Consider the following 144179-nt stretch of genomic DNA (forward strand, 5'->3'; position numbering starts at 1 on the left):
GGTAAGAACACAGCAGGAACAGTCTGGCCCATTCTGTTACTTAATGGGCAGGAATGCAGGGAGTCAAAACCTCACCTATTTGATCTACAACCCCTGGCAAAAATTATGGAATCACCGGCCTTGGAGGATGTTCATTCAGTTGTTTAATTTTGTAGAAAGAAAGCAGATCACAGACATGGCACAAAACTAAAGTCAATTCAAATGGCAACACTTCTGGCTTTAACCCCTTTCTGACATCAGACGTACTATCCCGTCCATGGTACCCGGGCCCCTATGCCCATGGACGGGATAGTACGTCACAGCAATCAGCGGCGCCCACGTGGTGAGCGCCGCTGATCGTGGCCGGGCGTCAGCTGATTATCACAGCTAACACCCAGCACAATGTGTCAGGGGCGGTCAAGGACCGCCCCCAACACGTTAACCCCTTGCACACTGCGATCAAACACGATTGCGGTGTACCGGGGGTTAAAGGGAAGCATCTGCAGGGAGGGGGCTCCCTCCGTGCTTCCCTGAGCCCCCCACAGCAGCGCAATGTGCAGCGCTGCTGCGGGGGTCTCCATCCCTGCAGGTCCCCGAATCCAAGATGGTGACGGGGACCTTCGGGGGCCTGCAGGGAGCTGGCTTCCTCAGTGCCTGCAAAGCGCAGGCATGAGGAAGTCTGCAGCAGTGCCTGTGACAGATCGCTGATCTGTCACAGGACAGTGATGTCCCACCTGGGATAATGTAATAAGGTTAAAAAAAAAAAAAGTGTAAAAATAATTTAAAAAAAAAAATATAAAAATCGCTAAATAAATTAATTAAAAAAAAAAAATATTCCCTAATAAATTCATTTTTTGAAAATAAAAAAAAAAACTAAAAAGTACACATATTTGGTATCGCCGCGTCCGTAACGACCCGCCCTATAAAACTGTCCCATTAGTTAACCCCTTTAGCAAACCCCTTAAAAAATAAAAAACGAAGCAAAAAATAATGATTTATTATCATACCACTGAACAAAAAGTGCAATAACGCACGATCAAAAAGACGTATATAAATAACCATGGTACCGCTGAAAACGTCATCTTGTGGCACACAAAAAACGAGCCACCATACAGCGTCATCAGCGAAAAACTAAAAAAGTTATAGCTCGCAGAATAAAGCGATGCAAAAATTATTTTTTATATAAAATTGTTTTCATTGCATAAAAGCTCCAAAACATAAAAAAATGACATAAATGAGATATCGCTGTAACCGTACTGACCCGAAGAATAGAACTGCTTTATCAATTTTAACGCAGACGGAACGGTGTAAACGCACCCCCCAAAAGAAATTCATGAAACGCTGGTTTTTGTTCATTCTGCGTCCCAAAAATTGGAATAAAAAGCGATCAAAAAATGTCACGTGCCCAAAAATGGTACCAATAAAAACGTCAACTCGCCCCGCAAAAAATAAGACCTCACATGACTCAGTGGGTCAAAATATGGAAAAATTATAGCTCTCAATATGTGGTGATGCAAAAACTATTTTTACAATAAAAAGCGTCTTTTAGCGTGTGACAGCTGCCAAATATAAAAACCGCCATAAATAGTAAATCAAACCCCCCGTTATCACCCCCTTAGTTAGGGAAAAATAATAAAATTAAAAGAAAATGTATTTATTTCCATTTTCCCATTAGGGTTAGAGTTAGGGCTGAGATTAGGGTTAGGGGTGTGTTGGGGTTAGGGTTGGAGTTAGAATTGGGAGGTTTCCACTGTTTGGGCACATCAGGTGCTCTCCAAATGCAACATGGCATCTGATCTCAATTCCAGCCAATTCTGCTTTGAAAAAGTCAAATGGTGCTCCTTTCCTTCCAAGCTCTGTCATGCGCCCAAACAGTGTTTTACCCCCACATATGAGGTATCAGCGTACTCAGGACAAATTACAAAACAACTTTTGGGGTCCAATTTCTCCTGTTACCCTTAGGAAAATAAAAAATTGGGGGCAAAAATATCATTTTTGTGGAAAAAAATGATTTTTTTTTATTTTCAAGCCCGGGCGTTATAAACTTCTGTGAAGCACTTGGGGGTTCAAAGTGCTCACCACACATCTAGATAAGTTCCGTGGGGGGTCTAGTTTCCAAAATGGGGTCACTTGTGGGGAGTTTCAATAGTTTAGGTACACCAGGGGCTCTCCAAAAGCAACATGACACCCGCAGAGCATTCCATCAAAGTCTGCATTCCAAAACGTCACTACTTCCCTTCCGAGCCCCGACGTGTGCCCATACAGTAGTTTTCTCCCACATATGGGGTATCAGCGTACTCAGGACAAATTGGACAACAACTTTTGGGGTCCAATTTCTCCTGTTATCCTTGGGAAAATAAAAAAAAAAAAATTGGTGACTAATTGATCATGTTTGTGGAAAAAATACGATGTTTTTATTTTCACGCCCGGACGTTATAAACTTCTGTGAAGCACTTGGGGGTTCAAAGTGCTCACCACACATCTAGATAAGTTCCTTGGGGGGGTCTAGTTTCCAAAATGGTGTCATTTGTGGGGGGTTTCCATTGTTTTGGTACATCAGGGGCTTTCCAAACGCAACATGGTGTCCGATCTCAATTCCAGCCAAAAAGTCAAATGGCGCTGCTTCCCTTCCGAGCTCTGCCATGCGCCCAAATAGTGGTTTACCCCACATGTGGGGTATCAGCGTACTCAGGACAAATTGCACAATAACTTTTAGGGTCCTGTTACCCTTGGAAAAATAAGAATTGAGGGTGAAAAGATTATTTTTGTGGAAAAACAGAGATTAGACCTACCGGTAATGTTATTTCCAGGAGTCCACCCTGACAGCACCATGGAGTTGTCCTTCCTTCATCACAGGGACAGGAAATGCACGAGAGGTTAAAAGGTCCCCTCCCACTCTCAGACTCCAGTGATTTTCCAAGTACCACACCAGTATGGATGCAATTATTATTTATTTAGAACAAGCATATTATTACCAATACAAATCATCGGGAGGGAACTACCAGCGCTGTCAGGATGGACTCCTGGAAATAACAATACCGGTAGGTCTAATCTCTGTTTTCCTGGACGTCCTATCCTGACAGCATCATGGGGAATACCAAAGTAGGAATTCGCTTAGGGTGGGACTACTGCTTTTAGCATCTTACGACCGACCGAAGGTCGTCTGGCTAGCTGCTAGCGTGTCCAATTTGTAGTGTCTACAGAAAGTGTCTAGTGTAGACTAAGTGGTGGCCCAGTATATTTGCTCTACTGAGGCTCCCGCCTTTTCTGCCCATGACGTTGCTACCGCCCTAGTGGAATGAGCTCTAAGCTCCCTGGTAGGTAATCCCTCAGTGTCATATGTTGAGGAGATAATTGACTTATCCACCCTGCCAGGGTGTGCATAGATGCGCCTTTATCTTATTCTACCATTGTATTGGATAAACAATTCTGCGTCCTGTTGCCACTCCTGAGTGGCCTCCAAGTAGCATGTGACCGCTCGTCTGACGACAAATGAGTGAAAGAATCTTACTCCGTTTTCCGTGGATGGCAGAATGAGGGTAGGACTATCTCCTGGTTTAAATTCTGGGGAGATACTACCTTAGGGGGAATCCTGGGTTCCGTTTTAGTATTATGCAATCGTTGAATAGTTGAATGTAGGAGTTCTGGACTGACAGGGCCTGGCTTTTACCCAGCCGCTTGGCTGAGGAGATCTCTACCAAAAGGACGTTTTTTTTTTTGTGTAAGTCTTGTGACATTTATCTCTGATATTGGCTCGTATGGGGGTCTGCGTAGAGCGGTAAGTACCAGATTTAGGTCCCCCAGAGCACTGTGGGTCTTAATCTCTGTATGGCCTTTGTAAAACGAGCCATCCCTGGATGAGAGGCCAAGGTGAATTAAAGTATTCCAAGCTGCTCTCTGAACTTCCAATGTGCTTTGGACTCAGACCTTTATTAAATCCTGCCTGGGGATAGTCAAGGATTTGAGAGATATCTGGGCGAGATGGATCTATGGGATACTACCACCTTCTGAGCAGAACTTCTCCCAGATTTATGATAGATTGCCCTCGTAACGGGCTTACAGGTGGTCTGCACCATTGAGATCACTTTGTCGGAGAGACCTCTGGATCTTAAGATCCCTCTCTCAGGATCCATGCTGCCGACTGTAGGTTCCCCAGATTTGGGTGCCGAACTGGGCCTTGGGAAAGTAGATCTTCTGGCGTTGGTTGATGGAGCGGTCCTTCCTGAACCGTCTTCTTCCGGAGGTGGAACCAACTTCGCCTGGGCCCAAAGAGTATTACTAGTGTCACTCGCCTTTCCCTGGATCTTTCTGAGGCCTCTCAGTATTATAGGAATAGGGGGAAATCATATAGCAGTCCCCCACTCCATCTCCGATTCAAGGAGTCGACCCCTTTTTTGGATGGTCTGCTGGACCGAGGGAGAAGAATCTCTGTAGCTTGGTGTTCTTACTTGTCGCAAAGAGGTTTAGCTGAGGGCTTCCCCACCGATGGCGTAAGCCTATGAATGTCTCCTCATTCACTTCCCACTCGGTGGCTCAGACTTCTTGTCTGCTCAAATAGTCGGCTATGTTGTTCCTGGGCCCTGCAGGTGTATCACTGATATGGAGCGAACCCTGTTCTCTGCCCAGGTTAAGATGCGGGCTGCCAGGTCCTGAAGCTTTCCCCCTGGTGGCGTAGGAAAGATACTGTGGTTACAATGTTTGACCTGGCTTTCCTAAGTTGGCCCTGTGGACTCGACCGGCTTCGTTTTAGTGTCTCCAACTGCTCGTAGCTCTCTGTAGTTTGAGGACTGTGAAGGTACCTTCCAGATGGGCCCCCCTTTTCTGCTGGCGTCCTCCGTGATGATAGTCTTGTATGGTGATAGGATCCGAGGTCCCCCTGGGCTGATGGATCTTGTGACCGGTTCCCTGTCTCGGAGATGATTTTAGGGCTGGGGACGGTCTAGTCTCTTTGTCCAGAGCCATCTGCTGTCTGTCCTATTTGACTGAATTTCCTTGTAGACTCCTGTGTGAGCCTGGTTCCACTTTACGCAGGGTATGCCTGCTGTCAGGGTCTCTAGGACCTTTAGTGTAGTCTTTTGGACATTTGATCTCGCCATAGCTGACGAACCCTGTTCCTGATGGCCTCCTTTCCTTCTTCCGATAAACAAGATTCTTGTTTTGGGATCTAACGAGACTCTCAGGAATTTTTCCTGGGTACTGGGCTGCATTGTTCAGGATCCAATCCTAGGTTTCTGGGTGTGGCGATTACCCCGATTTGTTTTCTTAGCTCTGATGCTGAGAAAGTCCTACAGGTGTGGCACGATGGTTATGCTGCCTCTTAAGTGTGCCCTGAGCTTGGAGATCGGCTTCGTAAACCCCGGGTGCTGAAGCTAGGTCGAAAAGCAGAGCCTGAAACTAAAATGGTAGTATCCACTTCCCATTTTCAGTGCGAACCGCAGGAACCTCTGAGGGTGAGGGTAGATGGGAACGTGATAGTATGCGCTTCTGGATCTATGGTGCCTGTTGTGGTGATCTGATCTATTCGGGAAATGGTGGTTTCCGGGACTCCATTCGAAATTTTGTATCGGATCCCTTGGTTTAGTGGTTCTAAATTTATAATGGTCCAACTCTCCACCGGAGGTGTTCCTAGAAGCGGGACCATTACTTCTGATCTTAGTAGATCTATTACGTCTGATTATATAGGGTCTATAAGGGTTCTGGGCCGGGATTCGTAACTACAAACCGTGCTGGGGGGGGTTATAAATTCGCGGGTATAGCACTGGGAACCTGTATTCAGGATCCACTGGTTCTGGGGGATGAGCCCTTGGTTCCGGGATGTGTTTTGAGGCACCCCCCAACCAGTATGGTGTCACTGCCTGTTGAGGAACTTTGTCCTAAGCGAGAAGGGGGATCCTACTCTTCCCCCCTTCAAGTGATACCAGCGAGTCGATTTACCCTCTTTCTATATTCCTGCCTTTGGAAAGGACGGGACCTCTGAAGGGAAAACCTTTGCTTTCCCACGGGACCGTTTTTTAATGTCAGTGGCATTCTTCCGTGTTGTATCTAAGACCGGTCCAACTACCTTCCTGTCTGAAAAGGTATGTCACCTAACTTATTTTTCAACTGGTAAACCCCTGACCATCCATAAGGCCTGGCGAGCCGTTTTGGGTAAAGAATCATTCCTAGCCGCAAAACACACCGGTACGGCCAAAGCGTTTCAGCTGGTCTCCCATTCGGGTCCCGGCCCAGGCTGCTTAGCGGCCGCCACCTGACAAATGCAATTACGCTCGGCCTAGAATGGCCGGCCAACAGGAATCTAGCTGCAACTCTCCCAGGGAAAGGTCCTCTAAGAAATCACTTCTAGGGGTTTCCCCTGTAACTTGGTGCTCCAACTGGTTGATCCTAGATACGTGGTTCTGGCGACCGATTTGCCCTATCTGCTAATGCAGACCCAAGCCTTCTTTAGAAGCCTATCGGCCTCTTGTCCCTGGGTCTTTTGGGGCTAGAGGAATCTTCAAAGGGAATTGAAGTGTTCCTTGACACCCCCCTGGGTTGTTGATCCTAGGAACTCCATCCCAAGTGTTAACCTGGTTGACGGTAGGAGAGCCTGAAGTCTCAGGAGACAACGAGCCGCTTCTCAGCGTCCTCCCATTCCTCTAGAATGATTTATACTCGTCCAATGATCGACCGGACTCTCATCCTGGCTGCCTAGCGGCTGACACCTGACTAGTGCCGGCTGCTCAGCCTAACACCTCTTAGTGTGAGGTGGAAGACTGAGAAGGTAGCCGTCCTGGGACGGAAGTGTGGACCTCCTATCTGACCCCTATGCGCATCTCAGCCCCGTGCGACCTGCGATTGCGGACTTGTCTGCACGTGGGATGGATGTATTAGGAGTCAAGTTTCCCCCACTGCACAGGGGGAATCTCAAGCCCTGTCCTCTGCGGTCTCCCATCCTTTGCAGCCGCAGAGGTTCCTGCCCAGCAGAGACGTCAGTACAGGTGATTTGCCCGGCTAACGCTAAGTGTCATGAAAAATGCAGTCATGCTGGCACGGACGGGTATTAGATCTGCCTTTTTTCCTGGAGGTTGAAGCTGCAGGAGTCGGTGCTGTCTTTTGCCATCATAAAGTACAGGAGCTTTTTGGTTAAAGCTCCTGTCTTAAGTATGTCCATCCTGTCCACTACTTACAGACATTGGTGCTTCAGGGTGACCGCTGGGTTTCCACAGCGCCTTCCATGGCGGTGTCCCGTGCAGCTGACCCACCCCATCGTCCTACCTTGTCTTGAGTGGGTTGATTGATCCTCACGCCGTCTGCCGCTTCAGCCGTCGCTGCCCCAGCCGCGTCGCTGTTCCGTTCCCACGCTGGGATGCCACCGGAAGCCGTCATCTGGCGCCCTGAAGTGATGCGGCCCTAGGGATGATGCGGCATGTGATGGCGGGAGCCGAGAGCCCCGCTGAGGGGGAAGCGGCTCCGAGTCCCGGAGCAGCGCTCCACAGGATGCCTGGCGGAGAACCCCCCATAGGGGGGTGCCGCCTCAGACCATTTGACGGCGAGAGCTGGTGTCTGGACCCCGATCCCCCTGGCCTGTCTTTAAGCTTCTCTTGGATGCCGCGGCTATCTTCCTCTGCGGCGCTCTCATGTCTGTCCTTACAGGGACAGGAAAAACACTGGAGTCTGAGACTGGGAGGGGACCTTTTAACCTCTCATGCATTTCCTGTCCCTGTGATGAAGGAAGGACAACCCCATGGTGCTGTCAGGATAGGACGTCCTGGAAAAATGATTTTTTAAATTGTACGGCTGTACGTTATAAACTTCTGTGAAGCCCTTGGGGGTTCAAAGTTCTCACCACACTTCTAGATAGGTTCCTTGGGGGGTCGTTTCCAAAATGGTGTCATTTGTGGGGGGTTTCCACTGTTTTGGAACATCAGGGGTTTTCCAATCGCGACATGGTGTCCGATCTGAATTCCAGCCAATTTTGCATTGAAAAAGTCAAACGGCGCTCCTTCCCTTCTGAGCTCTGCCATGCGCCCAACATATGGGGTATCAGCGTACTCAGGACAAATTGCACAATAACTTTTAGGGTCCTGTTACCCTTGGAAAAATAAAAATTGAGGGTGAAAAAACCTGTTTTTGGAAAAAATGATTTTTTAATTGTACTGCTGTACGTTATAAACTTCTGTGAAGCCCTTGTGGGTTCAAAGTTCTCACCACATAACTAGATAAGTTCCTTGGGGGGTCTAGTTTCCAAAATGGAGTCATTTGTGGGGGGTTTTCATTGTTTAGGTACATCAGGGGCTCTCCAAACGTGACATGGCGTCCGATCTGAATTCCAGCCAATTTTGCATTGAAAAAGTCAAACGGCGCTCCTTCCCTTCTGAGCTCTGCCATGCTCCGAAACAGTGGTTCCCCCCCACATATCAGGTATCAGCGTACTCAGGACAAATTTCACAAAAACTTTTGCAGTCCAATTTCTCCTGTTACCCTTGGTAAAATAAAAAAAATTGAACCTGAAGTATTTTTTTTGTGAAAAAAAGTTAAATGTTCATTTTTTTTTTTTAAATATTCAAAAAATTCCTGTGTTGCACCTGAAGAGTTAATAAACTTTTCACAAATAAACGCAAGTTATTTGAATGAAATTTTACCACTAACATGAAGTACAATATGTCACTAGAAAACAATGTCAGAATCACCAGGATCCATGGAAGCGTTTAATTACCTCATAAAGGGACAGTGGTCAGAATTGTAAAAATTGGCCCAGTCATGAACGTGCAAACCACCCATGGGGGTGAAGGGGTTAAGAAACACTAAATGAAATCAAAAGCAAAAATGTGGTAGTCAGTAATGGTTACTTTTTTAGACCAAGCATAGGGAAAAATTATGGAATCACTCAATTCTGAGGGAAAAAATTACGGAATCATGAAAAATAAACAAAAAACACACCAACACATCACTAGTATTTTGTTGCACCACCTCTGGCTTTTCTAACAGCTTGCAGTCTCTGAGGCCTGGACTTAATGAGTGTCACACAGCACTCTTCATCAATCTGGCTCCAACTTTCTCTGATTGCTGTTGCCAGATCAGCTTTGCAGGTTGGAGCCTTGTCATGGACCATTTTCTTCAACTTCCACCAAAGATTTTCAATTGGATTGAGATCCGGACTATTTGCAGGCCATGACATTGACCTTATGTGTCTTTTTTCATGGGATTTTTGCACAGTTTTTGCTCAATGGCATGATGCATTATCATCTTGAAAAATGATTGCATCATCCCCAAACATCCTTTCAAATGATGGGATAAGAAAAGTGTCCAAAATATCAACATAAACTTGTGCATTTATTGAAGATGTAATCGACAGCCATCTCCCCAGTGCCTTTACCTGACATGCAGACCCATATCATCAATGACCGTGGAAATTTGCATGTTCTCTTCAGGCAGTCATCTTTATAACTCTCATTGGAACGGCACCAAACAAAATTCCAGCATCATCACTTTGCCCAAAGCAGATTCGCGATTCATCACTGAATATGACTTTCATCTAGTCATCCACAGTCCACGATTGCTTTTCCTTAGCCCATTGTAACCTTGTTTTTTTCTGTTTAGGTGTTAATGATGGCTTTCATTTAGCTTTTCTGTATGTAAATCCCATTTCCTTTAGGCGGTTTCTTACAGTTCAGTCACAGACATTGGCTCCAGTTTGACTCCTTCGTTCATTTGTTTTGTTGTGCATTTCCTGTTTTGTAGACATATTGCTTTAAGTTTCTGGTCTTGACGCTTTGATATCTTCCTTGGTCTACCAGTATGTTTGCCTTTAACAACCTTCCCATGTTGTTTGTACTTGGTCCAGATTTTAGACACAGCTGTCTGTGAACAATCAACATCTTTTGAAACATGGCGTGATGATTTACCCTCTTTTAAGAGTATGATAATCCTCTCCTTTGTTTCAGTTGACATCTCTTGTGTTGGAGCCGTGATTCATGTCAGTCCACTTGGTGCAACAGCTCTCCAAGGTGTGATCACTCCTTTATAGATGCAGATCTAATTTGATGCAGGTGTTAGTTTTGGGAATGAAAATTTACAGGGTGATTCCATAATTTTTTCCTCAGAATTGAATGATTCCATAATTTTTTCCCTATGCTTGGTTTATAACCATTACTGACTACCACATTTTTTGTTCTTGGTTTCTTTTAGTGTTTCTTAAAGCCAGAAAATTGCCATTTGAATTGACTTTAGTTTTGTGCCATGTCTGTGATCTGCTTTTTTTCCTACAAAATTAAACAACTGAATGAACGTTCTCCAAGGCCGGTGATTCCTTAATTTTTGCCAGGGGTAGTAAACCATGAATTTTATAGTCTCAGTTTCTTTTGATTTTCCTGCATTCAGCCATCACTTTGTTTTCATAGCTGTTTGACGATCTGACCTATCGCTACGCTGCAAAGTTAAAACAGGGGAGTTTGGTATTGCCGTAATTGTACTGAACTGGGGTATAAAAATGTCAGATCAATTTTATCATATAATGAATGTCTTAAAAACAAAATCCCCAAAAAATAATTGCAGAGTTGTTTTTTTATCTTTGTAATTTTGCCGAACTTGAGATTTGTTTTCTGGTTTTCCAGTACACTGCATGGTATAATGAATGGCGTCAGTCAAAAGTATAACTTGTTCCACAGAAAAAAAAAATAAGCCCTCATACGGCTGTATTCATGGAAAAATAGAAAAAGTTAATGGCTCTTAGAACATGGGGAGGAAATAAACGACGGAAAATCGCCACGTGCACCGCACTCTCAAAAGGCCCCTGCAACCTATTCCAGTGAGCTGACCGTCAGTCTTGACACCGATTTAGCGTTTTTTTTTTTTTCCCCCCAGAGTGAATGGTTCAGGAGGCAATGGAAGGAGAAGCGACTCATAAGTGGAGAAAGAGGCTTATTTCCCTTATAATACAGATTACAAAGTTTCTTATTAGTCTCTTGTTTCAGCAGACTTCTCCTAGATCAGCAGTACAACAGGGACCTTTTAAAGTGACATTTGTTTTTTACTAAGATTAGATGAAGTTCTGATGCTGGAATCAGTAAAATGTGTTCCTTTTCCTTGCAGCGCCCCTACAGGGGAAATAAAGCACTGCTGGGTACACAATGAAAATCAATCGTGTGTACGTGACTTGTCAAGCCAATGTCCTGCAGTGCAATACATACACTCGTAGGCAATAGTGATGAGTGAGCAAGCTCGGGTGCTAACAGAGTGTCCCCGCGGCTGCATGTCTCGCGGCTGTTCGACAGACGCAACACAGGCAGGGATTGCCTAACAGCCGCGAGACGTGCAGCCGTGGGGACGCAAACAGATTTTTCGAGCACGCCGAAGACACTCATTTAGCACCGAGCATGCTCAGATAACACCTCATCCCAGCACGTTCACTCATCACTAGTAATGGTCGGTGCCAGCCTCTTGCCCTTTTCATATACAATAAAGTGCGCACACAAACTGGCACAAAAACTAAAAACATCCTGCTGTCAAACTCCCATTGTTTTTGTCAATGATGAATGGCAAAATGGGGCACAAAAACCGACTGAACAGTGCAGACAAGAATCAATGGAGCCATTGTTGTTCCTGTGAATAGTACAGAGAGGAGATGCGACCACAGAGAAAGTACGATCTACTATGGATCCACTAAACCAGCCGCATATTATCACACAAGCTGCACCGCTGTACAAATGTTTTACCTTATTTTTCAGCTGCACTCTCCACATTTCCAAAAAGTAGATGGCGCTTAGTGGGAGGAGGTGAGGGGAGGCTCCTGCAGCACCATAAATCTGATTAACAGCTGCTGTAGATTTTGATTTGGGGCGCACGGGCTGGCCAAGAGGAGACAAGTTTATCAAGAGGCAATCGTCAATTTGTTGCCATTTTATTTCACTGGGTTTTCAAGAACATCGTATCAACGCCGGCCGTAAGGGTAAACCTTTTGTTTCTATGAAATACAAGGCAATGATTAAGTCTGAACCATGGAAAAGCTTGGAGCGCCATGCAAAATACCAAAACCTTAACAGCCCCTTGCCCACCTGTGTAAAACATCCGTCTCCTCGCCCCCCGGTGTATAGTCTCCAGCCCTCGGCCATCCCGTCTGCCTTTACTAACCTGTGACAGAGCAGCCGGTGGTGCAGAGCTCACAGATTCCAGCGCGGTCCTGTAATAGGAGCCACCGGGGTAACAGGTCCGTTCATGACAGGTCTACCTCCTAAATCTTCCGCCATCACCAGTGATATTATTCAGAAGTGGAAGAAACCGTAACAACTCAGCCACGAAGTGGAGACCCCGTAATGTTACAGGGTGGGGTGCAGAATACAGAGGGCAGAAAAGTCACCAATGCTCTGCTGACCCCATAACTGCAACATCCAGACCTCTTCTGGCATATCAGCACAAACACTGCCCCCCCCCCCCGATAGCTTCATGTCTGAGCATCATCAAGCACAATGCGGAGTGTTGGATGGCGTGGTGTAAAGCCACGACCACTGGACTCTGGAGGAGACGTGTTCTGTGCAGTGATGGATCCCGCTCTGGCAACTAAAGACACAGTCTGGGTTTGGCAAATGTCACGTAAGCATTGTTTCTCATATCTCCTGGATACGGGGTCGGGCAATCGGTACAACTACTTCTCTCAGGGGTATAAGTTCCTCAGTGCACCATTTTGCCACGCCAACTGAACATACTCCTTTGGTATCACACTTCCAGGTCTTCTAAACCAGATCAGGTGGTAAGAGAGCACCCGAGTATTCAGGTAGTTGAGGTCCATGCTGCTACCATGTGCTACTTTTTGTTTCTACTATGTATGTACCGCATGATAAACTCAGCTCTGCTACATCACTAGGAACTAGATCGCTAGATTGCCCGGTAACTCTACTGTACTGCTGGACAGATCTGCCTTAAACAACGACAAGATTTGTTCTGTAGATCAACACAGACAACTCAGGCTTAGGGGCTTGATTTCCAGTGAAATCTTAGTGCTTCAGTACAAGACATTGTGGACAATTGTAGCTTCCAGCTTTGTGGGAACAGTTTGGGGAAGACCCTTTCAGCACCACATGACTGTGCCCAGTGCAGAAGGTCCATACAAACAAGGAGGGGGACGAAGAGTGGACCCTCAACCCCTTTGGGAAGACCTACATCAGAAATTGCGAGTTCAGCCTCTCCTCCAACATGGGCCTGACCTCACACATGGTCTTGTGGATGAAGGAGCAAAAATCCCACAGACCACTCCAAAATCTTCACTTGTGTTACTGCAAACCATAGGAACAATAGCCACGGTAACCTGTTGGCCTCAGGTGGTTACTGGTATCATCCAGGCCCTGCCCGATGCTTCTCAAAGTTTATTTTCTTCCAATAATTTGCTTTATTTTCACCCATTTGCAAGATTTAAGGTAAACATATCATTTGAAAATGTTCCACAGTCAAACGCTTTCAAAACAAAAACTAAACTTTCATCTGGCTCCTTGTATAAAGAAATAACGATGGGGATCGGCGTGCACTCACCGCTATGAGCATTGTGTCTCTGGCGAGTGATCCAACCTTAATAAAAGCTGCTAAAAATCCATTGAGTCCCAGATGGAGGAATTACAGCCAGAACCTGGAGCGCTCCTCCAGCCTTGGATCCATTACATCTCGAGAGCTCTTGTGAGTCCTGGCAGCGACACAACACCTGGGAAAGCTCAGAACCGGTGAACAGCGTGTTACCAACGGAAAGACAACATGACCCCTCACATACTACCCCAATAATGGTCCATTTATTGAGCAATTTCAGACAGAACGGAGACTTAACTCAAGGTAAAGTTGTATGAGTGTGAATTTTTTGTTTTTAAGACATAACTTTTCATTATTATTTTTTTTATTCATAATGCTCCTTCCATCAGCCATTTGGACTTAGTAAAGATTTCAGAAGGTTACTGGAATAAATCCCCATACTATAATACTGCTCCTATGTACAAGAATATAACTACTATAATACTGCCCCTGTATACAAGAGTATAACTACTATAATACTGACCCTTATGTACAAGAATATAACTACTATAATACTGCTCCTATGTACAAGAATATAACTACTATAATACTGCTCCTATGTACAAGAATATAACTACTATAATACTGCTCCTATGTACAAGAATATAACTACTATAATACTGCTCCTATGTACAAGAATATAACTACTATAATACTGCCCCTATGTACAAGAATATACCTACTATAATACTGTTCCTACGTACAAGAATATAACTACTATAATACTGCCCCTATGTACAAGAATATACCTACTATAATACTGTTCCTACGTACAAGAATATAACTACTATAATACTGCCCCTATATAAAAGAATATAACTACTATAATACTGCCCCTATGTACAAGAATATAACTACTATAATACTGCCCATGTACAAGAATATAACTACTATAATACTGCCCCCATGTACAAGAATATAACTACTATAATACTGCCCCTATGTACAAGAATATAACTACTATAATACTGCTCCTATGTACAAGAATATAACTACTATAATACTGCCCCTATGTACAAGAATATAACTGCTATAATACTGCTCCTATGTACAAGAATATAACTACTATAATACTGCTATGTACAAGAATATAACTACTATAACACTGCCTCCTATGTACAAGAATATAACTACTGTAATACTGCCCCTATGTACAAGAATATACCTACTATAATACTGTTCCTACGTACAAGAATATAACTACTATAATACTGCCCCTATATAAAAGAATATAACCACTATAATACTGCCCCTATATACAAGACTATAACTACTATAATACTGCCCCTATGTACAAGAATATAACTACTATAATACTGCTCCTATGTACAAGAATATAACTACTATAATACTGCCCCTATGTACAAGAATATAACTACTATAATACTGCCCCTATGTACAAGAATATAACTACTATAATGCTGCTCCTATATACAAGAATATAACTACTATAATGCTGCCCCTATGTACAAGAATATAACTACTATAATTCTGCTCCTATGTACAAGAATATAACTACTATAATATTGCCCCTATGTACAAGAATATAACTACTATAATATTGCCCCTATGTACAAGAATATAACTACTATAATACTGCACCTATGTACAAGAATGTAACTACTATAATACTGCCCCTATGTACAAGAATATAACTACTAACACTGCCTCCTATGTACAAGAATATAACTACTATAATACTGCCCCTATATACAAGAATATAACTACTATAATACTGCCCCTATGTACAAGAATATAACTGCTATAATACTGCTCCTATGTACAAGAATATAACTACTATAATACTGCTCCTATGTACAAGAATATAACTACTATAATACTGCCTCCTATGTACAAGAATATAACTACTATAATACTGTTCCTACGTACAAGAATATAACTACTATAATACTGCTCCTATGTACAAGAATATAGCTACTATAATACTGCCCCTATGTACAAGAATATAACTACTATAATACTGTCCCTATATACAAGAATATAACTACTATAATACTGCCCCTATGTACAAGAATATAACTACTATAATACTGCCCCTATGTACAAGAATATAACTACTATAATACTGCCCCCTATGTACAAGAATATAACTACTATAATGCTGCTCCTATATACAAGAATATAACTACTATAATACTGCCCCTATGTACAAGAATATAACTACTATAATACTGCCCCTATGTACAAGAATATAACTACTATAATACTGCCCCTATGTACAAGAATATAACTACTATAATACTGTCCCTATATACAAGAATATAACTACTATAATACTGCCCCTATGTACAAGAATATAACTACTATAATTCTGCTCCTATGTACAAGAATATAACTACTATAATATTGCCCCTATGTACAAGAATATAACTACTATAATACTGCACCTATGCACAAGAATGTAACTACTATAATACTGCCCCTATGTACAAGAATATAACTACTATAACAATGCCTCCTATGTACAAGAATATAACTACTATAATACTGCCCCTACGTACAAGAATATACCTACTATAATACTGTTCCTACGTACAAGAATATAACTACTATAATACTGCCCCTATGTACAAGAATATTACTATAACACTGCCTCCTATGTACAAGAATATAACTACTATAATACTGCCCCTATATACAAGAATGTAACTACTATAATACTGCCCCTATGTACAAGAATATAACTGCTATAATACTGCTCCTATGTACAAGAATATAACTACTATAATACTGCTCCTATGTACAAGAATATAACTACTATAATACTGTTCCTACGTACAAGAATATAACTACTATAATACTGCCTCCTATGTACAAGAATATAACTACTATAATACTGTTCCTACGTACAAGAATATAACTACTATAATACTGCTCCTATGTACAAGAATATAGCTACTATAATACTGCCCCTATGTACAAGAATATAACTACTATAATACTGCCCCCTATGTACAAGAATATAACTACTATAATACTGTCCCCTATGTACAAGAATATAACTACTATAATACTGCTCTCTATGTACAAGAATATAAATACTATAATAATGCTCCTATGTACAAGAATATAACTACTATAATAATTTATCCTAAAATTAAAATAATAAATAAGTACTGGTAACCATTTGCTGTCCGAGTATTTCTAGGCCTTAATAAGCAGACACCATTTACTAACCTCTAATTTGTCCATTGTCTTTCTGCCATAGTCATTGATGTTCAGTGTTCCGGTACTCCAGCACGGCTGCCCTCCTGTGCCTGCAAGAGGCGCCAACTGCTTAAAGCAGATCTGTCACCAAATTTTACAATAAAACCTGCATACCTAAGAAAATCTATCTTAGACCGGATGAGCCTGGAATACTTACTTTCTTACTTGTGAACCCCCGTTACAACGATCCTGACATGGGTTTTCAGTGTAAGCACACTAGCCTTGTCAAGTCTAAGACATATTTAATAATACATGCAATTTGTATTATGAAATCTCATGATAGATTTACTTTAAAAGGATTGTCCAGGACTAGAAAAACATGTCTGCTTCCTTCATATCGCCAGCCTTGACCCTGTCCTGTATCTGGTATGGCGTCTCAGTTCCATTCTCCTCAATGAGGCTGAATTGCAATACCAAAACCAACCTGTGGTCAGGGGTGGCGCAGTTTCTGCACGGTCAGACACGTTTTTCTAATCGTGGACATCGCAATTAATGCTGCCTATTTGTGACCATTACTGATTAGCTCTATAGTTATACAATTGCACAAAGGGCAGATTTTTCCACGGCGGCAAAAACCACACCGATTTTTAAAAGCATTCTTTCTTTGCAGAAATGCCGCGGAATTAAATTACAAAGAAACCAAAGAAAACGAAGCATTTAATGAACGACTGGAATCGAAATTTCCCAAATGCGTGCTCCATCACCTAGAATAAACACCGCCTGATGACCGCTTGTGTGATGTAGTTTCCTCCTGTAAATAATACCGCCGTGCGCTGGGCTGTAGGAGTCGGCCGAGCGGCGCTACGTCTACAATGTCTCCGATGAATTATGCATGGTGGAAACTTGGTCTTCACAAAGGCTTGTGACAATGGATTGTTCCCCGTGAACCCGAACGCATGACGGGTGTACTGAAACGTTGTGTGAAAGCGTCCAGAGTGTACACCGTGCCGTAACCTACCCGGGGGTCCATGCTGATGAAGTCGTCCAGGTTCATAGAAGATTCTGCAGAAAAGGATTGAAGGTTTAGTCATTGCTACTCGTGTAATGGACAGATGCCTGCGTGCACGGCGGTAACATAACCTGAAATCCATTAGCAGTCCGCAGTTACATGTTCAATCGCGTTGTCACATGTGACCCGGTCATCAAAGACAGTCACACTAGAAAACAGGTCACTGTCTCCCACGGAATCAGCACACTCATCTTCTGCTGCTAATTCTTGTGATTTCATCAGACACAAGGATTTTTCATCTCCACCTACTCCATGATACCTGGGGGCATAGTCCGCTCCTCGAATAGTTAGTACTTTTGTGGCAAGTCACTGCTGGCTCACATAATCAGTACACCCCTCACCTGCTGCACTCAGTCTCATGAATAATATAAGAATAAGTTTTATTGTCCCTGCTGGTAGTCACCATGCTGTCAATACTGACAACCTGCCATGTGCTCTACCTGCACACGCCGGGATGTCACTTACACCACTGTGGGCATGCTCCTGTCACCCAGAGGCATTTATTGATGGCAGTCCCGGATTAGTCCAATGACTGCAGGCAGGAAGAGCAGGGACAATTAATCTTATATTTTACTTACATTTAGCATATAAGGCTAATACAGGCTTCATTATAGATGGCACCAGGAGGCTGATAAAATTCCCCCAATACCTTTGAGGGGTAAATCCTGATGACAGGTTTCCATAAAAGAAAATGAAATTTTGTTTAAAAGTTTTTTTTTATTTTACATATCACAAGCTATGAAAAACAATACGAATAACCGTTTTTTTTTGCAAATTTTTTGTTCTATATAGAAGAGTTTATCATTCTCATCATCACATACCGAATTAAAAGATTAGGTAACACTTTAATATACAGTAGATAACAGGATCCTCCATTCACAATAGGTGATATCACAGCTCACCTTCTCCTCCTGTACAATGACTGATAACACCGCTATACACAGTAGATAACACAGGAGCCTCCATTCAAAATAGGTGAGGTCACAGCTCTCCTCCTCCTGTACAACGACTGATAACTCTATATCCAGTAGATAACATAAGATACACCATTCACACTAGCTGAGGTCAAAGCTCCCCTCCTCCTCCTCCTGTACAATGACTGATAACACCTCTATATATGGTAGATAACACAGGATCCATCATTCACAATAAGTGATGTCACAGCTCACCTCCTCCTCCTGTACAATGACTGATAACATTATGCCCAAATAATACTTCTAAACAAATAAAGACCTGTGCCCCTCTATTGCTGCCAATGTCAATTTGAAGAAAGGGAAGTAAAAGTCTTAAATTGGACTTTGTTTTAACCCTTTAGAGGATTATTCCCACAAAGTGTTTACTGCATAGGTTTGTTATCTAGATCAGTCTTTTATGGAAGCAGTAATAAATATCAAATGCTTAAAAAAAAAGGAAAAAAAGAAATTAAGTCATAGGTGGTTAAACAACAACAACAATCAACAATAACAATCAGAGCTTTGGCCTCTTCTGTGTTACACAGCTGGCATCTACCACGTGAGGATCAACTTTTGAGCCCCCTTCATACATGTATACCTCAGCGCGGAGGTATGACGTACATTTACCTCCTTTTGCAGCAAAAGGGTTAACATACAATCATGTCCAGACGTTTTGATGCTCAAACTAATTTTTTATTTTTACAAAGTTTACGGTTTCGTTTCTTGTAGAAGAAATTTGCATCAGATCTAGATTACGAAGCATCATCAGATGAATAATAAAAAATTGGAAAATAATTCCTTGCCATGAAAATTAACTTAAAAAACAAAAACATTTCTATTGAATTTAAGCCCTGCCACAAAACGGACCTGCGTACATCATTTCAGTGATCTTGTTCGCTCAGGCAAAAGTGTTAACGAGGACAAGGCAGCTGATATCACTCTGTCATGCTGATCGAGCTATAAAAGCAGACTGGTTGCTTTAAAAGCAAGCTGGTGAATGTAATCACTGTCTACTTCCATGGTTACATCCAAGGAAAAACCATGTAGTCATCACGGCTTTGAATCAAAAGAGCTTTACAGGCAAGGACATAGCTGCTTGTAAGATTGCCCCAAAGTCAACCATTTATCAGATCATCAGAACTCCAAAGAGAGGTTCTAATGCTGTGAATAGAGTTTCAGCGCACCCAAGAAAGTCAAGCAAGTACCTAGATCATCTCATAAAGAGGAGTCAGCTGTGGGGTCAGTTCAACACCAGTGCAGAGCTTGCTCCGAGTGTCAGGGCATCTGCACATATAATGAGGCAAAGGCTTTTAGAAGCTGGCATGGTTTAAAGAAGGGTAGCAAAGCTGACATTTCTCTTGAAAGAAAACAAAGGACAGACTGACTGCAGGAAATGGGACTGCTGAGTACTGGCGTAATGTTATTTTCCCTGATTAAGCACCTTCTGACTGGGCCATCTAGAAGAATGAATGTCCAGAGAAGAAACGGTGAACGCTACCATGAGTGCTACCTTGAGTCCTGTGTCTGCCAACAGTAAAGCATCGAAAAACCACTCGTGTGTTGGGGCTTCTCATCCTTGGAAGGGCTCACTCACAATTTTGCCAAAGAACACGGCCATGAATAATGAATGGGATCTTAACCTCCTCGAAAACAACTTCTCCCATCATCCAGGAGCAATGAGGTGATGATGATGCCTTCTCCAGCATGATGTAGACAATGTCACAATGCAAAAGTGATAACTGAGTGGCCCAGTAAACTAAAGATTGATGGTGGCTCTTTGTCTCGCTCACGTTTCTCTACTGTTTGTCAAATGGCATACAGCCATAAACTAAAATGCCTGTGTCAGTGTTAACACAAGTGAAGGAAATGAAGTTCCAGCACCCATAATGCTGGCAGGAAGCTAAGAAAATTGAACTGGCATCTAAAAAGAGTAGATAGAACGTTAAATCGCATGAGACTTAAAACATCTCCTGGTTAGACTTGTAGTGGTGGATGGGATCTGCAAGCCTTGCTTTTCTATAGGTTGTGTGTGTGAGTGGATGAGCAACACTTTACTCGCTTTCTCGGGCAGGATCATGAACGCCCAGCAATGTCCACCAGAGTAACATCTGCAGCAGACGTACTGATCGCAGACTATTGTTTGTGTGACGACCGCTAAACATTTCACAGCAGATTTACAGAACTCGAGCACATCTGTCACATCCCGATCCAGAGCGGATCATGATGAGCCAGAGAGATTTTGGAACCGCATCTTAGAAACCAAAACAAAGCTGCACTGCTGCAGTCAGGACTGGGCTTATTCCAGAGGTAAAAGAAATAGAGCGAGCAGCGCAATACTCCAGGAGTAAGAAAGTGGTGGGTAAGACGATGTAAAGCTTGTAGGGCGCCATGATATTGTCTGTTCAAGAAACTCAACTGTCAAGAAGATCCCGTCCACATGTACTAACGAGAGTGGAAATGTCCACAGAGATCTATCACAGAATTCACAACACAAAATCCAGCAGAGTTATGAGTGCAGCTCTGGAGTATAATACAGGATGTAACTCAGGATCAGTAATGTACTGTATGTACACAGTGACTACACCAGCAGAATAGTGAGTGCAGCTCTGGGGTATAATACAGGATGTAACTCAGGATCAGTAATGTACTGTATGTACACAGTGACTGCACCAGCAGAATAGTGAGTGCAGCTCTGGGGTATAATACAGGATGTAACTCAGGATCAGTAATGTAATGTATGTACACAGTGACTGCACCAGCAGAATAGTGAGTGCAGCTCTGGAGGATAATACAGGAAGTAACTCAGGATCAGTAATGTAATGTAATGTATGTACATAGTGACTGCACCAGCAGAATAGTGAGTGCAGCTATGGGGTATAATACAGGATGTAACTCAGGATCAGTAATGTAATGTATGTACATAGTGACTATACCAGCAGAATAGTGAGTGCAGCTCTGGAGTATAATGCAGGATGTAACTCAGGATCAGTACAGGATCAGTAATGTAATGTATGTACACAGTGACTGCACCAGCAGAATAGTGAGTGCAGCTCAGGAGTATAGTACAGGATGTAACTCAGGATCAGTAATGTAATGTATGTACACAGTGACTGCACCAGCAGAATAGCGAGTGCAGCTCTGGAGTATAATACAGGATGCAACTCAGGATCAGCAATGTAATGTATATATACAATGACTGCACCAGCAGAATAGTGAGTGCAGCTCTGGGGTATAATACAGGATGTAACTCGGGATCAGTAATGTATGTACACAATGACTGCACCAGCAGAATAGTGAGTACAGCTCTGGAGTATAATACAGGATGTAACTCAGGATCAGAACAGGATCAGTAATGTAATGTATGTACACAGTGACTGCACCAGCAGAATAGTGAGTGCAGCTCTGGAGTATAATACAGGATGTAACTCAGGATCAGTAATGTAATGTGTGTACACAGTGACTGCACCAGCAGAATAGTGAGTGCAGCTCTGGAGTATAATACAGGAGGTAACTCAGGATCAGTAATGTAATGTATGTACCCAGTGACTGCACCAACAGAATAGTGAGTGCACCTCTGGAGTATAATAGAGGATGTAACTCAGGATCAGTAATGTAATGTATGTACACAATGACTCCACCAGCAGAATAGTGAGTGCAGCTCTGGAGTATAATAGAGGATGTAACTCAGGATCAGTAATGTAATGTATGTACACAATGACTGCACCAGCAGAATAGTGAGTGCAGCTCTGGAGTATAATACAGGATGTAACTCAGGATCAGTAATGTAATGTATGTACACAATGACTGCACCAGCAGAATAGTGAGTGCAGCTCTGGAGTATAATACAGGATGTAACTCAGGATCAGTAATGTAATGTATCTACACAGTGACTGCACCAGCAGAATAGTGAGTGCAGCTCTGGAGTATAATACAGGATATAACTCAGGATCAGGACAGGATCAGTAATGCAATGTATGTACACAGTGACTGCACCAGCAGAATAGTGAGTGCAGCTCTGGAGTATAATACAGGATGTAACTCAGGATCAGTAATGTAATGTGTGTACACAGTGACTGCACCAGCAGAATAGTGAGTGCAGCTCTGGAGTATAATACAGGAGGTAACTCAGGATCAGTAATGTAATGTATGTACCCAGTGACTGCACCAACAGAATAGTGAGTGCACCTCTGGAGTATAATAGAGGATGTAACTCAGGATCAGTAATGTAATGTATGTACACAATGACTCCACCAGCAGAATAGTGAGTGCAGCTCTGGAGTATAATAGAGGATGTAACTCAGGATCAGTAATGTAATGTATGTACACAATGACTGCACCAGCAGAATAGTGAGTGCAGCTCTGGAGTATAATACAGGATGTAACTCAGGATCAGTAATGTAATGTATGTACACAATGACTGCACCAGCAGAATAGTGAGTGCAGCTCTGGAGTATAATACAGGATGTAACTCAGGATCAGTAATGTAATGTATCTACACAGTGACTGCACCAGCAGAATAGTGAGTGCAGCTCTGGAGTATAATACAGGATATAACTCAGGATCAGGACAGGATCAGTAATGCAATGTATGTACACAGTGACTGCACCAGCAGAATAGTGAGTGCAGCTCTGGAGTATAATACAGGATGTAACTCAGGATCAGTAATGTAATGTATGTACACAGTGACTGCACCAGCAGAATAGTGAGTGCAGCTCTGGAGTATAATACAGGATGTAACTCAGGATCAGGACAGGATCAGTAATGTAATGTATGTACACAGTGATTGCACCAGCAGAATAGTGAGTGCAGCTCTGGAGTATAATACAGGAGGTAACTCAGGATCAGTAATGTAATGTATGTACCCAGTGACTGCACCAACAGAATAGTGAGTGCACCTCTGGAGTATAATAGAGGATGTAACTCAGGATCAGTAATGTAATGTATGTACACAATGACTCCACCAGCAGAATAGTGAGTGCAGCTCTGGAGTATAATAGAGGATGTAACTCAGGATCAGTAATGTAATGTATGTACACAATGACTGCACCAGCAGAATAGTGAGTGCAGCTCTGGAGTATAATACAGGATGTAACTCAGGATCAGTAATGTAATGTATGTACACAATGACTGCACCAGCAGAATAGTGAGTGCAGCTCTGGAGTATAATACAGGATGTAACTCAGGATCAGTAATGTAATGTATCTACACAGTGACTGCACCAGCAGAATAGTGAGTGCAGCTCTGGAGTATAATACAGGATATAACTCAGGATCAGGACAGGATCAGTAATGCAATGTATGTACACAGTGACTGCACCAGCAGAATAGTGAGTGCAGCTCTGGAGTATAATACAGGATGTAACTCAGGATCAGTAATGTAATGTATGTACACAGTGACTGCACCAGCAGAATAGTGAGTGCAGCTCTGGGGTATAATACAGGATGTAACTCAGGATCAGGACAGGATCAGTAATGTAATGTATTTACACAGTGATTGCACCAGCAGAATAGTGAGTGCAGCTCTGGAGCATAATACAGGATGTAACTCAGGATCAGTAATGTATGTACACAGGAATGTGTCCATAGAGGCAGTAGACTCCCTGCACTGAGCTACTGATAGATGGAAGATAATTATTGGCAGATCTCATGGATTTTGATGAACGTTGAGCCAGTTGGACGTGTAGCAGAGCGGCGCACGCAGTACCAACCTGAACAGAAACCGATCACTCACCTGATGTCTTTATACAAGGATATGGCGGAGGTGGTTTCCTCCATTCATTGTTGGCATCTTTCATATGAGATCGATCAGAAGCGAATGTCTTGAGATACTCGTCTGCCGGAATTACCCTCAGTTTCCTAGAAGAGAACGTGCACGCTCTGTTATTCCATAGGAGCAGGGAGATATCACATAGGAGGTCTCCACCGGCTGAGTACAGAGACCCCATGTTAGACTGCAGCAGCTCAGCCTCAGTGAGAGGAGCCCCCATTATACCCATCTCTGGGGGTCGCACCAATCTAACATTCACCATCTAATCTGTGGATAGGTGAAAACATGGAACTGATGGAATCAAACACTTTAAATGGTAGATTTGGTGCCGCCATAAGGATATGTTCGGGGCTGGTATATTTCAAAATGTGTGTATTCTTGAAATATATATCCTATTGTGTTTTTCTTAATAAAAATCTAATTGAGTAAAAAAAAAAAAAAAATCTGTGTGTAAGAATATACTATATATTCTCTCTTGTAAATAGGAATAAAGAACAAAATAATAAAATGGGAAGAAAAGTCCTATTAAAGGGAACCGGTCGTGTGACAAAAAATACTATTAATTTGCAGATATGGGGTTAATAGCGTTCTGAAGGCTGCTGGGGTGAATTAGTGCTGACACCGGGTAGTTTCACAACTATTATCCTGTAGATTAACCCCTTATCTGCAGGTTAATAGTGATTTTTTTTTTTCACATGACAGATTCCTTTTAAATAATCTAATTAAATGCTGACCTCGTGTGGCCAGAATGGGAACTGCAACAATAAATTACAAGCCATTTTTTGGTCCTATAGTAGATTGACTTGAACAGATGATCACCGACCACCTTCACACGTTACAGAATTATAAAAACATGTTTTCTGAAGTAGACATCCTCTTTGGAGCTCATTTGCAAAATCCTCAACGTCATGCAGTATATAAGTGAGGCCGTTGTCTACAGCGCGGACCACGAACGTGCCAGGCCAGTAACACACCGTGGACGTGCACAATTTCTGTCAGTTAGGGTTAACAGAGCAGAGATACAGGTAAAATCTGAATTCAGTAGAGATAGATTCTGTAATTATGGAGATACGAGATGACAGTTGGTGCTTGTGAAATTCTATGGAGGGAGAATGTAGAAATTCTACAGCAAGTTCACATGAAACAAAACAGTTCTCCATAGGAATTTATGAGCACCAACTGTCATCTATCTCAGTAATGGGAAAATCTGTGTTCACCTTTTTAATTCACAGCATCCATAAATCACAAATAATTGTACGATTGTTTTTTTTCAGTGCGCAGTATTTAAAAATGGTAAAAAAAAAAAAAAAAATACACATATTACACATATTATTCACTCCTGTGTTGGAGCTTTTATTGGAGATCTGCCTATAATTACTGAAGTAACTCAGCATTCTGCAACACCATGAAGAAGCGCAGACAGACCCTATAACACAGACCTAGGCAAAGCGCAGCACACCGGCCACATCCCTCCCTCCTGCTGTTCCAGTCCGGCCCGAGACAGGCAAATGGCTGAATGCACCGGTCCACACCAGACTGCCGACCACCTCCGCCCGACGTCCCAATTTCACCAGTGTCTGAATCCTCGGGATGCAAAGAGCAGTGGATATACGGTGGAGGGGCCGCAGGCTGCAATGTCCACCTCTCACTACACTGCGGAGAGTCAGTGCACACAGCAAAGACTCAGCAGAGCGACGGGAGAACAAACATTTTTTTGGCTTTTTTTTGTAAATATGTTTGGGGGCTCACTCTGTATATAGGGGGGCCGCGAGGGGGGCTCACACTGCATATAGGGGGGCCGCGAGCGGGCTCACACTGTATATAGGGGGGGCCGCATGGGGGCTCACACTGTATATAGGGGGGGCCGCGTGGGGGCTCACACTGTATATAGGGGGTCGCGTGGGGGCTCACACTGTATATAGGGGGGCCGCGTGGGGGCTCACACTGTATATAGGGGGGCCGCGTGGGGGCTCATACTATATGGGGGGGCTGTATGGGGGCTCACACTGTATATACGGGGCTCACACTGTATATAGGGGGGCCGCGTGGGGGCTGACGCTGTATATAGGGGGGCCGCGTGGGGGCTCATACTATATGGGGGGGCTGTATGGGGGCTCACACTGTATATACGGGGCTCACACTGTATATAAGGGGCCGCGTGGGGGCTCACACTATATGGGGGGGCTTTATGGGGGCTCACACTGTATATAGGGGGCTCAAACTGTATATAAGGGGCTGTGTGGGGGGGGGGTCACACTGTATATAGGAGGCCGTGTGGGAGTCCACTGTATATAGGGGGCCGTGTCTGGGCTCACACTGTATATAGGGGGGCCATGTGGGGCCTCACACTGTATATAGGGGGGGCCGTGTGGGGGCTCACACTGTATATAGGGGGGCTGTGTAGGGGCTCACACTGTATATAGGGGGCTGTGTAGGGGATCACACTGTATATAGGGGGCTCAAACTGTATATAGGGGGCCATGTGGGGGCTCACACCGTATATAGGGGGCCGTGTGGGAGTCACATTGTATATAGGGGGCCGTGTGGGAGTCACACTGTATATAGGGGGTCGTGTTGGGGCTCACACTGTATATAGGGGCTCATGTAGGGGGGGCTCACACTGTATATAGGGGCTCATGTAGGGGGTTCACACTGTATATAGCTGTTGTGGATGTCACGCTGTATATAGGGGGGCTGTGTGGGGGCTCAAGCTGTATATAGGAGGTGTAGTCATGCTTGATTCTGCTCAATATTAAGTAATTAAATTATAAATATGTTAATATTAATATTGAGCAGAACTAATTTCAGTCTATTGGTTCAGCCTCCACAACAGTCACAGCCTCTCATGTTGTCCCACGGGAAAATCAACCCCTTTAAGACCTACGGTGTATATACACACTTCACCTCTCCCTCTTTGGTGCGGGCTCCGGCGATGAGCCCGCACCTTTTCCAGTACATGACAACTGATCTGATCAGCTGCCATGTGCCTCTAACAGCAGCGGGTGGAATTACGATCCAGCTTGGAGAGTCCCAGCCATTACAATGGTTTGCTCAGGACGGCGCATGTCTACATACATGATCGGCACGTACCGTGCACCTGTATTATTATATGTGCAGATATGACGTCATCAGACCCCGAGTGTCAGCGGACCATCTCATGTGCTGAAACCCAGCGGTTTACCTTCTGAAGTCTTTATGGATAATGTCATCTGAGTGGAGCGCTTCCTTAATGTAAGTATCACAAGGACAGGGAAATGGCAGCACTGTGTCCAGATCATAGATGACCCTCCGCCCATCGCTGCCGTCATAAAGCAGAATGACATGATAATCCTGCAGGGGCAAAGCGAGAAGCACGGCGTTATTCCCCATACTATAGTGCCGTCAAACGTGAAAGCCCCATACAGGGAATTTGTGACCACGCTCCACAGAGAGGAAAAGCGTTTCCCCCACTTCATCTGACGGCTGTCAGAATCACATCATTGTAAAACCAACGTTCATATACCCCATCAGAAATCACACGGGGGTCCGAATATCATATATAGTGGAGAGGGGCCACATAGAGCGTAGCGGTATCATCAACAGAGAGACAGAATAAATAGTAAGGCCCAAAAGGTAAGAAGGTACTTCACATTACAGGTGTGGGAGGAGGGGCACACTCACCCAGATCACCGGATCCTCGCCTCTTCCACACTTCTGTTTCCATATCGGAATCTGCAAGCAACAAAAAATATGATGGAGGGATCAGAGCGAAAGACGGGAACCGGAGCAACAGGAAGAGGAAAGAGGAAAGAAATCCTAAGATAAGCGTCTATAGGAAACTGTTACAACTCTTAGCAATATTATAGTAGTTATATTCTTGTACATAGGAGCAGTATTATAGTAGTTATATTCTTATACATAGGGGCAGTATTATAGTAGTTATATTCTTGTACATAGGAGCAGTATTATAGTAGTTATATTCTTGTACATAGGGGCAGTATTATAGTAGTTATATTCTTGTACATAGAGGCAGTATTATAGTAGTTATATTCTTGTACATAGAGGCAGTATTATAGTAGTTATATTCTTGTACATAGGGGCAGTATTATAGTAGTTATATTCTTATACATAGGGGCAGTATTATAGTAGTTATATTCTTGTACATAGAGGCAGTATTATAGTAGTTATATTCTTGTACATAGGAGCAGTATTATAGTAGTTATATTCTTGTATATAGGAGCAGTATTATAGTAGCTATATTCTTGTATATAGGAGAAGTATTATAGTAGTTACAATCTTGTACATAGGGGCAGTATTATAGTAGTTATATTCTTGTACATAGGAGCAGTATTATAGTAGTTATATTCTTGTACATAGGGGCAGTATTATAGTAGTTATATTCTTGTACATAGGAGCAGTATTATAGTATACAGTTGAGGCCAAAATTGTTGACACCCCTGCAATTCTGTCAGATAATACTCAGTTTCTTCCTGAAAATGATTGCAAACACAAATTCTTTGGTATTATTATCTTCATTTAATTTGTCTTAAATGAAAAAACACAAAAGAGAATGAAGCAAAAAGCAAAACATTGATCATTTCACACAAAACTCCAAAAATGGGCCAGACAAAAGTATTGGCACCCTCAGCCTAATACTTGGTTGCACAACCTTTAGCCAAAATAACTGCGACAAACCGCTTCCGGTAACCATCAATGAGTTTCTTACAATGCTCTGCTGGAATTTTAGACCATTCTTCTTTGGCAAACTGCTCCAGGTCCCTGATATTAGAAGGGTGTCTTCTCCAAACTGCCATTTTTAGATCTCTCCACAGGTGTTCTATGGGATTCAGGTCTGGACTCATTGCTGGCCACCTTAGAAGTCTCCAGTGCTTTCTCTCAAACCATTTTCTAATGCTTTTTGAAGTGTGTTTTGGGTCATTGTCCTGCTGCAAGACCCATGACCTCTGAGGGAGACCCAGCTTTCTCACACTGGGCCCTACATTATGCTGCAAAATTTGTTGGTAGTCTTCAGACTTCATAATGCCATGCACACGGTCAAGCAGTCCAGTGCCAGAGGCAGCAAAGCAACCCCAAACATCAGGGAACCTCCGCCATGTTTGACTGTAGGGACCGTGTACTTTTCTTTGAATGCCTCTTTTTTCTCCTGTAAACTCTATGTTGATGCCTTTGCCCAAAAAGCTCTACTTTTGTCTCATCTGACCAGAGAACATTCTTCCAAAATGTTTTAGGCTTTTTCAGGTAAGTTTTGGCAAACTCCAGCCTGGCTTTTTTATGTCTCGGGGTAAGAAGTGGGGTCTTCCTGGGTCTCCTACCATACAGTCCCTTTTCATTCTGACGCCGACGGATAGTACGGGTTGACACTGTTGTACCCTCGGACTGCAGGGCAGCTTGAACTTGTTTGGATGTTAGTCGAGGTTCTTTATCCAACATCCGCACAATCTTGCGTTGAAATCTCTTGTCAATTTTTCTTTTCCGTCCACATCTAGGGAGGTTAGCCACAGGGCCATGGGCTTTAAACTTCTTGATGACACTGCGCACGGTAGACACAGGAACATTCAGGTCTTTGGAGATGGACTTGTAGCCTTGAGATTGCTCATGCTTCCTCACAATTTGGTTTCTCAAGTCCTCAGACAGTTCTTTGGTCTTCTTTCTTTTCTCCATGCTCAATGTGGTACACACAAGGACACAGGACAGAGGTTGAGTCAACTTTAATCCATGTCAACTGGCTGCAAGTGTGATTTAGTTATTGCCAACACCTGTTAGGTGCCACAGGTAAGTTACAGGTGCTGTTACACAAATTAGAGAAGCATCACATCATTTTTCGAACAGTTCCAATACTTTTGTCCACCCTATTTTTTATGTTTGGTGTGGAATTATATCCAATTTGGCTTTAGAACAATTCTTTTTGTGTTTTTTCATTTAAGACAAATTAAATGAAGATAATAATACCAAAGAATTTGTGTTTGCAATCATTTTCAGGAAGAAACTGAGTATTATCTGACAGAATTGCAGGGGTGTCAATACTTTTGGTCTGGAGAATGGGCTGCCCATGACAGGGTTTTGATATGGTGGTCTCTTAATTTTTGCCAGAGCTGTATTCTTGTACATAGAGGCAGTATTAGGCTGCAGTCACACACAACATATAAAAATACGGTCCGCTGTTTATGGACGAAAAACGCAGAAATGTTCCCTGAACAGTGATCCGTATGTCATCCATTGGAAATGCGAGGATGCGATTTTTTCGCATTTAGACATCCGTAAGGCAAGATTTTCTCACCGTCTTGCAAAATGGACATATAATGGGTCCATACCCTCAAATATTCATGAAAACATGTATACAAATATTATATATATATCAGTGAGACACAATATATATTTCATAGGTGATCTAGATAGCAGAATAGGTGAAAATTCAATTGTCGGCATCTGTACAATCATGAAACCACGGAGGAATGACAGAGAAGCTGCCTGCGCAGCCTCCCCGCCTGACCGGAGATCAACTAATTAGCGTGGGAAAGTTGTAAAATACTTTCCCACGCTGTCAGTTCACCGCGGGTCAGGCGGGGGAGGCTGCGCAGGCAGCTTCTCTGTCATTCCTCCATGGTTTACCGTGTGCTCACAGCCCAACACTATGCGGCACTCCAAAGAAATGCCACCCCACACCATTACTGACCAGGGCTGTGGAGTCGGAGTCGTGGAGTCGGAGTCGGTGCTCATTTTGGTGGAGTCGGAGTCGGTATAAAATGGACCGACTCCGACTCCTAAAATATATAATAAATTGGGTACAGTAATTCAATGCAGGATGTGCTGAATATTTTTTCATAGGAGTTTGGGAAAGTTATGAAATGTCCTATAAATGGCTGTTCTATTCCTGATCTAAGGCTACATTCACACACAGCATTTTTCCTGTGTTTTTTGAGGATACGTTTTTCAGCTGCAAAAGCAGATCAGCTTTTTAAAAAACCGCATCACCTGAAAGGTTTTTGAGCTCATAGATAATGTTTTCAATAGCAAAAGCAGATTAGAAATCTGCTCTATCCATTTATCCTTATCTGTCTATCCATATCGTATCTGTACCAAAAAGAATGAAAACCGGGTAGTACACCATTATATATTCTGTTCTATCTAAATATCTTGATTATTGGATCATAAAAATGATTAAATGTCTGAGGTTCACATTGTACTACAATAAATTTTTCACTTAAATATAAGCAATATGTGTGGGAGTCGGAGTCGTGGAGTCGGAGTTGGAGTCGGTGTAAGGGAAATTGAGGAGTCGGAGTCGCAGGTTTGGCTTACCGACTCCACAGCCCTGTTACTGACCCACTGCCAAACCGGTGATGCTGAAGGATGTTGCAGGCAGATCGCTCTCCAAACTCTGTCACATGTGCTCAGTGTGAACCTGCTTTCATCTGTGAAGAGCACAGGGCGCCAGTGGCGAATTTGCCAATCCTGGTGCTCTGTGGCAAATGCCAAGCGTCCTGCACGGTGTTGGGCTGTGAGCACAACCCCCATCTGTGGACGCCGGGCCCGCAGACCATTCTCATGGACAGGGGCGTAACTACCACGGTCGCCACTGCGATCGGGCCCGGGGGGAGTCAGGGGCCTGCAGGTCAGACCATGATATCTCCCAACCGTGCCAATTCTCGCGGGACAGTCCCGTTTTTGACCTCCCTGCGTCCCACACTGAGCCACCACGTCCCCCCATGCACCCCATTATCGCCCTCCCAGATAGACCGACCCCGCTGCCTGCAATGAAGTCCTTTTCTGTGTGCACAGAACCTGTGATGAGGTCACAGGAGGGGAGGAGTCAGGGGTCACATGATCAGGAGCCTCGGTGTCTGCAGGACTCTGCTGTGCTGGTTGTCATGACGCTGAATGAGGTAAAGTTTCTGTGTGGGGTCAGGAGGTGTTTACAGTGTGGATGTAGCAGAGCCGCGTGTGTACGAGGTGTACGGAGCCGAGCCGCGTGTGTACGAGGTGTACGGAGCCGAGCCGCGTGTGTACGAGGTGTACGGAGCCGAGCCGCGTGTGTACGAGGTGTACGGAGCCGAGCCGCGTGTGTACGAGGTGTACGGAGCCGAGCCGCGTGTGTACGAGGTGCACGGAGCCGAGCCGCGTGTGTACGAGGTGTACGGAGCCGAGCCGCGTGTGTACGAGGTGCACGGAGCCGAGCCGCGTGTGTACGAGGTGCACGGAGCCGAGCCGCGTGTGTACGAGGTGCACGGAGCCGAGCCGCGTGTGTACGAGGTGCACGGAGCCGAGCCGCGTGTGTACGAGGTGCACGGAGCCGAGCCGCGTGTGTACGAGGTGCACGGAGCCGAGCCGCGTGTGTACGAGGTGTACGGAGCCGAGCCGCGTGTGTACGAGGTGCACGGAGCCGAGCCGCGTGTGTACGAGGTGCACGGAGCCGAGCCGCGTGTGTACGAGGTGCACGGAGCCGAGCCGCGTGTGTACGAGGTGCACGGAGCCGAGCCGCGTGTGTACGAGGTGCACGGAGCCGAGCCGCGTGTGTACGAGGTGTACGGAGCCGAGCCGCGTGTGTACGAGGTGCACGGAGCGGAGCCGCGTGTGTACGAGGTGCACGGAGCGGAGCCGCGTGTGTACGAGGTGCACGGAGCGGAGCTGCGTGTGTACGAGGTGCACGGAGCGGAGCCGCGTGTGTACAAGGTGCATGGAGCGGAGCCGCGTGTGTAAGGGGTGTACGGAGCAGAGCCGCCTGTGTACGAGGTGTGTGGAGCCGCGTGTAAGAGGGGTACGGAGTGGAGCCGTGTATTTTGTCATGGGGGGGGTCCCATTTGAAAGTTCGCACAGAGTCCCACAACTTTGTAGTTACGCCACTGCTCATGGAGTCGGTTTCTAACCGTTTGTGCAGACACATGCACATTTGTGGCCTGCTGGAGGTTATTTAGCAGGGCTCTGGCAGTGCTCCTCCTGTTCTTCCGTGCACAAAGGCAGAGGTAGCGGTCCTGCTGTTGGATTGTTGCCCTCCTATGGCCCCCTCCACGTCTCCTGGTGTACTGGCCTGTCTCCTGGTAGCGCCTCTAGCCTCTGGACACTACGCTAGCAGACACAGCAAACCTTCTTGCCACACCTCGCATTGATGTGCCATCCTGGATGAGCTGCACTACCTGAGCCACTTGTGTGGGTTGTAGAGTCCGTCTCATGCTACTACGAGTGTGAAAGCACAACCAACATTCACAAGTGACCAAAACATGAGCCAGAAAGCATTGGTACTGAGATGTGGTCTGTGGTCCCCACCTGTACAACCACTCCTTTATTCAGGGTGTCTTGATAATTGCCAATAATTTCCATCTGCTGTCTATTCCATTTGCACAAGAGCATGTGATATTGATTGTCAATCAGTGTTGCTTCCTAAGTGGACAGTTTGATTTCACAAAAGTTTGATTTACTTGGAGTTATATTCTGTTGTTTAAGTGTTCCCTTTATTTTTTTGAGAAGTGTATATTCCGGTACACACAGGCAGTATTATTGTGGTATATTCCGGCACATATAGACGGTATTATTGTAGTATATTCCGGTACATACGGGCGGTATTATTGTAGTATATTCTGATACATACAGGCGGTATTATTGTAGTATATTCCGGTATATACAGGTGGTATTATTGTGGTAAATTCCGGTACATATAGGTGGTGTTATTGTAGCATATTCCGGTATATACAGGCGGTATTATTGTGGTATATTCCAGTACATATAGACGGCATTATTGTAGTATACTCCGGTATATACAGGCGGTATTATTGTGGTATATTCCGGTATATACAGGCGGTATTATTGCAGTATTTTGGTACATATAGGCAGTATTATTGCAGTATACTCCGGTACATACAGGCGGTATTAATGTGGTATATTGGTATATATAGGCGGTATTATTACAGCACATATTATTATTTGTCGGTTCTCACCATCTTATGGTCGTTGGACAGGAATACGGTATAGAACTCCGGTAGGGCCCGCGGTGTCCGCTCACGGATGCTCTCGCACAGTTTCCACACGTTTTCCTCGCTGTGAGTATAAGCAGAAGTCAGGGCCGGTTTTAGATAAAGTGGGGCCTAGGCAAAAGTTTAAAGTGGGGCCGCAAATGCTAACATTGTAAAATCACACAAATATTTAGGTTACATTACATGAGCAGGATGCGGATACAGTTGGCTTAGGGGCCTGGAGCCAGTGCTGGCAATGTGGCCCCCATATTCAGGGGCCTTATATCGGCCAACGGGTCTGCCACTATTAGCAGTACACAGGAGCATTGCTAGGGTCAGAAAAGATTGGGGGCCCAAGACCAGGGCTGTGGAGTCGGAGTCGGAGTCGTGGAGTCGGAGTCGGTGCTCATTTTGGTGGAATCAAGAGAAATAGCGTGCACTCAAGTCTTATTATTGAGGTGCAGGTGTAACGGACCTGTAGGTCCTATTACCAATAATAATATAGAATCACCGCACACTCAGAGAAATATAATGCCAACAAGTGTTCATTTTATTATGTACAAAACATGTGGGAGCCAAAAAAGAATATAAAGCACTAGATAGAAGCGATATATATAACGACGTTTCGGCTCAGCCCGAGCCTTTATCAGTTTATGACGCCATTGCAGCCAGGCGCGGGAGCGCCGCTTTACAGCACTATAATCACAGCCGTTTTACTTGGGCTATTCTCTTGGGAGTTCTCTTACAATCTATTCAAAAGATTTGAAAACGGATTCAGCGATAAACTGATAAAGGCTCGGGCTGAGCCGAAACGTCGTTATATATATCGCTTCTATCTAGTGCTTTATATTCTTTTTTGGCTCCCACATGTTTTGTACATAATAAAATGAACACTTGTTGGCATTATATTTCTCTGAGTGTGCGGTGATTCTATATTATTACTCATTTTGGTGGAGTCGGAATAAAATGGACCGACTCCGACAATATATAATAAATTGGGTACAGTAATTCAATGCAGGATGTGCTGAATATTTTTTCATAGGAGTTTGGGAAAGTTATGAAATGTCCTATAAATGGCTGTTATATTCCTGATCTAAGGCTACATTCACACACAGCATTTTTCCTGTGTTTTTTGAGGATACGTTTTTCAGCTGCAAAAGCTGATCAGCTTTTTAAAAAACTGCATCACCTGAAAGGTTTTTGAGCTCATAGATAATGTTTTCAATAGCAAAAGCAGATTAGAAATCTGCTCTATCTATCCATTTATCCATATCTGTCTATCCATATCGTATCTGTACCAAAAAGAATGAAAACCGGGTAGTACACCAATATATATTCTGTTCTATATAAATATCTTGATTATTGGATCATAAAAATGATTAAATGTCTGAGGTTCACATTGTACTACAATAAATTTTTCACTTAAATATAAGCAATATGTGTGGGAGTCGGAGTCGTGGAGTCGGTGTAAGGGAAATTGAGGAGTCGGAGTCGCAGGTTTGGCTTACCGACTCCACAGCCCTGCCCAAGACAAAGAGTTGCCCCCGAACCCCCTCTTAATTTTTATTAACACTGCAGATAACACAGTGATAACTCTCTGGATACAGATAATGTAGTAGATTTCACCTGCAGTCCTATGTAACAACACAGATAAGGCTAGTTTGACACTAGCGTTTTTTTGCGCTGTTTTTGCGCAGTGCAAACGCATACAAAAAATGCATCATGCGTTTTGTATGCGTTTGCTGCTTTTTGCGCATGTGTTTTAACCATTTTTTAGCCATTTTTACTCTTAAAACGCATGCGTTTTTAAACGCAGACGTGCGCATATCCATGTGCACATCTGCGTTCCCATAGACTGTAATGGTTTTTTTGCGCATTTGAGACAGGTCGGACGGACCAAAAATGCAACAGGTAGCGTCCGGCACGCTTGGGCGCACACTACAAAAACGCATGCGCAGGTAAAACGCATACGAATGCGTGCAAACGCTAGACCATGCGCACCCATGTTAAAGATAGGGGAAAAGGACGCATGCGCATGTATGCGCAAAACCGCAGCGCAAAAAAACGCCAGTGTGAAACCAGCCTAACACAGTGATAACTCTGAGTACAGATAATGTAGTAGATGTTACCTGCAGTCCTATGTAACACCACAGATAGCCATAGCGTTTCAGAGTAAGACTATGTTCACATGCAGCATTTTTTTCAGTAGCCAAAACCTGTTGGCATTAAAAATGTTGCATTCAAAACACCTGTTTTTCAGCTTGTTTCTGGTGTTCTTTACACTTTTTTCAGCTTTTTTTTAAAGTGAGGATGTTTGCTTTGTCTACAGTCTATTTAAGGCCACGTTCACACGTTGAGTATTCGGTCAGTATTTCATATCATATCTGTAAGTCAAAACCAGGAGGGTGAGAAATCCAGAAGTGGTGACGTGTTTCTACTACACTTTTCCTCTGATTGTTCCACTGCTGTTTCTGCATTACAAATCCTGATGTGAAATCCTGACCAAATACTGAACGTGTGAACGAGACCTAATAGTTTAATTCACCAAAACCACTTCAAAAATTGCAGTGAAAAGTGCCGTTGCAATATCTGCAGCTTCTTTTTTTTATTCTTTCATTGCTTACACTGTAAGAAGTGACACGCTGCAGAATTAAAAGGCGCTACAGTTCTGAGATTCAGTCAGAAAAACAAGCGCATGCAGGAGATTTCGGAAATCTCATGTTTTGCTGGCACTTTAAAAAGCAGCTTTTGGTCGTGTTAATGTGCAGAATTTCTGCAGCTTTCTCTTCTGCAAATAAGAAGTTTACAGCACAAGCAAAGACTGAGATTTTCAGCCATCTCCTGCGCACTCTTATTTTCTCCTGAGTTTCACACCAGCAGCGTTTTTGAAATCCGCAGCGTCACTTCTTTCAGCAATTCCCCCCCCCCCCCGAGAAAGCGATGAAAAAGTTTTTAAAAAGCTGCAAATGTTGCAACGTTGTTTTTCGCTGTGTTTTTGGTGAATAAAGCTAACTTTATTAGACATGTACTGTAGACAAAATGCATAAAGTAAAAAAAAAACAAAAAAAAACAAACAGCAAAAGCTCTAAGGCTGTGTGCCCACGTGGCGGGTTCTACCGCGGATCCGCAGCGGATTTTGGCCCTTCGGATCCGCAGCAGAATCTCCTGCTTTGTACCGTACCATGTTATCCTATGTAATTTGAAAAATGTGCACATGCTGCGCAAAAATTCGCGTGGAAACGCTGGGGGTTAATTTCCGCAGCATGTCAATTCTTTGTGCGGATCTGCAGCGTTTCTGCACCCATTGACTTGCATTCCGCCGCCATAGGATTGCATTGAAATGCTCACTTTACGCATGCGGCTATGCCCACCATGTGTAAAGAGAGCGTCTCATGTGCGGATGGTACCCAGGGTCTGGAGGAGAGGAGATTCTCCTCCAGGCCCTGAGTACCACATTCCTGTAAAAAATAGAATAAAAATAAAAAATAGGGATATACTTACCCTCCGTCGGCCGCCGGAGTTCTCCCGCCTATCGGCCATGCTGCCGGCATCTTCCGGTCCCAGGGATGCATTGCGCGAATCACCTGAGATGACGTCATCAGAGGTCACTGTCACAAGGCATCCCTGGGAACGGAGCTTGCTGGCAGCGTGGCCGATAGGCGGGAGAACTCCGGCGGCCGACGGAGGGTAAGTATATCCCTATTTTTTTATTGTTTTTAACATTCTTTTACTACTGATGCCGCATAGGCAGCCTCAATAGTAAAAAGTTGGTCACACACTTGTCAAACACTATGCTTGTGTGTGACCAACATGTCAATCACTTTTCCAAGGGACGATTCAACTCGCTTGGAAAAGCGCAAGCATTCTGCAAGCTAAAAACGCTTGTGTTTTGGGGGAAATGCATGCAAATTCCACATGCGTTTTACCCGCGGAGAGGAGTTGAGGAAAGGCTGAAGACAATTCCGCAGCATTTCTGCAAGGTGGGAACATAGCCTTAACCTGACTGCAGGGAGAAAGGGAGAGACAGGGGGGCTCAAGGGGGTTTGGGAGAGGCACTCCGGGATTACAGAGCCATGCACAGCATTATTCCCTAAAGGGGCTGCAGGGGGAGGCGGGCCTCCTTTGTAGGTGGGGCCCCGGCATCTGCCTGGTCTACCTGCCCCAAACGCCGGCCCTGGAGCAGTGATGACACGTTATTGTAGCCCCGGTGCCGGGATCCTGCCGGTACTCTGGTCTTACCAGTAGCAGCCGGTGTAGCAGCAGTCCCCGCGGGCCGGCAGCACAGGGGGAGCGGAGGCCGCCGCCTGCATCGTGTGCGGCGCTCACACCGGAGGGCGGGAGAGGCCCCGGGAGGGCACACGGCTCCTGTCCCTCATTGTCCCCAGTAACATTTTTGCAGGAAGTCGTTTCCTTGGTAACCAGGAAGCGACGGTAGATAAGCGCAGTCACGTGTCTCATTCCCCGCCAGACCGTTGCTCAGCCTGCCTAACTCGCTCCCTTCCATAAAACTACAAATCACATGATTCCTTCTCTTCGTTGCTTTTCATTTGACTCATGGGAGTTGTAGTTCCGCCTTCACACTCCACAGTGAACCTATCCTGGTAGCGGCGCTTGTTTTCGCAAAGAGGGGCGTGGCGTCAGGAAACTTAACCAATCATATCCTTTTGTGACTTCCCGCGCTCAAACTGAACAGTAGTGATGAGGTGCACATCCGCCGAGGATGTGGCGTAGCTGAAGGCGTTAAGTCCATCCAGACGGACTGGACGTTGGACAAAGCGTTGTTTATCGAGGGGGAACCTTATAGAAAACTGTGACTCGTCTTGGTAGGACGAGGTTTGGTGTCCTTGGGCCAGGCGAAGGGGGAAAGAGGCCCAGCGGCGGAGGGATCTAGGTTCAGTACCGCGGTTCTTGTGAGGAAAGTTTGTGGCGCCAGAATTTAGAACTTGGAAGTGTTCGCGGTGAGAAGATGGTGCAGCTCCGGAGCTCGTCAGCCGCCAAGGCCGCTCCCGCACCGGTGTGTGTGGAGGATTCCCTGCTGGACTCCAGCACCGAGTTCTTCAGCCTGGAGTCTGCGCGGGCGAAATACACCAGAGGCTCCCAGAGCGCCCGCAGCGACCCCGGCCGGGGCAAGACGGAGCGCCGCCCGGTGAGTGAGGTAGGCAGGGACGAGCTGTGTGCGCAGAGTGCTGCCCGATAATCCGGCCCTGTGTGTGTATATAGAGGGACTGGCGGTGCCCGATAATCCGGCCCTGTGTGTGTATATAGAGGGACTGGCGGTGCCCGATGATCCGGCCCCGTGTGTGTGTGTATATAGAGTGACTGGCGGTGCCCGATGATCCGGCCCCGTGTGTGTGTATATAGAGGGACTGGCGGTGCCCGATGATCCGGCCCCGTGTGTGTGTGTATATAGAGGGACTGGCGGTGCCCGATGATCCGGCCCCGTGTGTGTGTATAGAGGGACTGGCGGTGCCCGATGATCCGGCCCCGTGTGTGTGTGTATATAGAGGGACTGGCGGTGCCCGATGATCCGGCCCCGTGTGTGTGTGTATAGAGGGACTGGCGGTGCCCGATGATCCGGCCCCGTGTGTGTGTGTGTATAGAGGGACTGGCGGTGCCCGATGATCCGGCCCCGTGTGTGTGTGTATATAGAGGGACTGGCGGTGCCCGATGATCCGGCCCCGTGTGTGTGTGTGTATAGAGGGACTGGCGGTGCCCGATGATCCAGCCCCGTGTGTGTGTGTATATAGAGGGACTGGCGGTGCCCGATGATCCAGCCCCGTGTGTGTATATAGAGGGACTGGCGGTGCCCGATGATCCGGCCCCGTGTGTGTGTGTATATAGAGGGACTGGCGGTGCCCGATGATCCGGCCCCGTGTGTGTGTGTATATAGAGGGACTGGCGGTGCCCGATGATCCGGCCCCGTGTGTGTGTGTATATAGAGGGACTGGCGGTGCCCGATGATTCGGCCCCGTGTGTGTGTGTGTGTGTGTATATAGAGGGACTGGCGGTGCCCGATGATCCGGCCCCGTGTGTGTGTGTATATAGAGGGACTGGCGGTGCCCGATGATCCGGCCCCGTGTGTGTGTGTGTGTGTATATAGAGGGACTGGCGGTGCCCGATGATCCGGCCCCGTGTGTGTGTGTATATAGAGGGACTGGCGGTGCCCGATGATCCGGCCCCGTGTGTGTGTGTATATAGAGGGACTGGCGGTGCCCGATGATCCGGCCCCGTGTGTGTGTGTATATAGAGGGACTGGCGGTGCCCGATGATCCGGCCCCGTGTGTGTGTGTATATAGAGGGACTGGCGGTGCCCGATGATCCGGCCCCGTGTGTGTGTGTATATAGAGGGACTGGCGGTGCCCGATGATCCGGCCCCGTGTGTGTGTGTATATAGAGGGACTGGCGGTGCCCGATGATCCGGCCCCGTGTGTGTGTGTATATAGAGGGACTGGCGGTGCCCGATGATCCGGCCCCGTGTGTGTGTGTATATAGAGGGACTGGCGGTGCCCGATGATCCGGCCCCGTGTGTGTATATAGAGGGACTGGCGGTGCCCGATGATCCGGCCCCGTGTGTGTGTATATAGAGGGACTGGCGGTGCCCGATGATCCGGCCCCGTGTGTGTGTATATAGAGGGACTGGCGGTGCCCGATGATCCGGCCCCGTGTGTGTGTGTATATAGAGGGACTGGCGGTGCCCGATGATCCGGCCCCGTGTGTGTGTGTATATAGAGGGACTGGCGGTGCCCGATGATCCGGCCCCGTGTGTGTGTGTGTATATAGAGGGACTGGCGGTGCCCGATGATCCGGCCCCGTGTGTGTGTGTATATAGAGGGACTGGCGGTGCCCGATGATCCGGCCCCGTGTGTGTGTGTATATAGAGGGACTGGCGGTGCCCGATGATCCGGCCCCGTGTGTGTGTGTATATAGAGGGACTGGCGGTGCCCGATGATCCGGCCCCGTGTGTGTGTGTATATAGAGGGACTGGCGGTGCCCGATGATCCGGCCCCGTGTGTGTGTGTATATAGAGGGACTGGCGGTGCCCGATGATCCGGCCCCGTGTGTGTGTGTATATAGAGGGACTGGCGGTGCCCGATGATCTGGCCCCGTGTGTGTGTATATAGAGGGACTGGCGGTGCCCGATGATCCGGCCCCGTGTGTGTGTGTGTATAGAGGGACTGGCGGTGCCCGATGATCCGGCCCCGTGTGTGTATATAGAGGGACTGGCGGTTCCCGATGATCCGGCCCCGTGTGTGTGTGTGTATATATATAGAGGGACTGGCGGTGCCCGATGATCCGGCCCCGTGTGTGTGTGTATATAGAGGGACTGGCGGTGCCCGTTGATCCGGCCCCGTGTGTGTGTATATATAGAGGGACTGGCGGTGCCCGATGATCCGGCCCCGTGTGTGTGTGTATATAGAGGGACTGGCGGTGCCCGATGATCCGGCCCCGTGTGTGTGTGTATATAGAGGGACTGGCGGTGCCCGATGATCCGGCCCCGTGTGTGTGTGTGTGTGTGTGTGTGTATATAGAGGGACTGGCGGTGCCCGATGATCCGGCCCCGTGTGTGTGTGTGTATATAGAGGGACTGGCGGTGCCCGATGATCCGGCCCCGTGTGTGTGTGTGTATAGAGGGACTGGCGGTGCCCGATGATCCGGCCCCGTGTGTGTATATAGAGGGACTGGCGGTTCCCGATGATCCGGCCCCGTGTGTGTATATAGAGGGACTGGCGGTTCCCGATGATCCGGCCCCGTGTGTGTGTGTGTATATATATAGAGGGACTGGCGGTGCCCGATGATCCGGCCCCGTGTGTGTGTGTATATAGAGGGACTGGCGGTGCCCGTTGATCCGGCCCCGTGTGTGTGTGTGTGTGTGTATATATAGAGGGACTGGCGGTGCCCGATGATCCGGCCCCGTGTGTGTGTGTGTGTATATAGAGGGACTGGCGGTGCCCGATGATCCGGCCCCGTGTGTGTGTGTATATAGAGGGACTGGCGGTGCCCGATGATCCGGCCCCGTGTGTGTGTGTGTGTGTGTGTGTGTGTGTGTGTGTGTGTATATAGAGGGACTGGCGGTGCCCGATGATCCGGCCCCGTGTGTGTGTGTGTGTGTATATAGAGGGACTGGCGGTGCCAGATGATCCGGCCCCGTGTGTGTGTATATAGAGGGACTGGCGGTGCCCGATGATCCGGCCCCGTGTGTGTGTATATAGAGGGACTGGCGGTGCCCGATGATCCGGCCCCGTGTGTGTGTGTATATAGAGGGACTGGCGGTGCCCGATGATCCGGCCCCGTGTGTGTGTGTGTGTGTATATAGAGGGACTGGCGGTGCCCGATGATCCGGCCCCGTGTGTGTGTGTGTGTGTGTGTGTATAGAGGGACTGGCGGTGCCCGATGATCCGGCCCCGTGTGTGTATATAGAGGGACTGGCGCTGCCCGATGATCCGACCCCGTGTGTGTATATAGAGGGACTGGCGCTGCCCGATGATCCGGCCCCGTGTGTGTATATAGGGGACTGGCGGTGCCACCCGATGATCCGGCCCCGTGTGTGTGTGTATACGGGGGACTGGTTCTCAAGTCCTCAGACAGTTTTTTTTTTTTTTTTTTTTCTTCTGTTCTCCATGCTTGGTGTGGCACACAGACACAAAATGTAAAGATTGTGTCTTCCCTTTTATTTGGTTTCAGGTGTGATTTTCATATTTCCTACACGTTACTTGCCACAGATGAGTTTGACCGAGCATCACATGCTTGAAACAAAGTTGTTTACCCAAATTTAGAAAGTGCCAGCAATGTTGTTAAGCCCATTTTTGAGTTTGTGTGAAATTGTGTCCAGTTTGCCATTTTTTTGTGTTCTAATATACACACAGGCAAAAAGTGTAATTACAATAATATTCTGGAAACATTTCAAGGGTGCCAACACATGTGACTGGCTATGCCTCTTGACCCGACCCCTTTAGTGTAAATATGTGACTGACGGTGCCCCCTGACCCACAGCAGCCCCCTTGTATACAAGGGAGGAGGACCGTATGTTAGCTGATCGCTGGCCACGTTGACAATAGAGGGAAGATTAATGGTCGCTGCAAATATTTCTGTTGATCATTTGCCAATGGTTTAGCTGAGTTCACACGTGGCGTTTTTTTCGCGTTTCCAACCGCGCGATTTTGCCGTGAAAACGCGAAAAATAAGCATCCCATGCATTCCTATGGGATTCCGGAATTCTGTGCTAATGCTGTGGTTTTTACCGCGGCATGCTCATTAATTTTGCGGAATCGCGGCGATCCCGCACTCAGGAATGCATTGTTCCGCTTACTTCCCGCATGTGGCAGTGCAGACCATGCGAAAATTAAGCAGAACATTTGCGGATGGTACCCACGGTCCGGAGGAGAGGAGACTGTCCTCCGGGCTGTGGGTACCATATCCCTGTAAAAAATAGAATTTAAAATAAAAAATATTGTTCTCACTTTCAGACGTCCCGCGCAGCCTTCCCGCCTCTCTCCACGCTCCCGGTCCCAGTAAGCCTTTGCGAGCGATGACATCCGTTCTCGCGGGATCGCGAAGTCTCGTGGTCATTCGCGCGACGTCATCGCAGTAATTATCGCAAAGGATTACCGGGAGCGTGGAGAGAGGCGGGAAGGCAGCGCGGGACGTCGGAAGGTGAAAATAACAATATATTTTTTTTTATTATTTGCATTCTATCTTTTACTATTGATGTCGCATAGGTCACTATGTTTGACGAGTGTGACCAACCTGTCAATCAGTTCTCCAAGCGATGCCCCGGATCGCTTGGATAACGCTAGCAATTCTGCAAGCTAATTACGCTTGCAAAATACAAGTTTTCCGCGGGAATTTAAATTGCGATTTTTCCCGCGGAATGGAATTCTGGAATTCTCGCGTGAATTTCCACGAGACTTCTGCTACGTGTGAACCCAGCCTTAATGTATATTCTGTGTGCATAGATTTGTCATGGAAGCAGAGCTCTTGTCTGGTGTCATCAATGAATCACTCCATAGCAGCACATTCGTAGCAGCCTCAGCTGTTTGGGTAGTTGTTTTTTTATGCTGCTGTTCCCTTTATGAAACGTCTTTGCAGATTTCTGGGGTTATTTGTAGCTACATTTGCAATCAAAATTATTTACCTCCATTGCATGTTCAGTATATTAACAATATTTACAAACTTTCTGCCTTTTTTCCAATAAACCAATTGAGGCTATGTGCACACACTGCGGAATCACCTGCGGGTTTTTCCCCGCGGAACCGCAGGTAAAGTGACCTGCGGTTTGGTCTGCAGTTTTGCCATGCGGTTTCACACCTCTACTATGTTAAAGGTGTGAAACCGCAGCGGAATCCGCAGAAACAGTTGACATGCTGCGGTTGATAAACAGCAGCAAAACCACACGGAAAAAAACGCAGCGTGAGCATTGCGGTTTTGAAAACCCATAGGGTTACATGGTACTGTACCATGTCTGCGGAACTGCTGCGGTTCCGCAGGGCCAAAACCGCAGCGTGTGCACATAGCCTAAAGGTACTGTCACACTTAGCCATGTACCAGCGATCGCGACCAGCGATATGACGCAGTCAGGATCGCTGGTACATCGCTAAGTGGTCGCTAGTGAGCTGCCACACAGGCAGATCTCACCAGGGACATCGCTGGGGACGGAGGTCGCTACTTACCTGTCACACTAGGCGATCCTGACATCCGCCCGCCTGGCTCCACGCTCGTCTCTCCACAGGAAGCTGACGACGAGAAACAGTCCAGGACGTTCTCGCGCGATCAGCGATAACCAGTGGGGGAGCGGGTCGTTGGTAAGTATCAGACATAGCGATATCGCTATAACGTCACAAGTTATAGCGATATTGCTTGCGATATCGCTTAGTGTGACAGGCCCTTAATGGTAACAATGTTAATGGGTCAACACAAAACAAATTTATTATTTACAGCGCTGACCCTTATTTTTCCAAGCTTCTGCCCTGGCAGCTGGGTATCAGCTGGGCTTAATACTAACTGATAACTGTCCATTCTTTTCTAATCAGTGCTTGAAGTTGACCACAATTTCTGTGTATTTGTTTGTCCTCTGCTTTATCATGATTGATCACGTGTTTACAATGGACGGCTTGAGTTAAGATGAGATGATAGGGGAAGTTTTCTTTCTCCATGGACCCAAAATTTCCATATATTATTCACTGAGCCACTAAAGCTGGAGTCACACATAACAACTTACTAGCGATCCCGACAACGATATCAACGTGTCAGGATTGCTGGTGAGCTGTCACACAGACAGCTTCACCAGCGATCAGCACAGCGACGCCGAGCGCGCGGCGTCGCTGTGTTCATTAGTTACCAGCGCGCTGATGCAGGGAGCTGGTATCTATCGTACACATCGGGTATCCAAGGGACGTGCGTCCCTTGGATACCCGATGTGTACGTTAGTTACCAGCTGATCGCTGGTCTCTTGCCTGTCACACGTAGCGATGCGTGCTGGCCAGTGGGAGATCAGCGACAAAAGAAATGTCCAGAGGTTTATTGCAGCGATACCGGCAGGTGGGCTGATCGCTGTCACACGCAGCGATCTCGCTAGCGAGATTGCTATGTGTCACGGGGCCCTTAGTTATCACTTTTGTTTTGTGACCTGGTCTCCATCACGCTAGAAAAATCTTTTTGGACAGAGATGAGTAGATGTAAAGTGGTGCAGAACCGTGGAGCACTTTATGGGTGAAAGTGATATTGTTTTGTACTCTGTAGCAGATAAGTAACCAGTGCAATGACTGGCACAGGGTGGAGGCATCAGTGTAGTGTCTGGACAGCAATAATTCAGGTTTCTGTGTTCTGAGAGATTGAAAATGTGATCGTTTAGTAAGTGGCAGACTGATATAGAACTGTAGTTTTCCAGACGAGTACACATCAGAGCAACAGTAAGGCCCCCCGCACGTGTATGCAGTGCAAGAAACTCGCGCATCAATACCCGTAACTGCCGCCGCCACTCGGGACCGTAATGTGTGGCTGCATAGAAATACATGCAGCCGCACACTCCGGTCCCGAGTGGCGGCGGCAGTGCCGGGTATTGATTTGAGGGACTCGCGTGAGTTTCTCGCATTACGCACACACAAGTGTTATCCCGGCCTAAGTGCTTTTATAGACTGAAACGTAAGAAAAAGTTGGTTTCTTGCAATGTTTTTGAGGTGCAGGCAACATGAGTGATTGGATATAGGGAGTAAAAGAAAGATCTAAATCCAATAACTCCAGGACAGCGAGCTATTGGGAATTATGGATGAACCATCCATAGAAATGGCAGTGTCTGATTTAGGCAGGTTAGTCTAGGGAGGAAACACAAGAGCCATAATTTTTTTTTTTTTTTTTTTTGGCATATTGCTTTCCTTTTTCTCTTCTAGTATCAGTTGCTGTTTGTGGCCTCACATTCCTGGTAATAGCAGAGACGATTCATCAATTGGGCACAAAGTCAAACGTCTTATTTTTCTGTCTTGAACTGGTTTTTGCAACTTTTTGAAGCCAAAAGTTGTACATTTTGTAAAATGGCACAAATTGTGAAGATATACAGTGCCTTGTGAAAGTACTCGGCCCCCTGGAACTTTTCAACCTTTTCCCACATATCATGCTTCAAACATAAAGATAGCAAATGTATATTTTTGCTGAAGAATCAACAAGTGGGACACAATTGTGAAATTGAACAAATTTTATTGTTCATTTTAAATTTTTTGTTAAATTCAAAAACTGAAAAGTGGGGCGTGCAATATTATTCGGCCCCTTTAACTTAATACTTTGTTGCGCCACCATCATTTTGTACATTGAGAGACTGAAATTCTTGCCCATTCTTCCTTGGCAAACAGCCCGAGCTCAGTGAGGTTGGATGGAGATCGTTTGTGAACAGCAGTTTTCAGCTTTTTCCACAGATTCTCGATTGGATTCAGGTCTGGACTTTGAGTTGGCCATTCTAACACCTGGATACATTTATTTGTGAACCATTCCATTGTAGATTTTGCTTTGTTTGGGATCATTGTCTTGTTGGAAGACAAATCTCCGTCCCAGTCTCAGGTCTTTTGCAGACTCCAACAGGTTTTTTTCAAGAATGGTCCTGTATTTGGCTCCATCCATCTTCCCATCAATTTTATCCATCTTCCCTGTCCCTGCTGAAGAAAAGCAGGCCTAAACCATGATACTGCCACCACCATGTTTGACACTGGGGATGGTGTGTTTAGGGTGAATGAGCAGTGTTGCCTTTATGCCAAACACATCGTTTGGCATTGCTGGCAAAAAGTTCAATTTTGATTTCATCTGACCAGAGCACCTTCTTCCATATGTTTGGTGTGTCTCCCAGGTGGCTTGTTGAAAACTTTAAATTACACTTTTTCTGGATATCTTTGAGAAATGGCTTTCTTCTTGCCACTCTTCCATAAAGGCCAGATTTGTGCAGTGTACGACTGATTGTTGTCCTATGGACAGACTGTCCCACCTCAGCTGTAGATCTCTGCAGTTCATCCAGAGTGATCATGGGCCTCTTGGCTGCATCTCTGATCAGTCTTCTCCTTGTTTGTGATGAAAGTTTAGAGGGACGGCCGGGTCTTGGTAGATTTGCAGTGGTTTGATACTCCTTCCATTTCAATATGATCGCTTGCACGGTGCTCCTTGGGATGTTTAAAGTTTTGGAAATCATTTTGTATCCAAATCTGGCTTTAAACTTCTCCACAACAGTATCACGGACCTGCCTGTTGTGTTCCTTGGTCTTCATGATGCTCTCTGTGCACCAAACAGAACCCTGAGACTATCACAGAGCAGGTGCATTTATACAGAGACTTGATTACACACAGGTGGATTATATTTATCATCATAAGTCATTTAGGATAACATTGGATCATTCAGAGATCCACAATTAACTTCTGGAGTGAGTTTGCTGCATTGAAAGTAAAGGTGCTGAATAATATTGCACGCCCCACTTTTCAGTTTTTGAATTTACCCAAAGATTTAAAATAAGTTATAAATTTCGTTCAACTTCACAATTGTGTCCCACTTGTTGTTGATTCTTCACCAAAAAATTTACATTTAGTGTCTTTATGTTTGAAGCATGATATGTGGGAAAAGGTTGAAAAGTTCCAGGGGGCCAAATACTTTTGCAATGCACTGTACTGGTAAATTTAAAAACTCCCAAGTGGTAGGAGGTGAGTGGAGTTGTGCTAAAGTTTGTGACTTTTCTAAAAGTCTCAATTGTTGAATCAAGCAAAAATATATGGAATTGGTAAACTCTGCTCTGGTAAACTCTGCTCACACAGCAGAAAACAAACAAAAAGCAGTGAGCAAATACAGAATACTAAAGACTTCATGTAGAACGAATTGGATGCAAACAAACGGAAAAAAGCACGTAAGCAGAATTTTCCTGCGCAAAACTGGACTCCTTCGCAGGAAATCCACATTTCTCTATTGCTTCATTGGGGTCACAGAGACCATGGGTGTATGCTGCTGCCACTAGGAGGTTGACACTATGTACAGAAAAAGGTTAGCTCCTCCTCCACAGTATACACCCCACCAACCGGCACTATTTTCCTCAGTTTACCTTAGTGTCAGTAGGAGGTGGACACGGGTCTTTCATTAGACCCATTTCTACCTCAATGTGCGTCGTTCCTTTTCACGTTTCCGGAGGGATTCAGAGTGAATGGTCATGTCTGCAGAGACTTTGAAGACTTAGGTAAGAAAGTGAAAGAACTGGGAGCGCAGGTGGTCTTCTCTTCCATCCTCCCAGTGGATGGCCATGGAACAAGGAGGTGGAATAAGATTCTGCAGGTGAACAACTGGCTACGTCGATGGTGCCGTCAGCAACGATTTGGATTTCTGGATCACGGAGTGAACTACTTATACGATGGACTACTTGCTAGAGATGGGGTGCACCTTACGAAGACTGGTAAGCATGTATTTGGAAGTCGCCTTGCTACACTTGTAAGGAGAGCTTTAAACTAGAACAACATGGGAAGGGAAGCAAAAGACCAGAAAAAGCCATACACCTGACAAATGCTATTGAGAACTCTGCTATTAGAAGTGGAAAGGAAGAACAAAGACGAAAGAATCTAATTAATAAAAATATTGGAGAAAGAGAAAGCAATCACAAACTAAAATGTTTCTATACTAATGCACAAAGCATGGGCAACAAACAAGGAGAATTGGAACTACTAACACAGGAAAAGAAATGATGTCATTGGAATAACTGAAACTTGGTGGGACAATACACATGATTGGAATACAAGACTAGAAGGATACAACTTATTTGCAAGAAACAGACTTGATAAACGAGGAGGGGGTGTCGCATTGTATGTTAGAAACGTGTATATCTGCACAGAGATTGAAGCTTCAGAGACTGGGAGTTCTGTGGAAACTGTTTGGGTAAGAATACAAGGACAGAACAATGGAAAGGACACCATTGTAGGCATTTACTACAGGCCGCCTGTGCAAGCTGGAGCTTTGGATGAACTCTTTATGCATCAAATGGCCAAGTTCTCCAAAAAATATGACATAGTTGTCATGGGAGATTTCAACTATCCAGACATTTGTTGGGAATCTCTCTCAGGCAAAACTAACAGGTCAAGGAAATTCTTATCCTCTCTTGCTGACAACTTTATCTTCCAAAAGGTAAGGGAGAAAACAAGGGGAACTGCTACCTTGGATCTAATCCTTATAAACAGGGAGGAAATGGTTGAGGAGGTAAAAGTGGCTGGGACCCTAGGAGGTAGCGACCATGCTATTTTAGAATTTTGGATAACTAGAGGCGGAAGACCTGTGAAGACTCAGACGTCAAGGTTAGATTTCAGAAAGGCAGATTTTAAGGGATTCAGAAAGAGAATTGGAGGGATCCAATGGCTGGATATCCTTAAAGACAAAAATGTCCAGGAAGGATGGGAAATCTTGAAAAATGAAATTCTCAAAGCACAGTTGTTAACAATTCCGAAAAGAGGGAATAATAGGAAGCAGTTAAGGAAACCAGGATGGATGAACACAGAACTTAAGCACATGCTAAAAAGGAAGAAAAAAATGTTTATAAAATGGAAAGAGGGAGGCATATCTAAAGAAGAATATAATGCTGTCTGCAGTACCTGCAGGGCACAAATCAGATTATCTAAAGCTGAAAATGAATTGAGGCTTGCAAGAGATGTCAAAAGCAATAATAAAGGATTTTGGGGATATGTCAAAAGTAAAAGAAAAGTCAAAGATGCTATAGGATTTTTACAGGATGAAAATGATGAAATGGTAAGACAGGATGTTGAGAAGGCTGAACTTTTAAATTCCTATTTTGCATCTGTTTTCTCTCAGAAAGGAAATGTAACATCAACTGTTATTCACTGTCCTATTAAGGGAATAGAAGAATCCAGGATATCTATAAACAGAAAGATAGTGAGGAAACACTTAGCTAGCCTAAATGAATTCAAGTCTCCAGGTCCAGATGAATTACACCCCAGAGTACTGAAGGAGATAGCAGAAGAAATTTTTGAACCCCTCTCTATAATCTTTGAAAATTCTTGGAGAACAGGAGAAGTGCCAGAAGACTGGAGAAGAGCAAATGTTGTTCCTATCTTCAAAAAGGGGAAGAAGGTGGACCCAGGTAACTATAGGCCGGTGAGTCTGACTTCTATACCAGGAAAGATCTTTGAACAAATTATTAAACAACATGTATGTCAATACCTGGATAAGAATGAAGTGATTAAACAGTCAGCATGGGTTTGTAACTAATAAGTCATGTCAGACTAACTTAATTTCCTTCTATGACGGTATCACTGATTGGGTGGATCAAGGAAATGCTGTAGATATAGTATATCTTGACTTCAGCAAAGCATTTGACAAAGTCTCTCATACAATCCTTATTGAAAAAATGACTAAGTATGGAATGGACAAGGCAACTGTTAGGTGGATTCATAACTGGCTTAGTGATCGGACCCAAAGAGTGGTCGTAAATGGCTGCACATCCAGTTGGAAGAATGTCTCAAGTGGGGTACCACAGGGCTCTGTCCTGGGCCCTGTATTGTTCAACATCTTTATCAACGATTTAGATGAAGGCATTGAGGGTAAACTGATTAAATTTGCTGATGACACAAAGCTAGGAGGGATAGCTAATACTAGAGAAGAGAGAGAGAGGATTCAAAAAGATTTAAATAAACTGGAGAAGTGGGCAGCAACAAACAGAATGGTTTTTAACAGGGAGAAATGCAAAGTACTACATCTGGGCAATAAAAATGGAAAAAGCATATATAGAATGGGAGGAATAGGGCTAAGTGACAGCACATGTGAAAAAGACTTGGGTATACTAATAGATCACAGACTGAATATGAGTCAACAGTGTGATGCAGCAGCAAAAAAGGCAAATGCAATTCTAGGATGTATTAACAGAAGCATACAGTCTAGATCACGTGAAGTCATTATTTCCCTCTACTCCTCTTTGGTCAGACCTCATCTGGAATATTGTGTCCAGTTTTGGGCAGCACATTTTAAAAAAGACATCAACAAACTGGAGCAAGTTCAGAAAAGAGCGACCAGAATGGTGACCGGTCTGCAAACCCTGTCTTATGAGGAAAGGTTGCAGGATTTGGGAATGTTTAGTTTGCAAAAGAGAAGACTGAGAGGAGACTTAATAGCTGTCTACAAATATCTAAAGGGCTGTCACATTGTAGAAGGATCAACTTTATTCTCATTTGCACAAGGAAAGACTAGAAGCAATGGGATGAAACTGAATGGGAGGAGACACAGATTAGATATTAGAAAAAACTTTTTGACAGTTAGAGTGATCAATGAGTGGAACAGGCTGCCACGAGAAGTGGTGAGTTCTCCTTCAATGGAAGTCTTCAAACAGAGGCTGGACAGACATCTGACTGGGATGATTTAGCGAATCCTGCTTTGAGCAGGGGGTTGGACCAGATGGCCGAGGAGGTCCCTTCCAACTCTACGATTCTATGATTCTATGATGTCTGTAGTCCCACACAGAGACTGTGAGTACGGCGTGTACTGCCACCCCGTATCCTCACAGCTCTCTACAGCAGGACCAACGAGCCTAACACAGGTGTGTGCCAGCCATTTGGTCCTCGTCCCCTGTCTCCCACCCACTCGCCTACCTTGTCGGTTAGGATGAGACGCGGACATCCTACTACAGGAAGCACATACGCTGGATAATCAAGGTACTTTCCTTTCCATCAGAAGAACGGATCAAGATGGTGGGTAAGTATAGGGCCCCTAAATCGCTATATAGGATCACGGCACCCTTCTCTAGCACCAGGGGGTCTCCCTTTGTCAGAGACTCCCATGCGCAGCTTCTTTTCACCCTGCACCTGTTTTTCCCCAGGCTGCTCTTACTTATTTATCCTGCAGCCAGGCTCCAGACAGGGTTTCTTTGGGAGCGGGTGCCGCGGCTGTTCTGCGGGCCTCCGCGGCCGCCACATCTAATCTAGGCCCCGGCTTCATTTGGGGCCTTGTCCTGCGTCGTGGCCACGCCCACCGCCTTCTCCCCTCATGTTAGGCGTCCCTGAGGCGGCGCTCTCTCCACCCACCCCCAGCCTGGCTATTTTCAGCGGGCGGCGCCATCTTTAGCATCGGCGTTTAGCCCCGCCCATCTTCTTCCTCGGTCTCTGCAGGAAAGCGCGCGCTTCCTGCTCTGTCCCTCTCAGGCTGCCGCCATTTTCACAGCCTGTCATCCGGACGCTGTTCCCACTGCCGTGCCCCTGCAAGCCCAGACGAGCCGTGCATCTTCAATTGCTGGAAGCAGCTACAGGACATCGGACCGTGAGTAGCTCTGCAACTGCAGACTGACACCCTCCTCTGTCTCCTGTCCCCCAACCTTCCGGCACTGCTTCAGTGGCTTTCCGTCATTATGTCTAACTCTAAGTCTGACCGTGCGCGTCCTCTTGCACCTTAATCAAGTACTTTGCGTGTTCATCTTGCAATCGCGAACTTCCCTCAGGTCAGTCCACTCCCCTCTGCCTAGACTGCAGCAATCCCATTGAGCCCGCCGCTCAGGAGCCCCCTAATGTTTCATGTGAGAGTGGAACCCCCCCCCCCCCCATTCCCGAATGGGCCTCTTCTCTATCTCAATCAGTGGCAGATCTCACCAGGGTCTCTCAGTTCCTCGTGGCTGTGCTTGATAGGTTGCCCCTGGACACTTCTGCAGGGTCCAGCAGGGCTCAAGAGCCTCTCTGAACCAGCCAGCATGAGCCGCAAAAGGCCCAGGCAGGATCTCCGGCCGGATTCCTCCTCTCGCCCCATCTCTCCGCATAGTCCACCCCAGCAGTCTCCTTCCCATCCTTCCTCACCCGAGTCAGGCGAAGCGTTCTTGGATGCGCCATCCGAAGAGGTCTTAGAGCTGGATTCGTACCATGCCGTGGACATGAAGGTTACGGTACAGAACCTCATTGCAGCGATTAACCACGCTTTCAAGATCACAGACTCCCCTGCAAAACCCTCGGATCAGGAGGTTTTGTTCAGACAGGCCGAAGCACCTTCCAGAGTCTTCGCTCCTCACTGAGTTTGGCAAGCTCCTTACCAGGGAAAGAGAAAATCCGACCAGACGCTTTCAAAGAGGGAAACGTCTCGGCGTGCTGTATCCATTTTCTCAAGAGCTCACCGACAACTGGTCGGCTTCTCCCTCTGTAGACGCTCCTGTGTCCAGACTATCTAACAACACAGTCCTTCCGATTTCAGGTGTGGCGTCTCTAAAAGATTCTAACGACAGGATCATAGAATCCTTAGCAAAGTCAGCATTCGAAGCGATGGTGCTAATCCCTACCTTTGCTTCCATTTGGGTAGCCAAGGCCATTGCTACTTGGGCAGAGGATCTACGCCAGGGCATTCTTGATGGAGCCCAGCCAGAGCGACTGGCCGAGCTGGCCAACCAGATTTCCCACGCAGGGGAATATTTGGTCTCTGCCTCCTTAGATGCCGCGTCTTGCGCAGCTCAAGCGTCCAGCAACGTAGTTGCAATCCGGCGTACAATTTGGCTCAAGGCTTGGCAGGCGGATTTGTCATCAAAAAAGTCCCTTACCAATCTGCCTTTTCAGGGAGCGCGTCTTTTCGGATCCCAGCTGGACCAGATTATTAAAGATGCCACTGGGGGCACAAGCTCTCTTCCTCAGTCCAAGCCACGTAGACCCCCTTCAAGGCGTCAGTTTCGGCCCTTCAGCCGCGTTGCGAAGGCAGAAACCTTTTTCAACCAACAAAGGCCGCAGGCACGCCAGGATAGGAAGAAGGTCTCCTTTAGGCCTACTCCCTCCTGGCAATCTTACTCCTCCCAGGGCAGATCCTCCAGGTCCAGAACCGGACGGTCCACATCGGCATGACTATCAACAAGGCTCCGAGGCGCAGCCTCAACTGGGCGGGCGACTTCTTTTTTTTGAGACGTCTGGCTTGCCTCGGTGGAAGACACTTGGGTCAGGGAAGTTGTATCCTCAGGATACAAGATAGAGTTCGTCTCTCGGCCCCGAGATCGCTTCTTCGAGTCTCGACCTCCAAAAGGGGTATCAGCGTACTCAGGACAAATTGCACAATAACTTTTAGGGTCCTGGTACCCTTGGGAAAATAAAAATTGGGGATGAAAAGATCATTTTTGTGGAAAAAATGATTTTTTTTAATTGTACCGCTTTACGTTATAAACTTCTGTAAAGCCCTTGTGGGTTCAAAGTTCTCACCACATATCTAGATAAGTTCCTTGGGGGGGTCTAGTTTCCAAGATGGGGTCACTTGTGGGAGGTTTCCACTGTTTAGGTACATCAGGGGCTCTCCAAACGTGACATGGCGTCCGATCTGAATTCCAGCCAATTTTGCATTGAAAAAGTCAAACGGCGCTCCTTCCCTTCTGAGCTCTGCAATGCGCCGAAACAGTGGTCCCCCCCCCCCCCCCCCCCCACATATCAGGTATCAGCGTACTCAGGACAAATTGCACAATAACTTTTACAGTCCAATTTCTCCTGTTACCCTTGGTAAAATATAAAAAATTTGAACCTGAAGTGTTTTTTTTTTTTTGTGAAAAAAGTTAATGTCCATTTTTTTTTTTTTTTTTTTATTTTATTTTAATATTCAAAAAATTCCTGTGAAGCACCTGAAGGGTTAATAAACTTCTTGAATGTGGTTTTGAGCACCTTGAGGGGTGCAGTTTTTGGAATGGTGTCACTTTTGGGTATTTTCTATCATATAGACCCCTCAAAGTGGCTTCAAATGTGATGTGGTCCGTAAAAATAAAATGGTGTTGCAAAAATGAGAAATCGCTGGTCAACTTTTAACCCTTATAACTTCCTAACAAAAAAAAAATTTGGTTCCAAAATTGTGCCTGATGTAAAGTAAACATGTGGGAAATGTTACTTATTAAGTTTTTTGTGTGCCATATCTCTGTGATTTAAGGACATAAAAATTCAAAGTTGGAAAATTGCGAAATTTTTGCCAAATTTCTGTTTTTTTTCACAAATAACCGCAAGTTATTTGAATGAAATTTTACCACTAACATGAAGTACAATATGTCACGAGAAAAAAATGTCAGAATCACCGGGATCCATGGAAGCGTTTCAGAGTTATTACCTCATAAAGGGACAGTGGTCAGAATTGTAAAAATTGGCCCGGTCATGAACGTGCAAACCACCCTTGGGGGTTAAGGGGTTAAGTGTTTTTGCAGGGGAAAAAACGCGAAAAATCCTGAATGTGGGCACACAGGCTTAATCTGTGAGTCCTCTTCAATAAAGGAGAGTGAGCTCTATAAAGTGAGGGAGGGAAGGGGATCCATGTTATTAGGTGTTTGTAAGATAACTTCCTGTTCGTTGCGCTCTACGTTTTTTCTTTTAAATAAGTGACCAAATTGTCAGTTTTGAGATTTAGCGATTTATGCTGTGTTCACACTTTGAGTTTTTACTACATTTTTTTATGCAAGTTTTAACTGCGTTTTACAGTACCAGCAAAGGCTGAGATTTCAGAAATCTAAGGCTATGTGCACACGCTGCAGATTTACACAGATTTGTATCTGCGGATCCGCAGGTAAATTGACCTGCGGTTTGACACCTGGACAATGGAATAGGTGGCAAACTGCAGCGGAATCCGCAGAAAGAATTGACATGTCAATTCTTTCTATGGATTCAAAACCGCAGCTTTTCCGCAGTTAAAAATCTGCAGCATGTGCAGAGCAGAATGTAAATCACATAGACTTACATGCTGCTGTACACTGTCTGCAGAACTGCTGCAGATTCGCAGCGGATCCGTAGCAAAAACCGCAGCGTGTGCACATAGCCTAATGGTTTTTTTTTCCTGACTGATTTCGTGAACTGCTGCATTTTTTTTTGTTGTTGTTTTTAAGCCTCAGCATGTCAATTTTTTTGTTTTTTGCAGTGTGTTTTTTTTTCACCCAGGGAAGGCAATAAGTAAATGCAAAAAAAACACAGGTATGGGGTTTTGTTTTTTTTTTTTTTTTTTGCATTTTGGTGCGCTCGGCGCACCGTCAAATGGGCGCAGCGCAAGCAAAATCCTACTAGCGCACGGGCTGCGCACCCTATGCTAAAGATAGGGTGTGCAGATCACATGCAGCAATGTGCGATAGTAGGAGGAGATGACCGCAGGGGGCGGGGCTTAGCGGCGCCGTGCACTGCGAGCAAATACACCATACTGGCGTGTGAAACTAGCCTAATCTGTATCTTCTCCCTTTTAGTTTCATTCCATTGCGTCTCGTGTTTGCATGTGCAAATGAGGGTGCTTTTACACTTACCGTGTTTTTGTGGGCTGATTTGGCGGCCCCAATAGATTTCTATGGGGCCGCAATATCAGCCTACAAAAAATCCACGGTATGCCGTGAGGGCCGTTTTTGCGGCCTTGATAAGATAGAGCGTGCTCGATCTTTTATAGGGCGTATGGACACGGCCCCCATTGTTAATCAATGGGGCCGCAAAAACAAACGGAAGTTTGTTTTTCGATCCACAAACTTTTTGGCGATCCATTATTGGGGGAGACCACAAAAAATGCGGCGATATGGACTGCAAAAAAATGTGGTAAGTGTAAAAGTAGCTTGAGAATAAGGATGATACCTCTACACTGTGACAGCCCTTGAGATATTTGTAAACCGCTATTAAGTCTCCTCTTGGCCTTCTTTTTTGCAAACTAAACATTCCCAGATCCTTTAAGGCTAAGTTCACACGTAGCGGAACTCTCACGAAAATTACCGCGAGAGTTCCGGAATTACATTCCGCGGGAAAATCGCATTTTAAATTCCCGCGATTTTCCCGCAGAAAAACTAGCATTTTGCAAGCGTAATTAGCTTGCAAAATGCTAGCGTTTTCCAAGCGATCTGTAGCATCGCTTGGAGAACTGATTGACAGGTTGGTCACACTTGTCAAACATAGTGTTTGACAAGTGTGACCAACTTTTTACTACTGAGGCTGCCTATGCAGCCTCAGTAGTAAAAGATAAAATGTAAAAAATAAAAAATGGTGTTATTCTTACCTTCCGGCGTCCCGCGCAGCCTTCCCGCCTCTCTCCACGCTCCCGTTCCGCAAGATAAATGGAAATGCTGCTGTCTGGAAAGATGCGCTGCAGGTGATCCGAAGGCGTCGGTGCACACATGGTGGACATGGGATTTCTTGAAATACCATTCACTATGCTGTAACACTTGGATGTTGTGGAACTAAGCAGCGTTTACTGACCGTGTGCACCTACCCTTACATATGTTACTTGCCTGCATCTTTAGTAATGCAGCCCAACTACAGAAAGATGCTGCTGCCGGACACCAACATGGGAGATCTTGTTCCTAAGACCAAAGTATCAGGGTTGTTGACACATTGCTGGAGTCAGGGTATCTGCACCTACAATCGCGCTGCTCTCATATGGCAAAAACCTGCAGACCTGTTGCCCTTTAATGCAGCGTGAGTACGGTACGCTCATAGGGTTCATGTTTCGATAAAGTTTTAAGTATTACAATTAGGTGGAGGATCAACAAATGATAGATCTCCAGAGATGAAAAATTGAATTCCACCGGAGCAAAGACTGATTTATAACAGTAACTATAGCTGGTTTGTAAGTATAACAAATGTCCATAATGCAGGTGTATGGCAATGAAAAGTGGCCTGATGCTAGATGGCTCAATGTGTTAAAAAGAATGACCATTCGAAACCAAATAAATAAAAAATATATATAAATATGCATCTATTTTTTTTTTTTTTCTCCTATGCTTCACTTTTTGTAAGGTGATATTAATCCTACAATGAAAATCCCCAGTGTGTGAATTCAACTTTAAAGCAGGAGAATAATGTTTGTGTATTTGTCCCCTTTTAGAATTCTTTCTCTAACAAAAAAAATGATGGAGGCGGCCATGCACTGCGCTCACTGAGCAAGAAAAAGCCTGAAAATGGACATAACCTTTCAGATTCGAGCTTTGACAAAACTAATGAATCACCAATCATGGGTAACACAGAAGAGAAAAGGTTTTCTAGGTACGTCCACCTGACACTGGCGTGTCTTCTGTTTTGTCTCTAATTGTTAATGGAGCATATTTGTAAATTGTGTATAAATATTTCTATATATTACACCATTCATTGCTTTTTTTAGCAAATGTAGCCACTGTATGTAACTGCTAAGCCATGGCAGTATCATTGAAAACTTTGTCTGTAATTTTAGGAGACTGGCTAGATTGCAAGCAGATGCAGCACCAAATGACAAAGACGGTACGTAGGGGGAGAGGTTTGTTAACACTGGTCTTCCAATCTTAAACTGAAGTGCATTGTAATATAATGTGCTAAATGTATTAAGAGTCGGGGATTTTGGTATACTGGACCATCTTGAGCAATTCTGGACTGAAATTGAAATTACGCTCGCTATGTATTAGCCAATACAGACTTGTGCTAATAATTATTGTATATAAGAAATCTGTTGCTGCATCCAGCACATTTATGTGGTGTAAATGTCTCCCTAAGCCCTGTTTAACACATCCGTTTTTTGGCATCCGTCAAAGTGTGAAAAAAACGGATTCGTTTTGCCGCAAACGGATCTGGTTTTTTTTTTTTTTTTTTTGACGGATCCGCGGTAGCCGCTAATGGAAGTCTATGGGACAAAAAACGGATCCTCAAAAAAATGGCGGATCCATTTTTTAACGGAAAACGACGGATTTAGACGGATTTTAAATAACGGAAGTGTGATCCAGGCCTAAGTCATTCCCTAGTCTTTTATTTTCTGTTAGTTTTCAATATATCTGGTTGCCTTAGGTCAAAAATAAAATGTCTACTAAAGCTGTGACTACATGGGTAAATTACTAAACCGTTTAAGGTTTGTTCTAACTCTGCGTCATTGCGGCTTTTTATGTAAATTTTCACCTGCGTTTTACTGTACCAGCAAGATGTGAGATTCCGAAATCTCATGCACAAAGCTAGTTTTGTTTTTTGTTTTTCTGACCTTAGTGTTGTGTTTTGCTTGTTTTTTGCACAATAGAGCATGCCATCTCTTTAAGCGATTTCCACCCATTGAAAGTAATGCGGGGTAAAAAAAACGCAGGTATCGAATTTTGCTTTTTTTTGTTTTGTTTTCTACCAAAACCATATCAAGTAGAATGAGTTTGTTTTTTGGTAATTAAACTTTATCAGCATGCACAAGAGACAAATGTAGCATGGCAAAAACACAGCAAAAAAAACACAAGCAAAACCTGCAGCAAAAGCGCAATGTGTGAACATAGCCTTACTATCCACTGCTCTGAGTAGGTTTGTCATTCACTGCCGGTTTTGCATCGTTTGGAGATGACTGTACATAAATCATGTCTGTCCTATACCAGCAGTGTGCTTGGGGATATATTAGAGAGCAAGTCAGTAGTTAGTTCTTGTAAGCGGGCAATATGTTCCTGGATAAGGGTCAAAACTTGATGACTAGACAGCTGAGTCAGAGCTCCTGATAGATGTGTTTTCAGTGTATGACAGATGTTTTGGGGTATTTGGTGGTTTAAAAAAAAAAAAAGGCAAATGATAAATTGGGAGACAAAAGTCACTTGACTTTCCCATCTCCAGTCCATACTTAATGCAGCAGCCAGGGTCATCCATCTGGTTAATCGGTACTCGGACTCGTCCGCTCTTCGCCAGTCATTACACTGACTGCCCATTCACTACAGGATCCAATTCAAAGTACTTGTTCTCACCCACAAAGCTCTCCACAGTGCCGCATCCCATTACATCTCCTCCCTCATTTCTGTCTATTGGCCTAACCGACCGCTGCGCTCTGCAAAAGACTTTCGACTAACCTCTGCACTAATCCGTACCTCCCACTCCCGACTCCAAGACTTATCCCGCGTTGCGCCAATCCTCTGGAATGCTCTACCCCAAGAAATTTGGAACAGCCACAACTTGCACAATTTTAGGCCCTCCCTCAAAACACATTCAGAAAGGCCTATCACGTTCCCTAATCAAGGTCATTTTATGTAAAAGTGTGCATGTGTAGCCCATTCACTATCTCCATCTATCCCTCACTCCCTCGAGATGGCTGGACCATCATTGTAAATGCACACCTGTACTCTGTATCTCCCCCACCTTATTGTAGATTGTAAGCTCTCACGAGCAGGGTTGTTTTATTTTGCTTTAATCATTATATTATTGTTAACGTTGTTACTTTTGATGTTTGAACCTGTTTAACTGTAAAGCGCTGCGGAATATGTTGGCGCTGTATAAAGATTATTACCTACAAGAATTATGCACGCTGAAGCCTCTTGTTTTCTATTTTGGGGAATGTTTAAACTTTTTTTTTTTTTTGCCTTGTATACAAATCAGATCATCTTGAAAGTGAAGAGAACAGTCAATTGAGAGCCAGAAGTGCGGAGAAAGAAAATGCTCATGAAGTGAATGGAGATGTTGAGGTTCGCCGCAGTGGCAGGATCAGGAGAAGCAAATACACCACCACAAACCAGTCTGTGCTTTTCGACAAGCTTATAACAAAGTATGTATAAATAGCTAACAGTATGTGCCCACGGTGTCTTTGAGATGTCCATGGATGTTTTTCAGGGCAAAAGTGCTTCAAGAAAAAGTCGTCTGTTTTCCTAAAGCATCTTCGCCTGTGTCTTTTACGCTATAATTTCAAGTAACAAGACGTTATCTCTTTCAGTACTGCCGAAGCCGTTCTACAAAAAATGGACGATATGAAAAAAATGCGTCGACGCCGAATGCGTGAGCTTGAGGACTTGGGAGTTTTCAATGACACCGAAGAAGTAAATATTTCATTGTTTTTCTTTTTAATTCATTCAGATGTCTGTTTTTTCACACAGATAAAGTGATTCCCACTTTTCCAAATTAGGTGATTCCAAAGAATCCCCTTAGAATCCGATTTATGCTGTCTAATTGTAAAATATCGACAGAGACCATTATGTGTCCCTTCCTGTAGCGGTCATCAAATCGCACCTCATCAGCCACAGTAGTTCAGCTCTGGAGTCATGTCTTTTAGATGTCAATATGAATCAACTGAAGGCTTCATTTGTAGAAAATTGCCCAGTTTTCCATAGAGAGAAAGTTGGCAAATAGCTCATGAATACCTGAACTCACGGTGGCTGATAAAATCATGTGTTATAAGAAGTGCAGCAAAGACATAGTATATAATAAACTGATGAAACCATGGTCTGTCGCTACTTTATACTGCCTTCAGAATAAACCTGATGACAGATTCCCTTAAGGGCGCCTTCATAGATGATCCAAAGGTTGGGGTTAGATGTTTGTCAATAGGAAAATATGAAATGAATATTCTTAATATTCAGCTTGGAGATATGAGGTCTCTCCTTCTTGGTTTCTGACTGGGTGGGTTCTTCATCAGTGAAGGTTTTGGTGAGTAACACAGCTATAATATTGAAATAACTACAAAGTGCAACACAAGTTCTCTAACATTCAGCCATCATATGTTTGTTGTGGAGTGTACACTGCTAGCACTGTATTTGCAGAGAGATAAGAAAAGGGCATCTGAACAAGCACACTGCTAGGATGGCAAGAGCCAAAATTAGAAGCACACGGAAGGCTACATGTGGGCAATGGTGATTTTGCAAGATTTTATAACAGCAGCTTGTCAGGAACTGAGGAGGAGGGGAGTAGCTAACTGCTGTATAGAAATCAATTGGCTGGAGAGAGGTAGCTGGTATGTTGAGTTAACCCCTCTTCTGGTATGTAACTACTGCGTACTCTAGGCAGACTCTTGTGGCCTGAGCTCCATGATAACACTATGCAAGATAAAAGCTCTCATTGCAGGAGAATGACAGCAGATAGAAAAAAAAAAATTAATTGCTAACTTTCTTGTTTTAATGCTGTCTAATAAGCCTGGTTATTCTCTTAAACCCCTCTCCGACATTGGGCGTAATAGTACCCTGACGTCAAACTCCCTTCCTCCCTTTGATATGGGTTCCGGCGGTGAGCCCACATCTTTCCAGGGACGTATCAGCTGTTTTGAACAGTTGACATGTGCCCGGAACAGCCGCGAGTGGAATCGCGATCCACCAGCGGCATTTAACATGCGCTTCTGGCAAACGCCTGAAATCCGCCCACCGGTGACCACTGTCACGTGATCACGAGTCACCGGTGGGTTGGCATGACAACCAGAGGTGTCTTGGAGACCTCTATGGTTGTCAGTGCCGGATTGCCATGATCGCTACCCAGTGGTCGGCACTCATAGCAAGTCAGTAAATCTACATACAGGTGATCTGATCGTTGCCTGTATGTACTAAGGCCGATCGGGCTGTGGCAGCTTCTAGTCTCCCATGAAGGCCTGTAAAGCATGCCAAATTTAAAAAAAAAAAATTCAAGTGTAAAAAATCAAACATATTTGGTATTGCCCCATTCAGAATCGCCTGATCTACCCATAAAAAAAAACTAACCCGATTGCTAAACGGCGTAGCGAGAAAGTCAAAATGTCAATTACGTTTTTTGGTGGCCGCGACATTGCATTAAAACGCAATAATGGGCGATCAAAAGATCTTATCGGCACCAAAATGATATTAAAAACGTCAGTTCGGCGCGCAAAAAATAAGCCCTCACCCAACCCGAGATCATGAAAAATGGAGACGCTACGGGAATCGGAAAATGGCACAATTTTTTTTTTTTTTTTTTTGGCTTAAAGTTTAGATTTTTTTCTCACCACTTAGATAAAGAACCTAGACATGTTTGGTGTCTATGAACTCGTAATGACCTGAAGAATCATATAATGGCAGGTCAGTTTTACGAGGGGCGCCTGAAAACTTCGAGGCCCACCCATGAAATCTTTTTTGCATGGTCTTGTTTTGCAATTCAATATGTTATTTAGTTAGTTGAATGGTCTCATGAGCAATCTGAATTTGATTTTTTTTTTTTTTTGTTTCCGTTACAGCATTTTAAAGTTGGGTCGCAAGGCTGAAATATGGAAATGGAGAAGTTGGCTGTTGCAATGGCTGCAATTCCACCTTCCACCAACGTGCTTTTTTATCTGTGGGAATAGGTGATAGTCTGAGGGAGCCAAATCAGGGGAATAGGGTGGGTGCTGAAGCAGTTGGAAACCACAGGAGTGAATTGCAGCAGCCGATGTGTGAACTTTGCCAACTTCTCCATTTCCATATTTCAGCCTTGCGACCCAATTTTAAAATGCTGTAACGGAAACAAAAAAAATCAAAATAAATCCAGATTGCTCATGAGACCATTCAACTAACTAAATAACATATTGCATTGCAAAACAAGACCATGCAAAAAAGATTTCATTGGTGGGCCTTGAAGTCTTCAGGTGCCCCTCGTAGCTTTTAGTGAACATAGTAAAAAAGCAAAACAAAAAAGTGTGATTGCAATTTCACTGCACTTGTAATTTTTTTTCCCGTTTTCTAGTATACGACATGGTAAAACCAATAGTGGTGTTCATGGCCATATTGACTGAAAACTAAAAAAAGTTATGGCTCTGAGAAGAAGGGGAGTGAAAACGCAAAAAAGAAAATACCTCCGGGGGTTAAGAGTTATAGCGGTTTGAAAAGTCAGGCCATAAAGGCTATGGACACTTAAAACGGAAAAAAATATTTTTACACATGATAGTTACCTTTAGATAATAAAGACTAAAAATTAGCCCAATCTTCATTTATTTTCAAACCCTGATATGCAATTTGTAGCCTGATCCAAATTTTTCTCCCACTAACATTGGCTGAATCTGACCATAGATAATATTTTTTTTCTGCCTTCCCTTCAACTGCACATGCTTTCTCCCCGCTCCACTGAATCTGTAAAATATCAACCCTGCTGCCATCTGTATCACTGAAAAGGCAGTGGGAGAGCAGAGAAGCATCAGCAGTAGGAGCTCTGGTGGATTTATATCAGTTTTGCAGATCTCTCTCATAGATAAAGGACTTGCAGAAGGACGCACAGCAATTGGACTATTTAGAAAGTTGCTAAACTTTGCATATAGGAAGCAAATAAATAATGCCTCCAATACAATTTATAAGACAGCTGATATGGGTATTAAGACTCTGATATGCTTGTGTTTCAGGAAAATATTGACATGTATTCTCGTGTGAAGCAGAAACGCAAAGAGCCTGAGCTCGATGAAGAAACCACAGACAATCAGGAAGAAAGTGGAGGTAACTGAGCCTACTCAGTGTACGCAGGTTCTGAGCTCACAGTATTAGGAAACGGTATTACGAAATGCTAGCTGTGTTTTTCCGAAAACCTTTTTTTTTTTTTTTTTTTCTGATCTATGGTTTGAGCTCAGTGATTGGCAGCAGCGTTCTTTAAGTGCTGTTATCATGATTTCTCTATCACTTCATTGGGGGACACAGGAACCATGGGGTGTATGCTGCTGCCACTAGGAGGCTGACACTATGCACAGAAAAAGGTTAGCTCCTACTCCACAGTATACACCCCACCAACCGGAACTAATTTCGGCAGTTTAGCTTAGTGTCAGTAGGAGGTGGACCATGGGTCTTTCATTAGACCCATATCTACCTCAGTGTGCGTCGTTTCTTTTCAGGTTTCCGGAGGTATACAGAGTGAATGGTCACATCTGTAATCCCACAAAGAGACTGAGTACGGCGTTTACCGCCACCCTGTATCCTCATAGCTCTCCATGGCAGGACCAAGAGCCCCTAACACGGATGCGTGTCAGTCGATCCAGACTGGTCCTCGTCCCCCGTCTCCCACCCACTTGCCCACCAGAGCCTGTCGGTTTGGAAGAGGCGCGGACATCCTTCTACAGGATTCATGAACGCCACCTGGATGATGAAGGTACCTCTTCCTTCCCCAGGTTTTTCCTCCTCAGAAGACAGAGCAGGCAGAGGGTAAGTATGGGGCTCCTGAGTGGCATGTCTCCCGAGGAATCACGGCTCCTCTCATCATTTGCCCCCCGTGAAAGCCTCTTTCCTCACCCTGCGCGCTCCCCGGCTGCACTTACCTTATTCCATCTCTGCAGCCGGGCTTCAGGCAGGGATCCAGTCGGGAGCGATCGCCGCGGCAGTGCAGCGATGTCTCCGTGCCGCCCCGTGTTCCCCGGCGGCCGCCGCTTTTACTCCAGGCCCCGGATTCTATTTGGACCTTGCTCTGCGTCGCGGCCACGCCCCCCACCTTCATCCTTAGGTGGGCTTCTCTCCCGCCCGTTTTAGGCCTGCCCACCGCCCTTCCTCCGTGTTATGCGCCCCTGGGGCGGCGCTCGGCCAGGGCGGTGCACTCCCACTTCTGGCCTGCCTATTGTCTGCGGGCGGTGCCATCTTCGGCCTCCTAACTGTGGTTAGCTCCGCCCATCCCTCTTCCTCGGTCTCATTAGGAAAGCGCGCGCTTTTCTACCCTCCTCCTCTCAGGCTGCCTCCATTTTGTCAGTCGGACTCGGTCTCCTCTGCCTGTGGCCCTGCAGATCCAGACGAGCTGTGCAGCATCGCTTGCTGGAAGTACCTACAGGACACCGGACCGTGAGTAGCTCTGCACTGCAGACTGACACCCTCCTCTGCCTCCTGTCCCCCAACCTTCTGTCACTGCTTCAGTGACTTTCCTTCATTATGTCTAACTCTAAGCCTGATCGTGCTCGTCCTCCTGCTTCCTCCACTTGCACTTTAGTCAAGTACTTTGCATGTTCTTCTTGGCAAACGCAAACTTCCCTCAGGTCAGTCCTCTCCCCTCTGCCTCGACTGCAGCAATCCCATTGAACACGCCACCCAGGAGCCCCCTATTGCTCCACGTGAGAGTGAATCCCCCATTCCTGGGTGGGCTTCTCTATCACAATCAGTGGCGGATCTCACCAGGGTGTCTCAGTCCCTAGAGGCCGTTCTTGATAGATTGCCCCTGGACACTTCTGCAGGATCCAGCAGGTCACAAGAGGCTCCATCTGAGCCAGCCAGCACTAGCCGCAAAAGGCCCAGGCAGGATCTCTGGCCGGAATCCTCTCCTCTCCCCATCTCACCACATAGTCCTTCCCAGAGTCAGGCGAAGCGTTCTCGGATGCGCCATCCGAAGGGAATTTAGAGCTGGATTCGGACGATATCGCGGACATGAAGGTTACGGTACAGAACCTCATTGCAGCAATCAACCACACTTTCAAGATCAGACTCCCCTGCGAAACCCTCAGATCAGGAGGTTTCGATCAGACGGGCAGAAGCGCCTTCCAAGGTCTTCGCTTCTCACTCTGAGTTTGACAAGCTCTTTACCAGGGAAAGAGAGAATCCGACCAGGCGCTTTCAAAGAGGGAAGCGTCTCGGCGTGCTGTATCCATTTTCTCAAGAGCTCACCGACAACTGGTCAGCTTCCCCCTCTGTAGACGCTCCTGTTTCCAGGCTAACAACACGGTCCTTACGATCTCAGATGTGGCATCTCTGAGGGATTCTAACGACAGGATCATAGAATCTTTGGCAAAGTCAGCATTCGAAGCGGCTGCGACTGTGCTAAGTCTGGTTTTTGCTTCCACTTGGCTAGCAAAGGCCATAGCTACTTGGGCGGAGGGTCTCCGCCAAGGCATTCTTGATGGACCCGAGCTAGCCAACCAGATCTCCCATGCAGGTGATTATTTGGTCTCTACCTCCTTAGATGCCGCGTCTTGCGCAGCTCAAGCGTCCAGCAACGTATTTGCAATCCGGCGTACCATTTGGCTTAAGGTTTGGCAGGCGGATTTGTCATCGAAAAAGTCCCTTACCAATCTGCCTTTTCAGGGAGCGCGTCTCTTCGGATCCCAGCTGGACCAGATGATTAAAGACGCCACTGGGGGCACAAGCTCTCTTCTCCCTCAGTCCAAACCTCGTAGACCCCCTACAAGGCGTCAGTTTCAGCCCTTTCGGTCCTTTTGTCGTGACGACAGAACCTTTTTCCAACCAACAAAGGCCGCAAGCCTGCCAGGATAGGAAGACGGTCTCCTTTAGGCCCACTCCCTCCTGGCGATCTCACTCTTCCCAAGGCAGATCCTCCAGGTCCAGACTGGACGGTCCACATTGGCATGACTATCAGCAAAGTCCCGAGGCGCCTTCCCAACTCAGCGGCCGACTCCTTTTCTTCAGAAACGTCTGGCTTGCCTCGGTGAAAGACGCTTGGGTCAGGGAAGTTGTATCCTCAGGATACAAGGTAGAGTTCATTTCTCGGCCCCGGGATCGCTTCTTCGAGTCCCAACCTCCAAAAGATCCCGCCTTAGTTCCGGGTTTCTTTGCATCCATCGCCTCTCTTCTCAGTTCCGGGGTGATTGTGCCCGTTCCCGAAACAAAACGATTCACAGGGTTTTACTCAAACCTATTTGTAGTGCCGAAAAAAGGCGGCGCTGTTCGGCCCATTCTGGACCTTTAAACCACTGAACAAGAGGGTCCGCCTGTGACATTTCAGGATGGAGTCCCTTCGTTCAGTAATCGCTTCCATGGAGGCGCAGAAATTCATGTGCTCAGTAGACATTCAAGATGCCTATCTGCATGTCCCCATTTTTCCCGGGCATCAGAAATTCCTGCGTTTCGCTATTCACCAGGACCACTACCAGTTTGTCGCCCTACCATTCGGTCTCGCCACCGCGCCCAGAGTGTTTACAAAGATCATGGCGGCGTTGATGGCCCTGTTGAGGATCAGAGGTCCCGTCCTCTTTCCGTACCTCGACGACATTCTAATCAAAGCTCTGTCTTTTCCCCAGGCTCTCAAAAGTCTAACCATCGTTCTCGACACCCTGTCCAGATTCGGGTGGCTCGTCTACAAAAGGAAGTTCGCCCACCAGGGAACGCCTCAGCGATACACAAGATTCGGAAGGCATCTGTGACTCCGACTTCGACTCGGACAACGAAACGGAGGGGTCCCCTGGCGTCTCCCCGACCGTCCCGATCTGTCACAAGGCCCGTTCTACCACCAGAACTCGGGGGCTCTCAATTTGACGGCGTGGCCCTTGAAACCTGGGTTCTAACCCAGGCAAGACTCTCACCGGACGTCATCGGAACCATGATCAGGGCACGGAAGCCAGCCTCCGCCAAAATTTATTACCGTACCTGGAGAACCTTCTTTACCTGGTGCGAATCTGACGGCCATATCCCACTCCCTTATTCTCTCCCCAAAGTACTTGGTTTTCTCCAATCGGGTCTGGACGCCAAGCTGTCCCTGGGCTCGCTTAAGAGCCAGGTGTCAGCGCTCAGTGCTTTTTCAGAGACGCATTGCTAACAAGACGCAAGTAAGGACTTTTCTTCAGGGGGTTTCCCGATTGGTTCCCCCCTACAGACGTCCACTAGAAACGTGGGACCTCAACCTGGTCCTGACAGCATTGCAGGGACCACCTTTTCTAACCCCTTAAGGAAGTCCCTCTCCGCCTTCTATCCGAGAAGGTGGTCTTTCTGGTGGCAATCACCTCGCTACGCAGGGTGTCTGAACTGTCAGCACTCTCTTGCAGACTGCCCTTCCTGGCTTTTCAGCAGGACAAGGTAGTTCTCCGTACGGTCCCATCCTTCCTTCTGAAGTTCGTGTCCAACTTCCACCTCAATGAGGAAATTTCACTGCCATCCCTTTGCCCGGTTCCGGTTCATAGGGTGGAGAAAGCTCTGCTTGACCTCATCAGGGCATTGCGGCAGAGACTGCTCTGGACCCGAGAAGGGTGAATAAAGAAAAAAAAAAAAAGTAGGGAATGGGCTTTTCCGAAACCAGAAAATCTTTTTAAAGGGGTTGTCCAGTTGAGAAAAAAATTTATAGATGCAGCATGGTGGCTCAGTGGTTAGCGCTGCAGCCCTGGGTTCGAATCCCACCAAGGACAACATCTGCAAGGAGTTTGTATGTTCTCCCTGTGTTTGCGTGGGTTTCCTCCGGGTACTCCGGTTTCCTCCCACATTCCAAAGACATACTGATAGGGAATTTAGATTGTGAGCCCCATCGGGGACAGTGATAATGTGTGCAAACTGTAAAGCGCTGCGGAATATGTTAGCGCTATATAAAAATAAAGATTATTATTGCGTATATACGTGTCTAGGACTGCACCCGTCTGGAAGTCTGATTCCCTTTTCCTTCCGGAAGTCGTCCGCCAGGGTCTGCCGGCTTCCAAGGCTACCCTTGCCAGGTGGATCAAATCCACCATACAAGAGGCTTACTGCCGAAAAATTTCTTTTCCTTCCGGCCGGTATTACGGCACACTCTACACGGGCGGTAGGTGCCTCCTGGGCCATTCGGCACCAGGCTTCGGCACAACAAGTGTGTAAGGCGGCCACTTGGACTAGCTTACACACGTTTACAAAACACTACAGAGTTCGTACCCAGTCCTCACCGGACGCGAGCCTGGGTAGACGGGTTCTGCAGGCGGCGGTGCCCCAAGTTTAGGGACCTGTCAGCACAATATTCGTCCATTGCTTCCCACCCAGGGACTGCTTTGGGACGTCCCATGGTTCTGTGTCCCCCAATGAGGCGACAAAGTAAAGGAGATTTTTGTGTACTCACCGTAAAATCTTTCTCTTAGCCTCTAATTGGGGGACACAGCTCCCACCCTGTTGCCCTTAAGGGCCGTTGTTTCGGTTAAGTTCTCATATTGTTCTTTGCGCTCGTACATAGTGGCCTTTTTTACAGGCATGGTTATGGTTTTTTCTGTTATGTTCCTCCTAATGCTTTTGCACAAAACTGGAGAAGGCTAACGCCGTCCCGGGGTGTATACTGCAGAGGAGCCATAGTTAATCTTTTCAGATTATGCATATTCGCCTCCTAGTGGACAGCAGCATAACACCCATGGTTCTGTGTCCCCCAATTAGAGGCTAAGAGAAAGAGATTTTACTGTGAGTACACAAAAATCTCCTTTATTTGAGGGGGAAAAAAAATATTTTTATTTTCACGACTCCGCGTTGTAAACTTCTGTGAAGCCCCTGGAGGTTCAAAGTGCTCACACTTCATCTAGATAAGTTCCTTAGGGGGTCTAGTTTCCAAAATGGGGTCATTTGTGGGGGAGCTCCAAAGCTTAGTCACACAGGGGCTCTCCAAACACGACATGGTGTCCGCTAACGATTGGAGCTAATTTTCCATTCAAAAAGTCAAATGGCACTCCTTCCCTTATGAGCCCTGCCGTGCGCCCAAACAGTGGTCCCCCCCCCCCCACATATGGGATACCAGCGTACTCTGGACAACAACTTTTGTGGTCCAATTTATCCTGTTTCCCTTGGGAAAATAAAAATTAGCTTGCTAAAATATATAATTTTTGAGGAAAAAATTTTTTTTTATTTTCTCTGCTTTTGTGTTATAATCTTCTGTGAAGCACTTGGGTGTTCAATGTGCTCACCACACATCTAGATAAGTTCCTTCGGGGGTCTAGTTTCCAAAATGGGGTCACTTGTGGAGGAGCTCCAATGTTTAGGCACACAGGGACTCTCCAAATGCGACATGGCAACCGCTAAATATTCCAGCATATTTTCCATTTAAAAAGTCAAATGGCGCTCCTTCCATTCTGAGCCCTGCCACGCGCCCAAACAGTGGTTTATGACCACATATGAGGTATCTGTGTACTCAGGAGAAATTGCCCAACAAATCTTAGGATCCATTTTATCCTGTTGCCCATGTGAAAATTAAAAAAATGATGCTAAAAGAATTTTTGTTGGAAAAATTAAAATGTCCATTTTTTCCTTCCATGTTGCTTTAGTCCCTGTGAAGCACCTGAAGGGTTAATAATCTTCTTGAATGTAGTTTTGAGTGACTGAGGGGTGCAGTTTTTAGAATGGTGTCACTTTTGGGTATTTTCTGCCATATAGACCCCTCATAGTGACTTCAAATGTGAGGTGGTCCCTTAAAAAAAAAAAAAAAAAAATGGTTTTGTAAATTTTGTTGTAAAAATGAGAACTCGCTGGTCAACTTTTAACCCTTATAACTTCCTAACCAAAAACATTTTGTTTCCAAAATTGTGCTGATGTAAAGTAAACATGTGGGAAATGTTATTTATTAACTATTTTGTGTCACCTAACTCTCTCTGGTTTAACAGAATAAAAACTCAAAATTTGAAAATTGCGAAATTTTCAAAATTTTCGCCAAATTTCCTTTTCTCGTTCGCCTTATTGGGGGACACAGAGACCATGGGGTGTATGCTGCTGCCACTAGGAGGCTGACACTATGCACAAAAAAAGGTTAGCTCCCCTCCTCCGCAGTGTACACCCCACCGACCGGCAGGGAATTCCCCAGTTTAGCTTAGTGTCAGTAGGAGGTGGACACGGGTCTTTCATTAGACCCATATCTACCTCGATGTGCGTCGTTCCTTTTCAGGTTCCGGAGGGATACAGTGTGAAGAGTCACAGCTGTACTCCCACAAAGAGACTGAGTACGGCGTGTACTGCCACCCCGTATCCTCATAGGTCTCTACGGCGGGACCAAGAGCTCAGCACGGATGCGTGCCAGCGATCCAGATGGTCCTCGCTCCCCGTCTCCCACCCACTCGCCCACCAGAGCCTGTCGGTCTGGATGAGACGCGGACACTACATAAGACAGACAGCGTGGGATATTGAGGTACCTTTATTGATTACCAGACGGAGGTAAGTATGGGGGCCGAGTCACGTCCTCCTCATCCCTAGATGGGCATCTCGGCGGCTCCAATCTTATTCAAAGCGGCCACTGCGGCCGCCGCAATTACTCCTGGCCCTGGCGTCAGAAGGGGCCTTTCCCGGCGTTTTCCCCCCCGCCTTCAGTCCTGGGCCCAGCAGATGGCAACGGCGCTCTGCAGAGCGGTTGCCGCGGCAGCGCTGCGGGACCTCCGCGCCGCCGCTATTAATTTAGTCCCCGGCTTCATTTCGGGCCTTCTGCGTCGCGGCCACGCCCCCCGCCCCTTTCTTCTAAGCGGGCTTCTCTCCCGCCCGTCCCAGGTCCTCCCACTGCCTCCTTCTTGCACCCCAGCCTATTCTTGGCCAGCGGGCGGTGCCTCCTTCAGCCAGGCAGTTAACGCCGCCCTTCTTCTTCCCCTGGAAGCGCACGATCTCCCATTCCTCTCAGGCGGTCGCCATCTTCCCAGCCTGTCAGCCGGATGCAGTTCTGTCAGCCGGACATCGCTCTCTGGGCCCGTCAGCCGGATTTCGCTCTGACCTGCAGACAAGCCGGATAGCATTGTCTCTGGGGACACCGGACTGTGAGTAGCGCTGCAGACTGACACCCTCCTCTGCCTTCTGTCCCCCAACCTTCCGGCACTACCTCAGTTATCACTATGTCTAACTCTAAATCTGATCGTGCCCGCTCTACGGCTCCCCCCTGCACTCTAGTCAAGTACTTTGCGTGCTCTTCTTGCAATCGCAAACTTCCCTCAGGTCAGTCCATTCCCCTCTGCCTGGACTGTAGCAATCCAATTCAGCCTGACGCCGCGCAGGAGCCATCTATGGCCCCATGTGAGAGTGAACCCCCCATTCCTGGCTGGGCTTCATCTCTTTCTCAATCAGTGGCAGACCTCACCAGGGTGTCTCAGTCCCTGGTAGCCGCTCTGGATAAGTTGCCCCTGGACACTTCTGCAGGGTCCAGCAGGCCTCAAGAGATTCCGTCTCAGTCAGCCAGCGTTAGTCGCAAAAGACCCAGGCAGGATCTCCAGCCGGAATCCTCCCCTCGTCCCATCTCACAGCATAGTCCGTCTCAGCAGCCTCCTTCCCGGGCCTCCTCTCCCGAGTCAGGTGAAGCGTTCTCGGACAGGTCTTCTGAGGGGATTTTAGAGCTGGATTCGGACCAGGGTGCGAACATGAAGGTTACGGTGCAGAACCTCATTGCAGCGATTCACCAGACCTTCGAGATTGCTGACAACCCCCCCCCCCCCCCCCCCCCCCCCTGCGAAATCCTCAGATCAGGAGGTTTCGTTCAGACGGGCGGAAACACCCTCCAGGGTATTTCCTTTCCATTCCGAGTTTGGAAAGATTTTTACCAGGGAAAGACAAGATCCGACCAGACGCTTTCAGAGAAGAAAGCGTCTCGGCGTACTGTACCCGTTTGCTAAAGAGCTCACGGACAACTGGGCTGCTTCTCCCTCGGTGGACCCACCCGTGTCCAGACTTTCTAATAAGACGGTTCTCCCGCTTTCAGGCGTGGCGGCTCTAAAGGATTCTAATGATAGGATTATAGAATCCCTAGCTAAGTCCGCCTTCGAAGCGGCTTCAGCGGCATTATGTCCAAGCTTTGCTTCGTCTTGGGCAGCAAAAGCCATAGCGACTTGGGCAGAGGATCTTCGTCAGGGCATCCTAGATAAAGCACAACCAGAGCGATTGGCCGATCTCGCCAATCAGATTTCCCATGCGGGGGATTATCTGCTTTCTGCTTCTTTGGATGCCGCATCCTGCGCCGTTCAGGCGGCAAGCAACGTTGTGGCAATCCGACATACAATTTGGCTCAAGGCCTGGCAGGCGGACTTGTCTTCTAAGAAGTCTCTTAATAATCTGCCATTTCAGGGAGTACGCCTCTTTGGATCCCAATTGGACCAGATTATTAAGGACGCCACCGGAGGCACGAGTTCCCTTCTCCCTCAGTCTAAGCCTCGCAGACCTCCACTAAGGCGTCAGTTTCGACCCTTTCGGGCTTTCCGCCGTTTCAATACGGCGGAGAACCCATCCAACCAACAAAGACCGCAGGCGCGCCAAGATAGAAAGTTTCCTTCAGACCCACTCCTTCCTGGCGATCCCACTCTTCCCAGGGCAGACCATCCAGATCCAGGTCTGGACGGTCTACATCTGCATGACTATCGTCAGACTCCCGAGGGTCCCTTCCGATTGGGAGGTCGACTTCTCCTCTTCAGGGACGTTTGGCTGGCCTCAGTAGAGGACGCTTGGGTCAGGGAGGCTGTATCGTCAGGATACAAGATACAGTTTGTTTCTCTTCCACCGAATCGTTTCTTCGAATCCCGTCCTCCAAAGGATCCAGCCTTGATTCCGGGGTTCTTTACGGCCATCACCTCTCTGCTCAGTTCCGGTGTGATTGTGCCCGTTCCCGTCTCGGAGCGGTTTACAGGATTTTATTCAAATCTTTTTGTGGTGCCGAAAAAAGGCGGGGCGGTCCGACCCATCTTGGATCTCAAGCTTCTCAACAAGAGAGTACGCCTTCGCCACTTCCGGATGGAGTCGGTTCGTTCGGTAATCGCTTCCATGGAGGAGCAGGAATTCATGTGTTCAATAGACATCCAAGACGCCTATCTACATGTTCCCATATTCTCCGGACATCAGAAGTTCCTGCGGTTTGCGATTCGCCAGGAACATTACCAGTTCGTCGCGCTGCCCTTCGGTCTCACCACCGCACCCAGAGTCTTCACGAAGATCATGGCTGCGTTGATGGCCTTGTTGAGGATCAGAGGTCTTGTTCTTTTTCCGTACCTGGACGATATTCTGATCAAAGCTTCCTCTTTTCAACAGGCTCACCTAAGTTTGACGATCGTCCTAGACACCCTTTCCAATTTCGGGTGGATCGTCAACAGGAAAAAGTCTTGTCTGATTCCTTCTCAACGTCTTGTGTTTCTGGGCCTACTGTTCGACACGCGTCGGTCAAGGGTCTTCCACGAGAGAAGATTCTTTCCCTGCAGCAGGATGTACGATCGCTGCAGACCACACGATTTCCGTTCCTCCGAACAGCTATGAGGGTCCTGGGAAAGATGGTGGCGGCGATAGAGGCAGTTCCCTTTGCCCAATTTCACGCCAGACCTCTCCAGCACGCCATTCTGTCGAGGTGGAACAGGTCGGCTCTGTCCCTGGATCGCCTTGTACGTCTTTAATGCCGGGTCAAGCGGTCACTCAACTGGTGGTTGACGTCACCTCTTATCCACATGGGTCGGTCTTTTCTTCCCATTCACTGGCAGATTGTAACAACGGATGCCAGCCTCCTCGGCTGGGGTGCAGTGTTCAGCCATCACACTGTTCAGGGTCGTTGGTCGACTCAGGAATCAGCCCTGCCGATCAACGTCCTAGAGATACGAGCGATCCATCTGGCTCTAGTCCACTGGAAGAGGCTCCTCAGGGGCCTGCCAGTCCGGATTCAGACAGACAATGCCACAGCGGTGGCATATGTCAACCGCCAAGGAGGGACACTGAGTGTCTCAGCCCTGGCAGAAGTGTCCAAGATCCTTCAGTGGGCAGAGATTTCGGTACCGACAATCTCCGCGGTACACATTCCCGGCGTAGACAACTGGGCCGCCGACTTTCTCAGCCGCGAGGGTCTCGCGGCAGGAGAGTGGTCCCCACATCCGGAGGTCTTTCTTCAGCTCTGCAGTCGTTGGGGAACCCCGAACGTAGATCTGCTAGCTTCTCGCCTCAACAGGAAGGTCCCACAGTTTGTATCCAGAGCTCGAGATCCTCTCGCAGTGGGCGCCGACGCTCTGGCCATTCCTTGGTCACAGTCATTCCTTGGTCACAGTTCGAGCTCCCCTACCTGTTTCCTCCCCTGCCTCTTCTTCCCAAGCTGTTGAAGAAGATCAAAGCAGAAGGAATTCCAGTCATTCTCATCGCCCCGAATTGGCCCAGAAGGTCTTGGTTCGCGGACATTGTCAACCTTCTCGCGGACGCCCCCTGGAAGCTTCCAGGCAGATCTGCTGTCTCAAGGTCCGATTTGCCACCCCAATTCTCGGCCGCTCAATTTAACGGCGTGGCTGTTGAGACCGAGGTTTTGAAACGAGCAGGATTCTCCGGTCGTGTAATTCATACCATGATCCGAGCCAGGAAGACATCATCTTCCAAAATTTACTACCGTACTTGGAAGGCCTATTTCACTTGGTGTGAGGCCAATAACATCGCGCCTATGTGCTTTTCGCTCCCTTCCGTTCTGGCGTTTCTTCAGGCAGGGCTGGATGCGGGGCTTGCTCTCTGTTCCTTGAAGGGTCAAGTTTCGGCGCTGTCCATTTTATTTCAGAAGACTTTGGCCTCCCGCCCTCAGGTCAAAACCTTTCTTCAGGGCGTGGCTCACACGGCTCCTCCGTATCGAGCGCTCGTGGATCCATGGGATCTTAATCTGGTTCTTGAGGTTCTGCAAGGTTCTCCCTTTGAACCGCTCAGAGAAGTCTCCCTTTCCCTTCTCTCCTGGAAGGTAGCCTTTCTGGTGGCCATCACCTCCATCCGGCGCGTGTCAGAATTGGCGGCTCTTTCTTGCCGCTCTCCTTTTCTGGTACTTCACCAGGACAAGGTAGTGCTGCGGCTTCCGCCCTCTTTTCTTCCGAAGGTGGTGTCCTCCTTTCACCTCAATGAGGATATTGTTCTGCCGTCCTTCTGTCCGAGTCCAACTCATCCTCGGGAGCGGTCCCTGAACAAGCTGGATCTGGTCAGGGCGATGAGTCTATCTGTCTAGGACGTCTTCCTTGCGAAAGACAGACTCTCTTTTCGTCATTCCAGATGGGGCGCGGAAAGGTCACCCGGCTTCCAAAGCTACTATTGCTCGCTGGATCAGATCGGCAATTTTGGAGGCCTACCGGGTTAAGCATCGAGTGGCCCCTCCGGGGATCAGAGCGCACTCTACCCGGGCAGTGGGTGCTTCCTGGGCGGTACGTCACAGAGCCTCCGCGCTGCAGCTTTGTAAAGCGGCAACCTGGTCTTCGGTTCACACGTTTGTGAAATTCTACAGGGTCCACACCTACGCTTTGACGGACGCCAGCCTAGGTAGGATTCTGCAGGCAGCGGTGGTGAGTCCACTGGCCTGATGGAAGTTTGTTTCCTTCCCACCCCAGGGACTGCTTTGGGACGTCCCATGGTCTCTGTGTCCCCCAATAAGGCGAACGAGAAAACAGGATTTTTGGGTTGCTTACCGTAAAATCTGTTTCTCGGAGCCTTCATTGGGGGACACAGCACCCTCCCATGTTCTACAACTCCTGTTCTTTGGTTGATTTGGTTACAGTTGAGTTGTTTGTTCTGTTTTCAATCCTGTTACTTCTCCTACTGCTTTCTCACTAACTGAGGAATTCCCTGCCGGTCGGTGGGGTGTACACTGCGGAGGAGGAGCTAACCTTTTTTTGTGCATAGTGTCAGCCTCCTAGTGGCAGCAGCATACACCCCATGGTCTCTGTGTCCCCCAATGAAGGCTCCGAGAAACAGATTTTACGGTAAGCAACCCAAAAATCCTGTTTGGTTTTTTTTTCACAAACGCAAAAATTGACCTAAATTTACCACTATCATGAAGCCCAATATGTCACGAAAAAACAATCTCAGAATCTCTAGGATGCGTTGAAGCGTTCCTGAGTTATTACCTCATAAAGGATACTGGTCAGAAATGCAAAAAATGGCCAGGTCATTAAGGTTAAAATAGGCTGGGTCATGAAGGGGTTAAAGAAAATGGGGAAAAAAAACATTGTGGAAGAGACTAAACCATGTTTATTTCTAAAAAAAAAAAAAAAAAAATTTGTGCTGTTTAACGTAACATCATTGGTACATAAATAAAAATCCAATAACTTTTTAGATTCCTCAGTAGAAGGCGAAGACAATGATGATGAAGAGGATGATGATGATGAAGAGGATGAAGATGGTGAAGAAGACAATCAAAAACGCTATGAGCTAAGACAAAGAAAAACTGTAGTGCCTTATCAAGTGCCCTTACAAGGTAATGCTGACAGCCACCTAGAGTGTGTTCATTCCTCTCCAGTCCATATAGTGTTCATTTTTAACACATTTTATAGCGGTATTTGGCTGTGTGCGGCTGGTGTTCTTACACCAAACTCTCCCCAACCATATCTTTATGGACCTTAGTTTTTGCCCTCAGCACAATCATGAGCCTTCAACAAACTGTTCCAACAAGGTTGAAAGTATTCAGTTGCAGACAATGTCTTGTATGTTGCTCTGATATTCACCAAAGCAAGATTCGTCCATTAAACGCCAGATAGAGATGTCATCTGTCACTTCACAAAACATTTCTACTTCTCCCGAGTCCAGTGGTGATGGCTTTAAAATCACTCCATCCGATGCTTGGCATTGTGCTTGGTGATGTACGACTGAATGCAGCTGCTTGACCTTGAAGCTCCCGCACGGGGCGCAGTGTTTGTCCTGATACCAGAAGAGGTCTGGACTCTGCAATTATGGGGCCAGCAGAGCGGTGGTGACTTTTCTTCCTTCAGCACTCGGCTCCCCACTCTAACGTTACGGGGTCTCCACTTTGTGGTTGAGTTGCTGCGGTTGCATGCACTTCTCAATAATATCACTCACAGGTGATGGGGGAAGATTTAGGAGAAATAATATTAATAATCTTTATGTAGCGCCAACATATTCTGCAGCGCTTTACGGTTTAACAGTTTCAAAACACAAGTCATAAGTAACGTTAACAATACAATAATTAAAGCAAAATAAGACGCCCCTGCTCGTGAGGGCTTACAATCTACAATGAGGTGAGGGAGATACAAAGTACAGGTGTGTATTTACAATGATATATTTACAATGAAGGTCCAGCCATCTTGAGGGAGTGAGGGATGGATGGAGATAGTGAATGGGCTACACGCGCACACTTACACATAGAATGAGTTTGATTAGTGAACGTGATAAGCCGCTCTGAACAAATGTGTTTTGAGGGAGCGCCTAAAACTATGCAAATTGTGGTTAGTCCTAATTTCTTGGGGTGCAGCATGGGAGAAGTCTTGGTCGGGAGAGGGAGGTACGGATTAGTGCAGAGGTTAGTCGAAAGTCGTTTGCAGAGCGCAGCGATCGGCTAGGCCGATAGACAGAAATGAGGGAGGAGATGTAGGGGGGTGCCGCACCGTGGAGAGCTTTGTGGGTGAGAACAAGTACTTTGAATTGGATCCTATAATGAATAAGCAGCTAGTGTTATGACTGACGAAGAGCGGACACGTCCGAGTACCAATTAGCCAGATGGACGATCCTGTAATGAACAGACTTGTTACCCCGGTAGCTCCTATTACAGGCCCGCGCTGGTATCAGTGAACTCTGCTCCGCCAGCCATTCTGTCACATATTAGTAAAGGCAGACGACATGGCGAGGGGGTGAAGGACTGGATGTAAAACCTGAGTTAAATGTGTAAAACATGCCCTAATACTTTTTTTTTCATATAGTCTATGTGCAAAGAAAAAGTGTAGTTTTATGCACCCTTATCGCCATTTCCTTTTGTAGCTTTCATCCTTTGTCATTATCTTGAGTATTCGTCTAAGTACGTTTGTTGGTACATCGCAGCTTAAATGTTACATTTCTGGATTATGTAAGAAACCTTTTTGCTTATGAATGCACATGAACACGTTTTCCAGGAGTACAAATTGTTTTTGTAAGCTGTCATTCAGGTCCTTTTGAGTAGGATGTAATGGCCGCCTCTGTAAATAACATGACGCGCCATCACAAATCCTGTAGCCTAGCATTTATTTTGCAGAAGTGCTTTGGCCAAGTGCTCTGCTGTACAGTAAACTTGCTGTGCTGCCGTGAGTGTGGGCAGCCTGTTGCTATCTGTAAAGAGTCGAGAGAGTCACCCAGTGCATTTATAAGTTTTCTTGACCTGTACAATGTTTTTCAATCAGAACCCAGACATCATAAGAAGCGCAATATGTTTTATGCTACCTCGACATCTCCTGCCAGGAGGCGCACATACCGGTTTGGATCTGCTGGACCAAGAAGTCCTTATTGCAAGAGGCGACTCAACAGGTTAGGAAGCGAAACCATGCTTTTCTCATATGACTGTCTACTGATCTAGCATACCTCTGCTTTGGATTGAGAGTTTTGTTCTTGACTTTTTCCTAATACTTTTCATAACATTTCCAAATGTATGATAATAGAAATACTTTGATGGTTTAGGAGGAGACATGCTTTACACAGCAGCGACTCCACTTCTTCCTCCTCGTCGGATGATGAACAGCACTTTGAGAGGCGTATGAACCGGAGCCGCAACAAGGCCATCAGCAGGTACGAGGTTTCCTGATTGAACTTAATAGGTGTAATAGATTAGCAGTAATACATTGTGCGACTGGTCTGTGTATGTGTGTACCTTTTTGGTTATATTGCTAGACACAGATGATTTTTTTTTTTTTTCTTAAAGATGTCTCCCGATGAACTTCTTGAGAGATGACTTGAAGGGAATACAAAAAGATCGGTTGAAAATTGGGGCTAGCCTTGCTGATGTTGATCCCATGCAACTTGATACATCTGTAAGTGAGGACTGCTTTCTTGGTAGATTTACACTGATTTATTTTTTCTCGCACATTCAAGTTTTCCGCTGTACGAAAGAAAATCTTATTCATGTACATATTCTTTTAATAGGTGCGTTTCAGCAGTGTTGGTGGCCTCTCTAGACATATAGCCTCTCTGAAAGAGATGGTGGTTTTCCCATTGCTCTATCCAGAAATCTTTGAAAAATTTAAAATCCAGCCTCCACGGTACGTAAATTTGTGCCTCGCTGGAGTTTTAATGTATTTTGTTCCACTCTGTACGCAACCATACCAAGTTGCATGATAACCTATATTAGTGGTTACCTTTTAGTTAATAATATTGCACTAAGCTTCAGTTTGCTATCCCCATTAATTTTCAGACTCTGATAAGTTTCAGATTTTTCTCCTGTGACTGTCTCACAGTAATATAGGCTGGATATGAGGTCTGTGTGTAAATGGGGTGCTGCTCTCTTCGTTGTCTCATTTATCAGCACAGTTTCCCACTTCATACGATGTTCCTCCTTTGTTGTAGACTGTTTTCCCTGCCCTCTGTGATACTGTAATTTCCCTCCTCTCCATGTATTGAAGATCTATTCAATGCCCCCTCCCTTCTGCTGTCTCTAAGGCTAGGTTCACATTACGTTTAGCAGCCCGTTAAACGCATAGAGTTGATGGGCTGCTAACGATATAGCATAACGCGATTGCGTTATGCTATACCCGCTAGCACAGATGATTAATCAGCGCTAGTGGTGACGGAGCCTCAGACGCTGCAGCCCGCGTCCGAGGCTCCGTCAGTTAATGACGGCACATCGCGAGCGCGTGTTGCTTTATGGCATGCATCATGATGGGGCTCAATGGCAGCGTTAACGGACCGCGTTATACCGCGGTGTAACGCAGTCCGTCAACGTACTGCCTAAAACGCAGTGTGACCCCGGCCTAACACAGAGATTGGAGATGAGAACAGAGAAAGAAACATCAAGCTTTGACTTGATTTGTAACATTTTTGCAAAAGCTGTCCGATACAAGACATAATAGAGGAATAGTTAATGAACAATGTTTATAAAGTTGCTTAAGTTTGCATTCTGGAAGCAAATGAACATGAATAAATATGCAAAGATATACGTAAACTGCATTTACAACCTGTGCCTTGTTCCGAAATCTCTTAATCCAGGGGGTGTTTGTTCTATGGTCCTCCTGGTACTGGCAAGACCTTGGTTGCTCGTGCGTTGGCTAATGAATGCAGTGTGGGTGACAGAAGAGTCGCTTTCTTCATGAGGAAAGGTGCCGATTGCTTGAGCAAGTGGGTCGGAGAGTCTGAGCGCCAGCTGCGATTATTATTCGATCAGGTAAATTTACAGTCTGGGTATTGGGCCTGAAATGACAGTTGCTCTCAAGTAATTGTTTACGTGCATAGGAAACGATTTTTAGAACACTTATTATAAATTGATAGTAACGGGCATTGGCAAATGATTGCGATTCCTGATGATTAACATGTCCAAGTAGCTTCCTTTCTATAATTAATGATGATGCTCACCCACCATTTACCGTGAAAAGATGCAAAAAGAAAAAAAAGATGCCGCAGACAAAAAAAAGTAATTTTCTCTATTGCTTCATTGGGGGACACAGAAACCATGGGTGTATGCTGCTGGCACTATGTACACAAAAAGGTTAGCTCCTACCAGGGCTGTGGAGTCGGAGTCGGTGCTCATTTTGGTGGAGTTGGAGTCGGTATAAAATGGACCGACTCCGACTCCTAAAATATATAATAAATTGGGTACAGTAATTCAATGCAGGATGTGCTGAATATTTTTTCATAGGAGTTTGGGAAAGTTATGAAATGTCCTATAAATGACTGTTCTATTCCTGATCTAAGGCTACATTCACACAACGTTTTTCCTGTGTTTTTTGAGGATACGTTTTTCAGCTGCAAAAGCTGATCATCTTTTTAAAAAACTGCATCACCTGAAAGGTTTTTGAGCTCATAGATAATGTTTTCAATAGCAAAAGCAGATTAGAAATCTGCTCTATCTATCCATTTATCCATATCTGTCTATCCATATCGTATCTGTACCAAAAAGAATGAAAACCGGGTAGTACACCAATATATATTCTGTTCTATCTAAACATCTTGATTATTGGATCATAAAAATGATTAAATGTCTGAGGTTCACATTGTACTACAATAAATTTTTCACTTAAATATAAGCAATATGGGTGGGAGTCGGAGTCGGTGTAAGGGAAATTGAGGAGTCGGAGTCGCAGGTTTGGCTTACCGACTCCACAGCCCTGGCTCCTACTCTGCAGTATACACCCCACTGACCGGCACGAATTTCCTCAGTTTAGCTTAGTGTCAGTAGGAGGTAGACACGGGTCTTTCATTAGACCCATATCTACCTCACTGTACACCGTTTTCTTTTCAGGTTTTTCGGAGGGATACAGAGTGATTGGTCACATCTGTGGTCCCACAAAGAGACTGAGTATGGCGTGTACTGCCACCCCGTATCCTCATAGCTCTCCACGGCAGGACCAAGAGCCCCGAGCACGGATGCGTGTCAGGCGATCCAGCTGGTCCTCGTCTCCCGCCCACTTGCCCATCAGAGCCTGTCGGTCTGGGAGAGACGCGGACATCCTTCTGCACTGGATGATGGGGGTACCATCTTCCTCCACAGGTTTTTTGCTCAGAAGACAGGATCAGGTAAAGGTTAAGTATGGGACCCCTGAGTGGCATTTCCCCCAGGTATCACGGCTCCCCTCAGCATCCCCTTCCTCTCCCTGCCCCCCCTCACCTCCTCCTCCCCGGCGGCACTTATCTCAGTTCTTCTTAGCAGCCGGGCTGCAGGCATGGATCCATTGAGGAGCGGTCGCCGCGGCAGTGCAGCGCTGTCTCCGCGCCACATTTACTCCAGGCCCCAGCTTCAATTTGGGCCTTGCTCGGCGTCGCGGCCATGCCCCCCGCCTTCTTCCTTAGGCGGGCTTCTCTCCCACCCCTTCTAGGCCTGCCCACCGCTCTCTTCCTCTGTCTGCGCTCCGGAGGCGGCCTTCAGCCTCTTAGCCTGCCTATGGGCAGCGGACGGCGCCATCTTCAGCCCCCTTACTGCGGTTAGCCCTGTCCTCTCCTCTCTGTCTCCTCAAGGAAGCGTGCGCTTTTCTATCCGGCTCCTCTCAGGCTGCCGCAATTTTCTCAGCCTGTCAGCCGGACTCAGTCTCCCCCATCTGTGGCCCCGCAGGTCCAGACGAGCTGTGCAGCAGCGCTTGCTGGAAGCATCTACATGACACCGGACCGTGAGTAGGCTCTGCTCTGCAGACTGACACCCTCCTCTGCCTCCTGTCCCCCAACCTTCCGGCACTCCTCCAGTGACTGATCCCTCATTATGTCTAAAGGTACTGTCACACTTAGCGATGTACCAGCGATCCCGACCAGCGATATGACGCGGTCAGGATCGCTGGTACATCGCTAAGTGGTCGCTAGTGAGCTGCCACACAGGCAGATCTCACCAGCGACGTCGGGGGTCGCTACTTACCTGTCACACTAGGCGATCCTGACGTCCTCCCGCCCGGCTCCACGCTCATCTCTCCACAGGAAGATGACGACGAGAAACAGTCCTGGACGTTCTCGCGCGATCAGCGATAACCAGCGGGGGAGCCGGTCGTAGGTAAGTATCAGACACAGCGATATTGCTAGCGATATCGCTTAGTGTGACAGGCCCTTTACTCTAAGCCTTATCGTGCTCGTCCCCCTTCTTCCTCCACTTGCACTTTAGTCAAGTTCTTTGCATGTTCTCCTTGCAAACGCAAACTTCCCTCAGGTCAGTCCACTCCCCTCTGCCTTGACTGCAGCAATCCCATTCAGCCCACCGCCCAGGAACCCCCTATTGCTCCACGTGAGAGTGAATCCCCCCATTCCTGACTGGGCTTCTCTATCTCAATCAGTGGCGGATCTCACCAGGGTGTCTCAGTCCCTAGTGGCCGTTCTTGATAAGTTGCCCCTGGACACTTCTGCAGGATCCAGCAGGTCACAAGAGGCTCCATCTGAGCCAGCTAGCATGAGCCGCAAAAGGCCCAGGCAGGATCTCTGGCTGGAATCCTCTCCTCACCCCATCTCACCACATAGTCCTTCCCAGCAGTCTCCTTCCCATGCCTCCTCACCCGTGTCAGGTGAAGCGTTCTCGGATGCGCCATCCGAAGAGATTTTAGAGCTGGATTCGGACCATGCCGCGGACATGAAGGTTACGGTACAGAACCTCATTGCAGCGATTAACCACACTTTTCGACATCACATACTCTCCTGCGAAACCCTCAGATTAGGAGGTTTCGTTCAGACGGGCAGAAGCACCTTCCAGAGTCTTTGCTTCTCACTCTGAGTTTGACAAGCTCCTCACCAGGGAAAGAGAAAATCCGACCAGGCGCTTTCAAAGAGGGACGCGTCTCGGCTTGCTGTATCCATTTTCTCAAGAGCTCACCGACAACTGGTCGGCTTCCCCCTCTGTAGACCCTCCTATGTCCAGAACACGGTCCTTCCGATTTCAGGTGTGGCGTCTCAGAAGGATTCTAACGACAGGATCATAGAATCCTTAGCAAAGTCAGCATTCGAAGCGGCTGTGATGGTGCTAAGCCTGGCTTTTGCTTCCACTTGGGTAGCAAAGGCCATAGCTACTTGGGCGGAGGATCTCCGCCAAGGCATTCTTGATGGAGCCCAACCAGAGCGACTGGCCGAGCTAGCCAACCAGATTTCCCATGCAGGGGAATATTTAGTCTCTGCCTCCTTAGATGCCGCGTCTTGCGCAGCTCAAGTGTCCAGCAACGTAGTTGCAATCCGGCGTAGAATTTGGCTCAAGGCTTGGCAGGCGGATTTGTCATCAAAAAAGTCCCTTACCAATCTGCCTTTTCAGGGAGCGTGTCTTTTCGGATCCCAGCTGGGGGCACAAGCTCTCTTCTCCCTCAGTCCAAGCCTCGTAGACCCCCTCCAAGGCGTCAGTTTAGGTCCTTCCGCCGCGTCGCTACGGCAGAACCTTTTTCCAACCAACAAAGGCCGCAAGCACGCCAGGATAGGAAGAAGGTCTCCTTTAGGCTAACTCCCTCCTGGTGATCTCACTCCTCCCAGGGCAGATCCTCCAGGTCCAGAACTGGATGGTCCACATTGGCATGACTATCAGCAAAGTCCCGAGGCGCCTTCCCAACTCAGCGGCCGACTCTTTTTCTTCAGAAACGTCTGGCTTGCCTCAGTGAAAGACGCTTGGGTCAGGGAAGTTGTATCCTCAGGATACAAGGTAGAGTTCATTTCTCGGCCCCGGGATCGCTTCTTCGAGTCCCAACCTCCAAAAGATCCCGCCTTAGTTCCGGGTTTCTTTGCATCCATCGCCTCTCTTCTCAGTTCCGGGGTGATTGTGCCCGTTCCCGAAACAAAACGATTCACAGGGTTTTACTCAAACCTATTTGTAGTGCCGAAAAAAGGCGGCGCGGTTCGGCCCATTCTGGACCTTAAACCACTGAACAAGAGGGTCCGCCTGTGACATTTCAGGATGGAGTCCCTTTGTTCAGTAATCGCTTCCATTGGCATGACTATCAACAAAATTCTGAGGCGCCTTCCCAACTGGGCGGCCGACTCCTTTTCTTCAGGGACGTCTGGCTTGCCTCGGTGGAAGACGCTTGGGTCAGGGAAGTTGTATCCTCAGGATACAAGATAGAGTTCGTTTCTCGGCCCCGGGATCGCTTCTTCGAGTCCCGAGTACAAAAAACCTCACCTTAGTTCCAGGTTTCTTGCATCCATCGCCTCCCTTCTCAGTTCCAGGGTGATTGTGCCCGTTCCCGAAACAGAACAATTACTCTTTTTGTAGTGCCGAAAAAAGGCGGCGCGGTTCGGCCCATTCTGGACCTCAAACTACTGAATAAGAGGGTTCGCCTGCGACATTTAAGGATGGAGTCCCTTTGTTCAGTAATCGCTTCCATGGAGGCGCAGGAATTCATGTGCTCAATAGACATTCAAGATGCCTATCTGCATGTCCCCATTTTTCCCGGGCATCAGAAATTCCTGCGTTTCGCTATTCACCTGGACCACTACCAGTTTGTCGCCCTGCCGTTCGGTCTCGCCACATCGCCCATAGTGTTTACAAAGATCATGGCGGCGTTGATGGCCCTGTTGAGGATCAGAGGTCTCGTCCTCTTTCCATACCTCGACGACATTTTAATCAAAGCTCCGTCTTTTCACCAGACTCTCCAAAGTCTTACCATCGATCTCGACACCCTGTCTAGTTTCGGGTGGCTCGGAAACAAAAGGAAGTCCTGACTTGTTCCGACTCAACGTCTTGTGTTTCTAGTCTAATTGTTCGACACCCATCGATCGAGCGTCTTTCTCCCCGATGAGAAGATGATCTCTCTGCGGCGAGATGTACGATCGCTGCAGAGCCCACAGCATCCATCTGTCTGGTCTGCCATGAGTCTTGGGAAAGATGGTGGCTACGGCCGAAGTGATTCCCTTTGCTCAGTTTCATTCGAGACCGCTTCAACAGGCCATCCATTCTCGGTGGAACAGGTCTGTCTTTTCCCTGGATCGTCCAATTCGCCTTTCGTCCCGGGTCAAACAGTCCCTCAATTGGTGGCTGACGTCACCTCTCATTTCCCTAGGCCGGTCGTTCCTTCCGATTCACTGGCAGATTGTGACAACGGACGCCAGCCTTCTCGGCTGGGGTGCAGTGTTTCGCAATCAGACTGTTCAGGGACGGTGGTCAACTCGAGAGACAACTCTGCCGATCAACGTCCTCGAGATACGGGCGGTTTTTCTGTCTCATTCACTGGGAAAGGCTTCTCATGGGTCTGCCGATCAAGATTCAGACAGACAATGCCACAGCGGTGGCATGTCAACCACCAAGGGGGGACACAGAGTTCCTCGGCTCTAGCGGAAGTGTCTAAGATTCTCCACTGGGCAGAGGCATCTGTCCCAGCGATATCCGCCGTCCACATTCCCGGCGTGGACAACTGGGCTGCCGATTTTCTCAGCTGCGAGGGTCTCGCGGCCGGAGAGTGGTCCTTACATCCGGATGTCTTTCATCAACTTTGCCGTTGTTGGGGGACTCCGGACGTAGATCTGCTGGCGTCTGAACAGGAAGGTCCCACAGTTCGTATCCAGGGCCCGAGATCCTCTCGCAGTGGGCGCCGATGCTCTGACAATTCCCTGGTCTCAGTTCAAGCTTCCTTATCTGTTCCCTCCCCTGCCTCTTCCCAAGCTGTTGAAGAAAATCAAGGCGGAAGGGTACCAGTCATTCTCATCGCTCTGGATTGGCCCAGAAGGTCTTGCTTCGCGGACAACGTCAACCTTCTCGCGGCCCCCCCCGGAAGCTTTCAGACAGAGCAGATCTGCCACCTCAGGGTCCAATCTGCCACCCCAATTCTCTGCCGCTCAATTTAACGGCGTGGCTGTTGAGACCACGGTTCTGAAACGGTCAGGTTTTTCAGATCGGGTTATTCACACCATGATCCGGGCTAGAAAGCCATCGTCTTCCAGAATTTATCGTACGTGGAAGGCCTATTTCACTTGGTGCGAGGCCAATGACATTCCGCCCATGTCCTTTTCACTCCCTTCCATCCTGGCGTTCCTCCAGGCAGGCCTAGATGTGGGCCTTGCCCTCAGCTCTTTAAAGGGTCAAGTCTCGGCACTTTCCATTCTTTTCCAGAAGACGTTGTCATCCCTTCAAGACCTTTCTTCAGGGAGTGGCTCATGCAGCACCTCCGTACCTCGCTCCCGTGGATCCATGGGATCTCAATCTGGTCCTGGAGGGCTCTACAAGGTTCACCCTTTGAACCTCTCAGAGAAGTTCTTGTCGCCCCCTTTTTCTTGGTGCTGCACCAGGATAAGGTGGTCCTGCGACCCCCGCCTTCCTAAGGTGGTGTCCACTTTCCACCTAAATGATGACATTGTTCTCCCGTCCTTTTGTCCAGGTCAAGTCCACCCGCTTGAGCGCTTTTTGAACAAGCTAGACCTGGTCAGGGCGATGAAGGTCTACCTGGCTAGGACGACTCCCTTGCGGAAGACAGACTCACTTTTCATCATTCCAGATGGTGCGCGGAAAGGTCAGCCGGCCTCTAAGGCTACTATTGCTCGCTGGATCAGATCGGCAATTTTGGAAGCCTACTGGGTCAAGCATCGAGTGCCCTCTCCTGGAATTAGAGCTCACTCTATCCGGGCAGTGGGTGCCTCCTGGGCGGTGCGCCACGAGCCTCCGCGCTGCAGCTTTGCAAAGCTGCAGCCTGGTCTTTGATCCACATGTTTGCCAAATTTTACGAGGTCCACACCTACGCTTCGGCGGACGCCATCCTAGGCAGAAGGATCTTGCAGGCGGCGGTGGCGAGTTCACAGACCTAATGGAAGTTTGCTTCTCCCTCCCCAGGGACTGCTTTGGGACGTCCCATGGTTTGTGTCCCCCAATGAAGTGATAGGGAAAACAGGATTTTTGGGTTGCTTACCGTAAAATCTGTTTCTCGGAGCCTTCATTGGGGGACACAGCACCCTCCCATGTTTTGCAACTCCTTTTCTTTTGTTTGTTGGTTAGTTGAGTTGTCCTGTTTTTACTCTATTTTGTTACTTCTCCTCCTGCTTTCTCACTAACTGAGGAAATTAGTGCCGGTCGGTGGGGTGTATACTGCGGAGGAGGAGCTAACCTTTTTTTGTACATGGTGTCAGCCTCCTAGTGGCAGCAGCATACACCACCCATGGTTTGTGTCCCCCAATGAAGGCTCTGAGAAACAGATTTTACGGTAAGCAACCCAAAAATCCTGTTTCTAATCTCTGTTCTATACATAGGCTTACCAAATGCGTCCTTCCATAATCTTTTTTGACGAGATTGATGGCTTGGCTCCTGTACGGTCAAGCAGGCAAGACCAGATTCACAGGTATGCTAGAAAACTTCCCAATGTTACTTCAACAATTTTTTTTTTTTTTTTTTTTTTAAATAATGCTAAATCTAAAAATTTGCAAGTAAGGATGGTGTGTACATTTTGTTTATCACTATATATTTTTATATTTATCTGCTATACAGTCCAAGAGATATGGGTCTTTTTATTTACTGCGCCCAATAAGAGGATTTTTGGGATTTAACAAACTCACATCCTCATAGCCTTCATTGGTGGAGAACCCAGGAATCAGTGGGTGTACACTGCTGCCACCAGGATCCTACCAGTAAGAATTACTACTAAGAAATAAGTCGGCTACTCCCCTGCAGAAGTACACCCACCTGAAGACCCCAGACTACACAAGCTAGTGAGAATGCAGTAGCAGGTGTGACAACGAAGAACAGTACAGTAGAACGGAGCAATCAGTTATTGGTCACAATGGAAATAAAGCATCCCAAAAAGGTAGCTGTTGTGCACCCCAATGAAGCTACTAGAAAGGGATTTTACATTAAGTACTAAAAATCGTCTTCTCAGTTGTTTGAGGACACAAGAAATGTCACAATGGTGGGAAACAGAAGTAATCCAAGAACAAGATGGGTAATATAAGGCAGATCTCTCAAGCCATAACCCAGGTGACTGCCTGTAGTAGCCTATCTACTCGGACTCATGTCAACCGACGTAAAGATAAAAACACTTTAAAAGTTTGTATGGCCGGCTAGGTATCAGCCTGATGAACTGCCCAGGAGGCCCCCCGCTGCCCAGGTGGAGCGAGCGGTAACCCCTGGCAGATGCACTTTGTCCTTAGCCGGATACAATTCCTGAATGGTAGAACAGATGCAAGTGATGGAAGCCTTACAAGCCCACCATGGTTTATCCTTAAGTAGGGAAGGGAAACCTCTTGAGGTGACCTTAAATTAATGTGACTTCAAGAGGTCTAACAAATTATCCCTCCCTCAGATGTTTCCAGACCACCCTCTAAGGGTATGTGTCCACTTTCAGGAATTGGCAGCGCTTTTGACGCAGCACATGTCTGCTACGTCCAAAGCGCAGCCGGCTATTGAATGCAGGTGAATCCGCATGTATTCTTTGAACAGTGCGTAATCGCTGTGTCCAATACATTGTACGGGTGAAATTTATCTTGCGGAGACTCGTGTCTCCGCAAGATAAATTGACATTCTGCGGTCTGCAAAGACGCGCCACATGTCCGTCTCTGCGGGAGAGCCACAGGCGTCTTAGCACGCATAGTGGGAATGAGATTTCTTGAAATCCCATCCACTATGCTGTAACATCTGGACTCTGTGGCTGTACGCAGCGTTTACTTACCATGGGCACATACCCTAAAGTGTTGAAATTGCCACATTAGAAAATATCCCCAACCATGTGGCAGCACTAAACCTTGATCTTTGGGTAGCTGTAATTTTTCCAGGTTTATTCTTGGATTACCTCTTTTCCAGACAGGTCTCTGAAGATGTTGTGCATTTTACTAAACTAAGACTTGGGAATACAGACTTGGGAAGTTGTTTGTGAATGACACAAAGGATGGAGGGCATGAGGCACATGTTAAGATTTGTTCTACCCAGAGCCAATTCCAGTTGTTTCCCCCAAATCTCTAACTTTATTTCTAGAGTTGATTACCAGAGGACTCAGATTTAGGAGGGGTATAATCATTAGTCTCTTGTAATATAGATAGTATATTAAACTTTCCAATAGTGCAGAAATCTAAATATCTTATCCAGCCCCATCATATCTCCTGCATCCAAGGGAATTGTTGCAGATTTTGACCATTTCGTTGTGAGCACCAAGGAGGTCCCAGACTGTCCTATTATCTTCGTTAGGAACCAGACAGTACAAGATCATCAGTGTTTAGGGCGATCCTTTCTTCCTTGTTGCCATACTTAAAGCCCTCTAGTCTGGGATGTTTTCTAATAAGGCAAATCGTAATGGAGATAACAGACAGCCCTGGCTCGTACCTTTGTGAAGCACAAAGCTGTCAAATGTCCCCATAGGCCTCACTCTGGCAGTCAGTGCTTTGTATAGTAGCATTATCCACCTAATAATTTTGGGACCAAAACCCAACTCTTGTAGCCTGGCCCAGATAAATCCCCACTCCACATTGGCAAGTACCTTTTTGGTTTCTAGTTAAAGCATAGTCTTATGCATGGGATCTGCCTCTGCTGCTTGTAAATTGAGGAATAATCTGCACAAATTAATGGCTGCTGACTTTGAGGGCACTTGATGGAGGTGAACTACTGAAATAATTGCCATCCTTGAGCTTTGCGAGGATTTTTGGCAATATTTGTTTACATCCGATGTCAGTGAGTCTATAGGAGTCGGTTAGTTCTATCTTTTCCTTCCTTTGGCAAAACCACTATTATGTCTTCACACACAGATTTTTACAATTCCCCTGACAGAAATGCATTATAAACTGTCTGGTAAATACAGATTACTTCAGTGTACTAGTATCTTCAGCTTCAGTCCTGGGCAACAAATGTCTAAAACCCCTTTCGACTTGAACTTGAACAATTTTCGTTCAGTCTGAATGGAATCGGGTTGACATCTGGAGCGCTCCATCAAAGTCAAATCTGCTGAAAGACATCCGGGAGAAAAGAGACTGCCTACCCACAGATAGCCCGTCATGGCTTCTGCAGCCCAGTAGACCACTGCGGATATATGAGCCCCTGAGATTGCTGCATTTTTTTTCTACAGAGACAAGAATCTGAGAGGCCTCTGCCATGGCTGCAGGACAAAACGTTCCGCACTTACAGTTGGCAGTGACATTGTCTAACTGGATCCAGACGAGTAGACCTGATGGAGAATGAATAGAATAGTGATCCTGAGCTCCAGGATGTTGAGGACTATGGGATTCAAAGGGTGTTCCCTTACAATAGACCTCGGTAAGTCCGCTCCCTGCATAGAAGACTGGTGTTTCATGTCACTATCTGCCAATGAATAGCAAAGAGCAGAGCGGCTGAGGCAAAGGAGGGTAGAGAACCACCACGAGACCAAACCCCCTGGGAAAATTTGGTTTTGTCCCAATGAGACAAGAGGGCAAGCTGCATGAGGAAACCGAGCAAAGGGCGTTCTCAACAGCAGTAACAATCTGCCCCAGGACACGATGCCGAAGCTGGGAAATGGCAACAGGCTCCACGGGATGCTTCAGTCCATCTGGAGAGCACCATTTCTAGGTAAGAATGTCATCCATGAAGGGGACAAAAATCCCCATGGCACATGACAGCCACTATTGCTGCTTTGATCTTTGTGAACACTCGGCCTGTAGTGGGGAGCCACGACTGAATGAGAATGATGGAGATGGGCGTCAAAAATGTCCCACAGAGGACCAATTCTCAGGTTTCCATAGAGGCTACAATGGAACCAGACACTACATTATGAAGCGGTGTAGTTGGGGCCGTTAGGTGAACAGCTTGAATTTCCAGATGGGCAAGACGAAATGATTAGAATAAAAAAACCAGTAAAGCACCCTGGCACCGACTGACAGCGACTCAACGTTAGGGACGGCCTGTGTCTGCTTTCTAGGTGACACTAATCTACACTGGTTTAGTCCATTGTCTGCAGGGGAAGTATTTTGCCAAGACCCTAAATTAAACTGCCCATATCTCTGGAAATGTGTATGGCAGATAAAAAAGAAAAGAAAACCGCAGGAAAATAAAGTATAAAATAAAAGCAAAAATTGGGCCATTTTTGTTTTGGTGACACGACACGTTCCCTTTAAAAACCAAGAGCATCAAGTCTTTAGGGGATTTTCGGGTGGTTTATGCCCTTAATTTACTATTATAGCTGAATTATAATATGTTAGATTACAACTATAAATAGTTATGGATATTTTAATCTTGAAAACATACAATAAGATGTTTTTCTTTTTAATGTCAGCTCCATAGTATCCACGCTGCTGGCTCTAATGGATGGATTGGACAGTCGAGGCGAGATCGTCGTGATAGGAGCCACCAACAGACTTGACTCCATAGATCCAGCCCTTAGGAGACCCGGACGATTTGACAGAGAATTTCTTTTCAACCTGCCAGACAGAGATGTAAGTGGTGCCCTAAAGGTACAGGATGCCCACACTGACTCGCTGCTCCTGGCAGGCAATCTGTACATTGTTAAAATAACAGACTCCCATTCATTATTTATTTTTTGTTTTTGTTTTTTTCTTTTTTTCTTTTTTGATCAAAATGGAGAAAAATATCTGAAATTGTCACACATAAGCCATTAAGTGCACAAAAAAGTCAAGGGGTTATGGCGTACATTTGCATATCCCAAATTTATCTTTAGAAAGTGGCAAATGATGAATTAAAGAAAAAATATGCCTTCTGTGACAAACAAGAAAATTGATGATGAGATTGCAAAGGCACAAAACAGATAATGAATTGCAAGAGGAAAACACAAGTCATGTAAAAAATGTTAATTCAATGATTAATGTTGTATGTAATGTTTCATAAGTGTGATTTGCATTAAATTCTGTTTAATTTTACCCACTTTCTATGGTCATAACCTCACGATTTAAACACTTTCTGTATATTACTAGGCAAGACTGGAAATTCTTAAAATTCATACCAAAGAGTGGAACCCCAAACCATCAGAAATGTTTCTGCAAGAATTAGCTGAGAAATGCGTTGGTAGGATTTTTTTTTTTTAAGTCCTTGTTATGTTAGTATTAAGCATAGCCCTGCATTTGTGTTTTTGGTAATTGATTCCTGCTTTCTCTCCCCCTGAAGGGTATTGTGGTGCCGATATAAAATCCGTGTGTGCTGAGGCAGCGCTGTGTGCTCTCCGCAGACGTTACCCTCAGATATACACCACGTCAGACAAGTTGTTGTTAGATATATCTACTATTAAAATGACTGCCAAAGACTTCATATTAGCCATGCAGAAAATTGTGCCGGCTTCACAGAGGGCGGTGGTTTCTCCAGGCCAAGCCTTGCCCTCCATTATTCAGCCTCTGCTGCAGAGCACGTTACATAACATCCTGGTCGCCTTAAGGAAAGTTTTCCCACACGCAGATGAAGGACTCAAGAGCAAAGAATCCGGTGTGTAAACCGTATATTCGAAGAGAATGTTTATTTTGACGACTGAGCCCTCAGAAAAATACGATTGTAAAATGTTATGGATTTAATCTTATTGCAGCAACAACAAACGTAACATTTAGTAAATTATTTTCCTTTTAGTTTTGGGAAATATCTGATCAAAATCTCATCCTCTGTGGATTTTCATCTGCAAATTCAGATATAAAATTTCTAGTAATTTGGTTCTCAGTGAGAAGAAAACCTTAACAAACTGATAATTACTAGTATTACATCTTCAATAATTTATTTTGGTAGTTTTGAGCCTTTTTTTTTTTTTTTGTGTCTCTTTTCTTTTCTGCTTAATGGTTTTTCTTCTTTTTTTTTTTTTTTTTTTTTTTTTTTGTTTAGCATCCTCAAGCGCCATGCTGGATGAGGACTTGCTGTACAGTGATGATGAGCAGCCCTCCATGTTTGAAAACGGGATTGTTCACAAGGTCACCAACAACCAAAAAGAAAGTCGCCTGTTTCTTCACCTCAGTGTGTAAGTATTGTACGGTAATGGATCTTTGGATCTGGGTAACTTTTTGTCTGTGCAGCATCAAAGGAGTGTAGTCGGATTGGGGGCTGTAATGGCTCCAGCTATCCTCTTGGCTACAGAGCTGTACTTGCAGGTTCGATTGGAAAAAATCTTGTAAGCACTGCACATATTGGACTACCGCTAATAACTGCAGTGATTGCTCATGACCCATTCAACAAGCAGTATACAATAAAAATTCCTCTATTTTAAGATCTGCAATTCACTGATTTCTACGAGCGTTTTACAGTTTTCAATGTTAACGAGTGTGAGACCTACCCTATAAATTACATCTATGTATGAGGAATAATTCTGAGGTTTTATTGCAGTAATGCAAATCAACAGCCGACATGTTACAGACCCAGGATGCTGCTTTCAGGATGTCCTGGTCTCGGTCAGGGGACACACTTGGCTCCAGCAGTCATTCACGCTTTGGAGAAATTCACTGTATACACACTGGACTTGGCCGTTCTTTTCGGTGTCAGTATCGTGTCTCCAGAAGAAAACTGTGCACAGGTAATGACGAGGGTGTTTATGTAGGAAATCACAAAGATCTTGCCTTTAAAAGTAGAGATGAAATTTCAAAGGCTTAAGCGCTCCTACCTCTTCAGATGGCTTTCAGCTGAAAGATGCCCGCCGAATGATCAGCGGAACAATTGATTCCCAGACTCTCCCATACACAGGAACGCTTACGTTGTTGTCATGTGGGGGATGTGTGTGGGTCTCTCAACTTCAGTGCTGCAGCATTTCACTGGATAAGCAGCAGAGATCTGAGCTAGCTCCTATCGCTTCTTAGTGTCAGGTGCCAACTGTAAAACACAGCAGACGCCAGCCTGGTGTGGTGCCAGCTTTGCACCTAAGCCCACGTGATATACCCACAACTACTAGATGATGTAGTAATATGTCATGTAGCAAAAAGAGGTTGTGTGTTGTTTTTTTTTTGTTGTTTTTGCTATATGAATATTAAGATCTTTTCTTCAGTAGGTCATTTTATTGAAATGGAATATTTTAAAATTGCACATATACTTTTCATCCTCCACTTCTACATAGCTTTTCCGTGAGGCAAAAAGAACCGCCCCGAGCATCTTGTATATTCCACACATTCATCTGTGGTGGGAGACGGTCGGCTACACGCTGAAGGCAACGTTCATCACTTTACTCAAGAACATCCCATCGTTTTCTCCAATTCTTCTTCTTGCAACCTGTGATGTCAATTATGGTGATCTTCCCTCCGAGGTAAATGAAGAGAACTTTTATAGATGCTAGCCCTCTACACTAGGCACAATCCAGACCACAATTTCCTATGCAGTCATCTGTTTACTTGGAGGGGGGGAGATGATCTGGAAATATGCAGTAGATGTCTATGGGACTATTTTTATGCCCTAGATGTAGTTAATTTTATTTTCTCTTTTGCCACATTGGGGGACACAAGGACTGTGGGTGTATGCTGCTGCCACTAGGAAGCTGACACTAAGTGAATATAAAAATTAGCTCCTTCTCTGCAGTATACACCTACCACTGGCTCCAGCCCGAACCAGTTCATGCTTAGTGTCCGTAGGAGGCACATGGGTCTGGTCTTCAGACGATATTTTATTTTTATTCTATTTTTTACTTCTTTTTTTTTCCCAAGGATTACAGGGGCGACTGATCCCTTCAGGGTTCCGATCTCCCCAAACTAACAGGCGGGAACGTGGAGTGTCGCCTCCACATACCCCCTCCTGCACCGTTCAAGCCACGCCTGAGCTATTTTAGGGGTGACGGGTCCCTTCAGGGCACCGCTCTCCTTGCACCAGCATCATACAGGAACATGGAGTGTCGCCTCCATGTACCCCCTTCTGAAGCCAGGCTTACAGCCGGACAACAGCCCTGTCCCATCCTAGGGGAGTTAACCCCTACGATGTACAGAGGCACTGTTGGCGTCCCACTGCATCACCACTGACAGAATAGCGGTGATGGAAGGAGGCGAACGGTCCCTCTCCACCTCCCTGACAAAGGGACGGTGGATTGAGGTTTCCTGCACCATCCTTACTGCAGCCCCCTGATCTGCAGGCAGAGCTGTAGCTCTGCGTTTCTTCTGCTCTGGACATGGTCATCCCACGAAGAGGTGATTGCCTGGGTCAAATCGGCTGGAGAGCTCCCGCAGTGCACGTCGCGGTTCCTCAGATGCTTTTCCAGCCTTAGATTTAGTCCCTGGCTTCGGCCTGTGCTAGGCTGCAAGCTGGTGGCTCCGCCCACCCGTTTGGCACTTGTCGCTCAGAGCGAGAGTGCCTTCCCTAACCCCGGCAGCCATCTTTACTCGCCGACCGCCTCTCTGGGAGCCTTTTCTGCATCAGATTCCCTGCGCTGCCGCAAGTCTGGTTACAACAATCCCAGTGGATCCCTGGCACCAGGAGGATCGCTCATGGGGCCACAGGACCCCTGGGTAAGTGATGCGCTGCTATATACACTGGCCCTTCTCTGCAGTACATATGTGGAGATTAGCCACGTCTCTCCCTATTGGGGCAGGGGTAAACCATGTCTTTAAAACATCCAGGAAGGCTGATAAAACAGTGTTTGTCACCTTATGTACCACCTGTCAGACCTCGTTGCCACGGGGACAGAAAACTCCACTGTGCAAAGCCTGTGATCCCAAATGCACTCCCAGCATACCTAGTCCCCCTGAGTGGGCTTCCTCACTTTCATAGTTCATGGCTTCTCTAGCTAAAGTGATTGAGTCCCTTCATGATCCCTGCATGGGTAGGGGCAGCCTTCTGCCTGTCTTAGAGGGTTCCTCTACCACACGGGTCTGCCAGCTGTAGGAGCTGTTCTCAGTCCAAAGACACACAGGCATCTAGAAAACGGACCCATAGCATGTCTCCCGGACCTTCTCACGCCTCGGCATCTGTGAGCTCCGTTTCTCGCTCACCGGGAGTTTGCAGCAAACAATACTCTTTGAGTACAAGTCTGACAGGCCCCTCGAACTGGACTCGCCAGATTATCAGTCAGGTGGATAGTCTCCTAGAGGCCGACAACCAAAGTTTGACGAGGAATCTACCTCTACCCCGGACCACGCTGTATCTTTCAAAAGGACCAAACATCCTCGTAGGGTGTTTGCTAATCACGCAGAGTTTCATGACATTGTCCAGCCGTTCTCTGTGCCGCCGCACTAACGCTTCACAGGGCAGAAGCCTTTTAAGGCGAGATACCCTTTCTCATGGATCTGCGTAAGAAATGGGTGGAATCCCCTCAATTAAATTCACCTGTATCTCGCTTGCCCATTCGGTCTTTGAGGCTTCGGGTTTGGGCCTCTCTCCCTCCTTTGCCGCAACATGGGTAGCCAAAGCCATGGTCTCCTGGGCAGATACTCAGTAGGACCATACAGGGTCCCCCGGAGGCAGCGAGTCTGGCAAATCACTTCTCCTTGGCAAGGGATTATTTGGTAAACCCATCCCTGGACGCGGCTAACTGCGCTGCGCTTTCGGCCTTAAACCACGGTATCTATTAGGCGGGCACTATGGCTCAAGGAATGGTGAGCGGACTGCATCCAAGAAGTCCCTAACCTCGCTGTCTTACCAGAGTGGTAGTTTGTTCGGAGAGAAGCTGGATCAGCTGATCTGACGCCACAGAAGGGAAAAGTAAATTCCTCCCCCATCAGAAAGACAACAATTATGCCGCCAGCAACAGACATGTTTCTGGTTCTTTAGCAGCAATTCTGGTTGGTCCACCACAACCAACTCTTCCTGGTCAGAGTGCTCCCCTCAGGAGGACAGGGGTTTCCGAGTCTCGTATAAGACCAACCAGTCGTGGAAGAGTTGACCCAAGCAGTCCAGATCCAAGGGATCCAGGTCCCATAAATTCTGTCAAATGACTTGTGGCATTATGCGGTCGATACCAGTAGAGTAGGCAGCCGTCAGCTCAGTTTTCGCCATGCCCGGCTCTGTCGTTAACGACAAATGGGTCCGGGACCTGGTGTCCTTCTGATATAAAATAGAATGTTTTCCGACCCCTGGCATGGTGTGTTCCCCCCCCCCCCCCCCCCCCCAAAGCGGAGGCGTGAGCACGGTACTTCCATTGACATCCGGGATGATTACCTTCATATCCCGATCTTTCACTCCCACCAGAAGTTCCTGCATTTTGCTGTCCACGAGGAACATTTCCAGTTCACAGCCCTGCCCTTCGACTTCGCCAGTGCACCCATTTTGCCATACCTAGACAACTTCCTGTTCAAGGGGCCGTCCTTCCAAGCCTGCGCAGAGTGCGTCCGCATCACGTTGGATGCAATTTATTGCCTGGGCTGGCAGATAAACTTGAAAAAGTCTCCCCCCATCCCGGTTCATTAGATTTCCTTTTTAAGAATGACCCTGGACACCTCGAGTGTTGGTGATTCTCCCTCGAGACAAAGTCTTAGCCCTTCATCAAGGAGCCCGGGCACTGTGCCGCCCTTATCCTCGCTCCATCCGAAATTGCATGAGGGTCCTGGGCAAGATGGTGGCGGCCATGGAAGCTGTTCCCTTCGCTCAGCTACACCTCCGTCCTCTGTAGCATGTGCTTCTGGCAGCCTGGGACAGGATCCCGTTCTCCCTCAACCGCCTGTGCCGTTTGTCCCCGCAGGTCAAACAAGCACTCAAGTGGTGGATGTTATGGTCTTCTCTCGTCCAGGGGAAATCCTTTCTCCTGATCCTTTGGCTGGTGGACACTACCGATGCCAGCCTTCTTGATTGGGCAGCTGTCTTCCGTCACCACATTGCCCAGTGGCATTGGTCACCTCAGGAGTCTCTCCTTCCGATCAACATCCTGGAGACTCGGCTGATCCAGTTGTCCCTGCAGCGATTCAATCATCTGGCGGGTCGTCCAATCCGAATTCAATCGGATAACCCACGGCCGTGGCATATATCAACTATCGGGGGCACCCGCAGTAGGGCGGCAATGCACGAGGTGGGATGCATCCTCTGCTGGGCCGAGACCAAACCACTCATTCATCTCGGCAGTTCACATCCGGGCGTGGAAAACTGGGCGGCAGACTGCCTCAGCTGTTGTGGTCTCTCCATCCGGAGGTCTTCCAGCAGATCTGTCATCCCTGGGGGGGACCCCTGACGTGGATCTGATGGCTTAAAGGTTAAACGCCATGGTGCCCGAGTTTGTAGCCCGGTCCCGGGATCCAGAAACCATCAAGTTGGACGCACCAGTTCTTCCATGGCGTCCGTTTTTGGCTTCCGTACGTGTTTCCCCCTTTGCAGTTACTCCCCAGGGTCATCAGGAAGATCAGAGCGGAGGGGGTCCCAGTGAACCTGGTCACTCTGGACTGGCCATGCCGGGTGTGGTACGCACAGTTGGTGTAACTCGTCGACGTCACCTGGCGACTACCCGATCAACCAGATTCACTCTCCCAGGGCCCGATTTTTCCACCAGAACGCAGGGACCCTGGATTTAATGGCCTGGCCATTGAATCCTGGTTCTTAACCCAAGCTGGTTTCTCACAAGAGGTAGTTTCCACAACGATTAACGCTCAGAAGCCAATATCGGTACTTATCGATCACCGCACCTTGAAAGCCTTTTCTGCTTGCTGCAGAGACTGCAGTTGTCGTCCTCTGGTTTTCTCAATTCCCATCATTTTGTAGTTCCTTCAGCTCGGCCTGGACCCGGGTCTAGCGCTGAGCTCTCTCAAGGGTCAGCTCTCCGCCTTGTCAGTTTTGTTCCACTGCAGGATCGCTTCCAAGCCGCAGGTGAGGATTTTCATGCAGGGGGTTGCCCATGTGATACCTCCCTATAAGAACACCTTTGGATGCCTGGGACCTTAACTTGGTCCTAGGTGTTCTACAGGAATCTCCCTTCGGCAGGAAGTTTTGCTAGCCCACCTTTCATGGAAGGTCACTTTTGTTGTTGCGGTAATGTCAATAAGGTGGGTTTCGAAGCGGACCGCCCTGTCCTGCCGAACTCCTTTTTCTAATTTTTCACCGGGACAAAGTGGTTCTCAGGCCGTCTCTGCCCTTCTTGCCCAAAGTGGTTTCCTCCTTTCACCTTAAAGAGAACATTGTCCTACCCTTGTTTTGCCCGGCACCGGTACACCGTGTGAGAGGGCTCTTCACACTCTGGATCTAGTGAGAGCTGTCAGAAGGTACGTCTCATTGACAGCGTCTTTCTGTCAGACGGACGCATTGTTCGTGCTTGTTGAAGGTCACATTAAGGGACTAGCCGCTTCAAAGTTTACAACAGCCAGGTGGATTTGCTTGGTTATTCAAGAGTCTTACAGCGTAAGAGGCAAGTCTATCCCAGCGGGGATTAAGGCACACTCCACTCGGTCGGTGGGCGCTTCTTTACAGTTTTGCAAGGCTGCACCCTGGTCCAGTCTGCACACATTCTTGAAGCAATACAATGTCCATACTCAGGCTTCAACAGATGTGGACCTGGGCAGGTGGATCCTGCAGGCGGCGGTAGCGCACCTCTAGTGGGGTTTAATCTGTTATGTTGGTTTTCCCACTTGGGCTGCTTTAGGACGTCCTGTGTCCCCCAATGTGGCGAAAGAGAAACAGGGATTTTTGGCTACTCACCGTAAAATCCTTTTCTCCAAGCCACTCATTGGGGGACACAGCACCCACCCTGTTTGCCTGACGGCTATGTTGGTTCTTTAGTTTGACATGTTGTACCTGTATTTGATGGTTATGGTCTCCTACTGCTTTGTCACTGAACTGGTTCGGGCTGGAGCCAGTGGTAGGTGTATATTGCAGAGGAGGAGCTAAGTTTTTTTTATATTCACCTAGTGGCAGCAGCATACACCCATGGTCCTGTGTCCCCCAATGAGTGGCTCGGAAAAATGGATTTTATGGTGTGTACACACAAATCCCTGTTTTTGTTTTGTGTAGATACAGCAAAAATCGCAAGATTTTTTTTTTTTTTTCTTCATAGCTTCAAGAACTTTTCCTAGAAGATTATGGTGAAGTGTTTCACGTTCCCCTTCCCAGCAAGAAGCAGCGGATAGCTTTCTTTGAGGATCTTATCTTAAATCAAGCTGCCAAACCTCCAACTTCTAAGAAAAAAGCCGGTTAGTAATATCTGCGTCTTTTTGGGTGTATTTGATCGAAGCAGGTTTAATCTTGATGTGAACGTGTTTCTCCAATTAGTTTTGCAGGCCCTGGAGGTTTTGCCTGTGGCTCCCCCTCCTGAACCACGGGAGCTGACTCATGAGGAGTTGAAAAGATTGGAGGAACAGGAAGAAGACACTCTTCGTGAGCTGCGACTCTTCCTTAGGGATGTGACTCATAGGTTGGCTATTGATAAACGCTTCAGAGCTTTTTCAAAGCCAGTGGACCTAGAAGAGGTAAATGCATTGAAGAATATTGGTGCTTGTTTGGGTGACTGTTGGGGCTGGAGCATAGCTGCTGGCAGAACATCTGTCTCTGAATGTTTTGGGTTTTTATTCATTAAATTCCGCTTTCTAAAGCAAATTTCTATATTCTTTTGACAGGTTCCTGACTACGTGACTGTGATCGCACAACCGATGGACCTTTCCACTGTTATAAGCAAAATTGATTTACATAAGTATCAAACCATAAAGGAATATTTAAAGGATGTAGATCTGATATGCAGCAACGCCCTTGAGTACAATCCTGACACAAACCCTGGAGGTAAGCTTTCTCTTTTGTTCTCTTGTGGGACTGGATGAAGCTTCAACTCCAGTCTCCCCACCATACACCCAGTCTTAAACTACTGGTGGGAGAACACGTGTACTATGGACTTTCTGTGGTAAAGTACGTATGTTTAATTGAGTCATGGTGATCTTTTATCCCTTTTTAGACCGTTTAATCCGCCACAGAGCCTGCGCGCTAAGAGATGCTACGTATGCAATAATAAAGCAAGAGCTGGATGAAGAATTTGAAAAGCTTTGCGAAGAAATTCAGGAATCTCGCAAGAAGAGAGGTAACTTTTGCACTATGTAGATAAATGCGCAAACTTTTTTTTTTTTTTTTTTTTTCCCCCCCCCCTCTGTATGCCAACTTTAAAGGGAACCTGTCAGCAGTTTTGGCCGATATGAGATACCACCATTACCTTTCAGGATCAGGACTGATATACAGCACTCTATAATGCTGGATATCGGCCCCCAAACCGACCTGTAAGAGAAGGAAAGGGACTATATTACACTCACCTTCGTGGTAGTCTGGCCCAAGGGGTGTCCATGTTCTTGGTCCGGCGCCTCCCTTCTTAATTACTGTCCTCCTTGGTTCGTGTGGATGGCTCATCCCTACGTCATCCACAGTTTCCTCAGCATCACGCTCCTGCACAGGTGTACTTCTCTACCCTGTTTGATTTTTTCCCTGTGCACTGCAGTACTTTGCTCTGCCCTCAACGGGGCAGAGCAGTACGCCAGTGCAGGAGCGCCATGTCATCGGACACTGAATGACAAAGGGACATGTCTTCCACATGAAGCAAGGAACACGGCGATTGTAAGAAGATGGGAGGCGCCGCACAAAGAAGAGCGACACACTTCAGACCAGACTGTCGTGCAGGTGAGTATAGTAAGTTATTTTTCCCTTCACCCATGACAGCACCACCTGAGAGAGGGATCCGCCCGCCAGGACATGAACCTACCGAGACATAAGGGGCGGCACCTCTCCCCCGCTCCAGTTGGGTTCCTGTCCTGGAAGGAACCCCACGGTCGGCGGTGCCTGTCATGGGCAGAAAATGGACCCAGCCCCGTCCCGGCGCAGGAAGAACAGGTGTCTCACCTGCAGCGCCGGCCGTCGGGTGCTGGATGCGCAGTCCCTGTGCCCTCCGGGGTGCCGGGTTCGTGCGGGCGTCGGTGGGATCCCCGGGGTCTGCGGGAAGCCCCCACCACGCCGCCCTCCCCTCGCGCACGCCGCATCTCGATCCCCATAGCAGGGGAGAGACGCTGGCTTCTTCCGGCCGCTGACGTCAGCGGCACATTGCATGCTGGGTGCGCCGGCTGACGTCAGAAGGGCGACGGTGTAATGGCGCCCGGTGCGACGCCGGCTTTCTGAAGCGGTCGGTCGCAGGGGGGAGGGGAGAGACGCTCACCGGAGCGGAGGCGCGGTATTTAAAGAGGAAGGCGGCAGCAGACGGCGGTGCAACATGGAGTCAGAGCAGGAACGTTCAGCGTCCCTGCCTCCCTCTCAGCCCTCTGGCAGAAAGCATGGAAGCCATTCCAGCAGCAGTCGCCCCAGCCGCAGGTCGGGGGATTCAGCAAGATCCAAAGAACGCAGGTCACGTGCCCCGACGCAGCCTCCGAGTCCGGTACCCTTGATTTCGGGTGGTGAGTGATCTTCGTGAATGTTAGCATTTATGTTAATAGGGCTTCTGTTGTATGCTTCACCCTGTTGGAAAGACCTAGGAAAGCAGGAAGCAAGAAGAACTATAGGGATTGTGCTATATGTAAATCTCCCCTAGCAAGAGATTGGCAAAAAGATCTCTGCGCTACGTGCATTCAGCGGACTATGGCGGAGGAAGCGCCTAGTTTCGCAGCCAATCTAATATCTGCCCTAAGGTCAGAAATGGAAGGCTCGATTAAGTCCCTATTGAAAAAAGGGAAAAAAACCAGGAAGGATCCCCCTAGTTCTCCCTTGGATTCCGCGTCAATGTCATCTCAGGCGGAAAAATCATCCTCCTCAGACTCCTCAGACAGCGACATGGGGGGTAAACCATGTTTCCCTGTAGAAGACACAGACGCCCTCCTAAAGGCCATCAGAGCTACAATGGGCCTACAGGAAGAAAAGGCGGCTAAAACCCTAGAGGATGTTATGTTTGGGGGGCTTCAGGAGAGGAAAAAACGGACCTTTCCGGTAAAAGAGAAGATCTAGGCACTTATAGAGAAAGAGTGGAAAAAGCCAGAGAAATCGGGGGCCCTTCCATCCACTTCCAAAAGACGATATCCCTTCGAGCATAAGGATGCAGAGATATGGGACAAAATCCCCAAAATAGATGCAGCGGTGTCCAGATCCTCCAAAAGGTCGGCCGTGCCCCTGGAAGACGCAGGGGTTCTTAGAGACCCACTAGACAAAAAGGCGGACTCATATTTGAGGCACGCATGGGAAGCGACAGCAGGAGGACTAAAGCCGGCGATAGCGGGTACTTGTACGGCACGCTCCCTCATGATCTGGCTGCAGCAGTTAGAAGAAAAGCTGGCTTCAAGGGTCCCAAGAGAGAAAATCTTATCGGAGATGTATCTCTTGCACGGGGCAGCAGCTTTTTTGGCCGATACCTCGGCGGACTCTATGCGGATGACAGCCAGGGCAGCGGCACTATCAAATGCTGCTAGACGCGCGTTATGGCTTAAGCGCTGTCCGGGTGACCTTCAGTCCAAGGCCAAATTATGTTCTCTCCCCTGCGACTGTCGATTCTTGTTCGGCAAAAACTTGGTCGATATACTGGAGAAAGCAGGCGATAAGAAAAAAGGCTTCCCCAGATTTCCTATGGATCAGAGGAGACAGCCCTTTCGGAGGGGAAGATTCAATAGGGGGCGCCCTCCCGCTGACAGGAGAAGATGGGAGGATAAAAGGAATCGGGATTTATGTTTGGTGGAGGCACCTCCACCTCAAGAAAGTCGCCACAGTGACGCCAGTGTTCCAGTAGGGGGGAGATTGGCACTCTTTTTCCAAACCTGGGAGAAGATCTCCTCCAACGCCTGGATCCTAACCATCCTAACAGAAGGCCTGAAAATTCCCTTCATCCGTCAGCCAAAATCCGTAGTCGTCATCACACCCATCAGGAAGGTGACCGAAGAGCAGGTGGCCTTAGAAACAGATCCTGAGCCTGATAGACAAGTGGGTACTCTCCGAGGTACCACACCTACAGGAAGGGAAGGGGTTTTATTCACCCCTTTTTCTGATAAAAAAACCCGATCAAACCTTCAGGACAATCATAAATCTCAAACGGCTCAATCTATGGATAAGGAACTCGACCTTCAAGATGGAATCAGTAACTACGGCGGTGAAGCTGCTACACCAAGATTGCTTCATGGCCGTGGTCGATTTAAAGGATGCGTATTATCACATCCCTATCCACCCAGATTTCCAGAAATACTTGAGGGTAGCACTTTATATTCAAGGCACGCTAAGACACTTTCAGTTCAGGGCTCTTCCGTTTGGCATATCTATAGCCCCGAGAGTTTTCACCAAAGTCATAGCGGAAGTGACTGCCTTTCTCCGGATTCACGACACGGTCATAATACCATACCTGGACGATTTTCTCATAGTAGGCAGCTCAGAGGACCACTGTACAGAGCAGTTGACCCGGGTGATCAACACCTTGCAGGAATTAGGGTGGATAGTCAATTTCAAAAAATCAAAATTGCAACCCCTAAAACAACAGACCTTCCTAGGATTCGTACTAGACTCAGAAAAGCAACAGTGTCTGCTCCCAGAGTCCAAAATAGAAAAGGTGCAGAATCTGACCTTCACGGGCCAAAACCAACCACGTATGACCTTAAGAAGAGCAATGTCCCTGCTAGGTACCCTAACATCCTGTATTCCGGCAGTCAGGTGGGCTCAGTTTCACACCCGGCAACTCCAGTGGGAGATACTAACAGCACAAAGATCGCTAAGAGGGCGTTTAGAAGGAAAGCTGGAGCTTTCCTTAAAAACCAGAGACTCTCTCAATTGGTGGCTGGACAAGAAAAATCTGACCTTGGGAATACCGTGGGACAGACAGGCGTCAGATATAATCTTAACAGATGCAAGCTCCTCGGGGTGGGGGGCACACCTAAGGGGCATCATAGGTCAGGGTTCCTGGACGCGTCAAGAAAGGGAAGCATCCTCCAACCTGAGAGAACTGTGGGCAGTGAGCAAGGCCCTAAGTCACTTCATTCCGCTACTCCAGGGTCGAAACGTACGCATCATGTCAGACAACAAGGTAGTAGTGGCATACATCAACCACCAAGGAGGGACAAGATCACACTCCTTAATGGAAGCGGCGACAGACATTCTGAGCAGAGCAGAAGAACACCTACACTCCTTGACAGCCCTACATATAAAAGGGGCAGAAAACATAGAGGCAGACTTCTTGAGTCGCAATACCCTGAAGCAGGGGGAATGGGCGCTAAACCGGTCCATTTTTCAGAAAATAACTCAGCTTTGGGGGAAACCGGTGATAGACCTCTTTGCCAACAAACACAACAGGCAAACAGAAAGGTTCTGCTCTCTAAACCCAAGAGAAAATAAATCCATGGGCAGTGGATTCGTTGCACATCCAGTGGAACTTCAGACTAGCTTATGCGTTCCCCCCCCCCCAGTGGCTCTGATCCCAACAGTTGTCAGGAAAATCAGAAACGATCAGGCCAGGGTGATTCTAATAGCTCCATTTTGGCCAAAAAGGCCCTGGCTTGCGCTACTACGAAGGATGTCCCTCTCCGATCCATGGGTTCTACCAGAAATCCCGGACCTACTATCTCAAGGTCTAATATTCCACGCTCAGGTCAAAGGATTCCATCTGACGGCGTGGAATTTGAAAGGTCGCTTTTAACGGATAGAGGGTTCTCCCCCGGGTTGGTGGCCACCCTGCTAAAGAGTAGGAAACCAGTGACGACTAACATCTACGGCAGAACATGGAATAAGTTCCTGCAGTTCTTAGGTAGGCCGTTAGGGAAAGATCCCCCGATTAATGCCATCCTGGAGTTCTTACAATCGGGGTTGCAGATGGGGTTAGCAGTGAACACACTTAAAGTTCAGGTGTCTGCACTAGGGGCGCTCTACAACTGCAAATTGGCATCAAATAGATGGGTAGCCAGATTTATTAAATCCTGCCATAGAGCTAGGCCTATCCCAATACCCCGGATAACCCCCTGGGATTTAAACCTAGTGCTAGAGGCCCTTACAAAAGATCCATATGAGCCATTACATCAGCTACCCCTAAAGTTTCTGACTCTAAAAACAATCCTGTTAGTGGCCCTCACGTCAGCCCGCAGGATAAGCGATTTACAGGCTCAATCAGTAAATCCACCTTATACGCAAGTCTTTCAGGATAGGGTAGTGTTAAGAACAGACCCCGCTTATCTGCCCAAAGTAGCATCAGAGTTCCATCGGGGCCAGGAAATTGTCCTTCCATCTTTCTGCGAGAACCCAAAAAATCTGGGGGAGGAAAAGTTCCATAATCTAGATGTTAAGAGAGCTCTTGTAGAATACATATCTAGGACTAGCCAGTGGAGGAGGTCCCAGTCCCTATTCGTAGCTTTTCAGGGTGCCAGGAAAGGCTATGGGGTTTCAAAAGGGACTATTGCTAGATGGATTAGGGAGGCCATTAGTGTAGCCTACACAGCTAGTGGTATCCCGATTCCTGACGGCATCAAGGCTCATTCCACCAGAGCCGTGGCGACCTCCTGGGCCGAAAAAGCAGAGGTATCGATCGAACAGATTTGTAAGGCCGCTACCTGGGCCTCACCTTCACCCTTCTTTAAGCACTATAGGTTGAATCTATCCTCCTCTGCTGACTTAACCTTTGGTAGGAGGGTGCTGCAAGCGGTGGTCCCTCCCTAAGGTGTTTCGAATCTCCAAAAATCTCTCAGGTGGTGCCGTCATGGGTGAAGGGAAAACCACCATGGTTACTTACCGGTAGCCGGTTTTTCCGGAACCCATGACAGCACCCGTATATTCCCCCCCCTTTTCACCATATGGGTGTGCACAATTAGTAGGGTGTTTTTTGAGTGTTGTGGTGTTGGATTAAACATGTAACTAACCGGGAAGTCCTCTCAATGCTCTGTAACCCAACTGGAGTGGGGGAGAGGTGCCGCCCCTTATGTCTCGGTAGGGTCCTGGCGGGGCGGATCCCTCTCTCAGGTGGTGCTGTCATGGGTTCCGGAAAAACCGGCTACCGGTAAGTAACCATGGTGGTTTTCTTCTCACACAGGTCTGGTTGGCAGCTTATATACAGCATTATAGAATGTTGTATATCTGCCCTGAAAGGTAGTGGTCATATCTCATATCGACCAAAGCCGGTGACAGGTTCCCTTTAATGAAAGGAATGATGTAGTAAGACACTCCAAATTCATGAAGAGGTGCATGCTTCCTAATGAATTTTTGCACATCTTTGTAACAGGTTTAAATTTTGCCACTATTGTGGCGCAAATTGTTGCCTTTTTACACATAGGCTTCGCTTCTTTCTCCCCACTTTGGCAGGGCGCCCCAAGACTGTCGTAAAAATTTCAATTTTCAAAATGTTAACAATATTTTAAGGAGTTTTACACCAGAAAGCTGGTGAAGCTTCTTGAATGAACCAAATACAAAGACTTTCTGTAGATCCATAAACTGCGTGCTTGGCTCTGCAAGAAACTTTGGATCCATTTTTAGGGAATCATACTGCAGTGTCTGCACCTCCACATCCACCAATCAAAACTTTGTGTGAATGATACACACTGTTACCCCATACATGTTGAATAAAGGGTCTATGTGAACTGCAGACAGCTTTGTGCTTTAATTTGTTAAAATTGTTTTTTTAGGCTTTTCATCTTCCAAGTACATACCATCTTATTACCATGTGCTTCCTAAAACTGCTACAGTTCAGGATGGGAATAAAACTGACTTGGAAAATCCTGAGAGAAGGTGTCGATCAGTGGTACCTGTGACCGCAAGTACTCCTAACTTAGGTGTGTTGGATATTTTTGTAATCTTGAGACAGAAAAATTGTGAGGCCAAATTATGATCACGTCTCTCACGCCATGTATGTGTTACACTGTAGAATCAGCAGAAAATACACAACGCGAAGTTACAGGTGTTTCATTGCATATTTCATTCATTGCACTGCTATTAATTTAAATCGCCACTAACCGTTTGGCATCTTCGCTGCAGATCTCTTATGCTTTAACACCCCACATTCCTATACATTGTCCGCCACCATGTAATATGATGTGCTCCCTAGTGTAGTCTGATCCAGAAAATTAACTGGTCTAATTTCAGCTATTTGCTGAATCTTGATAGGCTTTTAGTAATTTTTTTTTACTCCTTTCAAAGGAAAAAAAAAACATAAGCGGAAGAGTCGTTGGAGTTCTGGTTGTTTGGCTAAAAAGAAAAAGATCCCTCGGACTGAAAAGAACGAAGAATATGGAAGCGACGCCGACCACGAGCTCCAGGAGTCCAGTTTAGATCAGACTGAATTAGAGCTAATAGACGAGTCGTCAATGGAGGCAGAGAATGGTAATGTGGAAAGTGGAGATGTGACCAAAGAAACCGCAAAAGCCTCTCCTACCAAGGATTCACCTACATCTGAGGTACCTGTGGAAAATCCTGCACCTACAGAGAGTGGAGACCATACGGAGATGAACGGTACAGCTCGTAAATTGCCATTTTTGTAGTTGCACTTAATTTGTTTTTGCTGATTTTAGTGTTTAATAACCTAAGAAACCGTATTTTTCGGATTATAAGACGCACTTTTATGATCCCCAAAATTAGGGGAAAAATGGGGGTGAGTCTTATAAACTGAACACTGTTCTTACCGATGCTGCGGACCCAGAGCAGGGGGTGTTGCGGTGGCGGCATATAGCGGCCCCCATTCTTCTGGGGTCCAGCTTCTCGACGCGGATGGAGGAAAGCCAAGATCTCCATCAGCACCTGCTTCTATGCGATTTCTACAGGAAAATGGATGCGGAGCAGATGGAGCTCTCGGCCCTGCCTCTTTGATGTCACCGCTGATCAATGATGCTGTGCTTGCTACAGCATTCACCAGTGGTTTTCAGCCTGGACGGTCACTTCTTGACACCGTCCAGGTTGAAAACGGTTTATCCCCCAGCCATGGATTACGGAATGGGACAGAACGACGGACAGGTATGGTTTATGGTTGTTTTTATTTTACAATTATTACAGAAGAACGAGGGCTTCGTTAGAATTAGGCATTTAAATTGAAATAGATAACGGTTTAATCTTATTTCAAATAAAGGACTTTATTCTGGCTGTGTCTTTATTTACCATCCAACTATAGGATTAGTAATGGATAGGTGTCTTATGGACACTTCTCCATTACTAAGCCGTGGGCTTGATGTCACCGGACAATGCAAAGGTGACATCAACCCCACAAATATGAACCCCACTTGCCACCGTTACAGGGCAAGTGGAAAGAGCCGGACAAAGCACCAGATTTGGCTCATCTAATAGATGTGCCTTTTATGGGCAGCTGCGGGTTGCTATTTTTAGGCTGGGGGCCTATATCAATGGCCCCTTACCAGTCTGAGAATACCAGCCCCCAGCTGTCTGCTTTAGCAAGGCTGGTTGTCCAAAAATAGGGGAGGACCCCACGCTGTTTTTTTTTTTTTGTTTGTTTGTTTTAAATCAATTAAAAAATGCGGCCTGAGGACCCCTCTATTCTTGGTAACTAGCCTTGCTGAGGGTTGCAGCCCCCAGCTGTGAGTTTTGCCAGGCTGGTATGGGGGAACCCACGCTGGTTTTTAATTCAATTATTTAGTTACATCTCAGGCGTCGACGGAAGAAAACCCCATCATCTGCTCCTGCTGTCACTGTTAGCGGCAGCAGGTGACTGATGATGGGAGTAATAGTCCCAATAGCCCCCACCTGCTGTCATTGTTCTGACTTGAATATAACTCTCATCATTCTCCTCTGCTTGCGCTGATCGCCGGCAGAGCAGGGGAGGATGAGAGCCGGGGAACAGCGCTTACTGTAGCGCTCCTTCCCCGGTGCTGATGCGTGTCACACGTATGACATCCATGTGTGTTCTCCATGTGTGCGGGGCGTTTTGCCACCCGTGCTGAGGGTAAAAAACAGACATGTCTATATGTGGGCACAGGGATACACTGTCCGTGGAAACACATTGACATGTGCAAAGACCCATTCATTTGAATGGGTCTACGTGTGTCAGTGTCTCAGGTACGTGTCAAAACTGTCACTACATGTACCGGAGACCGGGACGTGTGAAGGAGGCTTAAAGCTGAGGAGGGTTAGAATATAGATTCTCCTCCTCCTCTGCACGGATGGATAGTTATTGGTGGAAGGAACTATTGCTGAGCTGCCTCCACCAATCACATATCTGTCCCTGCACACTATTTAATGTTGCAACTACGGAACTCACAAGTCATAGATCATTTTAGAAAAGGTGAGCAAACAACCCCCATCATCCTTCAGAATATACTGCATCAACGGGTACATTCTGAAGGATGATGGGGGTACTAGCCATATTTAGTGTAAATATACACTGTAATATAGTGTCCAAAGTGTTTATTGCAAATGTGACTACCACCTCCCTCATCTTTCAGAGTATATCCAGAAGTAGGTGTATTCATGAGGCTAAGGAGGGGGGTGGTAGTCACAACATACAGTACTGCAGGCACTGTATTGTAATTCACAGACCCCACACACACAACAGAGTGTCTTCCACAGATTTTTGTATTTTACACTATTTGGCTCAAAATATTTTTTTTCATATTTTCCTCTAAAATCTACATGCGCCTTATAAAGCAAAAAATTCTGTAATTTGTTTTTATTATATCTAGATGAATGCCGCTGTTTCTAGCTAGTATAAATACAGTAAAAACTCCATTGATTTCCAAAGAACCTGGTGTTGCTGTGATGTTGATGTGTAGTACATTGTCATCAATGCACGGTTTTAGTCACTGTGGCCTCTTAAACTCGACACATCCACCTTCGGCCTTCTGCTGGTTAGCACAGAGAAAAACTTTGGGGAAAAAAAAAAGTACTAAAAGTGAAAAATAGGTTTAAAACCCAGACCCGTGTCTGTCTCTTCTGATACCTAGCTGAAATGAAGCTTGGTGCCAGCAAGCTGTTGTAACCCGCTGAAAAGGAGTCAACTTTTTATTTTTTATTTTTTTTTTATACTTGTTGTCAGAGTTCTGGTGTAGGCCATGGTTTTCCTGTGTCCTTAATGAAGCTTAATAGAAAAGTTTGTTCTGGTCGAGCTTTACTTATTTCAAATGCCGCAGCTAGTCTGTATACAATGGAGATTTCAGACTTGTTTGCCACCCCCTGTTGTGGAATATGAACCTTGTTTGTTACAGTAATGAGATGGCTGTTCTTGACACATTTTTTATATATATATATATATATATATATATATATATCAAAAAAATTGATTGTTTTTTCACTAGACATGTGTATTTTGCGGATGACCCGTGGGAGACAAATGCAGGTGGAGCAGCAGCACCTTATCAGCGTTGATAAAATAATGGATATTCTTTCTGAGCCAGCACCAACCTTAAACGTCAATCACGAGCACCTCAAGGTAAGTTCCTCATTTTTTTTTTTTTTGTAATGTCCAAAAGTATTAACCGATCGCTCATCAAGATTGAAGCCTTAAACTCTGCTTTTAACGTTTGCTAAATGCTTGCTTTTTTATAATTGTACTTTAAATGCATTAAGCACTTGAGTTTCACAGTCTATTTAGAGACTGAATGGCTGCCAGTGTCTTGACCCAATCTCAATGGCCTCATATATGCTGGTGTAATTTGGAGTTCTAGTCAGGACACTTGTGGCTGCAAATCTGTACACATGTGGGGGTGATCTCTTAAAGTGAGATCTTAGCGATTACCTGTTCCTGACGTAATAAAAATGAACCGAGTGCATGCTTAGAAGACGTACATCGGAGTCAGATATATACTCCTCTCTCTGTCAGAGCTTGCACACAACTGAACTTTACTATTAGAACAAAGAATCATGTATCAGACAGGAAAAGGCGTCGCACAATCTTCTGAACCATGGTGTCAGTCTGTGATTGGTCCATGTTAGGTCCACTCCATGTATAGTATTCAATCTTCAGTGTTCAGTATCATTTTCACATTCCAAGGATTCGTACCAGGTGGTTGTTCCAGGATGCAAACACCATGTCACACTACATCTAAACTGGTTTATGTAAGGTTAAGAATTGATTTCATTAGCCATTCTCTCCTTCACACATACACACACACACACCATGGAAGAGTGGTCCCTCCCGGATCCAGGAGTATAATACATGTAATATGTAAACATAATCCTTATACTCATCATGTGTCTTGCACTTGGTTTGTGTTAGGCCCAGGAAAGGTTCTGATCATGCACCTGCAAAGGGAGATCTCAGTGTGAGCCATGACCTTTGTGGGGATTTCATTGCGGCCAACAGCGATCCGTAGATGTGATGTGGGTTGGATGGGTGGCAGTGAGGGGCCAGAAAGGAAGTCGGGGGTTTTTTTTTTTGTTTTTTTTTTTTTTTTTATATATATATACATTTTGATTGATGGCCTTTTACGTTGCAAACACCCACAATTTTCCTGAACCTGCACTGTAATTTAAAAAAAAAAAAAAAAAAAAAAAAAATTTTTGGCATATGTGGATTTTTAGAAAATTAAATTCCACTCAAATGTATTCTTTCATCTCTAGTTACCACGGATTTCACCCTTCGCAATAAAAGCCATTCAATTTTCTTTGCTATTTACCTTGGCAGGTCCACAGCAAAAAAGTTGTACACCTCCTTGGAATTGTACTACCACAATAAACAATCATTTTTGTAAGGAATTATTTATACGCATGCATTTTAATTACCTTAATATTTTTTCTTTTCAGGGGCTCTTAAACAAAGTTGTAGATGACAGCAAAGGATATAATGTATTACAGCTGGAGAAGTTGTATGCCCTGCTGAGCCAGTGTATTTACAGACATCGTAAGGAATATGACAAGACACATTTATTACAGGTAAGGAAGACGTACGCAGAACTCGGTGTCACGCAAACACTCGGGTGATGGATCGCAACAATTTGGCCCCTTTTTCTTGTAAATTTGTAATCTATTATCGTAACGGTGTGTTGAGAGAACCCCTTCACGGGATCATCTGAAACGTATCTGTTAATGGTGTGCATTGCATATAGTTGTCAACCAAAACGGCAGCCATCCAGAGTAATTGTATTGAAATATCACATGGCCTAGACTTAGCCTCCTCACAGTTAGAAGATGATGTAAAGGCTGCAAACCTTCATATTTGTCCTTTGTATCGCTTAATCTTTTTTTCCTCTTACCCTCTAGGAAATGGAGCGTGAGGTGACGCATTTCAGGATTTGAGATGACTCAACCGAATTTGTAAATTGCTTCAAGATGTCGTCTATCTAATATATTAAATATTTACTTGTACATATTCTAAAAGTCCCCTAATACAAAAATGTCCCAAGGGTCATCTTGTTTTAAAGCTTGATGATATTTTGTGTATATATATTCATTTACTTACATTTAGACTTGAGCCAAAAGACTCACAGGACCTTGATTCTGCGGCCACTTCGTAGTCTGTGCTACTAGCAAATAGCCGTGCAAGCCACTTGGCGGCAACTCCAGCGTTTATGACTAGGACTGGCGCACCATCATTTTGGTGTAAGGTTGGGCCGGGTAGGAATCTTGGTAATCTAGGTTTGCAGGGCACCAGGTTGTCAGCCACAGATTATAGCACTGGTTCAGGGTCGGTCTAATCTTTTTGCTTAACTCTTATTTGTGTGTTTATAGAATCTTCATTCTCAGCATTGTCTGGAGTCTCCATTTACATGTACAGAATACTATATTATGCTTCCGCCAAAGCCTATATACTCTGCTACCAAAACAAGGGGCCTTAGGAACCTCAACATCTGCAGATACGAAGCAGTTGCATTGACCGTAGAGTTCAGTTGAAGGTTATCTTCCTTCTCTTTTATAGTCTGTGAAGGTTATGGAAGTGAGGGGAGCAGCCCAGCGGTTGTACACTCAATCTTATCGGACATTTACGACATACTAGACCACCTTATACTCTCTCCTGCGAACCCTTCTTGCTGTGGACACAAATGAAAACCTGATGAGGACGGTGTTGGTATGTTCAAAATACATGACATCCATCTCCTCTACTGTAACCACTAGTGGTGAGCAAAGATGATTTATGGCTACTAGTTCCAACATGTGGGGTCCGGCCCTCACTTTCAGCCGATATATCTCCTGGGTGCCTCTGTTTCTTTCTATGCAAATGATCACTCAGTGACAGCAAGCAGAGAACTTGACATTGTTAAAGAATTGCTCCAAAAAAGCCACATAATTATTGTTGCGCCATTCAGTCATTTTGCGGTTTCCTGATTGGAGATCCCTGTATCGTCACCTGGAGATAAAATTACGCTTTTGTTCTGTTCAGGCCCATTTACACTTGCTGAAAGTCTGTCTTCAAGAAGAAGGGGAAAAAAATGCTCTCGCTTAATCACTGACCCTTATAAATATGTCACAGATCAGCCACCAAACAAGGAAAATGCTTGTTCGTCAGCAGATTGGATAATTGATGCTCCATTAATGTGACTCTTCACCGTGGCCCTGAAAAGATTAGCGATTTATAGTCGCCTACCAGGTGACCAGCATTTCCCTCTCGTTCACTTCTTTGCTTAATTTCTAGTCCTCCTGCCTCCACGATTGATGTCATGGTGGAAGATGCCTAATTCATCTTTGTCGGTGGCACATTTGCCTTGTGTAAACAGGTTGTGCTGCCGACAATATGCAGACTGTATGGGGCCAGAATGATGGTATTAAGAAGTTTTCGATACCATTTCTAGTTGGAGGTATTTGCTAATATAATTACACCTGCTACATATTGGGAATAGGAGATGCGTATACCCCTTTGAATATTATAATAATTTTATTAGTAACACTGCACACTTGATTTAAATGCATATATTAAGAACGAGATGAAGTAGGTTAATGCACACGACAAACAGTCGCTACATGGCATAGTGGTGGTACTATTAATACTATAAATGTATTTAAGTACATTTTAATAACAAGTGATACATTCGGCAGATGTATAATATTGAGGAATAGAGTACTAACCACTCAAAATGAAAATAAAGTGTCTCTGCATCAGCTTCCACCATAGACCCCGACACATGTTTGACCCAACTTCATCCAGGGGTGATAAAGTACACCTAGAACTTTATCCGCTTGTTTGCTGTAAAGGTGAATAGACGTTATTGTTCCCTGTGTCAGCCGATTCGACTGGGACGATGCTGACTGTAAAATAGAAACTCAAAGGAAATGCTCCTTCCAGATTTCTTGTAGCTCGCTCCTGCCCTTTTATAAACTGTGAACAGGACTCCAGTCTTGTGTTTTTAGTAATTGGAGAAATTCTTAAAACGTGTTAAATTGCAAGCTCCTTATTTTTAAATATGAATTGTGTATGTGTGTAAAGTAGTGGTCTGTCTCTTTTCTCCTCAGAGCTGTTTTATCGCATGTTACATGTTCTGCTAAATAAATAAGTCATTGTTAATGGAATTGCAAAGAACTGTTTCTTCTTCTCCAGTACAGTAACACATCAGCACTGGGTACATGTGATATATAGGAATGTGTTTAAAAATTAAAGGTTCTTGTTAGGTAAAAAAAAAAAAATCCTATAAGAATTCTTTCAGAACTTCCCCCATATGATATCACCCATAATCGGTACAAACATAAGTCTACACACCCTTAAACTAATATTTGTCCCCTTTGAATTTAGAATAGCATTCAGCCTTTTTGGGTAGGAGTCGTATTTAAATTCCTACTCTTCAGCTTTTTAGTAGAGTCCTGAAAGTTTTGCTGCAGAATTAACTAATATTCTGAATTGTTCATTATTCCTTCCACTTTAACTAAAGCCTCAGTTCCTGCTGCTGAAAAACTACCCCAAACTTCTACCTCCACCATGCTTCATTGTGGGGATGGTGTTCTTTTGGTGATGCTCAGTGCTGGCTTTTGCTGCAAAATGCAACTAACAAAATGTCTGGAAACTCCTAGAACACTGAGACTTTATATGGGGTTAATCTGAATCCATTTCAATGAAGGCAGCTGTGTACCTAGTACTATGTAACATGAGTTTACAAGTGATTAATTCTTAACGCAACCAAATCTCCTATCAATAAGTGTTCACACTTACAACCACATTATTTTATTTTCCCTTTCAAAATATCAGCTTGTTTCTTGGTTGATTTGCACATATTATGGGTGACATTAATGGTGGAAAAAGTGTCGGAATCATTCTTGGAATGTTTTGTTTTTTCACAAAATTCGTGCCTTTTAGTGGGGGGGGGGGGGGGGGGAGTGTGGACTTTACACTGTACATTACACTCTGATGTCCCCACAGTACAACTTCTTCAAACTGATTCTCCCACTCATAGTGGTCTCCACAGTCCCCTCACACAGAATGATGGTGCCTATAGTGTATATACTCAGAAGAGACCATTTTTGCTATATGCAGCAGTACTGTGGTGTTGCTGTATATAGCACAAGCAATCAGATAATCACAAGTTCAAATCCCCTAAGGGGATGACCAGGTACTGTAAAAAGTTTTTAAAAAAATCAAACTTCAAATCACACTTTTGCCCCCACCAAAATTACACATTTGGCATAATTGCATTCATAAAAACCTGTTCTATCAAAAGCTAAAATTAATCCAATCCGGGGGGAAAAAAAATCTAAATGTCGTTTTTTGGATGCTGCAACAAAAATATTGTATCTATCCCAAAGGGTCATCGATTAAAAAAAAAAAAGCCCTCATACAGGCCCATTGACCAAAACTTGAAAATGTTTACTGGTCTCTGAAAATGTGACACGTGATGAGCTTGCAAGAGAACCGCACCTTCAGAGCACGCTGAAAGGAGAAAACACAGGGCTGAAACCTGCCTCCGAAACAGAAGTCACTGATGGTCATTAACATTGTCTGTTTTGGGGTCTGGGCTGGCCTCTTCTTCCTACATGCAGCGTTCTCTCTTTACAATGTGCACTTACAGTGCACTCTCTTGCAGACGCCTTCTGTTTAGAGCTGGGGAAGGGAGTGCACTGTCATTGCACATTCAAAGAAATATAGCACTTTCAGCAGGAGCAGCATATTGAGCATGCATTGGAATTGAGAGCCAAGCAGGGGCAAGCCCAACCCATGAATCTGATGTCAAGAATGACTTTATTTCACGGTGGGGAAACCGGCTGCATCTGGATTAGATAATTGCTCGGCGGACTGTATCACATGGCAGGATTAGATACACAGCTTCATGGACAGTTATGTATCATTGCTGTTGCTGCTCTCAGATCAACCCCTGGATGCAGTTGTTGCCGCAGAGTTGGTGCCCGAACCTGGCGCAGAATTGCCGACATGCCCTCATTCAGGTGTCGCAAATATCTGAGGCTTTACACTGACTAGTCAGAGTTGAGCCAGTGCTTACAGCACAGCAGTGTGATAATATCCCTACTGTGCTCTGAACAGTGCTGTGACGGCTGTGGTGAATGCAGGTCGGGCAGCCTGACATTGTACTAATACCAGCCTATCAACCTGTTTCCCCTGGAAGAAGTTACTGCTGCAGCTTTTCTCTAAAAGTAGGACTGTGGTGACTTCCAGCGGTGAAAACAGCTTTGCGTTTGTCGCACAATGTCAGGCTGTCTGACATGTGCTCCTGTCACCGTGCGCTGCTAAGCACTGTGTGAGTGGTGACGGGAGGAAATTGTAGCTCAACACACCACTGGGCTATAATAAAATGGTGCCTTCTCTTCTCGAGCTACGGACTGGACAGTTCACAGCTGGGCCAGCCACAGTGTAGGAGATCAGGACACCCTCCGTCTCTCGTGTCCAAGGGCTGCCGTGTTTGCGGTATGTACAGTAAGTGTCATGCTTAGTTACACATACACCAGCAAACAGAAATGATAGCAACAGAAAAATATTAAAAAAAAAGTTAAGACAATATTTTTTCTTTGTTTTAATAATGTTTATATGATCAATTAATAAAAATTGTGTCCCGTTCCCTTTAGCGGTAGAGTCTGCACCCCTCTTTACAGCTCCAGAGCCCACTCAAACAAGTAGTGCCATTAATCTAGGGGCGATGTAGCCAAGTGGTTATGTGTAGCACAAGCAATCAGACGATCTAATCTTCAAGAGTCCCTTTAGGAGAATTAAATCCAGTAAAAAGGGGTTGAAAAATACCATGTTTTGCGGTTTATAAGACGCACCCCAAATTGAGGCGAAAAACAAAAAAAAATCTATTTTTAATAAAATGGTGGCGCTTCTTACAATCCATGTGTCTTATTGCTAGCATACTGGTGGTGGTGACTGCGGTGAAGCGGGGTCCCAGGGTTGCTACTGGGAGAGGCAGGAATGGGTCGATGCTGCGGACCCTAGACTGGGAGAAAGGGGTGTTCGGTGGTGCGATGTTGCGGGTGGGTGGGGGGGGCTCAGCTGCCATTTTGTGAAAGCCTCGGACGCCCGCACTTACATGGTTTACTTTGCGGTGGACTCCAGGAGAATGGCTGTCTGGGGCAGCGCATGCGCAGGTGGAGAGCTCATCTCTTGCGATCTTGGTGCCAAGATCTGTTGTCTGTGCATGCACTGACACTAGCAGCAATGTAAACCATGGAAGTGTGGGGGTCCCGGGCTTTCACATAATGCCCCCTCGCACCACCAAACACCCCTTCGTCCCAGCCTGCAGCAAGGCGCCACTCTTGCCTCCTCCAGCAGCCACCTTGGGACCCTGCTCCACTGCTGCTGGTACGGTATATCCACATTATAAGACGCACCCCCATTTTCCCCCCAAATTTTGGGTAAACAAAGTGCGTCTTTATAATCTGAAAAATCTGGTATATTAAAGAAAAAAATGAAACCTGTTCAAATCGCCTCCTTATCACCTCATTAGAAATAAAACAAAAAAATACACATTTTGATATCGCTGTGTTCGTAAGGGTCGGATGTATCAAAATATAAAGTAATTAGTCAGAGCTGGGAACGGCGTCGTGAGAAAAGACGATCACTGAAGAATTATGGTTTTGGACCACCATAAAATGCGATTAGAGGCGACCAAAATGTCCTATGTACCCCAAAATGGAATCAGTAAAAACATCAGGTCAGAGCGCCAAAAAAAAGCCTTATCCCGAAAAATGAAATCCTTATGCATCTCGGAAAGTGTCCATACAGCTATCATTACAGAACATTTTTTTTTTTTTGTTAAGTGATGGCTCTTGGAAGGAGAGGAAAAAAAATGGCCGTGATGTGATGGGGTTACAAATTGTGCCAAGCCTATACATGTTACAATGGCGATGCTCCAATCTCAACAATGTGCGACAATGGCTGTCATTTTTTATTATCGGTGTGCGCGATTATAGGAATTTTATATTTACTTATTTTTTTTTATACTTTCCTGCCAAAAAAAAAAAAACAAAAAACTTAATTTTTGACTAAAATTCGCATATGGAGATGTGATTCCCGTGGTTTCTGTGAATTTTCCTCCACCTGTGTCCGTGTTTAGGACACGGTGGGAGGAGAGTTCACGGTGCAGACATTTACCTCAGAAACCTGTCCGCCTACTTTACCGCCAAAAAAAAAAAAACCAGCCCGACCCTCACAGCTGAGGAGGAGGAGGAGGAGAGCCGAGCTGACTGCAGGAGCAGGTAATGGCGAGGATGAGCGCTGAGGACGGCGGCCCTGTGTGATGTGTGAGGCCGCGGTGACCGGGAGCCACAGGCTTGTCGTCCTGTCATTGTGCGCAGTGTAATGGCGGCCGGGCCTGTCCCCGGTCACCGCGGCCTCACACAGGCCCGGCCGCCATTACACTGCGCATAATGACAGGACGACAAGCCTGTGGCCTGCGGCTCCTGGACACGGACGTGTCCTGTATATGTGTGTGCTAACATGGAGGGGGCAGAACTGCGTATACACAGCTGTATAATCCAGTGCACTATTTCCTATAGCTGTAGTATAATATAATGGATTATACATAGATTATTATATACAGCTGTAGTATAATCTGGTGGGCTGTACCGTGCAAAAGTTTTAGGCATTAAAAATATAGTCTCTCCAAACACCTTTCGGCCATTGAAAGTTACGATGTATTAAAGTTAAAATGTAAAAAAACAAATACAAACTCTATATGTTATCACTGCGTCTGTAAAAGTCCAAGCATCAAAATATACAAGAAACCAGATCGGTAAATACCGTCTACGGGTAATAACATTATGAAACGCCAGAATTGTGAGGGGTTTTTCCTGACTGCTAAAAAACAAAAAAAAATGTAATGAGAAGCGATCAAAACTCTGTGTCTATCCCAAAAATGTTATCGATAAATAGTAAAATATATAATAAAAAAATTGTATCAATCAATATATTAAAAAAAACAGTAGCCATATATAAATATTATTTAAAAATGTATCAAATATAGTTTAAGTATAAGTGTATCAATATATGCAATAATATATTAAATATATATGAATGCAATTAATAAAAATGGTATCAAATTAATATATAAATAATAAAATATGGTACTAATAAATACTATATAATAACCTGTCAAAGACTGAAGTCCTGGTGTTTCCTCCCTCTACAAATATACCTATATCCGACATTGCCATTTCTGTGTGTGGTTCCACTATTACTCCCCAGCAACATGCCCGCTGTCTTGGGGTCATACTTGACTCCGAGATTTCCTTTGCCCCCCACATTCGATCACTGGCTCGCTCTTGCCATCTGCACCTCAAAAACATTTCTAGAATTTGACCTTTTCTTACTTTTGACTCCGCAAAAACTCTTACTGTTTCTCTTATTCATTCTCGTCTGGACTATTGTAACTCTCTTCTAATCGGTCTCCCTCTTACCAAACTCTCCCCTCTCCATTCTGTCTTGAATGCTGCAGCCAGGATCATATTCCTCACCAACCGTTACACCGATGCCTCTACCTTGTGCCAGTCATTACACTGGCTACCCATCCACTCCAGAATTCAGTATAAACTTATTACCCTCACTCACAAAGCCCTCCATGGCTCAGCACCACCCTACATCTCCTCCCTTGTTTCAGTATACCACCCTACCCGCGCCCTCCGTTCTGCTGATGACCTGAGGTTAGCATCCTCAATAATCAGAACCTCCCACTCCCGTCTCCAAGACTATACACGCGCTGCGCCAATTCTCTGGAATGCACTTCCCTGGTCAATACGATTAGTCCCCAATTCCTACAATTTTAAGCGTGCCCTGAAAACGCATTTATTCAGACTGGCCTATCGCCTCAACACATTAACCTAATCTATCCCTGTGTGGCAGAGCCAAAAGTTTTACCATAACCAGGTTCCCCACATCATGTTCCCACATGCCTTATGCATCCATTAGCCCTCTGTGTCTATACTGTTACACACTTAACATTATGGCTGGTTCAAACAATCAGGGCAACAGTTATTATTATTTATATAGCACCATTGGTTCCATGGTGCTGTACATGAGAAGGGGTTACATACAAATTACAGTAAACAAGCTAACAATGACAGACTGATACAGAGGGGAGAGAGGGCCCTGCCCTTTCGGGCTTGCATGCTACAGGATGGTGGGGAAGGAGACAGTAGGTTGGTGGGTTGCAGCAGTTCCGGTGTTGGTTGAGGTGATATCACCGGTAGTGGTGAGAGAGAAGGAGGTAGCGGGGTCATTGCAGGCTGTAGGCTTTCTTGAAGAGGTGGGTTTTCAGGTTCCGTCTGAAGGATCCAAATGTGGTTGATAGTCGGACATGTTAGGGCAAAGAATTCCAGAGAATAGGGGCAGTTCGGGAGAAGTCTTGGAGGCGGTTGGGTGAGGAGCGAATAAGTGTGGAGGAGAGAAGGTCTTGGGAGGACCGGAGATTACGAGAGGGCAGGTATCGGGAGATTAGTTCAGAGACATATGGGGGAGACAGGTTATAGATGGCCTTGTAGGTCAGTATTAGTAATTTGAATTGGATACGCTGAGGGAATGGGAGCCAGTGAAGAGATTTGCAGAGGGGAGAAGCGGAGGAGTAGCTAGGAGAGAGATTAATTAGTCTGGCAGCAGAGTTAAGGGTGGACTGGAAAGGTGCGAGGGTGTTAGCAGGGAGACCACAGAAAAGGATGTTGCAGTAGTCGAAGCGGGAGATGATGAGGGCATGCAAAAGCATTTTAGTAGATTGAGGGTTTAGGAAAGGACGGATTCTGGAAATGTTTTTGAGCTGGAGGCGACAGGAGGTAGAAAGAGCTTGGATGTGCGGTTTGAAGGACAGGGCAGAGTCAAAGGTTACTCCGAGGCAGCGGACTTCCGGTACTGGGGAAAGTGTGATGTCATTAATTGTTATAGCTAGGTCGGGTAAGGAAGATCTGTGAGATGGAGGAAAGATGATGAATTCAGATTCGACCACATTGAGCTTGAGGAAGCGAGAGGAGAAGGAGGATATGGCTGATAGACACTCTGGGATTCTGGACGGCAGAGAGGTGACGTCTGGGCCAGAGAGGTAGATGTGAGTGTCATCAGCATAAAGGTGGTACTGGAATCTGTGGGACTTTGAGTTGCCCCAGACCAAGTGTATAGATTGAGAAGAGTAGGGGTCCTAAAACAGAGCCTTGGGGGACTCCAACAGAGAGAGGGTCGTGTGGGAGTGGGAGACGCTGAATGTGCGGTTGGAAAGGTATGAGGAGATCCAGGATAGGGCAAGGCCTTTGATGCCGAAGGAGGAGAGGATCTGTAGTAGGAGGCAGTGGTCAACTGTGTCGAATGCAGAGGACAGGTCTAGAAGCAGGAGTATAGAGTATTGTCCATTTGATTTGGCTGTGAGTAGGTTGTTAGTAATTTTGGTCAGGGCTGTCTCAGTGGAGTGATGGGGGCGGAAACCAGATTGTAGATTGTCAAAGAGCAAGTTCGATGATAGGTGGAAAGTAAAGTTCAGCGTGGACGTGCTGTTCCAGGCGTTTTAAAGCGAATGGGAGCAATGATACTGGGCGATAGCTGGACATAGCGGTTGGGTCGAGGGTTGGCTTTTTAAGGATAGGCGTGATTGTGGCATGTTTGAAGGCAGAAGGGAGGGTACCGGACGTTAGTAATAGGTTGAAGAGGTGGGTTAGGGATGGGATAAGTGTGGTGGTGAGGTTGAAGAGGAGGTGGGATGGGATGGAGTCGAGTGCACAGGTTGTGAGGTGCGATTTGGAGAAGAGAAGATTAATTAATTGTATCAATAATATATAATATAATAAAATATGACAAATTGTATCAATAAGTTTGTCTTGCAAAAAATATTTTAAAAAAGCCGTCGCACCACTTCAACAGAAAAATAAAAGTATAACAAGTATTGGAAAATGTATATAACAATCTATATAACAAGTATATATATTTTTTTTTTTTTACATTTTATTTCACCTTAAGAGCGCAGTCCTACAGCCGGATGGAGACTGGAAAGCAGTGTACAGATTGGCTGGCGGCTCTCCCGATCTCAGCGTGTCCGTTTCTGTGCAGCTGTCACGCTCGGGTCGTGAGAGCCGCCAGCCAGTCCGGCATTGCGTTCCGATCTCTGTGCGATTTACAGGGGTTGGCCAAATAATGGAAACGCCTAACGATTTGGCAACATAATCTTCGAACATGCAAACCTTGACATATGGTAATGTTTTGTAGTTGATTATTTGTGATATGTGTCTGTAAATTAACTGTTTGTTTTGCAGAATTGTAAGAACATTGATGAGAACCTGATACCAATGGCAGACCTCTCAGATTTTCAAAGAGGCCAAATTGCTGGTGCTCGTATGGCAGGCGCTAGTGTAACAGAAAGTGCCTGAATGCTTGGCATGTCAAGAGGTACTGTCTCCAAAGTAATGACTCCGTTTGAAAGAGAAGGAAAAACGTCCGCAGCAAAGCACAGGTCCGGCCGAAAGTCGAAGTTGACTGAGAGAGACCGTCGGACTCTAAAGCGAATTGTGAGAGAGGATTGCAAGACCACGGCTCCGAAAATCACTGCTGAGCTCAATGAACACCTACAGAACCCAGTTTCCACAAAAACTGTTCGTCGGAAGCTGCACAAATCTTGATTTGACAGAAGAGCTGCAATTAGAAAACCGCTGCTCTCAATGAAAAATGTTTCCAAGCGTTTAGAGTGGTGTAGAAACCTCCAGAATAGGTCCCTCGAGCAGTGGAAACGTGATATTCTCAGACGAATCATCGTTTACCCTATTTCCGACCTCCGGCCGAGTGTACGTTTGGAGACAGCCGAAAGAAGCATTCCATCCAGACTGCCTTCTCCCAACCGTAAAACATGGTGGAGGTTCTGTGATGATCTGGGGTGCTATTTCCTGGAGATCTGCTGGGCCAATGATATCTCTTCATGGAAGAATTAACAGCCGAGATTATTTAGGCATTTTGGGCGACCAAGTGCATCCTATGGTTCAAGCATTGTTCCCGGAGGGGAACGCCATCTTTCAGGATTATAATGCACCAATTCATACAGCTAGAATCGTTAAAGCAAGGCACGAGGAAGATTCTAATGAAGTTGAGCATCTCATCTGGCCCACACGAGCTCCAGACCTCAACATTATTGAGCATTTATGGTCGATTTTAGAGATTCAAGTTAGACGTCGTTTTCCACCGCCATCGTCGCTCAAAGAACTGGAGGGTGTTTTAACTGAAGAATGGGCTATAATTCCTTTGGAAGCAATTCACACCTTGTATGAATCCATACCTCGGAGAATTGAGGCAGTAATCGCCGCAAAAGGTGGACCTACACCATACTAAACTAACTTTTGTTGATGTTTCCAGGTGTTTCCATTATTTTGTCCAACCCCTGTATATGGCCATTTGGATACACCCTTAAAAATAAGCTGTACAAATTTGGTATTGCTGCACTCGTACTGACCTGGAGACTCATGATGTCACACAATGAAAGCTGTAAAAAGAAAATGTTGGAATTGCATTTTTTTTCCGCAATCACATCACTTTGATTTCCCCCCACCCCGTTTTCCAGTACATAGTATGGTAAAATAAATGGTGTCATTCAAAATTACAACTTGTCCCGCAAACAAAAAAAAACATACATCAGTAGAAGTAAAAAAAAAAAAAAGGCTATGGCTCTTAGAAGAAGGGTATTAAAACACTAAAATGTAAATTGTCTGCGTCAGCAGTGATTAATGGGAACCTGTCACCAGTTTTGTCATGTGTCAATTAAAAGTATGACCTTATTCAGCACCAATGCTGCATTTCATAAATGTTTATGTAACCCCCTCACTTCCCCTGTATACCCCCCAAAATCTTTTGAATTTCTCTCACTTTTTTAATTTTATTTTAATTCTGTCCATCCGGTCTGATAGACAACCTTTCTGTGCTCTCTATCCCTTCTCCCGGCTGCTGATTGCCATCTTCCTTCTTTAGTTGACGTGGATAACGCCAGGGCTGTGGAGTCGGTAAGCCAAACCTCTGTCTCCCTCATACCAGGGCTGTGGAGTCGGTAAGCCAAACCTCTGTCTCCCTCATACCAGGGCTGTTGAGTCGGTAAGCCAAACCTCTGTCTCCCTCATACCAGGGCTGTTGAGTCGGTAAGCCAAACCTCTGTCTCCCTCATACCAGGGCTGTTGAGTCGGTAAGCCAAACCTCTGTCTCCCTCATACCAGGGCTGTGGAGTCGGTAAGCCAAACCTCCGAATCCCTCATACCAGGGCTGTGGAGTCAGTAAGCCAAACCTCCGACTCCCTCATAGCAGGACTGTGGAGTTGGTAAGCCAAACCTCTGACTCCGACTCCTCAATTTCCATGACTCCAACTCCACCAAAATGGGCTCTGACTCCACGAGTCCAACTCCAAAGCCCTGGATAACGTCTCCTGCATCATCCTCATAGGCGGACAAAATCTCATTCCTGCACACTATGCTCTGCCCTAGTGTGGACAGAGCCGAAAAGATAAGTGCACATGTGCGGTACACAAAGTAGTTCTGGAAAGACGTAAGCTGGCGCTTGTGCCCTTGTGTTTTCGGCTCTGCCTTCAGGCAGTAGGGCAGAGTTTAGTGCGAGATTTGACCCAGCTATGTGGTGGAAGCCTCCTGCGTCATGCACTTCAATCAAATCAGGAGGATGGCAATCCGCAACCGGTAAAAGGGATAGCGCAGAAAGGACCCTATCGGACTGTACTGATATGATTAACATACAGCTCGGGTGAAGTTGAAAAGGGTTTTTGGTGGGTATACAGGGGGAGTCAGGGGTAATATAACCATTTATGGAATGGTGGCAAAGTGAATAAACGAGAGAGTGTAGTCCAACCAATATTTGGTGTGACCAGCCTTTGCTTTCAAAACATCATATATTCTAGAAACATTTCCACACAATTTTTGGAGGAACTTGGCAAGAGGGTTGTTCCAAACATCTTGGAGAACTAAGCACAGATCTTTGGATATTGCTTACGCAAACCCTTGATTTGGTGGCACTGCTGAACATAATAATTATTACTAATTTTATCGTGCCAACATTCCACCGCACTGTACATTTTAAAGGGGACTTATACAGGCAATAAAGACTACAGAATAACGCATAACTCAACATATACCGAAAGACGTGATGGCCCTGCTGCTCGCAAGCTAGCAATCTATGAGGAAATAGGAGAGACACAAAATGTGAATGGTAAAAAGTGTTTGTATTGTATAGTCCATCCAAAATATGCTAAATAGGGTATTCACATAACGCTACATGAACCAGTCACCAGCCAGTGTGTACAAGTACAGACATGGAGGGTGTGTGAACAGATGCTATGAGGGTCATGATTTTGAAGAAAATTTTGTGTTGGAATATTCTTATTTCTAAGAGAAGTAAGCATGATGTTTCTTTTTATAGGCTGCACTGTTTCATGGCCGACTACTGCATCTGTGATTTTCAGAATTGCCTGTGTTTGGTGCTTCTTCAAAAGAGCTTGAGCAGCACATTTTGAAACCCCTGTCTGCTTTGCCTGGGAGAGACCTTGCTGATGCAGTATAACTACCTTGTGCATTGGTGTGTTCAGTCTTTCACAGTGAATATGATCTGTGACATGAAACTGTCTTTCTACAACCTCACATTGTTTATAATTTATCACCTGTTTGGTATTGTTGGTTACTCATACACCAAACTATAATCCTATAAAATCCCTGATTTTGTGCAAATAGACCTAGAGCATGGGTGGGCAGTTAATTTTCCCGAGGGGCCACATGAGCAGGAGAGCCTCCCCATGTCCAGCAGGAGAGCTCCCCATGTTCAGCAAGAGAGCTCTCCCATAACCGCCCCATGTCGAACAGGAGATTTCCCCCCCCCCCCCCGCCCCCATAGCCTCCCCATGTACAACCAAACACCCCGTACACTTAAAAAAAAAAACAGCACGTGCTCGCCTTGCTCCCATTTCCCGTCAATCTGCTCCTGTCTCCGATCATTGACTCTTCGCAGTGCACAGCTGACGAGATGAAAGGACATCATTGCATCAGCTGTATCACACGCTGATTGGTGGAAAAAGGGACCGGAAGCCCCTCCTCCACCAATGCATTAAGCAGCGGGGAGGGGTGCAATTTGCCCAGGTCTGTCCTAGAGGAATTGATGCTGTTTTGAAGGCAAAGGGTGGTCATACCAAATACTGATTTTTACATTTCTCTTTTGTTCACTCACTTTATTTTTATCAATTAACAAAATGCAAACTGTTATCATTTCTTTTTTTTAAATCATTCTTACTTTAAAGCATTTTTTACACCCAACTTTTGTACAGTATTGTGGTATGCAACTGTAGTATAATATAATGTATGATATTGTGAACCTGCGCTTAGGAGGTTCACAAGTTCATATTTTATTTCAATGTTAGCAACAAGTGGATTGGTCGGATTACCTGCAGCTAGGTTAAGAGGCTAGTCAGGAGTGCCATTGTGGTCAATCATATTCACTTGTAAAATAATGTATTCAATTTTATATCCATTCAGTCGTGTCCAATACTTGGAGGATACTCTGTTTTCCGGTTCTCGACAGTGATTCCATTTTCTACCACTTTTATCATGCAGTATACTTCTAGTATAGAACGTTAGTGTATAATTGTGTATACATATAGTATTCAAAGAGTAAAATATAATGGAGTATACTTATAGTATTGGTCAAACGTTTGGACACACCTGTTCATGCTTTTTGCTTTCCTTGCTTGTTCTTATTGTAATGTTCACATTGTTGTTGATTAAGACTGAAGGCAGCAAAAAAAAAGAACATATATGGAAGCGAAGAGTAACCTTGAGAATTCTAAGTACCCTCTTTTATTCTGATGACAGTTTAACAACCCCTTGGCATATCAGGTTATAACCTGGAATGGCTTTCAATGAACAGTTATGACTAGTCAATAGTTAATTTGTGAAATCACCAGCCTTCAGAAAGTGTTTGTGACCATCAGGTTTGTTTTGCAGAGCCCTATTCCACAACTGTCTTAAGGCAGAATATGGCAAGAACCACTCAACTAAGTAGAGAGAAACGTCAATCCATCATTACATTAAGATTTGAAGGTCAATCAATCCGGAACATTGCTAGAACCTTGAAAGTATCCCCAAGTGCAGTCATGAAAACAATCAATCGCTGTGATGAAACTGGCTCTTATGAGGATCGCCCCAGGAAAGGAAGACCAAGAGTTACCTCTGCTGCAGAGGATAAGCTCATCAAAGTTGCCAGCCTCAAAAATCGTAAATTGACAGCTCCTCAGATAACAGCCCTTATAAATGATACATCCAGTACTGGTAGCATCTCAACATCAACTGTCAAGAGGAGACTGCGAGAAGCAGGTCTTAATCATCAAATTGCTGCAGAAAAACCCTCACGGAGAACTGCAAACAGACCTCCCACTTCCTGTAGAAAAAAAGACTCGCCCCCACTTCCTGTACAGAGACAAATCCCCACCCTTATTTCCTGTAGTTCACTTCCGTGTATGTCTGTTGATAGAGACGGATTACACTTAACAATAGGAAATGGACAGCAGGGTATAAAGAAGGGAGGCATTTAGTGGTTGGCACTTTGGAGTAAATAGAGGAAAGAGTTTCAAATAGTGATTTACCGATTGTCCATAACAATATTGATTAAATTAGATCAAGTCTGACAATATTGTGATAATTTAATCACTCGTTATCTATCAGTTTTAAGTTTTCCTGTTACAGCCATTTTTTTTTAACTGAAAGTTTTAGATTTTACTTACTTTACACAAGTGCCACTCAAAAAGTGCACCATTACAAAATGAGACGGGCTCTATAATCCTATTGCCCAATTTAGTCTCGTCACATTGTGAAGCCAACAACCCTGAATGGTGGCAGATGTAGAGTCATCTGAGGTGACACATTAATCATCATCTACCAGTGATACACGCTGCTCATCTGCAAATATCCAAGATGTCCATGAATGTGTACCAAGTGCAGATGGAAGATAAGAGCTTTGTAGGCCTCCTGTCTAGCTGCCAAGTACAGCTGATATGGACGCTGGACTGGAATCCCACAATTCACTCCACCCATGTCTAGCATTTAGTTATCTTTGGTTTGTTGGACTGGACTGACTGATGTGTCACTTGTCTTTCAATCTGTGCCCATTCTCTGGACGACAGCAGTATTACTATCGTTGAGGTGTGTGTGTGTGTGTGTTGATTTTGCTGACAAGATATGTGGCTTCACAAAATAATCATGCTACACAACACTTTTTTAAAAAAAAAAGTATTAATTTCTAAAACTACAATGGCAATAAAGGTTGCAATTCCAGAAATCAAGAAGTACATGCATTTCACACAGCATTGAAGACCAAATAGAAATGTTTTCATTTCACATTTATTTGTTAACCCTTCCTAATATATCTCCCAATGTGATGTTATAAGGAAATGTAGATATAGCATATAAGAATGGTACAACATGCTACACAATATTTCTAATGACCATATATCACCACATAGTGTCTGAGTATAACCTCACAGTAATTGAATATATCAATAATACTGCATGAAAGCGATAAATGCCACCACATAATCTGAATAATGCCACCATAATGATCATTATAAAAAAGTACAGTACTAATATTACCAGCAGTGACATTATACACAGGTGCTCTATAGATTGTATTACCTGTAATATATACACTAATACAGTGAATCGCCAGTAACGCATCCAAATGAAGTTATGTAATTTTCTCTTTTGTTTATGCGGCACAGACCGCTGTGACTTTTTCTTAGGACTCGTCTCTGCAGCAAGAAACACACAGACCTGTGACTGATCACTTCTATCGCACCCTTCACATTTTCACCACACTTCTATACTGCGCCAGATAATGATGTAAAGTGCAATAATACCTCCCTAATGGTCAGCACAGTATCTTCCCTTTGTCCCCCCCCCGTAGTAACAGTATCCGCAAAAATGAAATATAGTACAGTAGTGATGACTCCCTTCATACCTCCGTCAAAGTAGAAATATCTCACTTTGTGGCCCCCAATCTGTATTAGTGCATATGTCTACTTTTGTGGCCCCATGCAATACTGAAATTAATCTTTGTGCCACCATTTAGTATTAATGTCTATCTTTGTGCTCATATACAAAATTAATACCCAGCGGCAACAATAAAGTAGTAATGTACACCATTTCTGCCCCTGTACTGTAATAACATGCAAAACACAAGCCGCGGAGACACCATCACATGTTTCTCAACGCAAGCAATGACCAGCCAGGTCTTTCCCCGGGAAGGAACAACCACGGGAAGGGCAGTCTCCAATGAAGGAAACCACCTATGCCAAAACATGGTATCCATCCACAGACAGCTGTTTTGGGGTATTGCCCCTCATTAGTGTGGAGTAGGAAACTGGCTAGTAGGAGCAATGCCTACTCCACACTGATGAGGGGCAATACCCTGAAACAGCTATCTGTGGATGTATACCATGTTTTGGCATAGGTGGTTTCCTTCATTGGAGACTGCCCTTCCCGTGGTTGTTCCTTCCCAGGGAAAGACCTGGCTAGTCATTGCTTGCGTTGAGAAACGTGATGGTGTCTCCGCGGCTTGTGTTTTGCATGTTTTTGTATATTTCCCATAAGGGATGGGGGCATTGCTCTAGAATCACTGCGTTGAGAAACGTGATGGTGTCTCCGCAGTGTTGGATGTTGATCTCCATGAGTTCATTCATCCTCATTTTTCCTGTACTGTAATAGCATCCACCTTTTATACCTCAATACAGCTGAAATGTCTCAAAGTGTGACTCCAAAAATCAATAACTAGGGATGTATGGCCCACAGTGCAGAATATTATTAGTGTTCCCCATTGTGGAATAATAGTGTCTCCTATTTTGGCCCCCATACAGTAATAATGTCCTTCAGTTGGCCCTATACAGAAGTAATGTTGCTCAATTGGCTTCCTACAGTAATTATGCCCTCCACTTGCTACCATACATTAGATTGTTCCTCAACCTGCCCACCATAGAGTAATGATGTCACCAATGTTGTAATAATGGCCCCTTTCTTTCATAATGTCCCCCATCCTGGAATGTCCCGTCCCCGTCTTGTAATAATGACCCCTTTCTTTCATAATGTCCCCCGTTCTTCCCACTACCTGTCCGGTAATAATGTCACTCGTCCTTGTGCTTTTCTTGAACACACTTAAAAAAAAATAAATAAAATGTCCCGTCTTATAGGACGAGCATCATCCTCTTCTTGCTTCATAGCTAGCACAGGAGGGTGGGGCAGCGCATGGCAGTAACGTCATGCAGGCCCGTGATGGGCACGTGAACGTCAACAGACGGACTATGATTGGCCAGTGGCTCGATGCTCCACAATACATTTTAACAGAATATGCATTCGAGGACAAACATCCAGCTGAAATAGGCGTCAGTGGGCCCCCATCCTCCACAGGCCTGGTCACACCCTCTGCTGCTATGATCATTACTCACATGGTCTTATATGTGGTCGCACAAATGAATGAGAAGAGGGCTGGATGTTTCCTGGAAAACAGAATGTTAAGTTGTTTGGAAAGTTTCTGTGTAGGGCAGAGTCATGTGAGTGTTTAGCTCTGTGGAGTGTTATTATGAATAAATAACTGGACATAAAAGGAAGGCTGCGAAAGGTCGTTTGTGAAGAATTAGAAATGTTATTAGTTTATTCAATATTTTTTTTATAAAAATTAACGTTTCATTTGTGTAAAATACATTTATCAGAGGGCATTTACATTTGGATGTGTTAGTGCACTTGTAATGGACAGAATACCTGAACAGATAATTACACAATTATTTTAACATATAAAGACTTAACGACCACCGATAACGCCTTTTAACGATTGCAGTTAAGGGTACTTATTCCTCAGCTATTCACAGTAGGTGAATGTGAATGGAGTGCGCGATATTTGACTGAAGCACAGAAATAGACCCCATTGAACTACACTAGACTATGTTAAAAGTTAACCTTTATTATTATTATATTAAAAGTTCGAACTGGTGCACCAACCAATTACCATCACCAAGTTAAAAAAAACATCTAGACAGAAAAGGACACAGGAGGTGCCTTGTCCTATTCTAAAGCTGCATGCACCCTACCTAACAGCGGAGGTTGGCACCCTAAAAGTTGTGCAAATGGCGCCCCCGCTCACCGTCGACTGTCCCTTCTATCCCTGTTTGTCCCTAAAAGGGAGGATAGAAAACTATAACCCAAAAAAGGCAAAAAGCAGGGGAATTAAGATGTGTGATATAGGTCAGGGTTATGATATAGCTGTCCCTGTACTAACCCTGCCTAACAGAGGAGGTCGGCATCCTTATATTTTCATAGCGAGATTGGCGCCCCCGCTCCTCAACGGCTCTCCCAAATTGACCCTAACTAGGAAATAGGACATAAAAAGTTATAAAAGGTGCCTGCGTGCTTGATCATAGAAGACCGTGAGAACAAATAATGCTGGAGCTCGTCCAGGGGAGTCCTATTGTGTTTCATGCTATATAATGGATTGTACAGATGTAAACACATACAATACTTGTGGTATGACAGAGAAAAACTCCCCTTTCTCTCTATACAACTCCCCAAACCGTAACTTTACTGCCATGATAAAGAAGCTCCCTTCACGGTACAAATGAATACATTGATAAGATCAACCAGTGCATGTGTACCCAAATTCAAATCAACAGTACATGTACAGGCTGATCACTCCTTGCATGCAGATAAGCAGCATCTGAATTCCATAGAAGCTGTCAGCGCTGCACTGACGGAGATCAACAAGTTTCCTAACTCTGGTGACCCAGATGTCGTCATAGCGACATCCGCTCACCATGGCAACGATCGGGACCCCGTGTCACGCTGCAGGGCCTCCAATCCAAAGGCCGAGGGGCTGTCAGCCCTGTGCCGGGTCCCGGAATGCTGCAATCTTGTTTGATCGCAGTATTTCAGGGATTAAAGTGTCGGGAACGGTCTATGACCTGCTCCTGGCACCTAGTGCCGGGTGTCAGCTGTGAGAATCAGTTGACACTCGGCCACGCACCCCCTGGGAGCGCGGCCGATCGTGATGACATAATGATCCGTCCATGGTCAAATTGGCCCAGGTCACAGGAACTGATTATTACGTCCAATGTCAGAAAGGGGTTAAGAAATTGCTGGCCCAACGTGAAACAAAATGAATTGTTACATCAGGAACCATGAGTTTCCTTTGATTTATCTGTGCGCCATCTATTGAATAAGTCCTGATGTATGTGTGTGTAGTGACCCGGTCCAAACTGGGTATGTTTCTTTAAGTAACCCTGGACCGTGAGTAGCTACTGTACACTGCAACTCATAAGTTATCCTTATTGTTCTATGGTTAAAATGAATCAAAAACTCATTAATCTCATGTTTCTCAGGTAGTTGTTTCAGTGTTCTATTAAGAGCACTTTTCATTTGGTGTGTTCCAGCACTATATGCTGGTAAAATGTGTAATTTCACATTGTGAAGTCTGACACAAGAATTGAGAGTCATCCTATTGGTCAGTGACCCTGTCACCAAGGCTCAATGGGAGGAACTACCTCCGGTCTGTGGAGACAAGACAGGGTTCTGGAAGGATCCCTGAGGAGTCTGGCTCAAGATGTGACCCAGAGCAGACCTGATGTGAGGTGTCTCTCGACACCCTCCAGGCTCATCCTCTTCATCTCAAGACTTACATCCAGGCCTAATGCCTTGGATCTTCCTCTGACTTCTACAGCCAAGATGGATGAAGACTTAACTTTTTTTTTCAACCTGGGTCTGTAGTCATATTAACCCTTTTGGCTTTTATGGAATAGCAATTGAGTTTTTCTATATATACCCTAAACTATTTATCTGCCTGGTATGGGGCCATTCCGTTCACTGTTATCCACCCCCACGCAGTGTCCACAGCCGATTGAATAACCACAGACAGGTCTCGGGGATAACAGCTGCTTTATTTCAGCAGAACGGGGAGAAATAACATGGAGTTATGGTAACAGTTCACGTGGGGAATCTACGGCCAATACAGTTCAGGATTGGATTCTGACACAGAATTGAAGTTCGGGAGCTTTAAGAACCTGTTTTAGTTAGAAGCAGTACTTGCAGGTAATTATAAGAGAGTTCAAAGTTTCTTGGTGGCATAAAGGCAGAAGAGGGAATATATGGCAATATGTACAGACCTGAAATCCCATATTCATTTTCTAAGCTGATCACGGTACATGCATAAATATACTTTAAGTAAATAACGGATAATTTGCGGTGAGGCGGGAGACCCTCGATTTCCTGAACATGCAGACCAATAGGTTCTTCTTTACACAATTAGTGCGACCTAATGCTGGAGAAGCACACCTTAAACCGGACAGCTGGGACCCAGGGTTAAAAAAAAAAAAAAAGTCTTCAGCCATCTTGCCTGGCTGTAAGTCTTGAGATGTAGAGAAAGATGAACCTCCAGGCTTGGAGCCTGGAGGGGGTCAAGAGACCCCTCACATGAGGTCTGCTCTGGGTCACATCTTGAACCAGACTCCTCAGGGAACTTTCCAGAACCCTTCCTTGTCTCCACACAGACCGGAGGTAGTTCCTCCCATTGAACCTTGATGACAGGGTCACCGACCAATAGGATAACTCTCAATTCTTGTGTCAGACTTCACAATGTGAGATTAATTTATAAATTACACATTTTACCAGCATATAGTGCCGGAACACACCAAATGAAAAGTGCACTTAATAGAACACTGAAACAATTACCTGAGAAATATATGAGATTAGTGAGTTTTTGATTCATTTAAACCATATAACAGTAAGGATAACTTATGAGTGAGTTACAGTGTACAGAAGCTACTCACGGTCCAGGGTTACTTAAAGGGACATACCCAGTCTGGACCAGGTCACTACACGTGTGTGCCCGTGTTACGGAACATCAACGCTCTGCATTAACTGCCATTGGCTAGGTGAAAGGCGCGCGTCAGGGAACACATGAGCTAACATTATGCTTATCCCATGACCGGATTCCAGCCTGTTTAAAGCCATAATTGGTATTTTAGTACACCAGACACCGCTGAGGAAGCGACATCTATGTAAGTGAGAATTACATTGGGGTAGCATGTTTGTGTAGCATTCCTGATGGTAAGAGCATTTTTGCCATATACTGTACCTAAGTTCCTTTATGTAAAGGTTCAGATATGCTTTATTCTCATAGTATTTTGATCACTTTATCAATTATTTAGGACTTTCTTTTACTTTGCGCATTTATATTACTTAGAGCTTAGAAGTAGAGATGAGCGAAAATGTTCGCCAATCTCAAATTCGGCATGGGCATGAACGTAGCACAATTGGATTCATGTTCACTTTCACAAGCAGTTTCACTGAAAGTCGGCAAGATTTGGTTACAGTTTGATAAATCATTGCGTTTCCACTAATGCTTTTGTTATTACTTTGGCTAGGATAAAGGTCTTGTATGATGAGCGGCGCAGAAACTGTCCACAACGTCATGAAACAAGTCTTCTGTGATTGGCTGCCAAAGTCACATGTCTCTGGCCATATAAAAAGTGGACATCTTGTTTTGCTGGCAAATTTGTTAGAGTGCAGAGAGGTTGCTCTTGCACTAGTGCTGCTGCAGAACGTGAACTTACAAATTAACTAGATAGGATCCTGTCCTGTGTGAAATCCATCTTTCAAGCATCAAACTAGATGCAAAAACTGTGTGGCCCCATTTGCTACTCCAAGTCATTTATGAAAAAACTGTTTCAGTGGCAAATCGATAGGCCTAATGTTAGGGTGCAGCTTGGAGGGCCAATTAGCTACTCCAAAGTTGTTTGGGATAAAACTGTTGCAGTGACAAATCAGAACTCCAGATTTCCACTTAAAAATTGTTAGGCCATATATTGCAGCGACTGTGGCAGCTGCGACAAGCCCTGGGGTATCATGTCCTTTTGCATAGCCTGGGCCAGCACAGTGAAGACATGGTGCAAATCCCAGTTTTGAAATGGCTACTAAGATAGCGCTGACGATGCCATCATCAGCATCACTATTTTGGTCATCTACATACTGGAGCACACTTTGAATAGTCTGCGTGAGAGGGTGGTTGTCCCAGAGGAAGAGGTGGAAGCAGAGGAGGATGCGGAAGGAATAACAATATCTTAAATTTTTGGACTGTCGTCACACAAGAGTATGCCGTGGGAGGGTGGCTTACAGTGATCAAAGGGAGCTCATGGTACCAGACAAACTGCTGGTAAGGGTGGAGGAGCCGAGAAACAGAGCTGATGGATGTGCAACTGTTAGGAGATGACTAGGATAATGATCCCGTCTCTGTTGTCCGTGGCTGGTGGGAGGGGACATAGGAAGCCAACCTTGAGTGTTATTTCGACACCAACACACCATAGATTTGGACATCATGGAAGTGCCCGACACTTAAGTGCCTTCTTGGTGCACTTAAACATGATGTCTGTATTCTTAGGGGTAGAAATAGTGCTGACTACCGATTTGCCACTTTGTTAGATTCACGGTTCAGGAGGAAATTTAGCCAGATGCTTCCCCCCTGTAGAAAGGGATGCAAACGTGCTGGAGTATCGAAAAATGGTTGTAGACAATCTTAAGGGTGGTTTTCTCCAAGACAGCAGTGAGGCACACAGCGTACATCCCAGTTCTAGACGTCCAACCCCAGGAACATCAAGGCGTTATCGCAAAAACATAAGCAGCAGTGTCAGTGGCATAAGCAATTGCTGTGAGTAATTTTTAAGACCAACCCCCGCACCAGCAGAACAGAGTACAAGTCTGACACGTGAACAACTGGAGAGGATGGTGGAAGATTATCTAGAATTCAATATCAATTTTATCAGAAGGGGGTTTGGATCCTTTTGCATTGCATTTTGGGCTTCAAAAATGGAAGAGTGGTCTGAGCTTGTCTGCCACACCTAGGAGGTTTTGTCATTCCCGACAGCCAGCGTTCTCTCAGAATGTGCCTTCAGCGCTGCTGGTGGTGTCCTGACGGATAAGCACATCTGACTGTCCCCTGAGAGTGTAGACCCACCTAACTTTCATCAAAATGAACATGTCATGGATCTCCAATGACTTTTGCAACCCAGTCGCAGACTGGGTGGACTTGATGATGGTGTCATTTTTAGTGTCATGCATTGATCTCACATCATTGCAGTCTATGCCACCTTTCTGTTTGCTTCTGTGCCTGCTGTTGTTGCTACTGCTGCTGATGTTAGAAACAATTTTTTGAAATCTGGAGACTCCAAGTTGGGTCTCCATTTGGTGGGCTGACTGGTGGAAGGTGTGTGAGAGGGCTATTATAATATTTCTACTCTCTGGAAATTTGTGTCACTTTAGTGGTGTGTGTCAATATTTTTTTGAATTGTGGAGACTGCAAGTTGGGCCTCCATCTAGTGGGTTGCTTGTGTAAGTAGGGCTCCCAAACGGACAGGCCTGCATTTATTTTCAGCCAACTACCTGTTACTTTCCTTACATTTTTCTACCAATATTAATGTATGAAGCTGAAGTTTGTGCTATCTGAATGGGGCTGGAAAAAAAAAGAAAAATTGGAGGTGTTGGATGAGGTTTCAGGGCTCTCAGCTAAGAAGGCTTACACCGCTCCCTTAACCACCAGGTCCTCATTGAAACCTCAATTCAAAGCTGTAAATGCTGGCCCAGACCCTGATACCTCATGCATGGCCCATGGCTTACTGCTGCTGTGCCATTTGCAAATTTCTACTGTGGGTCACTTGATGCCACTTTTCATGGTGTCTGCCCCTAATTTTAGCTGCTTTGGTAGCTTTTTGTTCCCCCTTAAGGTGTCCTGTGTACATTTGGTTTGACCTCCCAATAAATTTAATGGGGTTCGAGTACGTCCAAATGTTAGGCGAATCGAACTGAACCTTGAAATATTTGCTCATCTCTAATTCCTACTAGTGAATTTGATTTAGAGCATGCCCAGAAGGACTCAGGCAGTGTTGAAAGCCAAACGTGGATTTACAAAATACTTACAAAATAATAAAAATTAAAATTTTTAGATTTATAAGAACAAAACAGTAATAATGCAGTGACATGACAAGAATCTGCATAACTAATCATATGCTAAATAGTTATAAGTCAAATTTAAGTATGAGATAACCAAGATGATTGTCTATGAAATTATGGTAATCTCACGTTTGAAGCAGTAGTGGATGGTGAGATATGGAGCCTGAAAATCAAAAGTTGTTACCCTTTTGCTCTTCAGAGTAATTACCAAAATATTGAATCCACCCTCGAAGGGCATCTTCCCTTACAAGTAAGGTGTGATTGACTTTTTCAACCTAAAATTGGCTGGAATTGAGATTGGACGCCATGTTGCGTTTGACGAGCCCCCAATGTGCCCAAACAGTGGAAAACCCCCACAAGTAACCCCATTTTGGAAACTAGACCCCCTAAGGAACTTATCTATATGTGTGGTGAGCTCCTTGAACCCCCTAGGGCTTCACAGGAGTTTATAACGCCCGGGCGTGAAAATAAAAAATCATATTTTTTCCACAAACATGATCGTTTAGTCCCCAATTTTTATTCTCCCAAAGGTAGCAGGAGAAATTGGACCCCAAAAGTTGTTGTCCAATTTGTCCTGAGTATGCTGATACTCTATATGTGGGGGGGACCACTGTTTGGGCGCACGGCAGGGCTCGGAAGGGAAGCAGCGCTGGTTGACTTTTTCATCCTAAAATTGGCTGGAATTGAGATTGGTCGCCATATTGCATTTGACGAGCCCCCAATGTGCCCAAACAGTGGAAACCCCCCACAAGTGACCCCATTTTGGAAACTAGACCCCCTAAGGAACTTATCTAGATATGTGGTGAGAACTTTGAACCCCCAAGTGTTTCACTAAAGTTTATACTGCCCAGGCGTGAAAATAAAAAATCCTATTTTGTGCCCACAAAAATGATCGTTTAGTCCCCAATTTTTAATTTTCCCAAGCGTAACAGGAGAAATTGGACCCCAAAAGTTATTTTCCAATTTGTCCTGAGTATGCTGGTACCCCATATGTGGGGGGAAAACTACTGTTTGGGCACATGTCGGGGCTCAGAAGGGAAGAAGTGACGCTTTGGAATGCAGACTTTGATGGAATGGTCTGCGGGCGTCATGTTCCGTTTGCAGAGCCCCTGATGTGGTTAAACAGTAGAAACCCCCCACAAGTGACCCCATTTTGGAAACTAGACCCCCTAAGGAATTTATCTAGATATGTGGTGAGAACTTTGAACCCCCAAGTGTTTCACTAAAGTTTATACTGCCCAGGCGTGAAAATAATAAATCCTATTTTGTGCCCACAAAAATGATCGTTTAGTCCCCAATTTTTAATTTTCCCAAGCGTAACAGGAGAAATTGGACCCCAAAAGTTGTTTTCCAATTTGTCCTGAGTACGCTGGTACCCCATATGTGGGGTAAAACTACTGTTTGGGCACACGTCGGGGCTCAGAAGGGAAGAAGTGACGCTTTGGAATGCAGACTTTGATGGAATGGTCTGCGGGCGTCATGTTCCGTTTGCAGAGCACCTGATGTGGTTAAACAGTAGAAACCCCCCACAAGTGACCCCATTTTGGAAACTAGACCCCCTAAGGAACTTATCTAGATATGTGGTGAGAACTTTGAACCCCCAAGTGTTCCACTAAAGTTTATACTGCCCAGGCGTGAAAATAAAAAATCCTATTTTGTGCCCACAAAAATGATCATTTAGTCCCCAATTTTCAATTTTCCCAAGCGTAACAGGAGAAATTGGACCCCAAAAGTTGTTGTCCAATTTGTCCTGAGTACGCTGGTACCCCATATGTGGGAAAAAACTGTTTAGGCACACGTCAGGGTCGGAAGGGAGTGACGTTTTGAAATGCAGACATAGATGGAATGGTCTGCGGGCGTCATTTTCCATTTGCAGAGCCCCTGATGTGCCTAAACAGTAAAAAAAAAAAACCCACAAGTGACATTGATTTGGAAACTAGACCCCCAAGGAACTTATCTAGATGTGCCCCAACTAATCTAATGTTTCCGGTAAAGAAATTTAGTAGTGCATTGAGGTGTGGTACAATTTGAAGCAATCCTTCATACACAGGCCAGGTTTTTCAGGGCAGGTGTCGCATTGATAAATGGTGTCCTTGAGTATTCCGTTTTTGTAACACACTCGGCACCTTTTTTGCGATTTACCTCTTTTTCCAGTTTGTGGGACCTCCCCCGGGTCAATGCTGACCTGGTACAATACGAGCACCTTCAGTTCCGGAAGTTCTGGGGCCCGCTCCTTCCAGAGTGCCAAACATCAGGGCCTTAACCACTACCTCCTGGAACTGAAGGTACGGCGTATCGCTGGGGCATGCACATTGTGACAATAGGAATGCGTTGAGCATTGCCAATTGGACGATGTGCACGGCCAGCTTTTTGTACCACACCTTGGCCTTTCTCAAAGCATTGTACGGTTGGAGGAGTTGATTGGAGCGATCAACGCCCCCCATGTTTTTATTGTACCCCAGCACACATTCAGGTTTGCTGACCTGTGCAGAGGTACCCCGTACAGTGCTGACGGCGCTGCCATCACCGTGTATGGTGGTCAAGAGAACGACATCCCTCTTGTACTTGACCACCAGCATATGGTCGCTACATTGGGCCCTGCTCTCACCTTTTCGGAGCATCTGCCCAAGTAGCGTTTTCGGGAGGCCTCTCTGATTTTTGCGGACAGTACCGCAAGCTGCGGTACCTCGCGCAAAGAGGGCTTTGTAGAGTGGGACACTGGTATAAAAGTTATCAGTGTAGAGGTGATAACCTTTATCCAGCAGTGGGTGCACCAAATCCCACACAATTTTACCACTCACTCCCTCACTGTCCTTTCCTTCGTACACTCTAAACCTGTGGGTGTACCCTGAGGTAGTCTCACACAGCTTATAGAGTTTGATTCCGTACCTGGCCCTCTTACTGGGCAGGTATTGACGGAATCCGAGCCTGCCCTTAAAATGGACAAAGGACTCATCCACGCAGATGTTCCTTTGGGGCACGTACACTTCAGCAAACTTTTTGTTGAAGTGTTCGATGACCGGCCGAACTTTGAACAAACGGTCAAAGTTGGGGTCATCTTGTGCGCGACACTGTGCATTATCGTTATAATGCAGAAACTTGAGGATGGCCTGAAAACGCGCCCGGACCATGACCATTCGGAACACTGGAGTGTTGTATAAAATATCAACACTCCAATATTGCGAAATTTCAGGCTTCTTCAGGATACCCATGTGGAGGACCAGGCCCCAAAACTTCGTCATTTCAACTGCGCCACAGGAGACCAGTTAGTATAGGATGAACGCGGGTTTTGCTCCAAAAATTGCCGAGCATACAAATTAGTTTGCTCCACCATGTGGTTAACAAAATCCTCAGAGAAAAAGACTTTGAAAAAGTCAATTTCTGTGAGGCCGGTGGTGTCAAACTTGATTCCTGATTCTGCCACAAAATCAGGAATCAGTGGCTCGTAATTTTCGGGGGGCGAGGTCCACACAGGGTTTGCTGAATCAGCTGCGGGCATGGTGGGCGCTGCCTCATCTTCTGTCCTGGAGCGTCTGCGTGGCGGTTCCGCAGGACCCGAGGAGTAGGAGGAAGAGGAAGAGGATGAAGAATCCGAAAAATAAAGAAAAGTCGGATCGTCATCCTCGCTATCAGTGTCGGAGGCAAGGTAAGAATATGCCTCCATTGAAAAGCGCTGTTGGGAGGAACGTGATGGGCGGGACATTTTTTTGTGTAAATATGGTGCTTGGGTGTACTTTATAACTGTGTATGTGGTGGGGGGGCTAGTGATTGGTGCACACTATCCTGTAAGAAAAAGCTAAAAGGAAATTGAAAAAAAGTCTAAAACAGCAGGACCTAGATA

General features: G+C 45.8%; 3 protein-coding genes across 6 annotated transcripts; 2 read left to right on the forward strand and 1 right to left on the reverse strand.

Annotated features, from left to right (window-relative positions):
- Positions 1-17374: 17374 nt before the first annotated feature.
- On the reverse strand, positions 17375-38902 carry NTAQ1 (N-terminal glutamine amidase 1). 2 transcript variants are annotated; one of them, XM_073590291.1, is made up of 6 exons: positions 38646-38843; positions 34392-34491; positions 28123-28173; positions 27644-27792; positions 24427-24551; positions 17375-17736 (listed from the first exon to the last, which is right to left on the reverse strand). In XM_073590291.1, exons 1-6 carry the CDS (start codon positions 38714-38716, stop codon positions 17585-17587), a joined length of 648 nt encoding a protein of 215 aa, XP_073446392.1. In that variant the 5' UTR covers positions 38717-38843; the 3' UTR covers positions 17375-17584. The 2 variants fall into 2 exon arrangements, with proteins under 2 accessions (XP_073446392.1, XP_073446391.1); XM_073590290.1 differs by lacking the exon at positions 34392-34491 and having other exon boundaries at positions 38646-38902.
- Positions 38903-39062: 160 nt separating this feature from the next.
- ATAD2 (ATPase family AAA domain containing 2) lies at positions 39063-117445 on the forward strand. 3 transcript variants are annotated; one of them, XM_073590287.1, is made up of 28 exons: positions 39068-39561; positions 58674-58831; positions 59016-59062; positions 61142-61307; positions 61473-61575; positions 64842-64932; positions 78125-78265; positions 80175-80298; positions 80449-80556; positions 80690-80798; positions 80911-81026; positions 81970-82144; positions 89593-89681; positions 93570-93729; positions 94225-94315; positions 94415-94726; positions 95111-95243; positions 95606-95792; positions 96327-96512; positions 102159-102294; positions 102374-102570; positions 102718-102877; positions 103047-103169; positions 109693-109839; positions 110204-110515; positions 113302-113435; positions 114749-114877; positions 115205-117445. In XM_073590287.1, exons 1-28 carry the CDS (start codon positions 39373-39375, stop codon positions 115238-115240), a joined length of 4059 nt encoding a protein of 1352 aa, XP_073446388.1. In that variant the 5' UTR covers positions 39068-39372; the 3' UTR covers positions 115241-117445. The 3 variants fall into 3 exon arrangements, with proteins under 3 accessions (XP_073446390.1, XP_073446388.1, XP_073446389.1); XM_073590288.1 differs by having other exon boundaries at positions 39069-39552; XM_073590289.1 differs by lacking the exons at positions 113302-113435; positions 114749-114877; positions 115205-117445 and having other exon boundaries at positions 39063-39561; positions 109693-109841; positions 110204-110474.
- Positions 117446-121437: 3992 nt separating this feature from the next.
- LOC141101289 (uncharacterized) lies at positions 121438-132140 on the forward strand. Its single transcript, XM_073590292.1, has 3 exons — positions 121438-121570; positions 125597-126639; positions 130310-132140. The coding sequence occupies exons 2-3, from the start codon at positions 126201-126203 to the stop codon at positions 130894-130896; spliced, it is 1026 nt and encodes a 341-aa protein (XP_073446393.1). The 5' UTR covers positions 121438-121570; positions 125597-126200; the 3' UTR covers positions 130897-132140.
- Positions 132141-144179: the final 12039 nt, after the last annotated feature.

This window comes from Dendrobates tinctorius, unplaced genomic scaffold, assembly GCF_039654945.1.
Source record: "Dendrobates tinctorius isolate UK_male_01 unplaced genomic scaffold, ASM3965494v1 ptg000116l, whole genome shotgun sequence".
NCBI classification, from domain to species: domain Eukaryota; kingdom Metazoa; phylum Chordata; class Amphibia; order Anura; family Dendrobatidae; genus Dendrobates; species Dendrobates tinctorius.

What these genes read in the sequence shown, in the direction of transcription:
- ATAD2 (XM_073590287.1), top strand. Translation starts at nt 39,373, where the DNA reads ATGGTGCAGCTCCGGAGCTCGTCAGCCGCCAAGGCCGCTCCCGCACCG. An exon ending in GAAGAGAAAAGGTTTTCTAG is followed by an intron (nt 58,832 to 59,015) that starts GTACGTCCACCT and finishes CTGTAATTTTAG; the next exon opens with GAGACTGGCTAGATTGCAAG. An exon ending in ATGGTGATCTTCCCTCCGAG is followed by an intron (nt 96,513 to 102,158) that starts GTAAATGAAGAG and finishes TTTTCTTCATAG; the next exon opens with CTTCAAGAACTTTTCCTAGA.
- LOC141101289 (XM_073590292.1), top strand. Translation starts at nt 126,201, where the DNA reads ATGATCTGGGGTGCTATTTCCTGGAGATCTGCTGGGCCAATGATATCT. An exon ending in GGCAGTAATCGCCGCAAAAG is followed by an intron (nt 126,640 to 130,309) that starts GTGGACCTACAC and finishes TTTGTTTTGCAG; the next exon opens with AGCCCTATTCCACAACTGTC.
- NTAQ1 (XM_073590290.1), bottom strand. Translation starts at nt 38,864, where the DNA reads ATGAGACACGTGACTGCGCTTATCTACCGTCGCTTCCTGGTTACCAAG. An exon ending in TGCTACACCGGCTGCTACTG is followed by an intron (nt 28,174 to 38,645) that starts GTAAGACCAGAG and finishes TGTTGCTTGCAG; the next exon opens with ATTCCGATATGGAAACAGAA. An exon ending in ATCCATAAAGACTTCAGAAG is followed by an intron (nt 24,552 to 27,643) that starts GTAAACCGCTGG and finishes GTTCTCTTCTAG; the next exon opens with GAAACTGAGGGTAATTCCGG.